Source organism: Capricornis sumatraensis, chromosome 17, assembly GCF_032405125.1.
Source record: "Capricornis sumatraensis isolate serow.1 chromosome 17, serow.2, whole genome shotgun sequence".
In the NCBI taxonomy this organism is placed as follows: Eukaryota; Metazoa; Chordata; class Mammalia; order Artiodactyla; family Bovidae; genus Capricornis; species Capricornis sumatraensis.
The window spans coordinates 6,496,072-6,635,482 of NC_091085.1; positions in this window are offsets into that span (position 1 = coordinate 6,496,072).

Consider the following 139,411-nt stretch of genomic DNA (forward strand, 5'->3'; position numbering starts at 1 on the left):
GTCAGGGCCGGAACCGAGGATTCCTCTCAGGGGCTGACATGGATCTTTGGGTACTTCTGGAGTCTCCCCAGGGGAGTCAGGCCTCGTCTCGTGTGGGGGCATGCACGTGCGCTTTCCTTCCAGGCTGTAGCAGCAATGTCACGCTTCCCGTGGCGTAGATCAAAGGATCTGTGGTTTTCCCTCGAGGCTGTCCCTCGAGGCTTTCCCACAGGGCTGTCCCACGTGCCACCGTGGTGTGAGTCGATCCTCGGCGTGAAAGATGAGCCAGTGCAGGGCAAAGAGGTTCCTCTGGGATGGACTGAGACATCTGGGGGACTCTTGGAATGGTGGTACGACCATGGAGTTCCTCTCGCCTTTCCTGTTGAGAGTGCCTCCTCTTGAGATGGGACGGGAACGCCGGGAAAAATTTCCCGTTGAAAGCAGGGAAAGGATCCCTCATCTCGAGCTACGAGGGGGAAACGGGGCTCCTCTGGATGTGGGCGGGACCATCGTGCTTCCTCTCGAGTGGACACGGGTATGGCGGTGAACTTCTTGAGTTGCAGCAAGGGTGTGAAAGACCCTTTCGAAGCTCCAGAGGTTAGGTGTCATTAGTCTCCAGACGCCTCATCGGAAATAGGCCTCCTCTCGCCTGGAAGGGAGAACTTCCTGGATTTTCTCGAGTTGCGGCAGGTGTTCTCGAGTTACGACGGGGACCTCAGGGACCCGCCCTGGTGGCCTCAGGAGAGGCCAGTCCCCATGCGAGTTGCTAGGGGGCCTCTCGGGATTCCTCTCCCGTCGATACCGGGGCCAAAAAGCTTGTGTGGAGTCTGGGCCGGAACCGAGGATTCCTCTCAGGGGCTGACATGGATCTTTGGGTACTTCTGGAGTCTCCCCAGGGGAGTCAGGCCTCGTCTCGAGTGGGGGCATGCACGTGCGCTTTCCTTCCACGCTGTAGCAGCAATGTCACGCTTCCCGTGGCGTGGATCAAAGGATCTGTGGTTTTCCCTCGAGGCTTTCCCTCGAGGCTTTCCCACAGGGCTGTCCCACGTGCCACCGTGGTGTGATTCGATCCTCGGCGTGAAAGATGAGCCAGTGCAGGGCAAAGAGGTTCCTCTGGAATGGACTGAGACATCTGGGGGACTCTTGGAATGGTGGTACGACCATGGAGTTCCTCTCGCCTTTCCTGTTGAGAGTGCCTCCTCTTGAGATGCGACAGGAACGCCGGGAATTCTTACCCGTTGAAAGCAGGGAAAGGATCCCTCATCTCGAGCTACGAGGGGGAAACGGGGCTCCTCTGGATGTGGGCGGGACCATCGTGCTTCCTCTCGAGTGGACACGGGTATGGCGGTGAACTTCTTGAGTTGCAGCAAGGGTGTGAAAGACCCTTTCGAAGCTCCAGAGGTTAGGTGTCATTATTCTCCAGACGCCTCATCGGAAATAGGCCTCCTCTCGCCTGGAAGGGAGAACTTCCTGGATTTTCTCGAGTTGCGGCAGGTGTTCTCGAGTTACGACGGGGACCTCAGGGACCCGCCCTGGTGGCCTCAGGAGAGGCCAGTCCCCATGCGAGTTGCTAGGGGGCCTCTCGGGATTCCTCTCCCGTCGATACCGGGGCCAAAAAGCTTGTGTGGAGTCTGGGCCGGAACCGAGGATTCCTCTCAGGGGTGACATGGATCTTTGGGTACTTCTGGAGTCTCCCCAGGGGAGTCAGGCCTTGTCTCGAGTGGGGGCATGCACGTGCGCTTTCCTTCCAGGCTGTAGCAGCAATGTCACGCTTCCCGTCGCGTGGATCAAAAGATCTGTGCTTTTCCCTCGAGGCTTTCCCTCGAGGCTTTCCCACAGGGCTGTCCCACGTGCCACCGTGGTGTGAGTCGATCCTCGGCGTGAAAGATGAGCCAGTGCAGGGCAAAGAGGTTCCTCTGGAATGGACTGAGACATATGGGGGACTCTTGGAATGGTGGTACGACCATGGAGTTCCTCTCGCCTTTCCTGTTGAGAGTGCCTCCTCTTGAGAAGCGACGGGAACGCCGGGAATTCTTTCCCGTTGAAAGCAGGGAAAGGATCCCTCATCTCGAGCTACGAGGGGGAAACGGGGCTCCTCTGGATGTGGGTGGGACCATCGTGCTTCCTCTCGAGTGGAGACGGGTATGGCGGTGAACTTCTTGAGTTGCAGCAAGGGTGTGAAAGACCCTTTCGAAATTCCAGACGTTAGGTGTCATTAGACTCCAGACGCCTCATCGGAAATAGGCCTCATCTCGCCTGGAAGGGAGAACTTCCTGGATTTTCTCGAGTTGCGGCAGGTGTTCTCGAGTTACGACGGGGACCTCAGGGACCCGCCCTGGTGGCCTCAGGAGAGGCCAGTCCCCATGCGAGTTGCTAGGGGGCCTCTCGGGATTCCTCTCCCATCGATACCGGGGCCAAAAACCTTGTGTGGAGTCAGGGCCGGAACCGAGGATTCCTCTCATGGGCTGACATGGATCTTTGGGTACTTCTGGAGTCTCCCCAGGGGAGTCAGGCCTCGTCTCGAGTGGGGGCATGCACGTGCGCTTTCCATCCAGGCTGTAGCAGCAATGTCACGCTTCCCGTCGCGTGGATCAAAGGATCTGTCGTTTTCCCTCGAGGCTTTCACTCGAGGCTTTCCCACAGGGCTGTCCCACGTGCCACCGTGGTGTGAGTCGATCCTCGGCGTGAAAGATGAGCCAGTGCAGGGCAAAGAGCTTCCTCTGAAATGGACTGAGACGTCTGGGGTACTCTTTGAATGGTGGTACGACCATGGAGTTCCTCTCGCCTTTCCTGTTGAGAGTGCCTCCTCTTGAGATGCGACGGGAATGCCAGGAATTCTTTCCCGTTGAAAGCAGGTAAAGGATCCCTTATCTCGAGCTACGAGGGGGAAACGGGGCTCCTCTGGATGTGGGCGGGACCATCGTGCGTCCTCTCGAGTGGAGACGGGTATGGCGGTGAACTTCTTGAGTTGCAGCAAGGGTGTGAAAGACCCTTTCGAAGTTCCAGAGGTTAGGTGTCATTAGTCTCCAGACGCCTCATCGGAAATAGGCCTCATCTCGCCTGGAAGGGAGAACTTCCTGGATTTTCTCGAGTTGCGGCAGGTGTTCTCGAGTTACGACGGGGACCTCAGGGACCCGCCCTGGTGGCCTCATGAGAGGCCAGTCCCCATGCGAGTTGCTAGGGGGCCTCTCGGGATTCCTCTCCCGTCGATACCGGGGCCAAAAACCTTGCGTGGAGTCAGGGCCGGAACCGAGGATTCCTCTCAGGGGCTGACATGGATCTTTGGGTACTTCTGGAGTCTCCCCAGGGGAGTCAGGCCTCGTCTCGAGTGGGGGCATGCACGTGCGCTTTCCTTCCACGCTGTAGCAGCAATGTCACGCTTCCCGTCGCGTGGATCAAAGGATCTGTGGTTTTCCCTCGAGGCTTTCACTCGAGGCTTTACCACAGGGCTGTCCCAAGTGCCACCGTGGTGTGAGTCGATCCTCGGCGTGAAAGATGAGCCAGTGCAGGGCAAAGAGGTTCCTCTGGGATGGACTGAGACATCTGGGGGACTCTTGGAATGGTGGTACGACCATGGAGTTCCTCTCGCCTTTCCTGTTGAGAGTGCCTCCTCTTGAGATGGGACGGGAACGCCGGGAAAAATTTCCCGTTGAAAGCAGGGAAAGGATCCCTCATCTCGAGCTACGAGGGGGAAACGGGGCTCCTCTGGATGTGGGCGGGACCATCGTGCTTCCTCTCGAGTGGACACGGGTATGGCGGTGAACTTCTTGAGTTGCAGCAAGGGTGTGAAAGACCCTTTCGAAGCTCCAGAGGTTAGGTGTCATTACTCCAGACGCCTCATCGGAAATAGGCCTCCTCTCGCCTGGAAGGGAGAACTTCCTGGATTTTCTCGAGTTGCGGCAGGTGTTCTCGAGTTACGACGGGGACCTCAGGGACCCGCCCTGGTGGCCTCAGGAGAGGCCAGTCCCCATGCGAGTTGCTAGGGGGCCTCTCGGGATTCCTCTCCCGTCGATACCGGGGCCAAAAAGCTTGTGTGGAGTCTGGGCCGGAACCGAGGATTCCTCTCAGGGGTGACATGGATCTTTGGGTACTTCTGGAGTCTCCCCAGGGGAGTCAGGCCTTGTCTCGAGTGGGGGCATGCACGTGCGCTTTCCTTCCAGGCTGTAGCAGCAATGTCACGCTTCCCGTCGCGTGGATCAAAGGATCTGTGCTTTTCCCTCGAGGCTTTCCCTCGAGGCTTTCCCACAGGGCTGTCCCACGTGCCACCGTGGTGAGAGTCGATCCTCGGCGTGAAAGATGAGCCAGTGCAGGGCAAAGAGGTTCCTCTGGAATGGACTGAGACATCTGGGAGACTCTTGGAATGTGGTACGACCATGGAGTTCCTCTCGCCTTTCCTGTTGAGAGTGCCTCCTCTTGAGATGCGACGGGAACGCCGGGAATTCTTTCCCGTTGAAAGCAGGGAAAGGATCCCTCATCTCGAGCTCCGAGGGGGAAACGGGGCTCCTCTGGATGTGGGCGGGACCATCGTGCTTCCTCTCGAGTGGACACGGGTATGGCTGTGAACTTCTTGAGTTGCAGCAAGGGTGTGAAAGACCCTTTCGAAGTTCCAGAGGTTAGGTGTCATTAGTCTCCAGACGCCTCTTCGGAAATAGGCCTTATCTCGCCTGGAAGGGAGAACTTCCTGGATTTTCTCGAGTTGCAGCAGGTGTTCTCGAGTTTCGACGGGGACCTCAGGGACCCGCCCTGGTGGCCTCAGGAGAGGCCAGTCCCCATGCGAGTTGCTAGGGGTCCTCTCGGGATTCCTCTCCCGTCAATACCAGGGCCAAAATCCTTGTGTGGAGTCAGGGCCGGAACCGAGGATTCCTCTCAGGGGCTGACATGGATATTTGGGTACTTCTGGAGTCTCCCCAGGGGTGTCAGGCCTCGTCTCGAGTGGGGGCATGCACGTGCGCTTTCCTTCCAGGCTGTAGCAGCAATTTCACGCTTCCCGTCGCGTGGATCAAAGGATCTGTGGTTTTCCCTCGAGGCTTTACCTCGAGGCTTTCCCACAGGGCTGTCCCACGTGCCACCGTGGTGTGAGTCGATCCTCGGCGTGAAAGATGAGCCAGTGCAGGGCAAAGAGGTTCCTCTGGAATGGACTGAGACATCTGGGGGACTCTTGCAATGGTGGTAGGACCATGGAGTTCCTCTCGCCTTTCCTGTTGAGAGTGCCTCCTCTTGAGATGCGATGGGAACGCCGGGAATTCTTTCCCGTTGAAAGCAGGGAAAGGATCCCTCATCTCGAGCTCCGAGGGGGATACGGGGCTCCTCTGGATGTGGGCGGGACCTTCGTTCTTCCTCTCGAGTGGAGACGGGTATGGCGGTGAACTTCTTGAGTTGCAGCAAGGGTGTGAAAGACCCTTTCGAAGTTCCAGAGGTTAGGTGTCATTAGTCTCCAGACGCCCCATCGGAAATAGGACTCATCTCGCCTGGAAAGGAGAACTTCGTGGATTTTCTCGAGTTGCGGCAGGTGTTCTCGAGTTACGACGGGGACCTCAGGGACCCGCCCTGGTGGCCTCAGGAGAGGCCAGTCCCCATGCGAGGTGCTAGGGTGGTTCTCGTGATTCCTCTCCCGACGATACCGGGGCAAAAAACCTTGTGTGGAGTCAGGGCCGGAACCGAGGATTCCTCTCAGGGGCTGACATGGCTTTTTGTTTACTTCTGGAGTCTCCCCAGGGGAGTCAGGCCTCGTCTCGAGTGGGGGCATGCACGTGCGCTTTCCTTCCAGGCTCTAGCAGCAATGTCACGCTTCCCGTCGCGTGGATCAAAGGATCTGTGCTTTTCCCTCGAGGCTTTCCCTCGAGGCTTTCCCACAGGGCTGTCCCACGTGCCACCGTGGTGTGAGTCAATCCTCGGCGTGATAGATGAGCCAGTGCAGGGCAAAGAGGTTCCTCTGGAATGGACTGAAACATCTGGGAGACTCTTGGAATGTGGTACGACCATGGAGTTCCTCTCGCCTTTCCTGTTGAGAGTGCCTCTTCTTGAGATGCGACGGGAACGCCGGGAATTCTTTCCCGTTGAAAGCAGGGAAAGGATCCCTCATCTCGAGCTCCGAGGGGGAAACGGGGCTCCTCTGGATGTGGGCGGGACCATCGTGCTTCCTCTCGAGTGGACACGGGTATGGCTGTGAACTTCTTGAGTTGCAGCAAGGGTGTGAAAGACCCTTTCGAAGTTCCAGAGGTTAGGTGTCATTAGTCTCCAGACGCCTCATCGGAAATAGGCCTCATCTCGCCTGGAAGAGAGAACTTCCTGGATTTTCTCGAGTTGCGGCAGGTGTTCTCGAGTTTCGACGGGGACCTCAGGGACCCGCCCTGGTGGCCTCAGGAGAGGCCAGTCCCCATGCGAGTTGCTAGGGGGCCTCTCGGGATTCCTCTCCCGTCGATACCGGGGCCAAAATCCTTGTGTGGAGTCAGGGCCGGAACCGAGGATTCCTCTCAGGGGTTGACATGGATCTTTGGGTACTTCTGGAGTCTCCCCAGGGGAGTCAGGCCTCGTCTCGAGTGGGGGCATGCACGTGCGCTTTCCTTCCACGCTGTAGCAGCAATGTCACGCTTCCCGTCGCGTGGATCAAAGGATCTGTGGTTTTCCCTCGTGGCTTTCCCTCGGGGCTTTCCCACAGGGCTGTCCCAAGTGCCACCGTGGTGTGAGTCGATCCTCGGCGTGAAAGATGAGCCAGTGCAGGGCAAAGAGGTTCCTCTGGAATGGACTGAGATATCTCGGGGACTCTTGGAATGGTGGTACGACCATGGAGTTCCTCTCGCCTTTCCTGTTGAGAGTGCCTCCTCTTGAGATGCGACGGGAACGCCGGGAATTCTTTCCCGTTGAAAGCAGGGAAAGGATCCCTCATCTCGAGCTACGAGGGGGAAACGGGGCTCCTCTGGACGTGGGTGGGACCATCGTGCTTCCTCTCGAGTGGAGACGGGTATGGCGGTGAACTTCTTGAGTTGCAGCAAGGGTGTGAAAGACCCTTTCGAAGTTCCAGAGGTTAGGTGTCATTAGTCTCCAGACGCCTCATCGGAAATAGGCCTCATCTCGCCTGGAAGGGAGAACTTCCTGGATTTCCTCGAGTTGCTGCAGGTGTTCTGGAGTTACGACGGGGATCTCAGGGACCCTCCCTGGTGGCCTCAGGAGAGGCCAGTCCCCATGCGAGTTGCTAGGGGGCCTCTCGGGATTCCTCTCCCGTCGATACCGGGGCCAAAAACCTTGTGTGGAGTCAGGGCCGGAACCGAGGATTCCTCTCATGGGCTGACATGGATCTTTGTTTACTTCTGGAGTCTCCCCAGGGGAGTCAGGCCTCGTCTCGAGTGGGGGCATGCACGTGCGCTTTCCTTCCAGGCTGTAGCAGCAATGTCACGCTTCCCGTGGCGTGGATCAAAGGATCTGTGGTTTTCCCTCGAGGCTTTCCCAGGATTCTTGCCCACAGGGCTGTCCCACGTGCCACCGTGGTGTGAGTCGATCCTCGGCGTGAAAGATGAGCCAGTGCAGGGCAAAGAGCTTCCTCTGAAATGGACTGAGACATCTGGGGGACTCTTGGAATGGTGGTACGACCATGGAGTTCCTCTCGCCTCTCCTGTTGAGAGTGCCTCCTCTTGAGATGCGACGGGAACGCCGGGAATTCTTTCCCGTTGAAAGCAGGGAAAGGATCCCTCATCTCGAGCTACGAGGGGGAAACGGGGCTCCTCTGGATGTGGGCGGGACCATCGTGCTTCCTCTCGAGTGGAGACGGGTATGGCGGTGAACTTCTTGAGTTGCAGCAAGGGTGTGAAAGACCCTTTCGAAGTTCCAGAGGTTAGGTGTCATTAGTCTCCAGACGCCTCATCGGAAATAGGCCTCATCTCCCCTGGAAGGGAGAACTTCCTGGATTTTCTCGAGTTGCGGCAGGTGATCTCGAGTTAAGACGGGGACCACAGGGACCCGCCCTGGTGGCCTCAGGAGAGGCAAGTACCCATGCGAGTTGCTAGGGGGCCTCTCGGGATTCCTCTCGCGTCGATACCAGGGCCAAAAACCTTGTGTGGAGTCAGGGCCGGAACCGAGGATTCCTCTCAGGGGTGACATGGATCTTTGGGTAATTCTGGAGTCTCCCCAGGGGAGTCAGGCCTCGTCTCGAGTGGGGGCATGCACGTGCGCTTTCCTTCCACGCTGTAGCAGCAATGTCACGCTTCCCGTCGCGTGGATCAAAGGATCTGTGGTTTTCCCTCGAGGCTTTCCCTCGAGGCTTTCCCACAGGGCTGTCCCACGTGCCACCGTGGTGTGAGTCGATCCTCGGCGTGAAAGATGAGCCAGTGCAGGGCAAAGAGGTTCCTCTGGCATGGACTGAAACATCTGGGGGACTCTTGGAATGGTGGTACGACCATGGAGTTCCTCTCGCCTTTCCTGTTGAGAGTGCCTCCTCTTGAGATGCGACGGGAACGCCGGGAATTCTTTCCCGTTGAAAGCAGGGAAAGGATCCGTCATCTCGAGCTACGAGGGTGAAACGGGGCTCCTCTGGATGTGGGCGGGACCATCGTGCTTCCTCTCGAGTGGAGACGGGTATGGCGGTGAACTTCTTGAGTTGCAGCAAGGGTGTGAAAGACCCTTTCGAAGTTCAAGAGGTTAGGTGTCATTAGTCTCCAGACGCCTCATGGGAAATAGGCCTCATCTCCCCTGGAAGGGAGAACTTCCTGGATTTTCTCGAGTTGCTGCAGGTGTTCTCGAGTTACGACGGGGACCACAGGGACCCGCCCTGGTGGCCTCAGGAGAGGCCAGTACCCATGCGAGTTGCTAGGGGGCCTCTCGGGATTCCTCTCGCGTCGATACCAGGGCCAAAAACCTTGTGTGGAGTCAGGGCCGGAACCGAGGATTCCTCTCAGGGGTGACATGGATCTTTGGGTAATTCTGGAGTCTCCCCAGGGGAGTCAGGCCTCGTCTCGAGTCGGGGCATGCACGTGTGCTTTCCTTTCAGGCTGTAGCAGCAATGTCTCGCTTCCCGTGGCGTGGATCAAAGGATATGTGGTTTTCCTTCGAGGCTTTCCCTCGAGGCTTTCCCACAGGGCTGTCCCACGTGCCACCGTGGTGTGAGTCGATCCTCGGCGTGAAAGATGAGCCAGTGCAGGGCAAAGAGCTTCCTCTGGAATGGACTGAGACATCTGGGGAACTCTTGGAATGGTGGTACGACCATGGAGTTCCTCTCGCCTTTCCTGGTGAGAGTGCCTCCTCTTGAGATGCGACGGGAACGCCGGGAATTCTTTCCCGTTGAAAGCAGGGAAAGGATCCCTCATCTCGAGCTACGAGGGGGAAACGGGGCTCCTCTGGATGTGGGCGGGACCATCGTGCTTCCTCTCGAGTGGAGACGGGTATGGCGGTGAACTTCTTGAGTTGCAGCAAGGGTGTGAAAGACCCTTTCGAAGTTCCAGAGGTTAGGTGTCATTAGTCTCCAGACGCCTCATCGGAAATAGGCCTCATCTCGCCTGGAAGGGAGAACTTCCTGGATTTTCTCGTGTTGCGGCAGGTGTTCTCGAGTTACGACGGGGACCTCAGGGACCCGCCCTGGTGGCCTCAGGAGAGGCCAGTCCCCATGCGAGTTGCTAGGGGGCCTCTCGGGATTCCTATCCCGTCGATACCGGGGCCAAAAACGTTTTGTGGAGTCAGGGCCGGAACCGAGGATTCCTCTCAGGGCTGACATGGATTTTTGGGTACTTCTGGAGTCTCCCCAGGGGAGTCAGGCCTCGTCTCGAGTGGGGGCATGCACGTGTGTTTTCCTTCCAGGCTGTAATAGCAATGTCACGCTTCCCGTGGCGGGGATCAAAGGATCTGTGGTTTTCCCTCGAGGCTTTCCCTGGATTCTTGCCCACAGGGCTGTCCCACGTGCCACCGTGGTGTGAGTCGATCCTCGGCGTGAAAGATGAGCCAGTGCAGGGCAAAGAGCTTCCTCTGAAATGGACTGAGACATCTGGGGGACTCTTGGAATGGTGGTACGACCATGGAGTTCCTCTCGCCTTTACTGTTGAAAGTGCCTCCTCTTGAGATGCGACGGGAACGCCGGGAATTCTTTCCCGTTGAAAGCAGGGAAAGGATCCCTCATCTCGAGCTACGAGGGGGAAACGGGGCTCCTCTGGATGTGGGCGGGACCATCGTGCTTCCTCTCGAGTGGAGACGGGTATGGCGGTGAACATCTTGAGTTGCAGCTAGGGTGTGAAAGACCCTTTCGAAGTTCCAGAGGTTAGGTGTCATTAGTCTCCAGACGCCTCATCGGAAATAGGCCTCATCTCGCCTGGAAGGGAGAACTTCCTGGATTTTCTCGAGTTGCGGCAGGTGTTCTCGAGTTACGACGGGGACCTCAGGGACCCGCCCTGGTGGCCTCAGGAGAGGCCAGTCCCCATGCGAGTTGCTAGGGGGCCTCTCGGGATTCCTCTCCCGTCGATACCGGGGCCAAAAACCTTGTGTGGAGTCAGGGCCGGAACCGAGGATTCCTCTCAGGGGCTGATATGGATCTTTGGGTACTTCTGGAGTCTCGCCAGGGGAGACAGGCCTCGTCTCGAGTGGGGCATGCACGTGCGCTTTCCTTCCAGGCTCTAGCAGCAATGTCACGCTTCCCGTGGCCTGGATCAAAGGATCTGTGCTTTTCCCTCGAGGCTTTCCCTCGAGGCTTTCCCACAGGGCTGTCCCACGTGCCACCGTGGTGTGAGTCGATCCTCGGCGTGAAAGATGAGCCAGTGCAGGGCAAAGAGGTTCCTCTGGAATGGACTGAGACATCTGGGGGACTCTTGAAATGGTGGTACGACCATGGAGTTCCTCTCGCCTTTCCTGTTGAGAGTGCCTCCTCTTGAAATGCGACGGGAACGCCGGGAATTCTTTCCCATTGAAAGCAGGGAAAGGATCCCTCATCTCGAGCTACGAGGGGGAAACGGGGCTCCTCTGGATGTGGGCGGGACCATCGTGCCTCCCATCGAGTGGAGACGGGTATGGCGGTGAACTTCTTGAGTTGCAGCAAGGGTGTGAAAGACCCTTTCGAAGTTTCAGAGTTTAGGTGTCATTAGTCTCCTGACGCCTCATCGGAAACAGGCCTCATCTCGCCTGGAAGGGAGAACTTCCTGGATTTTCTCGAGTTGCGGCAGGTGTTCTCGAGTTACGACGGGGACCTCAGGGACCCGCCCTGGTGGCCTCAGGAGAGGCCAGTCCCCATGCGAGGTGCTAGGGGGCTTCTCGGGATTCCTCTCCCGTCCATACTGGGGCCAAAAACCTTGTGTGGAGTCAGGGCCGGAACCGAGGATTCCTCTCAAGGGCTGACATGGATCTTTGAGTACTTGTGGAGTCTCCCCAGGGGAGTCAGGCCTCGTCTCGAGTGGGGGCATGCACGTGCGCTTTCCTTCCAGGCTGTAGCAGAAATGTCACGCTTCCCGTCGCGTGGATCTAGGATCTATGGTTTTCCCTCGAGGCTTTCCCTCGAGGCTTTCCCACAGGGCTGTCCCACGTGCCACCGTGGTGTGAGTCGATCCTCGGCGTGAAAGATGAGCCAGTGCAGGGCAAAGAGGTTCCTCTGGAATGGACTGAGACATCTGGGGAACTCTTGGAATGGTGGTACGACCATGGAGTTCCTCTCGCCTTTCCTGTTGAGAGTGCCTCCTGTTGAGATGCGACGGGAACGCCGGGAATTCTTTCCCGTTTAAAGCAGGGAAAGGATCCCTCATCTCGAGCTACGAGGGGGAAACGGGGCTCCTCTGGATGTGGGCGGGACCATCGTGCTTGTACTCGAGTGGACACGGGTATGGCGGTGAACTTCTTGAGTTGCAGCAAGGGTGTGAAAGACCCTTTCGAAGCTCCAGAGGTTAGGTGTCATTAGTCTCCAGACGCCTCATCAGAAATAGGCCTCATCTCGCCTGGAAGGGAGAACTTCCTGGATTTTCTCGAGTTGCGGCAGGTGTTCTCGAGTTACGACGGGGACCTCAGGGACCCGCCCTGGTGGCCTCAGGAGAGGACAGTCCCCATGCGAGTTGCTAGGGGGCCTCTCGGGAATCCTCTCCCGTCGATACCGGGGCCAAAAACCTTGTGTGGAGTCAGGGCCGGAACCAAGGATTCCTCTCAGTGGTGACATGGATCTTTGGGTACTTCTGGAGTCTCCCCAGGGGAGTCAGGCCTTGTCTCGAGTGGGGGCATGCACGTGCGCTTTCCTTCCAGGCTGTAGCAGCAATGTCACGCTTCCCGTCGCGTGGATCAAAGGATCTGTGGTTTTCCCTCGAGGCTTTCACTCGAGGCTTTCCCACACGGCTGTCCCACGTGCCACCGTGGTGTGAGTCGATCCTCGGCGTGAAAGATAAGCCAGTGCAGGGCAAAGAGGTTCCTCTGGAATGGATTGAGACATCTGGAGGACTCTTGGAATGGTGGTACGACCATGGAGTTCCTCTCGCCTTTCCTGTTGAGAGTGCCTCCTCTTGAGATGCGACGGCAACGCCGGGAATTCTTTCCCGTTGAAAGCAGGGAAAGGATCCCTCATCTCGAGCTCCGAGGGGGAAACGGGGCTCCTCTGGATGTGGACGGGACCATCGTGCTTCCTCTCGAGTGGAGACGGGTATGGCGGTGAACTTCTTGAGTTGCAGCAAGGGTGTTAAAGACCCTTTCGAAGTTCCAGAGGTTAGGTGTCATTAGTCTCCAGACGCCTCATCGGAAATAGGCCTCATCTCGCCTGGAAGGGAGAACTTCCTGGATTTTCTCGTGTTGCGGCAGGTGTTCTCGAGTTACGACGGGGACCTCAGGGACCCGCCCTGGTGGCCTCAGGAGAGGCCAGTCCCCATGCAAGTTGCTAGGGGGCCTCTTGGGATTCCTATCCCGTCGATACTGGGGCCAAAAACCTTGTGTGGAGTCTGGGCCGGAACCGAGGATTCCTCTCAGGGCTGACATGGATTTTTGGGTACTTCTGGAGTCTCCCCAGGGGAGTCAGGCCTCGTCTCGAGTGTGGGCATGCACATGTGTTTTCCTTCCAGGCTGTAATAGCAATGTCACGCTTCCCGTGGCGTGGATCAAAGGATCTGTGGATTTCCCTCGAGGCTTTCCCAGGATTCTTGCCCACAGGGCTGTCCCACGTGCCACCGTGGTGTGAGTCGATCCTCGGCGTGAAAGATGAGCCAGTGCAGGGCAAAGAGCTTCCTCTGAAATGGACTGAGACATCTGGGGGACTCTTGGAATGGTGGTACGACCATGGAGTTCCTCTCGCCTCTCCTGTTGAGAGTGCCTCCTCTTGAGATGCGACGGGAACGCCGGGAATTCTTTCCCGTTGAAAGCAGGGAAAGGATCCCTCATCTCGAGCTCCGAGGGGGAAACGGGGCTCCTCTGGATGTGGGCGGGACCATCGTGCTTCCTCTCGAGTGGAGACGGGTATGGCGGTGAACTTCTTGAGTTGCAGCAAGGGTGTGAAAGACCCTTTTCAAGTTCCAGAGGTTAGGTGTCATTAGTCTCCAGACGCCTCATCGGAAATAGGCCTCATCTCGCCTGGAAGGGAGAACTTCCTGGATATTCTCGAGTTGCGGCAGGTGTTCTCGAGTTACGACGGGAACCTCAGGGACCCGCCCTGGTGGCCTCAGGAGAGGCCAGTCCCCATGCGAGTTGCTAGGGGGCCTCTCGGGATTCCTCTCCCGTCGATACCGGGGCCAAAAACCTTGTGTGGAGTCAGGGCCGGAACCGAGGATTCCTCTCAGGGGCTGACATGGATCGTTGGGTACTTCTGGAGTCTCCCCAGGGGAGTCAGGCCTCGTCTCGAGTGGGGGCATGCACGTGCGCTTTCCTTCCAGGCTGTAGCAGCAATGTCACGCTTCCCGTCGCGTGGATCAAAGGATCTGTGGTTTTCCCTCGAGGCTTTCCCTCGAGGCTTTCCCACAGGGCTGTCCCACGTGCCACCGTGGTGTGAGTCGATCCTCGGCGTGAAAGATGAGCCAGTGCAGGGCAAAGAGGTTCCTCTGGAATGGACTGAGACATCTGGGGGACTCTTGGAATGGTGGTACGACCATGGAGTTCCTCTCACCTTTCCTGTTGAGAGTGCCTCCTCTTTAGATGCGACGGGAACGCCGGGAATTCTTTCCCGTTGAAAGCAGGGAAAGGATCCGTCATCTCGAGCTACGAGGGTGAAACGGGGCTCCTCTGGATGTGGGCGGGACCATCGTGCTTCCTCTCGAGTGGAGACGGGTATGGCGGTGAACTTCTTGAGTTGCAGCAAGGGTGTGAAAGACCCTTTCGAAGTTCCAGAGGTTAGGTGTCATTAGTCTCCAGACGCCTCATCGGGAATAGGCCTCATCTCCCCTGGAAGGGAGAACTTCCTGGATTTTCTCGAGTTGCGGCAGGTGATCTCGAGTTACGACGGGGACCACAGGGACCCGCCCTGGTGGCCTCAGGAGAGGCAAGTACCCATGCGAGTTGCTAGGGGGCCTCTCGGGATTCCTCTCGCGTCGATACCAGGGCCAAAAACCTTGTGTGGAGTCAGGGCCGGAACCGAGGATTCCTCTCAGGGGTGAAATGGATCTTTGGGTAATTCTGGAGGCTCCCCAGGGGAGTCAGGCCTCGTCTCGAGTGGGGGCATGCACGTGCGCTTTCCTTCCAGGCTGTAGCGGCAATGTCACGCTTCCCGTGGCGTGGATCAAAGGATCTGTGGTTTTCCCTCGAGGCTTTCCCTCGAGGCTTTCCCACAGGGCTGTCCCACGTGCCACCGTGGTGTGAGTCGATCCTCGGCGTGAAAGATGAGCCAGTGCAGGGCAAAGAGGTTCCTCTGGAATGGACTGAGACATCTGGGGGACTCTTGGAATGCTGGTACGACCATGGAGTTCCTCTCGCCTTTCCTGTTGAGAGTGCCTCCTCTTGAGATGCGACGGGAACGCCGGGCATTCTTTCCCGTTGAAAGCAGGGAAAGGATCCCTCATCTCGAGCTACGAGGGTGAAACGGGGCTCCTCTGGATGTGGGCGGGATCATCGTGCTTCCTCTCGAGTGGAGACGGGTATGGCGGTGAACTTCTTGAGTTGCAGCAAGGGTGTGAAAGACCCTTTCGAAGTTCAAGAGGTTAGGTGTCATTAGTCTCCAGACGCCTCATCGGAAATAGGCCTCATCTCCCCTGGAAGGGAGAACTTCCTGGATTTTCTCGAGTTGCGGCAGGTGTTCTCGAGTTACGACGGGGACCACAGGGACCCGCCCTGGTGGCCTCAGGAGAGGCCAGTACCCATGCGAGGTGCTAGGGGGCCTCTCGGGATTCCTCTCGCGTCGATACCAGGGCCAAAAACCTTGTGTGGAGTCAGGGCCGGAACCGAGGATTCCTCTCAGGGGTGACATGGATCTTTGGGTAATTCTGGAGTCTCCCCAGGGGAGTCAGGCCTCGTCTCGAGTGGGGGCATGCACGTGTGCTTTCCTTCCAGGCTGTAGCAGCAATGTCTCGCTTCCCGTGGCGTGGATCAAAGGATATGTGGTTTTCCTTCGAGGCTTTCCCTCGAGGCTTTCCCACAGGGCTGTCCCACGTGCCACCGTGGTGTGAGTCGATCCTCGGCGTGAAAGATGAGCCAGTGCAGGGCAAAGAGCTTCCTCTGGAATGGACTGAGACATCTGGGGAACTCTTGGAATGGTGGTACGACCATGGAGTTCCTCTCGCCTTTCCTGGTGAGAGTGCCTCCTCTTGAGATGCGACGGGAACGCCGGGAATTCTTTCCCGTTGAAAGCAGGGAAAGGATCCCTTATCTCGAGCTACGAGGGGGAAACGGGGCTCCTCTGGATGTGGGCGGGACCATCGTGCTTCCTCTCGAGTGGAGACGGGTATGGCGGTGAACTTCTTGAGTTGCAGCAAGGGTGTGAAAGACCCTTTCGAAGTTCCAGAGGTTAGGTGTCATTAGTCTCCAGACGCCTCTTCGGAAATAGGCCTCATCTCGCCTGGAAGGGAGAACTTCCTGGATTTTCTCGAGTTGCGGCAGGTGTTCTCGAGTTACGACGGGGACCTCAGGGACCCGCCCTGGTGGCCTCAGGAGAGGCGAGTCCCCATGCGAGTTACTAGGGGGCCTCTCGGGATTCCTCTCCCGTCGACACCGTGGCCAAAAACCTTGTGTGGATTCAGGGCCGGAACCGAGGATTCCTCTCAGGGGCTGACATGGATCTTTGGGTACTTCTGGAGTCTCCCCAGGGGAGTCAAGCCTCGTCTCGAGTGGGGGCATGCACGTGCACTTTCCTTCCAGGCTGTAGTAGCAATGTCACGATTCCCGTCGCGTGGATCAAAGGATCTGTGGTTTTCCCTCGAGGCTTTCCCTCGAGGCTTTCCCACAGGGCTGTTCCATGTGCCACCGTGGTGTGAGACGATCCTCGGCGTGAAAGATGAGCCAGTGCAGGGCAAAGAGGTTCCTCTGGAATGGACTGAGACATCTGGGGGACTCTTGGAATTGTGGTACGACCATGGAGTTCCTCTCGCCTTTTCTGTTGAGAGTGCCTCCTCTTGAGATGCGACGGGAACGCCGGGAATTGTTTCCCGTTGAAAGCAGGGAATGGATCCCTCATCTCGAGCTACGAGGGGGAAACGGGGCTCCTCTGGATGTGGGCGGGACCATCGTGCTTCCTCTCGACTGGAGACCGGTATGGCGGTGAACTTCTTGAGTTGCAGCAAGGGTGTGAAAGACCCTTTCGAAGTTCCAGAGGTTAGGTGTCATTAGTCTCCAGACGCCTCATCGGAAATAGGCCTCATCTCGCCTGGAAGGGAGAACTTCCTGGACTTTCTCGAGTTGCGGCAGGTGTTCTCGAGTTACGACGGGGACCTCAGGGACCCGCCCTGGTGGCCTCAGGAGAGGCGAGTCCCCATGCGAGTTACTAGGGGGCCTCTCGGGATTCCTCTCCCGTCGATACCGGGGCCGAAAACCTTGTGTGGATTCAGGGCCGGAACCGAGGATTCCTCTCAGGGGCTGACATGGATCTTTGGGTACTTCTGGAGTCTCCCCAGGGGAGTCAAGCCTCGTCTCGAGTGGGGGCATGCACGTGCACTTTCCTTCCAGGCTGTAGTAGCAATGTCACGCTTCCCGTCGCGTGGATCAAAGGATCTGTGGTTTTCCCTCGAGGCTTTCCCTCGAGGCTTTCCCACAGGGCTGTTCCACGTGCCACCGTGGTGTGAGACGATCCTCGGCGTGAAAGATGAGCCAGTTCAGGGCAAAGAGGTTCCTCTGGAATGGACTGAGACATCTGGGGGACTCTTGGAATTGTGGTACGACCATGGAGTTCCTCTCGCCTTTTCTGTTGAGAGTGCCTCCTCTTGAGATGCGACGGGAACGCCGGGAATTCTTTCCCGTTGAAAGCAGGGAAAGGATCCCTCATCTCGAGCTACGAGGGGGAAACGGGGCTCCTCTGGATGTGGGCGCGACCATCGTGCTTCTTCTCGAGTGGACACGGGTATGGCGGTGAACTTCTTGAGTTGCAGCAAGGGTGTGAAAGACCCTTTCGAAGTTCCAGAGGTTAGGTGTCATTAGTCTCCAGACGCCTCATCGGAAATAGGCCTCATCTCGCCTGGAAGGGAGAACTTCCTGGATTTTCTCGAGTTGCGGCCGGTGTTCTCGAGTTACGACGGGGACCTCAGGGACCCTCCCTGGTGGCCTCAGGAGAGGCCAGTCCCCATGCGAGTTGCTAGGGGACCTTTCGGGATTCCTCTCCGACCGATACCGGGGCCAAAAACTTTGTGTGGAGTCAGGGCCGGAACCGAGGATTCCTCTCATGGGCTGACATGGATCTTTGGGTACTTCTGGAGTCTCCCCAGGGGAGTCAGGCCTCGTCTCGAGTGGGGGCATGCACGTGCGCTTTCCTTCCAGGCTGTAGCAGCAATGTCACGCTTCCCGTGGCGTGGATCAAAGGATCTGTGGTTTTCCCTCGAGGCTTTCCCTCGAGGCTTTCCCACAGGGCTGTCCCACGTGCCACCGTGGTGTGAGTCGATCCTCGGCGTGAAAGATGAGCCAGTGCAGGGCAAAGAGGTTCCTCTGGAATGGACTGAGACATCTGGGGGACTCTTGGAATGGTGGTACGACCATGGAGTTCCTCTCGCCTTTTCTGTTGAGAGTGACTCCTCTTGAGATGCGACGGGAACGCCGGGAATTCTTTCCCGTTGAAAGCAGGGAAAGGATCCCTCATCTCGAGCTACGAGGGGTAAACGGGGCTCCTCTGGATGTGGGCGGGACCATCGTGCTTCCTCTCGAGTGGACACGGGTATGGCGGTGAACTTCTTGAGTTGCAGCAAGGGTGTGAAAGACCCTTTCGAAGCTCCAGAGGTTAGGTGTCATTAGTCTCCAGACGCCTCATCGGAAATAGGCCTCATCTCGCCTGGAAGGGAGAACTTCCTGGATTTTCTCGAGTTGCGGCAGGTGTTCTCGAGTTACGACGGGGACCTCAGGGACCCTCCCTGGTGGCCTCAGGAGAGGCCAGTCCCCATGCGAGATGCTAGGGGGCCTCTCGGGATTCCTCTCCCGTCCATACCGGGGTCAAAAACCTTGTGTGGAGTCAGGGCCGGAACCGAGGATTCCTCTCATGGGCTGACATGGATCTTTGGGTACTTCTGGAGTCTCCCCAGGGGAGTCAGGCCTCGTCTCGAGTGGGGGCATGCACGTGCGCTTTCCTTCCAGGCTGTAGCAGCAATGTCACGCTTCCCGTCGCGTGGATCAAAGGATCTGTGGTTTTCCCTTGAGTCTTTCACTCGAGGCTTTCCCACAGGGCTGTCCCACGTGCCACCGTGGTGTGAGTCGATCCTCGGCGTGAAAGATGAGCCAGTGCAGGGCAAAGAGGTTCCTCTGGAATGGACTGAGACATCTGGAGGACTCTTGGAATGGTGGTAAGACCATGGAGTTCCTCTCGCCTTTCCTGTTGAGAGTGCCTCCTCTTGAGATGCGACGGGAACGCCGGGAATTCTTTCCCGTTGAAAGCAGGGAAAGGATCCCTCATCTCGAGCTACGACAGGGAAACGGGGCTCCTCTGGATGTGGACGGGACCATCGTGCTTCCTCTCGAGTGGAGACGGGTATGGCGGTGAACTTCTTGAGTTGCAGCAAGGGTGTGAAAGACCCTTTCGAAGTTCCAGAGGTTAGGTGTCATTAGTCTCCAGACGCCTCATCGGAAATAGGCCTCATCTCGCCTGGAAGGGAGAACTTCCTGGATTTTCTCGAGTTGCGGCAGGTGTTCTCGAGTTACGACGGGGACCTCAGGGACCCGCCCTGGTGGCCTCAGGAGAGGCCAGTCCCCATGCGAGTTGCTAGGGGGCCTCTCGGGATTCCTCTCCCGTCGATACCGGGGCCAAAAACCTTGTGTGGAGTCAGGGCCGGAACCGAGGATTCCTCTCAGGGGCTGATATGGATCTTTGGTACTTCTAGAGTCTCGCCAGGGGAGACAGGCCTCGTCTCGAGTGGGGGCATGCACGTGCGCTTTCCTTCCAGGCTCTAGCAGCAATGTCACGCATCCCGTCGCGTGGATCATAGGATCTGTGGTTTTCCCTCGAGGCTTTCCCTCGAGGCTTTCCCACAGGGCTGTCCCACGTGCCACCGTGGTGTGAGTCGATCCTCGGCGTGAAAGATGAGCCAGTGCAGGGCAAAGAGGTTCCTCTGCAATGGACTGAGACATCTGGGGAACTCTTGGAATGGTGGTACGACCATGGAGTTCCTCTCGCCTTTCCTGTTGAGAGTGCCTCCTCTTGAGATGCGACGGGAACGCCGGGAATTCTTTCCCGTTGAAAGCAGGGAAAGGATCCCTCATCTCGAGCTTCGAGGGGGAAACGGGGCTCCTCTGGATGTGGGCGGGACCATCGTGCTTCCTCTCGAGTGGACACGGGTATGGCGGTGAACTTCTTGAGTTGCAGCAAGGGTGTGAAAGACCCTTTCGAAGCTCCAGAGGTTAGGTGTCATTAGTCTCCAGACGCCTCATCGGAAATAGGCCTCATCTCGCCTGGAAGGGAGAACTTCCGGGATTTTCTCGAGTTGCGGCAGGTGTTCTCGAGTTACGACGGGGACCTCAGGGACCCGCCCTGGTGGCCTCAGGAGAGGCCAGTCCCCATGCGAGTTGCTAGGGGGCCTCTCGGGATTCCTCTCCCGTCGATACCGGGGCCAAAAAGCTTGTGTGGAGTCAGGGCCGGAACCGAGGATTCCTCTCAGGGGTGACATGGATCTTTGGGTACTTCTGGAGTCTCCTCAGGGGAGTCAGGCCTTGTCTCGAGTGGGGGCATGCACGTGCGCTTTCCTTCCAGGCTGTAGCAGCAATGTCACGCTTCCCGTCTCGTTGATCAAAGGATCTGTGGTTTTCCCTCGAGGCTTTCCCTCGAGGCTTTCCCTCGAGGCTTTCCCACAGGGCTGTCCCACGTGCCACCGTGGTGTGAGTCGATCCTCGGCGTGAAAGATGAGCCTGTGCAGGGCAAAGAGGTTCCTCTGGAATGGACTGAGACATCTGGGGGACTCTTGGAATGGTGGTACGACCATGGAGTTCCTCTCGCCTTTCCTGTTGAGAGTGCCTCCTCTTGAGATGCGACGGAACGCCGGGAATTCTTTCCCGTTGAAAGCAGGGAAAGGATCCCTCATCTCGAGCTACGAGGGGGAAACGGGGCTCCTCTGGATGTGGGTGGGACCATCGTGCTTCCTCTCGAGTGGAGACGGGTATGGCGGTGAACTTCTTGAGTGGCAGCAAGGGTGTGAAAGACCCTTTCGAAGTTCCAGAGGTTAGGTGTCATTAGTCTCCAGACGCCTCATCGGAAATAGGCCTCATCTCGCCTGGAAGGGAGAACTTCCTGGATATTCTCGAGTTGCAGCAGGTGTTCTCGAGTTACGACGGGGACCTCAGGGACCCTCCCTGGTGGCCTCAGGAGAGGCCAGTCCCCATGCAAGTTGCTAGGGGGCCTCTCGGGATTCCTCTCCCGTCGATACCGGGGCCAAAAACCTTGTGTGGAGTCAGGGCCGGAACCGAGGATTCCTCTCATGGGCTGACATGGATCTTTGGGTACTTCTGGAGTCTCCCCAGGGGAGTCAGGCCTCGTCTCGAGTGGGGGCATGCACGTGCGCTTTCCTTTCAGGCTGTAGCAGCAATGTCACGCTTCCCGTCGCGTGGATCAAAGGATCTGTGGATTTCCCTCGAGGCTTTCTCTCGAGGCTTTCCCACAGGGCTGTCCCACGTGCCACCGTGGTGTGAGTCGATCCTCGGCGTGAAAGATGAGCCAGTGCAGGGCAAAGAGGTTCCTCTGGAATGGACTGAGATATCTGGGGGACTCTTGGAATGGTGGTACGACCATGGAGTTCCTCTTGCCTTTCCTGTTGAGAGTGCCTCCTCTTGAGATGCGACGGGAACGCCGGGAATTCTTTCCCGTTGAAAGCAGGGAAAGAATCCCTCATCTCGAGCTACGAGGGGGAAACGGGGCTACTCTGGATGTGGGCAGGACCATCGTGCTTCCTCTCGAGTGGAGACGGGTATGGCGGTGAACTTCTTGAGTTGCAGCCAGAGTGTGAAAGACCCTTTCGAAGTTCCAGAGGTTAGGTGTCATTAGTCTCCAGACGCCTCATCGGAAATAGGCCTCATCTCGCCTGGAAGGGAGAACTTCCTGGATTTTCTCGAGTTGCGGCAGGTGTTCTCGAGTTACGACGGGGACCACAGGGACCCGCCCTGGTGGCCTCAGGAGAGGCCAGTCCCCATGCGAGTTGCTAGGGGGCCTCTCGGGATTCCTCTCCCGTCGATACCGGGGCCAAAAACCTTGTGTGGATTCAGGGCCGGAACCGAGGATTCCTCTCAGGGGCTGACATGGATCTTTGGATACTTCTGGAGTCTCCCCAGGGGAGTCAGGCCTCGTCTCGAGTCGGGGCATGCACGTGCGCTTTCCTTCCAGGCTGTAGCAGCAATGTCACGCTTCCCGTGGCCTGGATCAAAGGATCTGTGGTTTTCCCTCGAGGCTTTCCCTCGAGGCTTTCCCACAGGGCTGTCCCACGTGCCACCGTGGTGTGAGTCGATCCTCGGCGTGAAAGATGAGCCAGTGCAGGGCAAAGAGGTTCCTCTGGAATGGACTGAGACATCTGGGGGACTCTTGGAATGGTGGTACGACCATGGAGTTCCTCTCGCCTTTCCTGTTGAGAGTGCCTCCTCTTGAGAAGCGACGGGAACGCCGGGAATTCTTTCCCGTTGAAAGCAGGGAAAGGATCCCTCATCTCGAGCTACAAGGGGGAAACGGGGCTCCTCTGGATGTGGGCGGGACCATCGTGCTTCCTCTCGAGTGGAGACGGGTATTGCGGTGAACTTCTTGAGTGGCAGCAAGGGTGTGAAAGACCCTTTCGAAGTTCCAGAGGTTAGGTGTCATTAGTCTCCAGACGCCTCATCGGAAATAGGCCTCATCTCGCCTGGAAGGGAGAACTTCCTGGATTTTCTCGAGTTGCGGCAGGTGTTCTCGAGTTACGACGGGGACCTCAGGGACCCTCCCTGGTGGCCTCAGGAGAGGCCAGTCCCCATGCAAGTTGCTAGGGGGCCTCTCGGGATTCCTCTCCCGTCGATACCGGGGCCAAAAACCTTGTGTGGAGTCAGGGCCGGAACCGAGGATTCCTCTCATGGGCTGACATGGATCTTTGGGTACTTCTGGAGTCTCCCCAGGGGAGTCAGGCCTCGTCTCGAGTGGGGGCATGCACGTGCGCTTTCCTTTCAGGCTGTAGCAGCAATGTCACGCTTCCCGTCGCGTGGATCAAAGGATCTGTGGATTTCCCTCGAGGCTTTCTCTCGAGGCTTTCCCACAGGGCTGTCCCACGTGCCACCGTGGTGTGAGTCGATCCTCGGCGTGAAAGATGAGCCTGTGCAGGGCAAAGAGGTTCCTCTGGAATGGACTGAGACATCTGGGGGACTCTTGGAATGGTGGTACGACCATGGAGTTCCTCTCGCCTTTCCTGTTGAGAGTGCCTCCTCTTGAGATGCGACGGAACGCCGGGAATTCTTTCCCGTTGAAAGCAGGGAAAGGATCCCTCATCTCGAGCTACGAGGGGGAAACGGGGCTCCTCTGGATGTGGGCGGGACCATCGTGCTTCCTCTCGAGTGGAGACGGGTATTGCGGTGAACTTCTTGAGTGGCAGCAAGGGTGTGAAAGACCCTTTCGAAGTTCCAGAGGTTAGGTGTCATTAGTCTCCAGACGCCTCATCGGAAATAGGCCTCATCTCGCCTGGAAGGGAGAACTTCCTGGATTTTCTCGAGTTGCGGCAGGTGTTCTCGAGTTACGACGGGGACCTCAGGGACCCTCCCTGGTGGCCTCAGGAGAGGCCAGTCCCCATGCAAGTTGCTAGGGGGCCTCTCGGGATTCCTCTCCCGTCGATACCGGGGCCAAAAAGCTTGTGTGGAGTCAGGGCCGGAACCGAGGATTCCTCTCAGGGGTGACATGGATCTTTGGGTACTTCTGGATTCTCCCCAGGGGAGTCAGGCCTTGTCTCGAGTGGGGGCATGCACGTGCGCTTTCCTTCCAGGCTGTAGCAGCAATGTCACGCTTCCCGTCTCGTTGATCAAAGGATCTGTGGTTTTCCCTCGAGGCTTTCCCTCGAGGCTTTCCCTCGAGGCTTTCCCACAGGGCTGTCCCACGTGCCACCGTGGTGTGAGTCGATCCTCGGCGTGAAAGATGAGCCTGTGCAGGGCAAAGAGGTTCCTCTGGAATGGACTGAGACATCTGGGGGACTCTTGGAATGGTGGTACGACCATGGAGTTCCTCTCGCCTTTCCTGTTGAGAGTGCCTCCTCTTGAGATGCGACGGAACGCCGGGAATTCTTTCCCGTTGAAAGCAGGGAAAGGATCCCTCATCTCGAGCTACGAGGGGGAAACGGGGCTCCTCTGGATGTGGGTGGGACCATCGTGCTTCCTCTCGAGTGGAGACGGGTATGGCGGTGAACTTCTTGAGTGGCAGCAAGGGTGTGAAAGACCCTTTCGAAGTTCCAGAGGTTAGGTGTCATTAGTCTCCAGACGCCTCATCGGAAATAGGCCTCATCTCGCCTGGAAGGGAGAACTTCCTGGATATTCTCGAGTTGCAGCAGGTGTTCTCGAGTTACGACGGGGACCTCAGGGACCCTCCCTGGTGGCCTCAGGAGAGGCCAGTCCCCATGCAAGTTGCTAGGGGGCCTCTCGGGATTCCTCTCCCGTCGATACCGGGGCCAAAAACCTTGTGTGGAGTCAGGGCCGGAACCGAGGATTCCTCTCATGGGCTGACATGGATCTTTGGGTACTTCTGGAGTCTCCCCAGGGGAGTCAGGCCTCGTCTCGAGTGGGGGCATGCACGTGCGCTTTCCTTTCAGGCTGTAGCAGCAATGTCACGCTTCCCGTCGCGTGGATCAAAGGATCTGTGGATTTCCCTCGAGGCTTTCTCTCGAGGCTTTCCCACAGGGCTGTCCCACGTGCCACCGTGGTGTGAGTCGATCCTCGGCGTGAAAGATGAGCCAGTGCAGGGCAAAGAGGTTCCTCTGGAATGGACTGAGATATCTGGGGGACTCTTGGAATGGTGGTACGACCATGGAGTTCCTCTTGCCTTTCCTGTTGAGAGTGCCTCCTCTTGAGATGCGACGGGAACGCCGGGAATTCTTTCCCGTTGAAAGCAGGGAAAGAATCCCTCATCTCGAGCTACGAGGGGGAAACGGGGCTACTCTGGATGTGGGCAGGACCATCGTGCTTCCTCTCGAGTGGAGACGGGTATGGCGGTGAACTTCTTGAGTTGCAGCCAGAGTGTGAAAGACCCTTTCGAAGTTCCAGAGGTTAGGTGTCATTAGTCTCCAGACGCCTCATCGGAAATAGGCCTCATCTCGCCTGGAAGGGAGAACTTCCTGGATTTTCTCGAGTTGCGGCAGGTGTTCTCGAGTTACGACGGGGACCACAGGGACCCGCCCTGGTGGCCTCAGGAGAGGCCAGTCCCCATGCGAGTTGCTAGGGGGCCTCTCGGGATTCCTCTCCCGTCGATACCGGGGCCAAAAACCTTGTGTGGATTCAGGGCCGGAACCGAGGATTCCTCTCAGGGGCTGACATGGATCTTTGGATACTTCTGGAGTCTCCCCAGGGGAGTCAGGCCTCGTCTCGAGTCGGGGCATGCACGTGCGCTTTCCTTCCAGGCTGTAGCAGCAATGTCACGCTTCCCGTGGCCTGGATCAAAGGATCTGTGGTTTTCCCTCGAGGCTTTCCCTCGAGGCTTTCCCACAGGGCTGTCCCACGTGCCACCGTGGTGTGAGTCGATCCTCGGCGTGAAAGATGAGCCAGTGCAGGGCAAAGAGGTTCCTCTGGAATGGACTGAGACATCTGGGGGACTCTTGGAATGGTGGTACGACCATGGAGTTCCTCTCGCCTTTCCTGTTGAGAGTGCCTCCTCTTGAGAAGCGACGGGAACGCCGGGAATTCTTTCCCGTTGAAAGCAGGGAAAGGATCCCTCATCTCGAGCTACGAGGGGGAAACGGGGCTCCTCTGGATGTGGGCGGGACCATCGTGCTTCCTCTCGAGTGGAGACGGGTATTGCGGTGAACTTCTTGAGTGGCAGCAAGGGTGTGAAAGACCCTTTCGAAGTTCCAGAGGTTAGGTGTCATTAGTCTCCAGACGCCTCATCGGAAATAGGCCTCATCTCGCCTGGAAGGGAGAACTTCCTGGATTTTCTCGAGTTGCGGCAGGTGTTCTCGAGTTACGACGGGGACCTCAGGGACCCTCCCTGGTGGCCTCAGGAGAGGCCAGTCCCCATGCAAGTTGCTAGGGGGCCTCTCGGGATTCCTCTCCCGTCGATACCGGGGCCAAAAACCTTGTGTGGAGTCAGGGCCGGAACCGAGGATTCCTCTCATGGGCTGACATGGATCTTTGGGTACTTCTGGAGTCTCCCCAGGGGAGTCAGGCCTCGTCTCGAGTGGGGGCATGCACGTGCGCTTTCCTTTCAGGCTGTAGCAGCAATGTCACGCTTCCCGTCGCGTGGATCAAAGGATCTGTGGATTTCCCTCGAGGCTTTCTCTCGAGGCTTTCCCACAGGGCTGTCCCACGTGCCACCGTGGTGTGAGTCGATCCTCGGCGTGAAAGATGAGCCTGTGCAGGGCAAAGAGGTTCCTCTGGAATGGACTGAGACATCTGGGGGACTCTTGGAATGGTGGTACGACCATGGAGTTCCTCTCGCCTTTCCTGTTGAGAGTGCCTCCTCTTGAGATGCGACGGAACGCCGGGAATTCTTTCCCGTTGAAAGCAGGGAAAGGATCCCTCATCTCGAGCTACGAGGGGGAAACGGGGCTCCTCTGGATGTGGGCGGGACCATCGTGCTTCCTCTCGAGTGGAGACGGGTATTGCGGTGAACTTCTTGAGTGGCAGCAAGGGTGTGAAAGACCCTTTCGAAGTTCCAGAGGTTAGGTGTCATTAGTCTCCAGACGCCTCATCGGAAATAGGCCTCATCTCGCCTGGAAGGGAGAACTTCCTGGATTTTCTCGAGTTGCGGCAGGTGTTCTCGAGTTACGACGGGGACCTCAGGGACCCTCCCTGGTGGCCTCAGGAGAGGCCAGTCCCCATGCAAGTTGCTAGGGGGCCTCTCGGGATTCCTCTCCCGTCGATACCGGGGCCAAAAACCTTGTGTGGAGTCAGGGCCGGAACCGAGGATTCCTCTCATGGGCTGACATGGATCTTTGGGTACTTCTGGAGTCTCCCCAGGGGAGTCAGGCCTCGTCTCGAGTGGGGGCATGCACGTGCGCTTTCCTTCCAGGCTGTAGCAGCAATGTCACGCTTCTCGTCGCGTGGATCAAAGGATCTGTGGTTTTCCCTCGAGGCTTTCCCACAGGGCTGTCCCACGTGCCACCGTGGTGTGAGTCGATCCTCGGCGTGAAAGATGAGCCAGTGCAGGGTAAAGAGGTTCCTCTGGAATGGACTGAGACATCTGGGGGACTCTTGGAATGGTGGTACGACCATGGAGTTCCTCTCGCCTTTCCTGTTGAGAGTGCCTCCTCTTGAGATGCGACGGAACGCCGGGAATTCTTTCCCGTTGAAAGCAGGGAAAGGATCCCTCATCTCGAGCTACGAGGGGGAAACGGGGCTCCTCTGGATGTGGGCGGGACCATCGTGCTTCCTCTCGAGTGGAGACGGGTATTGCGGTGAACTTCTTGAGTGGCAGCAAGGGTGTGAAAGACCCTTTCGAAGTTCCAGAGGTTAGGTGTCATTAGTCTCCAGACGCCTCATCGGAAATAGGCCTCATCTCGCCTGGAAGGGAGAACTTCCTGGATTTTCTCGAGTTGCGGCAGGTGTTCTCGAGTTACGACAGGGACCTCAGGGACCCTCCCTGGTGGCCTCAGGAGAGGCCAGTCCCCATGCAAGTTGCTAGGGGGCCTCTCGGGATTCCTCTCCCGTCGATACCGGGGCCAAAAACCTTGTGTGGAGTCAGGGCCGGAACCGAGGATTCCTCTCATGGGCTGACATGGATCTTTGGGTACTTCTGGAGTCTCCCCAGGGGAGTCAGGCCTCGTCTCGAGTGGGGGCATGCACGTGCGCTTTCCTTCCAGGCTGTAGCAGCAATGTCACGCTTCTCGTCGCGTGGATCAAAGGATCTGTGGTTTTCCCTCGAGGCTTTCCCTCGAGGCTTTCCCACAGGGCTGTCCCACGTGCCACCGTGGTGTGAGTCGATCCTCGGCGTGAAAGATGAGCCAGTGCAGGGTAAAGAGGTTCCTCTGGAATGGACTGAGACATCTGGGGGACTCTTGGAATGGTGGTACGACCATGGAGTTCCTCTCGCCTTTCCTGTTGAGAGTGCCTCCTCTTGAGATGCGACGGAACGCCGGGAATTCTTTCCCGTTGAAAGCAGGGAAAGGATCCCTCATCTCGAGCTATGAGGGGGAAACGGGGCTCCTCTGGATGTGGGTGGGACCATCGTGCTTCCTCTCGAGTGGAGACGGGTATGGCGGTGAACTTCTTGAGTGGCAGCAAGGGTGTGAAAGACCCTTTCGAAGTTCCAGAGGTTAGGTGTCATTAGTCTCCAGACGCCTCATCGGAAATAGGCCTCATCTCGCCTGGAAGGGAGAACTTCCGGGATTTTCTCGAGTTGCGGCAGGTGTTCTCGAGTTACGACGGGGACCTCAGGGACCCGCCCTGGTGGCCTCAGGAGAGGCCAGTCCCCATGCGAGTTGCTAGGGGGCCTCTCGGGATTCCTCTCCCGTCGATACCGGGGCCAAAAAGCTTGTGTGGAGTCAGGGCCGGAACCGAGGATTCCTCTCAGGGGTGACATGGATCTTTGGGTACTTCTGGAGTCTCCCCAGGGGAGTCAGGCCTTGTCTCGAGTGGGGGCATGCACGTGCGCTTTCCTTCCAGGCTGTAGCAGCAATGTCACGCTTCCCGTCGCGTTGATCAAAGGATCTGTGGTTTTCCCTCGAGGCTTTCCCTCGAGGCTTTCCCTCGAGGCTTTCCCACAGGGCTGTCCCACGTGCCACCGTGGTGTGAGTCGATCCTCGGCGTGAAAGATGAGCCTGTGCAGGGCAAAGAGGTTCCTCTGGAATGGACTGAGACATCTGGGGGACTCTTGGAATGGTGGTACGACCATGGAGTTCCTCTCGCCTTTCCTGTTGAGAGTGCCTCCTCTTGAGATGCGACGGAACGCCGGGAATTCTTTCCCGTTGAAAGCAGGGAAAGGATCCCTCATCTCGAGCTACGAGGGGGAAACGGGGCTCCTCTGGATGTGGGTGGGACCATCGTGCTTCCTCTCGAGTGGAGACGGGTATGGCGGTGAACTTCTTGAGTGGCAGCAAGGGTGTGAAAGACCCTTTCGAAGTTCCAGAGGTTAGGTGTCATTAGTCTCCAGACGCCTCATCGGAAATAGGCCTCATCTCGCCTGGAAGGGAGAACTTCCTGGATTTTCTCGAGTTGCGGCAGGTGTTCTCGAGTTACGACGGGGACCACAGGGACCCGCCCTGGTGGCCTCAGGAGAGGCCAGTCCCCATGCGAGTTGCTAGGGGGCCTCTCGGGATTCCTCTCCCGTCGATACCGGGGCCAAAAACCTTGTGTGGATTCAGGGCCGGAACCGAGGATTCCTCTCAGGGGCTGACATGGATCTTTGGATACTTCTGGAGTCTCCCCAGGGGAGTCAGGCCTCGTCTCGAGTCGGGGCATGCACGTGCGCTTTCCTTCCAGGCTGTAGCAGCAATGTCACGCTTCCCGTGGCGTGGATCAAAGGATCTGTGGTTTTCCCTCGAGGCTTTCCCTCGAGGCTTTCCCACAGGGGTGTCCCACGTGCCACCGTGGTGTGAGTCGATCCTCGGCGTGAAAGATGAGCCAGTGCAGGGCAAAGAGGTTCCTCTGGAATGGACTGAGACATATGGGGGACTCTTGGAATGGTGGTACGACCATGGAGTTCCTCTCGCCTTTCCTGTTGAGAGTGCCTCCTCTTGAGAAGCGACGGGAACGCCGGGAATTCTTTCCCGTTGAAAGCAGGGAAAGGATCCCTCATCTCGAGCTACGAGGGGGAAACGGGGCTCCTCTGGATGTGGGCGGGACCATCGTGCTTCCTCTCGAGTGGAGACGGGTATGGCGGTGAACTTCTTGAGTGGCAGCAAGGGTGTGAAAGACCCTTTCGAAGTTCCAGAGGTTAGGTGTCATTAGTCTCCAGACGCCTCATCGGAAATAGGCCTCATCTCGCCTGGAAGGGAGAACTTCCTGGATTTTCTCGAGTTGCGGCAGGTGTTCTCGAGTTACGACGGGGACCTCAGGGACCCTCCCTGGTGGCCTCAGGAGAGGCCAGTCCCCATGCAAGTTGCTAGGGGGCCTCTCGGGATTCCTCTCCCGTCGATACCGGGGCCAAAAACCTTGTGTGGAGTCAGGGCCGGAACCGAGGATTCCTCTCATGGGCTGACATGGATCTTTGGGTACTTCTGGAGTCTCCCCAGGGGAGTCAGGCCTCGTCTCGAGTGGGGGCATGCACGTGCGCTTTCCTTTCAGGCTGTAGCAGCAATGTCACGCTTCCCGTCGCGTGGATCAAAGGATCTGTGGATTTCCCTCGAGGCTTTCTCTCGAGGCTTTCCCACAGGGCTGTCCCACGTGCCACCGTGGTGTGAGTCGAACCTCGGCGTGAAAGATGAGCCTGTGCAGGGCAAAGAGGTTCCTCTGGAATGGACTGAGACATCTGGGGGACTCTTGGAATGGTGGTACGACCATGGAGTTCCTCTCGCCTTTCCTGTTGAGAGTGCCTCCTCTTGAGATGCGACGGAACGCCGGGAATTCTTTCCCGTTGAAAGCAGGGAAAGGATCCCTCATCTCGAGCTACGAGGGGGAAACGGGGCTCCTCTGGATGTGGGCGGGACCATCGTGCTTCCTCTCGAGTGGAGACGGGTATTGCGGTGAACTTCTTGAGTGGCAGCAAGGGTGTGAAAGACCCTTTCGAAGTTCCAGAGGTTAGGTGTCATTAGTCTCCAGACGCCTCATCGGAAATAGGCCTCATCTCGCCTGGAAGGGAGAACTTCCTGGATTTTCTCGAGTTGCGGCAGGTGTTCTCGAGTTACGACGGGGACCTCAGGGACCCTCCCTGGTGGCCTCAGGAGAGGCCAGTCCCCATGCAAGTTGCTAGGGGGCCTCTCGGGATTCCTCTCCCGTCGATACCGGGGCCAAAAACCTTGTGTGGAGTCAGGGCCGGAACCGAGGATTCCTCTCATGGGCTGACATGGATCTTTGGGTACTTCTGGAGTCTCCCCAGGGGAGTCAGGCCTCGTCTCGAGTGGGGGCATGCACGTGCGCTTTCCTTCCAGGCTGTAGCAGCAATGTCACGCTTCTCGTCGCGTGGATCAAAGGATCTGTGGTTTTCCCTCGAGGCTTTCCCTCGAGGCTTTCCCACAGGGCTGTCCCACGTGCCACCGTGGTGTGAGTCGATCCTCGGCGTGAAAGATGAGCCAGTGCAGGGTAAAGAGGTTCCTCTGGAATGGACTGAGACATCTGGGGGACTCTTGGAATGGTGGTACGACCATGGAGTTCCTCTCGCCTTTCCTGTTGAGAGTGCCTCCTCTTGAGATGCGACGGAACGCCGGGAATTCTTTCCCGTTGAAAGCAGGGAAAGGATCCCTCATCTCGAGCTACGAGGGGGAAACGGGGCTCCTCTGGATGTGGGCGGGACCATCGTGCTTCCTCTCGAGTGGAGACGGGTATTGCGGTGAACTTCTTGAGTGGCAGCAAGGGTGTGAAAGACCCTTTCGAAGTTCCAGAGGTTAGGTGTCATTAGTCTCCAGACGCCTCATCGGAAATAGGCCTCATCTCGCCTGGAAGGGAGAACTTCCTGGATTTTCTCGAGTTGCGGCAGGTGTTCTCGAGTTACGACAGGGACCTCAGGGACCCTCCCTGGTGGCCTCAGGAGAGGCCAGTCCCCATGCAAGTTGCTAGGGGGCCTCTCGGGATTCCTCTCCCGTCGATACCGGGGCCAAAAACCTTGTGTGGAGTCAGGGCCGGAACCGAGGATTCCTCTCATGGGCTGACATGGATCTTTGGGTACTTCTGGAGTCTCCCCAGGGGAGTCAGGCCTCGTCTCGAGTGGGGGCATGCACGTGCGCTTTCCTTCCAGGCTGTAGCAGCAATGTCACGCTTCTCGTCGCGTGGATCAAAGGATCTGTGGTTTTCCCTCGAGGCTTTCCCTCGAGGCTTTCCCACAGGGCTGTCCCACGTGCCACCGTGGTGTGAGTCGATCCTCGGCGTGAAAGATGAGCCAGTGCAGGGTAAAGAGGTTCCTCTGGAATGGACTGAGACATCTGGGGGACTCTTGGAATGGTGGTACGACCATGGAGTTCCTCTCGCCTTTCCTGTTGAGAGTGCCTCCTCTTGAGATGCGACGGAACGCCGGGAATTCTTTCCCGTTGAAAGCAGGGAAAGGATCCCTCATCTCGAGCTATGAGGGGGAAACGGGGCTCCTCTGGATGTGGGTGGGACCATCGTGCTTCCTCTCGAGTGGAGACGGGTATGGCGGTGAACTTCTTGAGTGGCAGCAAGGGTGTGAAAGACCCTTTCGAAGTTCCAGAGGTTAGGTGTCATTAGTCTCCAGACGCCTCATCGGAAATAGGCCTCATCTCGCCTGGAAGGGAGAACTTCCGGGATTTTCTCGAGTTGCGGCAGGTGTTCTCGAGTTACGACGGGGACCTCAGGGACCCGCCCTGGTGGCCTCAGGAGAGGCCAGTCCCCATGCGAGTTGCTAGGGGGCCTCTCGGGATTCCTCTCCCGTCGATACCGGGGCCAAAAAGCTTGTGTGGAGTCAGGGCCGGAACCGAGGATTCCTCTCAGGGGTGACATGGATCTTTGGGTACTTCTGGAGTCTCCCCAGGGGAGTCAGGCCTTGTCTCGAGTGGGGGCATGCACGTGCGCTTTCCTTCCAGGCTGTAGCAGCAATGTCACGCTTCCCGTCGCGTTGATCAAAGGATCTGTGGTTTTCCCTCGAGGCTTTCCCTCGAGGCTTTCCCTCGAGGCTTTCCCACAGGGCTGTCCCACGTGCCACCGTGGTGTGAGTCGATCCTCGGCGTGAAAGATGAGCCTGTGCAGGGCAAAGAGGTTCCTCTGGAATGGACTGAGACATCTGGGGGACTCTTGGAATGGTGGTACGACCATGGAGTTCCTCTCGCCTTTCCTGTTGAGAGTGCCTCCTCTTGAGATGCGACGGAACGCCGGGAATTCTTTCCCGTTGAAAGCAGGGAAAGGATCCCTCATCTCGAGCTACGAGGGGGAAACGGGGCTCCTCTGGATGTGGGTGGGACCATCGTGCTTCCTCTCGAGTGGAGACGGGTATGGCGGTGAACTTCTTGAGTGGCAGCAAGGGTGTGAAAGACCCTTTCGAAGTTCCAGAGGTTAGGTGTCATTAGTCTCCAGACGCCTCATCGGAAATAGGCCTCATCTCGCCTGGAAGGGAGAACTTCCTGGATTTTCTCGAGTTGCGGCAGGTGTTCTCGAGTTACGACGGGGACCACAGGGACCCGCCCTGGTGGCCTCAGGAGAGGCCAGTCCCCATGCGAGTTGCTAGGGGGCCTCTCGGGATTCCTCTCCCGTCGATACCGGGGCCAAAAACCTTGTGTGGATTCAGGGCCGGAACCGAGGATTCCTCTCAGGGGCTGACATGGATCTTTGGATACTTCTGGAGTCTCCCCAGGGGAGTCAGGCCTCGTCTCGAGTCGGGGCATGCACGTGCGCTTTCCTTCCAGGCTGTAGCAGCAATGTCACGCTTCCCGTGGCGTGGATCAAAGGATCTGTGGTTTTCCCTCGAGGCTTTCCCTCGAGGCTTTCCCACAGGGGTGTCCCACGTGCCACCGTGGTGTGAGTCGATCCTCGGCGTGAAAGATGAGCCAGTGCAGGGCAAAGAGGTTCCTCTGGAATGGACTGAGACATATGGGGGACTCTTGGAATGGTGGTACGACCATGGAGTTCCTCTCGCCTTTCCTGTTGAGAGTGCCTCCTCTTGAGAAGCGACGGGAACGCCGGGAATTCTTTCCCGTTGAAAGCAGGGAAAGGATCCCTCATCTCGAGCTACGAGGGGGAAACGGGGCTCCTCTGGATGTGGGCGGGACCATCGTGCTTCCTCTCGAGTGGAGACGGGTATGGCGGTGAACTTCTTGAGTGGCAGCAAGGGTGTGAAAGACCCTTTCGAAGTTCCAGAGGTTAGGTGTCATTAGTCTCCAGACGCCTCATCGGAAATAGGCCTCATCTCGCCTGGAAGGGAGAACTTCCTGGATTTTCTCGAGTTGCGGCAGGTGTTCTCGAGTTATGACGGGGACCTCAGGGACCCTCCCTGGTGGCCTCAGGAGAGGCCAGTCCCCATGCAAGTTGCTAGGGGGCCTCTCGGGATTCCTCTCCCGTCGATACCGGGGCCAAAAACCGTGTGTGGAGTCAGGGCCGGAACCGAGGATTCCTCTCATGGGCTGACATGGATCTTTGGGTACTTCTGGAGTCTCCCCAGGGGAGTCAGGCCTCGTCTCGAGTGGGGGCATGCACGTGCGCTTTCCTTCCAGGCTGTAGCAGCAATGTCACGCTTCCCGTCGCGTGGATCAAAGGATCTGTGGATTTCCCTTGAGGCTTTCTCTCGAGGCTTTCCCACAGGGCTGTCCCACGTGCCACCGTGGTGTGAGTCGATCCTCAGCGTGAAAGATGAGCCAGTGCAGGGCAAAGAGGTTCCTCTGGAATGGACTGAGATATCTGGGGGACTCTTGGAATGGTGGTACGACCATGGAGTTCCTCTCGCCTTTCCTGTTGAGAGTGCCTCCTCTTGAGATGCGACGGGAACGCCGGGAATTCTTTCCCGTTGAAAGCAGGGAAAGAATTCCTCATCTCGAGCTACGAGGGGGAAACGGGGCTCCTCTGGATGTGGGCAGGACCATCGTGCTTCCTCTCGAGTGGAGACGGGTATGGCGGTGAACTTCTTGAGTTGCAGCCAGGGTGTGAAAGACCCTTTCGAAGTTCCAGAGGTTAGGTGTCATTAGTCTCCAGACGCCTCATCGGAAATAGGCCTCATCTCGCCTGGAAGGGAGAACTTCCTGGATTTTCTCGAGTTGCGGCAGGTATTCTCGAGTTACGACGGGGACCTCAGGGACCCGCCCTGGTGGCCTCAGGAGAGGCCAGTCCCCATGCGAGTTGCTAGGGGGCCTCTCGGGATTCCTCTCCCGTCGATACGGGAGCCAAAAACCTTGTGTGGATTCAGGGCCGGAACCGAGGATTCCTCTCAGGGGCTGACATGGATCTTTGGGTACTTCTGGAGTCTCCCCAGGGGAGTCAGGCCTCGTCTCGAGTCGGGGCATGCACGTGCGCTTTCCTTCCAGGCTGTAGCAGCAATGTCACGCTTCCCGTGGCGTGGATCAAAGGATCTGTGGTTTTCCCTCGAGGCTTTCCCTCGAGGCTTTCCCACAGGGGTGTCCCACGTGCCACCGTGGTGTGAGTCGATCCTCGGCGTGAAAGATGAGCCAGTGCAGGGCAAAGAGTTTCCTCTGGAATGGACTGAGACATCTGGGGGACTCTTGGAATGGTGGTATTACCTTGGAGTTCCTCTCGCCTTTCCTGTTGAGAGTGCCTCCTCTTGAGATGCGACGGGAACGCTGGGAATTCTTTCCCGTTGAAAGCAGGGAAAGGATCCCTCATCTCGAGCTACGAGGGGGAAACGGGGCTCCTCTGGATGTGGGCGGGACCATCGTGCTTCCTCTCGAGTGGACACGGGTATGGCGGTGAACTTCTTGAGTTGCAGCAAGGGTGTGAAAGACTCTTTCGAAGCTTCAGAGGTTAGGTGTCATTAGTCTCCAGACGCCTCATCGGAAATAGGTCTCATCTCGCCTGGAAGGGAGAACTTCCTGGATTTTCTCGAGTTGCGGCAGGTGTTCTCGAGTTACGACGGGGACCTCAGGGACCCGCCCTGGTGGCCTCAGGAGAGGCCAGTCCCCATGCGAGTTGCTAGGGGGCCTCTCGGGATTCCTCTCCCGTCGATACCGGGGCCAAAAAGCTTGTGTGGAGTCAGGGCCGGAACCGAGGATTCCTCTCAGGGGTGACATGGATCTTTGGGTACTTCTGGAGTCTCCCCAGGGGAGTCAGGCCTTGTCTCGAGTGGGGGCATGCAGGTGCGCTTTCCTTCCAGGCTGTAGCAGCAATGTCACGCTTCCCGTCGCGTGGATCAAAGGATCTGTGCTTTTCCCTCGAGGCTTTCCCTCGAGGCTTTCCCACAGGGCTGTCCCACGTGCCACCGTGGTGTGAGTCGATCCTCGGCGTGAAAGATGAGCCAGTGCAGGGCAAAGAGGTTCCTCTGGAATGGACTGAGACATATGGGGGACTCTTGGAATGGTGGTACGACCATGGAGTTCCTCTCGCCTTTCCTGTTGAGAGTGCCTCCTCTTGAGAAGCGACGGGAACGCCAGGAATTCTTTCCCGTTGAAAGCAGGGAAAGGATCCCTCATCTCGAGCTACGAGGGGGAAACGGGGCTCCTCTGGATGTGGGTGGGACCATCGTGCTTCCTCTCGAATGGAGACGGGTATGGCGGTGAACTTCTTGAGTTGCAGCAAGGGTGTGAAAGACCCTTTCGAAATTCCAGAGGTTAGGTGTCATTAGTCTCCAGACGCCTCATCGGAAATAGGCCTCATCTCGCCTGGAAGGGAGAACTTCCTGGAATTTCTCGAGTTGCGCCAGGTGTTCTCGAGTTACGACGGGGACCTCAGGGACCCGCCCTGGTGGCCTCAGGAAAGGCCAGTCCCCATGCGAGTTGCTAGGGGGACTCTCGGGATTCCTCTCCCGTCGATAACGGGGCCAAAAACCTTGTGTGGAGTCAGGGCCGGAACCGAGGATTCCTCTCATGGGCTGACATGGATCTTTGGGTACTTCTGGAGTCTCCCCAGTGGAGTCAGGCCTCGTCTCGAGTGGGGGCATGCACGTGCGCTTTCCTTCCACGCTGTAGCAGCAATGTCACGCTTCCCGTCGCGTGGATCAAAGGATCTGTGGTTTTCCCTCGAGGCTTTCACTCGAGGCTTTCCCACAGGGCTGTCCCACGTGCCACCGTGGTGTGAGTCGATCCTCGGCGTGAAAGATGAGCCAGTGCAGGGCAAAGAGGTTCCTCTGAAATGGACTGAGACATCTGGGGGACTCTTGGAATGGTGGTATGATCATGGAGTTCCTCTCGCCTTTCCTGTTGAGAGTGCCTCCTCTTGAGATGCGACGGGAACGCCAGGAATTCTTTCCCGTTGAAAGCAGGGAAAGGATCCCTCATCTCGAGCTACGAGGGGGAAACGGGGCTCCTCTGGATGTGGGCGGGACCATCGTGCTTCCTCTCGAGTGGAGACGGGTATGGCGGTGAACTTCTTGAGTTGCAGCAAGGGTGTGAAAGACCCTTTCGAAGTTCCAGAGGTTAGGTGTCATTAGTCTCCAGACGCCTCATCGGAAATAGGCCTCATCTCGCCTGGAAGGGAGAACTTCCTGGATTTTCTCGAGTTGCGGCAGGTGTTCTCGAGTTACGACGGGGACCTCAGGGACCCGCCCTGGTGGCCTCAGGAAAGGCCAGTCCCCATGCGAGTTGCTAGGGGGACTCTCGGGATTCCTCTCCCGTCGATAACGGGGCCAAAAACCTTGTGTGGAGTCAGGGCCGGAACCGAGGATTCCTCTCATGGGCTGACATGGATCTTTGGGTACTTCTGGAGTCTCCCCAGTGGAGTCAGGACTCGTCTCGAGTGGGGGCATGCACGTGCGCTTTCCTTCCACGCTGTAGCAGCAATGTCACGCTTCCCGTCGCGTGGATCAAAGGATCTGTGGTTTTCCCTCGAGGCTTTCACTCGAGGCTTTCCCACAGGGCTGTCCCACGTGCCACCGTGGTGTGAGTCGATCCTCGGCGTGAAAGATGAGCCAGTGCAGGGCAAAGAGGTTCCTCTGAAATGGACTGAGACATCTGGGGGACTCTTGGAATGGTGGTACGATCATGGAGTTCCTCTCGCCTTTCCTGTTGAGAGTGCCTCCTCTTGAGATGCGACGGGAACGCCAGGAATTCTTTCCCGTTGAAAGCAGGGAAAGGATCCCTCACTCGAGCTACGAGGGGGAAACGGGGCTCCTCTGGATGTGGGCAGGACCATCGTGCTTCCTCTCGAGTGGAGACGGGTATGGCGGTGAACTTCTTGAGTTGCAGCTAGGGTGTGAAAGACCCTTTCGAAGTTCCAGAGGTTAGGTGTCATTAGTCTCCAGACGCCTCATCGGAAATAGGCCTCATCTCGCCTGGAAGGGAGAACTTCCTGGATTTTCTCGAGTAGCGGCAGGTGTTCTCGAGTTACGACGGGGTCCTCAGGGACCCGCCCTGGTGGCCTCAGGAGAGGCCAGTCCCCATGCGAGTTGCTAGGAGGCCTCTCGGGATTCCTCTCCCGTCGATACCGGGGCCAAAAACCTTGCGTGGAGTCAGGGCCGGAACCGAGGATTCCTCTCATGGGCTGACATGGATCTTTGGGTACTTCTGGAGTCTCCCCAGTGGAGTCAGGCCTCGTCTCGAGTGGGGGCATGCACGTGCGCTTTCCTTCCAGGCTGTAGCAGCAATGTCACGCTTCCCGTCGCGTGGATCAAAGGATCTGTGGTTTTCCCTCGAGGCTTTCCCTCGAGGCTTTCCCACAGGGCTGTCCCACGTGCCACCGTGGTGTGAGTCGATCCTCGGCGTGAAAGATGAGCCAGTGCAGGGCAAAGAGGTTCCTCTGAAATGGACTGAGACATCTGGGGGACTCTTGGAATGGTGGTACGATTATGGAGTTCCTCTCGCCTTTCCTGTTGAGAGTGCCTCCTCTTGAGATGCGACGGGAACGCCAGGAATTCTTTCCCTTTGAAAGCAGGGAAAGGATCCCTCATCTCGAGCTACGAGGGGGAAACGGGGCTCCTCTGGATGTGGGCGGGACCATCGTGCTTCCTCTCGAGTGGAGACGGGTATGGCGGTGAACTTCTTGAGTTGCAGCAAGGGTGTGAAAGACCCTTTCGAAGTTCCAGAGGTTAGGTGTCATTAGTCTCCAGACGCCTCATCAGAAATAGTTCTCATCTCGCCTGGAAGGGAGAACTTCCTGGATTTTCTCGAGTTGCGGCAGGTGTTCTCGAGTTACGACGGGGACCACAGGGACCCGCCCTGGTGGCCTCAGGAGAGGCCAGTCCCCATGCGAGTTGCTAGGGGGCCTCTCGGGATTCCTCTCCCGTCGATACCGGGGCCAAAAACCTTGTGTGGATTCAGGGCCGGAACCGAGGATTCCTCTCAGGGGCTGACATGGATCTTTGGATACTTTTGGAGTCTCCCCAGGGGAGTCAGGCCTCGTCTCGAGTCGGGGCATGCACGTGCGCTTTCCTTCCAGGCTGTAGCAGCAATGTCACGCTTCCCGTGGCGTGGATCAAAGGATCTGTGGTTTTCCCTCGAGGCTTTCCCTCGAGGCTTTCCCACAGGGGTGTCCCACGTGCCACCGTGGTGTGAGTCGATCCTCGGCGTGAAAGATGAGCCAGTGCAGGGCAAAGAGGTTCCTCTGGAATGGACTGAGACATCTGGGGGACTCTTGGAATGGTGGTACTACCATGGAGTTCCTCTCGCCTTTCCTGTTGACAGTGTCTCCTCTTGAGATGCGACGGGAACGCTGGGAATTCTTTCCCGTTGAAAGCAGGGAAAGGATCCCTCATCTCGAGCTACGAGGGGGAAACGGGGCTCCTCTGGATGTGGGCGGGACCATCGTGCTTCCTCTCGAGTGGACACGGATATGGCGGTGAACTTCTTGAGTTGCAGCAAGGGTGTGAAAGACCCTTTCTAAGCTCCAGAGGTTAGGTGTCATTAGTCTCCAGACGCCTCATCGGAAATAGGCCTCATCTCGCCTGGAAGGGAGAACTTCCTGGATTTTCTCGAGTTGCGGCAGGTGTTCTCGAGTTACGACGGGGACCACAGGGACCCGCCCTGGTGGCCTCAGGAGAGGCCAGTCCCCATGCGAGTTGCTAGGGGGCCTCTCGGGATTCCTCTCCCGTCGATACCGGGGCCAAAAACCTTGTGTGGATTCAGGGCCGGAACCGAGGATTCCTCTCAGGGGTGACATGGATCTTTGGGTACTTCTGGAGTCTCCCCAGGGGAGTCAGGCCTTGTCTCGAGTGGGGGCATGCACGTGCGCTTTCCTTCCAGGCTGTAGCAGCAATGTCACGCTTCCCTTCGCGTGGATCAAAGGATCTGTGGTTTTCCCTCGAGGCTTTCCCTCGAGGCTTTCCCACAGGGCTGTCCCACGTGCCACCGTGGTGTGAGTCGATCCTCGGCGTGAAAGATGAGCCAGTGCAGGGCAAAGAGGTTCCTCAGGAATGGACTGAGACATATGGGGGACTCTTGGAATGGTGGTACGACCATGGAGTTCCTCTCGCCTTTCCTGTTGAGAGTGCCTCCTCTTGAGAAGCGACGGGAACGCCGGGAATTCTTTCCCGTTGAAAGCAGGGAAAGGATCCCTCATCTCGAGCTACGAGGGGGAAACGGGGCTCCTCTGGATGTGGGCGGGACCATCGTGCTTCCTCTCGAGTGGAGACGGGTATGGCGGTGAACTTCTCGAGTGGCAGCAAGGGTGTGAAAGACCCTTTCGAAGTTCCAGAGGTTAGGTGTCATTAGTCTCCAGACGCCTCATCGGAAATAGGCCTCATCTCGCCTGGAAGGGAGAACTTCCTGGATTTTCTCGAGTTGCGGCAGGTGTTCTCGAGTTACGACGGGGACCTCAGGGACCCTCCCTGGTGGCCTCAGGAGAGGCCAGTCCCCATGCAAGTTGCTAGGGGGCCTCTCGGGATTCCTCTCCCGTCGATACCGGGGCCAAAAACCGTGTGTGGAGTCAGGGCCGGAACCGAGGATTCCTCTCATGGGCTGACATGGATCTTTGGGTACTTCTGGAGTCTCCCCAGGGGAGTCAGGCCTCGTCTCGAGTGGGGGCATGCACGTGCGCTTTCCTTCCAGGCTGTAGCAGCAATGTCACGCTTCCCGTCGCGTGGATCAAAGGATCTGTGGATTTCCCTTGAGGCTTTCTCTCGAGGCTTTCCCACAGGGCTGTCCCACGTGCCACCGTGGTGTGAGTCGATCCTCAGCGTGAAAGATGAGCCAGTGCAGGGCAAAGAGGTTCCTCTGGAATGGACTGAGATATCTGGGGGACTCTTGGAATGGTGGTACGACCATGGAGTTCCTCTCGCCTTTCCTGTTGAGAGTGCCTCCTCTTGAGATGCGACGGGAACGCCGGGAATTCTTTCCCGTTGAAAGCAGGGAAAGAATTCCTCATCTCGAGCTACGAGGGGGAAACGGGGCTCCTCTGGATGTGGGCAGGACCATCGTGCTTCCTCTCGAGTGGAGACGGGTATGGCGGTGAACTTCTTGAGTTGCAGCCAGGGTGTGAAAGACCCTTTCGAAGTTCCAGAGGTTAGGTGTCATTAGTCTCCAGACGCCTCATCGGAAATAGGCCTCATCTCGCCTGGAAGGGAGAACTTCCTGGATTTTCTCGAGTTGCGGCAGGTATTCTCGAGTTACGACGGGGACCTCAGGGACCCGCCCTGGTGGCCTCAGGAGAGGCCAGTCCCCATGCGAGTTGCTAGGGGGCCTCTCGGGATTCCTCTCCCGTCGATACCGGGGCCAAAAACCTTGTGTGGATTCAGGGCCGGAACCGAGGATTCCTCTCAGGGGCTGACATGGATCTTTGGGTACTTCTGGAGTCTCCCCAGGGGAGTCAGGCCTCGTCTCGAGTCGGGGCATGCACGTGCGCTTTCCTTCCAGGCTGTAGCAGCAATGTCACGCTTCCCGTGGCGTGGATCAAAGGATCTGTGGTTTTCCCTCGAGGCTTTCCCTCGAGGCTTTCCCACAGGGGTGTCCCACGTGCCACCGTGGTGTGAGTCGATCCTCGGCGTGAAAGATGAGCCAGTGCAGGGCAAAGAGTTTCCTCTGGAATGGACTGAGACATCTGGGGGACTCTTGGAATGGTGGTATTACCTTGGAGTTCCTCTCGCCTTTCCTGTTGAGAGTGCCTCCTCTTGAGATGCGACGGGAACGCTGGGAATTCTTTCCCGTTGAAAGCAGGGAAAGGATCCCTCATCTCGAGCTACGAGGGGGAAACGGGGCTCCTCTGGATGTGGGCGGGACCATCGTGCTTCCTCTCGAGTGGACACGGGTATGGCGGTGAACTTCTTGAGTTGCAGCAAGGGTGTGAAAGACTCTTTCGAAGCTTCAGAGGTTAGGTGTCATTAGTCTCCAGACGCCTCATCGGAAATAGGTCTCATCTCGCCTGGAAGGGAGAACTTCCTGGATTTTCTCGAGTTGCGGCAGGTGTTCTCGAGTTACGACGGGGACCTCAGGGACCCGCCCTGGTGGCCTCAGGAGAGGCCAGTCCCCATGCGAGTTGCTAGGGGGCCTCTCGGGATTCCTCTCCCGTCGATACCGGGGCCAAAAAGCTTGTGTGGAGTCAGGGCCGGAACCGAGGATTCCTCTCAGGGGTGACATGGATCTTTGGGTACTTCTGGAGTCTCCCCAGGGGAGTCAGGCCTTGTCTCGAGTGGGGGCATGCACGTGCGCTTTCCTTCCAGGCTGTAGCAGCAATGTCACGCTTCCCGTCGCGTGGATCAAAGGATCTGTGCTTTTCCCTCGAGGCTTTCCCTCGAGGCTTTCCCACAGGGCTGTCCCACGTGCCACCGTGGTGTGAGTCGATCCTCGGCGTGAAAGATGAGCCAGTGCAGGGCAAAGAGGTTCCTCTGGAATGGACTGAGACATATGGGGGACTCTTGGAATGGTGGTACGACCATGGAGTTCCTCTCGCCTTTCCTGTTGAGAGTGCCTCCTCTTGAGAAGCGACGGGAACGCCAGGAATTCTTTCCCGTTGAAAGCAGGGAAAGGATCCCTCATCTCGAGCTACGAGGGGGAAACGGGGCTCCTCTGGATGTGGGTGGGACCATCGTGCTTCCTCTCGAATGGAGACGGGTATGGCGGTGAACTTCTTTAGTTGCAGCAAGGGTGTGAAAGACCCTTTCGAAATTCCAGAGGTTAGGTGTCATTAGTCTCCAGACGCCTCATCGGAAATAGGCCTCATCTCGCCTGGAAGGGAGAACTTCCTGGAATTTCTCGAGTTGCGCCAGGTGTTCTCGAGTTACGACGGGGACCTCAGGGACCCGCCCTGGTGGCCTCAGGAAAGGCCAGTCCCCATGCGAGTTGCTAGGGGGACTCTCGGGATTCCTCTCCCGTCGATAACGGGGCCAAAAACCTTGTGTGGAGTCAGGGCCGGAACCGAGGATTCCTCTCATGGGCTGACATGGATCTTTGGGTACTTCTGGAGTCTCCCCAGTGGAGTCAGGCCTCGTCTCGAGTGGGGGCATGCACGTGCGCTTTCCTTCCACGCTGTAGCAGCAATGTCACGCTTCCCGTCGCGTGGATCAAAGGATCTGTGGTTTTCCCTCGAGGCTTTCACTCGAGGCTTTCCCACAGGGCTGTCCCACGTGCCACCGTGGTGTGAGTCGATCCTCGGCGTGAAAGATGAGCCAGTGCAGGGCAAAGAGGTTCCTCTGAAATGGACTGAGACATCTGGGGGACTCTTGGAATGGTGGTATGATCATGGAGTTCCTCTCGCCTTTCCTGTTGAGAGTGCCTCCTCTTGAGATGCGACGGGAACGCCAGGAATTCTTTCCCGTTGAAAGCAGGGAAAGGATCCCTCATCTCGAGCTACGAGGGGGAAACGGGGCTCCTCTGGATGTGGGCGGGACCATCGTGCTTCCTCTCGAGTGGAGACGGGTATGGCGGTGAACTTCTTGAGTTGCAGCAAGGGTGTGAAAGACCCTTTCGAAGTTCCAGAGGTTAGGTGTCATTAGTCTCCAGACGCCTCATCGGAAATAGGCCTCATCTCGCCTGGAAGGGAGAACTTCCTGGATTTTCTCGAGTTGCGGCAGGTGTTCTCGAGTTACGACGGGGACCTCAGGGACCCGCCCTGGTGGCCTCAGGAAAGGCCAGTCCCCATGCGAGTTGCTAGGGGGACTCTCGGGATTCCTCTCCCGTCGATAACGGGGCCAAAAACCTTGTGTGGAGTCAGGGCCGGAACCGAGGATTCCTCTCATGGGCTGACATGGATCTTTGGGTACTTCTGGAGTCTCCCCAGTGGAGTCAGGACTCGTCTCGAGTGGGGGCATGCACGTGCGCTTTCCTTCCACGCTGTAGCAGCAATGTCACGCTTCCCGTCGCGTGGATCAAAGGATCTGTGGTTTTCCCTCGAGGCTTTCACTCGAGGCTTTCCCACAGGGCTGTCCCACGTGCCACCGTGGTGTGAGTCGATCCTCGGCGTGAAAGATGAGCCAGTGCAGGGCAAAGAGGTTCCTCTGAAATGGACTGAGACATCTGGGGGACTCTTGGAATGGTGGTACGATCATGGAGTTCCTCTCGCCTTTCCTGTTGAGAGTGCCTCCTCTTGAGATGCGACGGGAACGCCAGGAATTCTTTCCCGTTGAAAGCAGGGAAAGGATCCCTCACTCGAGCTACGAGGGGGAAACGGGGCTCCTCTGGATGTGGGCAGGACCATCGTGCTTCCTCTCGAGTGGAGACGGGTATGGCGGTGAACTTCTTGAGTTGCAGCAAGGGTGTGAAAGACCCTTTCGAAGTTCCAGAGGTTAGGTGTCATTAGTCTCCAGACGCCTCATCGGAAATAGGCCTCATCTCGCCTGGAAGGGAGAACTTCCTGGATTTTCTCGAGTAGCGGCAGGTGTTCTCGAGTTACGACGGGGTCCTCAGGGACCCGCCCTGGTGGCCTCAGGAGAGGCCAGTCCCCATGCGAGTTGCTAGGGGGCCTCTCGGGATTCCTCTCCCGTCGATACCGGGGCCAAAAACCTTGCGTGGAGTCAGGGCCGGAACCGAGGATTCCTCTCATGGGCTGACATGGATCTTTGGGTACTTCTGGAGTCTCCCCAGTGGAGTCAGGCCTCGTCTCGAGTGGGGGCATGCACGTGCGCTTTCCTTCCAGGCTGTAGCAGCAATGTCACGCTTCCCGTCGCGTGGATCAAAGGATCTGTGGTTTTCCCTCGAGGCTTTCCCTCGAGGCTTTCCCACAGGGCTGTCCCACGTGCCACCGTGGTGTGAGTCGATCCTCGGCGTGAAAGATGAGCCAGTGCAGGGCAAAGAGGTTCCTCTGAAATGGACTGAGACATCTGGGGGACTCTTGGAATGGTGGTACGATCATGGAGTTCCTCTCGCCTTTCCTGTTGAGAGTGCCTCCTCTTGAGATGCGCCGGGAACGCCAGGAATTCTTTCCCTTTGAAAGCAGGGAAAGGATCCCTCATCTCGAGCTACGAGGGGGAAACGGGGCTCCTCTGGATGTGGGCGGGACCATCGTGCTTCCTCTCGAGTGGAGACGGGTATGGCGGTGAACTTCTTGAGTTGCAGCAAGGGTGTGAAAGACCCTTTCGAAGTTCCAGAGGTTAGGTGTCATTAGTCTCCAGACGCCTCATCAGAAATAGTTCTCATCTCGCCTGGAAGGGAGAACTTCCTGGATTTTCTCGAGTTGCGGCAGGTGTTCTCGAGTTACGACGGGGACCACAGGGACCCGCCCTGGTGGCCTCAGGAGAGGCCAGTCCCCATGCGAGTTGCTAGGGGGCCTCTCGGGATTCCTCTCCCGTCGATACCGGGGCCAAAAACCTTGTGTGGATTCAGGGCCGGAACCGAGGATTCCTCTCAGGGGCTGACATGGATCTTTGGATACTTTTGGAGTCTCCCCAGGGGAGTCAGGCCTCGTCTCGAGTCGGGGCATGCACGTGCGCTTTCCTTCCAGGCTGTAGCAGCAATGTCACGCTTCCCGTGGCGTGGATCAAAGGATCTGTGGTTTTCCCTCGAGGCTTTCCCTCGAGGCTTTCCCACAGGGGTGTCCCACGTGCCACCGTGGTGTGAGTCGATCCTCGGCGTGAAAGATGAGCCAGTGCAGGGCAAAGAGGTTCCTCTGGAATGGACTGAGACATCTGGGGGACTCTTGGAATGGTGGTACTACCATGGAGTTCCTCTCGCCTTTCCTGTTGACAGTGTCTCCTCTTGAGATGCGACGGGAACGCTGGGAATTCTTTCCCGTTGAAAGCAGGGAAAGGATCCCTCATCTCGAGCTACGAGGGGGAAACGGGGCTCCTCTGGATGTGGGCGGGACCATCGTGCTTCCTCTCGAGTGGACACGGATATGGCGGTGAACTTCTTGAGTTGCAGCAAGGGTGTGAAAGACCCTTTCTAAGCTCCAGAGGTTAGGTGTCATTAGTCTCCAGACGCCTCATCGGAAATAGGCCTCATCTCGCCTGGAAGGGAGAACTTCCTGGATTTTCTCGAGTTGCGGCAGGTGTTCTCGAGTTACGACGGGGACCACAGGGACCCGCCCTGGTGGCCTCAGGAGAGGCCAGTCCCCATGCGAGTTGCTAGGGGGCCTCTCGGGATTCCTCTCCCGTCGATACCGGGGCCAAAAACCTTGTGTGGATTCAGGGCCGGAACCGAGGATTCCTCTCAGGGGTGACATGGATCTTTGGGTACTTCTGGAGTCTCCCCAGGGGAGTCAGGCCTTGTCTCGAGTGGGGGCATGCACGTGCGCTTTCCTTCCAGGCTGTAGCAGCAATGTCACGCTTCCCGTCGCGTGGATCAAAGGATCTGTGGTTTTCCCTCGAGGCTTTCCCTCGAGGCTTTCCCACAGGGCTGTCCCACGTGCCACCGTGGTGTGAGTCGATCCTCGGCGTGAAAGATGAGCCAGTGCAGGGCAAAGAGGTTCCTCAGGAATGGACTGAGACATATGGGGGACTCTTGGAATGGTGGTACGACCTTGGAGTTCCTCTCGCCTTTCCTGTTGAGAGTGCCTCCTCTTGAGAAGCGACGGGAACGCCGGGAATTCTTTCCCGTTGAAAGCAGGGAAAGGATCCCTCATCTCGAGCTACGAGGGGGAAACGGGGCTCCTCTGGATGTGGGCGGGACCATCGTGCTTCCTCTCGAGTGGAGACGGGTATGGCGGTGAACTTCTCGAGTGGCAGCAAGGGTGTGAAAGACCCTTTCGAAGTTCCAGAGGTTAGGTGTCATTAGTCTCCAGACGCCTCATCGGAAATAGGCCTCATCTCGCCTGGAAGGGAGAACTTCCTGGATTTTCTCGAGTTGCGGCAGGTGTTCTCGAGTTACGACGGGGACCTCAGGGACCCTCCCTGGTGGCCTCAGGAGAGGCCAGTCCCCATGCAAGTTGCTAGGGGGCCTCTCGGGATTCCTCTCCCGTCGATACCGGGGCCAAAAACCTTGTGTGGAGTCAGGGCCGGAACCGAGGATTCCTCTCATGGGCTGACATGGATCTTTGGGTACTTCTGGAGTCTCCCCAGGGGAGTCAGGCCTCGTCTCGAGTGGGGGCATGCACGTGCGCTTTCCTTCCAGGCTGTAGCAGCAATTTCACGCTTCCCGTCGCGTGGATCAAAGGATCTGTGGATTTCCCTCGAGGCTTTCTCTCGAGGCTTTCCCACAGGGCTGTCCCACGTGCCACCGTGGTGTGAGTCGATCCTCAGCGTGAAAGATGAGCCAGTGCAGGGCAAAGAGGTTCCTCTGGAATGGACTGAGATATCTGGGGGACTCTTGGAATGGTGGTACGACCATGGAGTTCCTCTCGCCTTTCCTGTTGAGAGTGCCTCCTCTTGAGATGCGACGGGAACGTCGGGAATTCTTTCCCGTTGAAAGCAGGGAAAGAATTCCTCATCTCGAGCTACGAGGGGGAAACGGGGCTCCTCTGGATGTGGGCAGGACCATCGTGCTTCCTCTCGAGTGGAGACGGGTATGGCGGTGAACTTCTTGAGTTGCAGCCAGGGTGTGAAAGACCCTTTTTGAAGTTCCAGAGGTTAGGTGTCATTAGTCTCCAGACGCCTCATCGGAAATAGGCCTCATCTCGCCTGGAAGGGAGAACTTCCTGGATTTTCTCGAGTTGCGGCAGGTGTTCTCGAGTTACGACGGGGACCTCAGGGACCCGCCCTGGTGGCCTCAGTAGAGGCCAGTCCCCATGCGAGTTGCTAGGGGGCCTCTCGGGATTCCTCTCCCGTCGATACCGGGGACAAAAAGCTTGTGTGGAGTCAGGGCCGGAACCGAGGATTCCTCTCAGGGGTGACATGGATCTTTGGGTACTTCTGGAGTCTCCCCAGGGGAGTCAGGCCTTGTCTCGAGTGGGGGCATGCACGTGCGCTTTCCTTCCAGGCTGTAGCAGCAATGTCACGCTTCCCGTCGCGTGGATCAAAGGATCTGTGCTTTTCCCTCGAGGCTTTCCCTCGAGGCTTTCCCACAGGGCTGTCCCACGTGCCACCGTGGTGTGAGTCGATCCTCGGCGTGAAAGATGAGCCAGTGCAGGGCAAAGAGGTTCCTCTGGAATGGACTGAGACATATGGGGGACTCTTGGAATGGTGGTACGACCATGGAGTTCCTCTCGCCTTTCCTGTTGAGAGTGCCTCCTCTTGAGAAGCGACGGGAACGCCGGGAATTCTTTCCCGTTGAAAGCAGGGAAAGGATCCCTCATCTCGAGCTACGAGGGGGAAACGGGGCTCCTCTGGATGTGGGCGGGACCATCGTGCTTCCTCTCGAGTGGAGACGGGTATGGCGGTGAACTTCTTGAGTGGCAGCAAGGGTGTGAAAGACCCTTTCGAAGTTCCAGAGGTTAGGTGTCATTAGTCTCCAGACGCCTCATCGGAAATAGGCCTCATCTCGCCTGGAAGGGAGAACTTCCTGGATTTTCTCGAGTTGCGGCAGGTGTTCTCGAGTTACGACGGGGACCTCAGGGACCCTCCCTGGTGGCCTCAGGAGAGGCCAGTCCCCATGCAAGTTGCTAGGGGGCCTCTCGGGATTCCTCTCCCGTCGATACCGGGGCCAAAAACCTTGTGTGGAGTCAGGGCCGGAACCGAGGATTCCTCTCATGGGCTGACATGGATCTTTGGGTACTTCTGGAGTCTCCCCAGGGGAGTCAGGCCTCGTCTCGAGTGGGGGCATGCACGTGCGCTTTCCTTCCAGGCTGTAGCAGCAATGTCACGCTTCCCGTCGCGTGGATCAAAGGATCTGTGGATTTCCCTCGAGGCTTTCTCTCGAGGCTTTCCCACAGGGCTGTCCCACGTGCCACCGTGGTGTGAGTCGATCCTCAGCGTGAAAGATGAGCCAGTGCAGGGCAAAGAGGTTCCTCTGGAATGGACTGAGATATCTTGGGGACTCTTGGAATGGTGGTACGACCATGGAGTTCCTCTCGCCTTTCCTGTTGAGAGTGCCTCCTCTTGAGATGCGACGGGAACGCCGGGAATTCTTTCCCGTTGAAAGCAGGGAAAGAATTCCTCATCTCGAGCTACGAGGGGGAAACGGGGCTCCTCTGGATGTGGGCAGGACCATCGTGCTTCCTCTCGAGTGGAGACGGGTATGGCGGTGAACTTCTTGAGTTGCAGCCAGGGTGTGAAAGACCCTTTCGAAGTTCCAGAGGTTAGGTGTCATTAGTCTCCAGACGCCTCATCGGAAATAGGCCTCATCTCGCCTGGAAGGGAGAACTTCCTGGATTTTCTCGAGTTGCGGCAGGTATTCTCGAGTTACGACGGGGACCTCAGCGACCCGCCCTGGTGGCCTCAGGAGAGGCCAGTCCCCATGCGAGTTGCTAGGGGGCCTCTCGGGATTCCTCTCCCGTCGATACCGGGGCCAAAAACCTTGTGTGGATTCAGGGCCGGAACCGAGGATTCCTCTCAGGGGCTGACATGGATCTTTGGGTACTTCTGGAGTCTCCCCAGGGGAGTCAGGCCTCGTCTCGAGTCGGGGCATGCACGTGCGCTTTCCTTCCAGGCTGTAGCAGCAATGTCACGCTTCCCGTGGCGTGGATCAAAGGATCTGTGGTTTTCCCTCGAGGCTTTCCCTCGAGGCTTTCCCACAGGGGTGTCCCACGTGCCACCGTGGTGTGAGTCGATCCTCGGCGTGAAAGATGAGCCAGTGCAGGGCAAAGAGTTTCCTCTGGAATGGACTGAGACATCTGGGGGACTCTTGGAATGGTGGTATTACCTTGGAGTTCCTCTCGCCTTTCCTGTTGAGAGTGCCTCCTCTTGAGATGCGACGGGAACGCTGGAAATTCTTTCCCGTTGAAAGCAGGGAAAGGATCCCTCATCTCGAGCTACGAGGGGGAAACGGGGCTCCTCTGGATGTGGGCGGGACCATCGTGCTTCCTCTCGAGTGGACACGGGTATGGCGGTGAACTTCTTGAGTTGCAGCAAGGGTGTGAAAGACTCTTTCGAAGCTCCAGAGGTTAGGTGTCATTAGTCTCCAGACGCCTCATCGGAAATAGGTCTCATCTCGCCTGGAAGGGAGAACTTCCTGGATTTTCTCGAGTTGCGGCAGGTGTTCTCGAGTTACGACGGGGACCTCAGGGACCCGCCCTGGTGGCCTCAGGAGAGGCCAGTCCCCATGCGAGTTGCTAGGGGGCCTCTCGGGATTCCTCTCCCGTCGATACCGGGGCCAAAAAGCTTGTGTGGAGTCAGGGCCGGAACCGAGGATTCCTCTCAGGGGTGACATGGATCTTTGGGTACTTCTGGAGTCTCCCCAGGGGAGTCAGGCCTTGTCTCGAGTGGGGGCATGCACGTGCGCTTTCCTTCCAGGCTGTAGCAGCAATGTCACGCTTCCCGTCGCGTGGATCAAAGGATCTGTGGTTTTCCCTCGAGGCTTTCCCTCGAGGCTTTCCCACAGGGCTGTCCCACGTGCCACCGTGGTGTGAGTCGATCCTCGGCGTGAAAGATGAGCCAGTGCAGGGCAAAGAGTTTCCTCTGGAATGGACTGAGACATATGGGGGACTCTTGGAATGGTGGTACGACCATGGAGTTCCTCTCGCCTTTCCTGTTGAGAGTGCCTCCTCTTGAGAAGCGACGGGAACGCCGGGAATTCTTTCCCGTTGAAAGCAGGGAAAGGATCCCTCATCTCGAGCTACGAGGGGGAAACGGGGCTCCTCTGGATGTGGGTGGGACCATCGTGCTTCCTCTCGAATGGAGACGGGTATGGCGGTGAACTTCTTGAGTTGCAGCAAGGGTGTGAAAGACCCTTTCGAAGTTCCAGAGGTTAGGTGTCATTAGTCTCCAGACGCCTCATCGGAAATAGGCCTCATCTCGCCTGGAAGGGAGAACTTCCTGGATTTTCTCGAGTTGCGGCAGGTGTTCTCGAGTTACGACGGGGACCTCAGGGACCCGCCCTGGTGGCCTCAGGAAAGGCCAGTCCCCATGCGAGTTGCTAGGGGGACTCTCGGGATTCCTCTCCCGTCGATAACGGGGCCAAAAACCTTGTGTGGAGTCAGGGCCGGAACCGAGGATTCCTCTCATGGGCTGACATGGATCTTTGGGTACTTCTGGAGTCTCCCCAGTGGAGTCAGGCCTCGTCTCGAGTGGGGGCATGCACGTGCGCTTTCCTTCCACGCTGTAGCAGCAATGTCACGCTTCCCGTCGCGTGGATCAAAGGATCTGTGGTTTTCCCTCGAGGCTTTCACTCGAGGCTTTCCCACAGGGCTGTCCCACGTGCCACCGTGGTGTGAGTCGATCCTCGGCGTGAAAGATGAGCCAGTGCAGGGCAAAGAGGTTCCTCTGAAATGGACTGAGACATCTGGGGGACTCTTGGAATGGTGGTACGATCATGGAGTTCCTCTCGCCTTTCCTGTTGAGAGTGCCTCCTCTTGAGATGCGACGGGAACGCCAGGAATTCTTTCCCGTTGAAAGCAGGGAAAGGATCCCTCATCTCGAGCTACGAGGGGGAAACGGGGCTCCTCTGGATGTGGGCGGGACCATCGTGCTTCCTCTCGAGTGGAGACGGGTATGGCGGTGAACTTCTTGAGTTGCAGCAAGGGTGTGAAAGACCCTTTCGAAGTTCCAGAGGTTAGGTGTCATTAGTCTCCAGACGCCTCATCGGAAATAGGCCTCATCTCGCCTGGAAGGGAGAACTTCCTGGATTTTCTCGAGTTGCGGCAGGTGTTCTCGAGTTACGACGGGGTCCTCAGGGACCCGCCCTGGTGGCCTCAGGAGAGGCCAGTCCCCATGCGAGTTGCTAGGGGGCCTCTCGGGATTCCTCTCCCGTCGATACCGGGGCCAAAAACCTTGCGTGGAGTCAGGGCCGGAACCGAGGATTCCTCTCATGGGCTGACATGGATCTTTGGGTACTTCTGGAGTCTCCCCAGTGGAGTCAGGCCTCGTCTCGAGTGGGGGCATGCACGTGCGCTTTCCTTCCAGGCTGTAGCAGCAATGTCACGCTTCCCGTCGGGTGGATCAAAGGATCTGTGGTTTTCCCTCGAGGCTTTCCCTCGAGGCTTTCCCACAGGGCTGTCCCACGTGCCACCGTGGTGTGAGTCGATCCTCGGCGTGAAAGATGAGCCAGTGCAGGGCAAAGAGGTTCCTCTGAAATGTACTGAGACATCTGGGGGACTCTTGGAATGGTGGTATTACCTTGGAGTTCCTCTCGCCTTTCCTGTTGAGAGTGCCTCCTCTTGAGATGCGACGGGAACGCCAGGAATTCTTTCCCGTTGAAAGCAGGGAAAGGATCCCTCATCTCGAGCTACGAGGGGGAAACGGGGCTCCTCTGGATGTGGGCGGGACCATCGTGCTTCCTCTCGAGTGGACACGGGTATGGCGGTGAACTTCTTGAGTTGCAGCAAGGGTGTGAAAGACTCTTTCGAAGCTCCAGAGGTTAGGTGTCATTAGTCTCCAGACGCCTCATCGGAAATAGGTCTCATCTCGCCTGGAAGGGAGAACTTCCTGGATTTTCTCGAGTTGCGGCAGGTGTTCTCGAGTTACGACGGGGACCTCAGGGACCCGCCCTGGTGGCCTCAGGAGAGGCCAGTCCCCATGCGAGTTGCTAGGGGGCCTCTCGGGATTCCTCTCCCGTCGATACCGGGGCCAAAAAGCTTGTGTGGAGTCAGGGCCGGAACCGAGGATTCCTCTCAGGGGTGACATGGATCTTTGGGTACTTCTGGAGTCTCCCCAGGGGAGTCAGGCCTTGTCTCGAGTGGGGGCATGCACGTGCGCTTTCCTTCCAGGCTGTAGCAGCAATGTCACGCTTCCCGTCGCGTGGATCAAAGGATCTGTGCTTTTCCCTCGAGGCTTTCCCTCGAGGCTTTCCCACAGGGCTGTCCCACGTGCCACCGTGGTGTGAGTCGATCCTCGTGAAAGATGAGCCAGTGCAGGGCAAAGAGGTTCCTCTGGAATGGACTGAGACATATGGGGGACTCTTGGAATGGTGGTACGACCATGGAGATCCTCTCGCCTTTCCTGTTGAGAGTGCCTCCTCTTGAGATGGGACGGGAACGCCGGGAATTCTTTCCCGTTGAAAGCAGGGAAAGGATCCCTCATCTCGAGCTACGAGGGGGAAACGGGGCTCCTCTGGATGTGTGCGGGACCATAGTGCTTCCTCTAGAGTGGAGACCGGTATTGCGGTGAACTTCTTGAGTTGCAGCAAGGGTGTGAAAGACCCTTTCGAAGTTCCAGAGGTTAGGTGTCATTAGTCTCCAGACGCCTCTTCGGAAATAGGCCTCATCTCGCCTGGAAGGGAGAACTTCCTGGATTTTCTCGAGTTGCGGCAGGTGTTCTCGAGTTACGACGGGGACCTCAGGGACCCGCCCTGGTGGCCTCATGAGAGGCCAGTCCCCATGCGAGTTGCTAGGGGGCCTCTCGGGATTCCTCTCCCGTCAATAACGGGGCCAAAAACCTTGTGTGGAGTCAGGGCCGGAACCGAGGATTCCTCTCATGGGCTGACATGGATCTTTGGGTACTTCTGGAGTCTCCCCAGGGGTGTCAGGCCTCGTCTCGAGTGGGGGCATGCACGTGTGCTTTCCTTCCAGGCTGTAGCAGCAATGTCACGCTTCCCGTCGCGTGGATCAAAGGATCTGTGGTTTTCCCTCGAGGCTTTCCCTCGAGGCTTTCCCACAGGGCTGTCCCACGTGCCACCGTGGTGTGAGTCGATCCTTGGCGTGAAAGATGAGCCAGTGCAGGGCAAAGAGGTTCCTCTGAAATGGACTGAGACATCTGGGGGACTCTTGGAATGGTGGTACGACCATGGAGTTCCTCTCGCCTTTCCTGTTGAGAGTGCCTCCTCTTGAGATGCGACAGGAACGCCGGGAATTCTTTCCCGTTGAAAGCAGGGAAAGGATCCCTCATCTCCAGCTACGAGGGGGAAACGGGGCTCCTCTGGATGTGGGCGGGACCATCGGGCTTCCTCTCGAGTGGAAACGGGTATGGCGGTGAGCTTCTTGAGTTGCAGCAAGGGTGTGAAAGACCCTTTCTAAGCTCCAGAGGTTAGGTGTCATTAGTCTCCAGACGCCTCATCGGAAATAGGCCTCATCTCGCCTGGAAGGGAGAACTTCCTGGATTTTCTCGAGTTGCGGCAGGTGTTCTCGAGTTACGACGGGGACCACAGGGACCCGCCCTGGTGGCCTCAGGAGAGGCCAGTCCCCATGCGAGTTGCTAGGGGGCCTCTCGGGATTCCTCTCCCGTCGATACCGGGGCCAAAAACCTTGTGTGGATTCAGGGCCGGAACCGAGGATTCCTCTCAGGGGTGACATGGATCTTTGGGTACTTCTGGAGTCTCCCCAGGGGAGTCAGGCCTTGTCTCGAGTGGGGGCATGCACGTGCGCTTTCCTTCCAGGCTGTAGCAGCAATGTCACGCTTCCCGTCGCGTGGATCAAAGGATCTGTGGTTTTCCCTCGAGGCTTTCCCTCGAGGCTTTCCCACAGGGCTGTCCCACGTGCCACCGTGGTGTGAGTCGATCCTCGGCGTGAAAGATGAGCCAGTGCAGGGCAAAGAGGTTCCTCAGGAATGGACTGAGACATATGGGGGACTCTTGGAATGGTGGTACGACCATGGAGTTCCTCTCGCCTTTCCTGTTGAGAGTGCCTCCTCTTGAGAAGCGACGGGAACGCCGGGAATTCTTTCCCGTTGAAAGCAGGGAAAGGATCCCTCATCTCGAGCTACGAGGGGGAAACGGGGCTCCTCTGGATGTGGGCGGGACCATCGTGCTTCCTCTCGAGTGGAGACGGGTATGGCGGTGAACTTCTCGAGTGGCAGCAAGGGTGTGAAAGACCCTTTCGAAGTTCCAGAGGTTAGGTGTCATTAGTCTCCAGACGCCTCATCGGAAATAGGCCTCATCTCGCCTGGAAGGGAGAACTTCCTGGATTTTCTCGAGTTGCGGCAGGTGTTCTCGAGTTACGACGGGGACCTCAGGGACCCTCCCTGGTGGCCTCAGGAGAGGCCAGTCCCCATGCAAGTTGCTAGGGGGCCTCTCGGGATTCCTCTCCCGTCGATACCGGGGCCAAAAACCTTGTGTGGAGTCAGGGCCGGAACCGAGGATTCCTCTCATGGGCTGACATGGATCTTTGGGTACTTCTGGAGTCTCCCCAGGGGAGTCAGGCCTCGTCTCGAGTGGGGGCATGCACGTGCGCTTTCCTTCCAGGCTGTAGCAGCAATGTCACGCTTCCCGTCGCGTGGATCAAAGGATCTGTGGATTTCCCTCGAGGCTTTCTCTCGAGGCTTTCCCACAGGGCTGTCCCACGTGCCACCGTGGTGTGAGTCGATCCTCAGCGTGAAAGATGAGCCAGTGCAGGGCAAAGAGGTTCCTCTGGAATGGACTGAGATATCTGGGGGACTCTTGGAATGGTGGTACGACCATGGAGTTCCTCTCGCCTTTCCTGTTGAGAGTGCCTCCTCTTGAGATGCGACGGGAACGTCGGGAATTCTTTCCCGTTGAAAGCAGGGAAAGAATTCCTCATCTCGAGCTACGAGGGGGAAACGGGGCTCCTCTGGATGTGGGCAGGACCATCGTGCTTCCTCTCGAGTGGAGACGGGTATGGCGGTGAACTTCTTGAGTTGCAGCCAGGGTGTGAAAGACCCTTTTTGAAGTTCCAGAGGTTAGGTGTCATTAGTCTCCAGACGCCTCATCGGAAATAGGCCTCATCTCGCCTGGAAGGGAGAACTTCCTGGATTTTCTCGAGTTGCGGCAGGTGTTCTCGAGTTACGACGGGGACCTCAGGGACCCGCCCTGGTGGCCTCAGTAGAGGCCAGTCCCCATGCGAGTTGCTAGGGGGCCTCTCGGGATTCCTCTCCCGTCGATACCGGGGACAAAAAGCTTGTGTGGAGTCAGGGCCGGAACCGAGGATTCCTCTCAGGGGTGACATGGATCTTTGGGTACTTCTGGAGTCTCCCCAGGGGAGTCAGGCCTTGTCTCGAGTGGGGGCATGCACGTGCGCTTTCCTTCCAGGCTGTAGCAGCAATGTCACGCTTCCCGTCGCGTGGATCAAAGGATCTGTGCTTTTCCCTCGAGGCTTTCCCTCGAGGCTTTCCCACAGGGCTGTCCCACGTGCCACCGTGGTGTGAGTCGATCCTCGGCGTGAAAGATGAGCCAGTGCAGGGCAAAGAGGTTCCTCTGGAATGGACTGAGACATATGGGGGACTCTTGGAATGGTGGTACGACCATGGAGTTCCTCTCGCCTTTCCTGTTGAGAGTGCCTCCTCTTGAGAAGCGACGGGAACGCCGGAAATTCTTTCCCGTTGAAAACAGGGAAAGGATCCCTCATCTCGAGCTACGAGGGGGAAACGGGGCTCCTCTGGATGTGGGCGGGACCATCGTGCTTCCTCTCGAGTGGAGACGGGTATGGCGGTGAACTTCTTGAGTGGCAGCAAGGGTGTGAAAGACCCTTTCGAAGTTCCAGAGGTTAGGTGTCATTAGTCTCCAGACGCCTCATCGGAAATAGGCCTCATCTCGCCTGGAAGGGAGAACTTCCTGGATTTTCTCGAGTTGCGGCAGGTGTTCTCGAGTTACGACGGGGACCTCAGGGACCCTCCCTGGTGGCCTCAGGAGAGGCCAGTCCCCATGCGAGTTGCTAGGGGGCCTCTCGGGATTCCTCTCCCGTCGATACCGGGGCCAAAAACCTTGTGTGGAGTCAGGGCCGGAACCGAGGATTCCTCTCATGGGCTGACATGGATCTTTGGGTACTTCTGGAGTCTCCCCAGGGGAGTCAGGCCTCGTCTCGAGTGGGGGCATGCACGTGCGCTTTCCTTCCAGGCTGTAGCAGCAATGTCACGCTTCCCGTCGCGTGGATCAAAGGATCTGTGGATTTCCCTCGAGGCTTTCTCTCGAGGCTTTCCCACAGGGCTGTCCCACGTGCCACCGTGGTGTGAGTCGATCCTCAGCGTGAAAGATGAGCCAGTGCAGGGCAAAGAGGTTCCTCTGGAATGGACTGAGATATCTTGGGGACTCTTGGAATGGTGGTACGACCATGGAGTTCCTCTCGCCTTTCCTGTTGAGAGTGCCTCCTCTTGAGATGCGACGGGAACGCCGGGAATTCTTTCCCGTTGAAAGCAGGGAAAGAATTCCTCATCTCGAGCTACGAGGGGGAAACGGGGCTCCTCTGGATGTGGGCAGGACCATCGTGCTTCCTCTCGAGTGGAGACGGGTATGGCGGTGAACTTCTTGAGTTGCAGCCAGGGTGTGAAAGACCCTTTCGAAGTTCCAGAGGTTAGGTGTCATTAGTCTCCAGACGCCTCATCGGAAATAGGCCTCATCTCGCCTGGAAGGGAGAACTTCCTGGATTTTCTCGAGTTGCGGCAGGTATTCTCGAGTTACGACGGGGACCTCAGCGACCCGCCCTGGTGGCCTCAGGAGAGGCCAGTCCCCATGCGAGTTGCTAGGGGGCCTCTCGGGATTCCTCTCCCGTCGATACCGGGGCCAAAAACCTTGTGTGGATTCAGGGCCGGAACCGAGGATTCCTCTCAGGGGCTGACATGGATCTTTGGGTACTTCTGGAGTCTCCCCAGGGGAGTCAGGCCTCGTCTCGAGTCGGGGCATGCACGTGCGCTTTCCTTCCAGGCTGTAGCAGCAATGTCACGCTTCCCGTGGCGTGGATCAAAGGATCTGTGGTTTTCCCTCGAGGCTTTCCCTCGAGGCTTTCCCACAGGGGTGTCCCACGTGCCACCGTGGTGTGAGTCGATCCTCGGCGTGAAAGATGAGCCAGTGCAGGGCAAAGAGTTTCCTCTGGAATGGACTGAGACATCTGGGGGACTCTTGGAATGGTGGTATTACCTTGGAGTTCCTCTCGCCTTTCCTGTTGAGAGTGCCTCCTCTTGAGATGCGACGGGAACGCTGGGAATTCTTTCCCGTTGAAAGCAGGGAAAGGATCCCTCATCTCGAGCTACGAGGGGGAAACGGGGCTCCTCTGGATGTGGGCGGGACCATCGTGCTTCCTCTCGAGTGGACACGGGTATGGCGGTGAACTTCTTGAGTTGCAGCAAGGGTGTGAAAGACTCTTTCGAAGCTCCAGAGGTTAGGTGTCATTAGTCTCCAGACGCCTCATCGGAAATAGGTCTCATCTCGCCTGGAAGGGAGAACTTCCTGGATTTTCTCGAGTTGCGGCAGGTGTTCTCGAGTTACGACGGGGACCTCAGGGACCCGCCCTGGTGGCCTCAGGAGAGGCCAGTCCCCATGCGAGTTGCTAGGGGGCCTCTCGGGATTCCTCTCCCGTCGATACCGGGGCCAAAAAGCTTGTGTGGAGTCAGGGCCGGAACCGAGGATTCCTCTCAGGGGTGACATGGATCTTTGGGTACTTCTGGAGTCTCCCCAGGGGAGTCAGGCCTTGTCTCGAGTGGGGGCATGCACGTGCGCTTTCCTTCCAGGCTGTAGCAGCAATGTCACGCTTCCCGTCGCGTGGATCAAAGGATCTGTGGTTTTCCCTCGAGGCTTTCCCTCGAGGCTTTCCCACAGGGCTGTCCCACGTGCCACCGTGGTGTGAGTCGATCCTCGGCGTGAAAGATGAGCCAGTGCAGGGCAAAGAGTTTCCTCTGGAATGGACTGAGACATATGGGGGACTCTTGGAATGGTGGTACGACCATGGAGTTCCTCTCGCCTTTCCTGTTGAGAGTGCCTCCTCTTGAGAAGCGACGGGAACGCCGGGAATTCTTTCCCGTTGAAAGCAGGGAAAGGATCCCTCATCTCGAGCTACGAGGGGGAAACGGGGCTCCTCTGGATGTGGGTGGGACCATCGTGCTTCCTCTCGAATGGAGACGGGTATGGCGGTGAACTTCTTGAGTTGCAGCAAGGGTGTGAAAGACCCTTTCGAAGTTCCAGAGGTTAGGTGTCATTAGTCTCCAGACGCCTCATCGGAAATAGGCCTCATCTCGCCTGGAAGGGAGAACTTCCTGGATTTTCTCGAGTTGCGGCAGGTGTTCTCGAGTTACGACGGGGACCTCAGGGACCCGCCCTGGTGGCCTCAGGAAAGGCCAGTCCCCATGCGAGTTGCTAGGGGGACTCTCGGGATTCCTCTCCCGTCGATAACGGGGCCAAAAACCTTGTGTGGAGTCAGGGCCGGAACCGAGGATTCCTCTCATGGGCTGACATGGATCTTTGGGTACTTCTGGAGTCTCCCCAGTGGAGTCAGGCCTCGTCTCGAGTGGGGGCATGCACGTGCGCTTTCCTTCCACGCTGTAGCAGCAATGTCACGCTTCCCGTCGCGTGGATCAAAGGATCTGTGGTTTTCCCTCGAGGCTTTCACTCGAGGCTTTCCCACAGGGCTGTCCCACGTGCCACCGTGGTGTGAGTCGATCCTCGGCGTGAAAGATGAGCCAGTGCAGGGCAAAGAGGTTCCTCTGAAATGGACTGAGACATCTGGGGGACTCTTGGAATGGTGGTACGATCATGGAGTTCCTCTCGCCTTTCCTGTTGAGAGTGCCTCCTCTTGAGATGCGACGGGAACGCCAGGAATTCTTTCCCGTTGAAAGCAGGGAAAGGATCCCTCATCTCGAGCTACGAGGGGGAAACGGGGCTCCTCTGGATGTGGGCGGGACCATCGTGCTTCCTCTCGAGTGGAGACGGGTATGGCGGTGAACTTCTTGAGTTGCAGCAAGGGTGTGAAAGACCCTTTCGAAGTTCCAGAGGTTAGGTGTCATTAGTCTCCAGACGCCTCATCGGAAATAGGCCTCATCTCGCCTGGAAGGGAGAACTTCCTGGATTTTCTCGAGTTGCGGCAGGTGTTCTCGAGTTACGACGGGGTCCTCAGGGACCCGCCCTGGTGGCCTCAGGATAGGCCAGTCCCCATGCGAGTTGCTAGGGGGCCTCTCGGGATTCCTCTCCCGTCGATACCGGGGCCAAAAACCTTGCGTGGAGTCAGGGCCGGAACCGAGGATTCCTCTCATGGGCTGACATGGATCTTTGGGTACTTCTGGAGTCTCCCCAGTGGAGTCAGGCCTCGTCTCGAGTGGGGGCATGCACGTGCGCTTTCCTTCCAGGCTGTAGCAGCAATGTCACGCTTCCCGTCGGGTGGATCAAAGGATCTGTGGTTTTCCCTCGAGGCTTTCCCTCGAGGCTTTCCCACAGGGCTGTCCCACGTGCCACCGTGGTGTGAGTCGATCCTCGGCGTGAAAGATGAGCCAGTGCAGGGCAAAGAGGTTCCTCTGAAATGTACTGAGACATCTGGGGGACTCTTGGAATGGTGGTATTACCTTGGAGTTCCTCTCGCCTTTCCTGTTGAGAGTGCCTCCTCTTGAGATGCGACGGGAACGCCAGGAATTCTTTCCCGTTGAAAGCAGGGAAAGGATCCCTCATCTCGAGCTACGAGGGGGAAACGGGGCTCCTCTGGATGTGGGCGGGACCATCGTGCTTCCTCTCGAGTGGACACGGGTATGGCGGTGAACTTCTTGAGTTGCAGCAAGGGTGTGAAAGACTCTTTCGAAGCTCCAGAGGTTAGGTGTCATTAGTCTCCAGACGCCTCATCGGAAATAGGTCTCATCTCGCCTGGAAGGGAGAACTTCCTGGATTTTCTCGAGTTGCGGCAGGTGTTCTCGAGTTACGACGGGGACCTCAGGGACCCGCCCTGGTGGCCTCAGGAGAGGCCAGTCCCCATGCGAGTTGCTAGGGGGCCTCTCGGGATTCCTCTCCCGTCGATACCGGGGCCAAAAAGCTTGTGTGGAGTCAGGGCCGGAACCGAGGATTCCTCTCAGGGGTGACATGGATCTTTGGGTACTTCTGGAGTCTCCCCAGGGGAGTCAGGCCTTGTCTCGAGTGGGGGCATGCACGTGCGCTTTCCTTCCAGGCTGTAGCAGCAATGTCACGCTTCCCGTCGCGTGGATCAAAGGATCTGTGCTTTTCCCTCGAGGCTTTCCCTCGAGGCTTTCCCACAGGGCTGTCCCACGTGCCACCGTGGTGTGAGTCGATCCTCGTGAAAGATGAGCCAGTGCAGGGCAAAGAGGTTCCTCTGGAATGGACTGAGACATATGGGGGACTCTTGGAATGGTGGTACGACCATGGAGATCCTCTCGCCTTTCCTGTTGAGAGTGCCTCCTCTTGAGATGGGACGGGAACGCCGGGAATTCTTTCCCGTTGAAAGCAGGGAAAGGATCCCTCATCTCGAGCTACGAGGGGGAAACGGGGCTCCTCTGGATGTGTGCGGGACCATAGTGCTTCCTCTAGAGTGGAGACCGGTATTGCGGTGAACTTCTTGAGTTGCAGCAAGGGTGTGAAAGACCCTTTCGAAGTTCCAGAGGTTAGGTGTCATTAGTCTCCAGACGCCTCTTCGGAAATAGGCCTCATCTCGCCTGGAAGGGAGAACTTCCTGGATTTTCTCGAGTTGCGGCAGGTGTTCTCGAGTTACGACGGGGACCTCAGGGACCCGCCCTGGTGGCCTCATGAGAGGCCAGTCCCCATGCGAGTTGCTAGGGGGCCTCTCGGGATTCCTCTCCCGTCAATAACGGGGCCAAAAACCTTGTGTGGAGTCAGGGCCGGAACCGAGGATTCCTCTCATGGGCTGACATGGATCTTTGGGTACTTCTGGAGTCTCCCCAGGGGTGTCAGGCCTCGTCTCGAGTGGGGGCATGCACGTGTGCTTTCCTTCCAGGCTGTAGCAGCAATGTCACGCTTCCCGTCGCGTGGATCAAAGGATCTGTGGTTTTCCCTCGAGGCTTTCCCTCGAGGCTTTCCCACAGGGCTGTCCCACGTGCCACCGTGGTGTGAGTCGATCCTCGGCGTGAAAGATGAGCCAGTGCAGGGCAAAGAGGTTCCTCTGAAATGGACTGAGACATCTGGGGGACTCTTGGAATGGTGGTACGACCATGGAGTTCCTCTCGCCTTTCCTGTTGAGAGTGCCTCCTCTTGAGATGCGACAGGAACGCCGGGAATTCTTTCCCGTTGAAAGCAGGGAAAGGATCCCTCATCTCCAGCTACGAGGGGGAAACGGGGCTCCTCTGGATGTGGGCGGGACCATCGGGCTTCCTCTCGAGTGGAAACGGGTATGGCGGTGAGCTTCTTGAGTTGCAGCAAGGGTGTGAAAGACCCTTTCGAAGTTCCAGAGGTTAGGTGTCATTAGTCTCCAGACGCCTCATCGGAAATAGGCCTCATCTCGCCTGGAAGGGAGAACTTCCTGGATTTTCTCGAGTTGCGGCAGGTGTTCTCGAGTTACGACGCGGACCTCAGGGACCCGCCCTGGTGGCCTCAGGAGAGGCCAGTCCCCATGCGAGTTGCTAGGGGGCCTCTCGGGATTCCTCTCCCGTCGATACCGGGGCCAAAAACCTTGTGTGGAGTCAGGGCCGGAACCGAGGATTCCTCTCAGGGGCTGACATGGATCTTTGGGTACTTCTGGAGTCTCCCCAGGGGAGTCAGGCCTCGTCTCGTGTGGGGGCATGCACGTGCGCTTTCCTTCCAGGCTGTAGCAGCAATGTCACGCTTCCCGTGGCGTAGATCAAAGGATCTGTGGTTTTCCCTCGAGGCTGTCCCTCGAGGCTTTCCCACAGGGTTGTCCCACGTGCCACCGTGGTGTGAGTCGATCCTCGGCGCGAAAGATGAGCCAGTGCAGGGCAAAGAGGTTCCTCTGGGATGGACTGAGACATCTGGGGGACTCTTGGAATGGTGGTACGACCATGGAGTTCCTCTCGCCTTTCCTGTTGAGAGTGCCTCCTCTTGAGATGGGACAGGAACGCCGGGAAAAATTTCCCGTTGAAAGCAGGGAAAGGATCCCTCATCTCGAGCTACGAGGGGGAATCGGGGCTCCTCTGGATGTGGGCGGGACCATCGTGCTTCCTCTCGAGTGGACACGGGTATGGCGGTGAACTTCTTGAGTTGCAGCAAGGGTGTGAAAGACCCTTTCGAAGCTCCAGAGGTTAGGTGTCATTAGTCTCCAGACGCCTCATCGGAAATAGGCCTCATCTCGCCTGGAAGGGAGAACTTCCTGGATTTTCTCGAGTTGCGGCAGGTGTTCTCGAGTTACGACGGGGACCTCAGGGACCCGCCCTGGTGGCCTCAGGAGAGGCCAGTCCCCATGCGAGTTGTTAGGGGGCCTCTCGGGATTCCTCTCCCGTCGATACCGGGGCCAAAAAGCTTGTGTGGAGTCAGGGCCGGAACCGAGGATTCCTCTCAGGGGTGACATGGATCTTTGGGTACTTCTGGAGTCTCCCCAGGGGAGTCAGGCCTTGTCTCGAGTGGGGGCATGCACGTGCGCTTTCCTTCCACGCTGTAGCAGCAATGTCACGCTTCCCGTCGCGTGGATCAAAGGATCTGTGCTTTTCCCTCGAGGCTTTCCCTCGAGGCTTTCCCACAGGGCTGTCCCACGTGCCACCGTGGTGTGAGTCGATCCTCGGCGTGAAAGATGAGCCAGTGCAGGGCAAAGAGGTTCCTCTGGAATGGACTGAGACATATGGGGGACTCTTGGAATGGTGGTACGACCATGGAGTTCCTCTCGCCTTTCCTGTTGAGAGTGCCTCCTCTTGAGAAGCGACGGGAACGCCGGGAATTCTTTCCCGTTGAAAGCAGGGAAAGGATCCCTCATCTCGAGCTACGAGGGGGAAACGGGGCTCCTCTGGATGTGGGTGGGACCATTGTGCTTCCTCTCGAGTGGAGACGGGTATGGCGGTGAACTTCTTGAGTTGCAGCAAGGGTGTGAAAGACCCTTTCGAAATTCCAGAGTTTAGGTGTCATTAGTCTCCAGACGCCTCATCGGAAATAGGCCTCATCTCGCCTGGAAGGGAGAACTTCCTGGATTTTCTCGAGTTGCGGCAGGTGTTCTCGAGTTACGACGGGGACCTCAGGGACCCTCCCTGGTGGCCTCAGGAGAGGCCAGTCCCCATGCGAGTTGCTAGGGGGCCTCTCGGGATTCCTCTCCCGTCGATAACGGGGCCAAAAACCTTGTGTGGAGTCAGGGCCGTAACCGAGGATTCCTCTCATGGGCTGACATGGATCTTTGGGTACTTCTGGAGTCTCCCCAGGGGAGTCAGGCCTCGTCTCGAGTGGGGGCATGCACGTGCGCTTTCCTTCCAGGCTGTAGCAGCAATGTCACGCTTCCCGTCGCGTGGATCAAAGGATCTGTGCTTTTCCCTTGAGGCTTTCCCTCGAGGCTTTCCCACAGGGCTGTCCCACGTGCCACCGTGGTGTGATTCGATCCTCGGCGTGAAAGATGAGCCAGTGCAGGGCAAAGAGGTTCCTCTGGAATGGACTGAGACATATGGGGGACTCTTGGAATTGTGGTACGACCATGGAGTTCCTCTCGCCTTTCCTGTTGAGAGTGCCTCCTCTTGAGAAGCGACGGGAACGCGGGGAATTCTTTCCCGTTGAAAGCAGGGAAAGGATCCCTCATCTCGAGCTACGAGGGGGAAACGGGGCTCCTCTGGATGTGGGTGGGACCATCGTGCTTCCTCTCGAGTGGAGACGGGTATGGCGGTGAACTTCTTGAGTTGCAGCAAGGGTGTGAAAGACCCTTTCGAAATTCCAGAGGTTAGGTGTCATTAGTCTCCAGACGCCTCATCGGAAATAGGCCTCATCTCGCCTGGAAGGGAGAACTTCCTGGATTTTCTCGAGTTGCGGCAGGTGTTCTCGAGTTACGATGGGGACCTCAGGGACCCGCCCTGGTGACCTCAGGAGAGGCCAGTCCCCATGCGAGATGCTAGGGGGCCTCTCGGGATTCCTCTCCCGTCGATAACGGCGCCAAAAACCTTGTGTGGAGTCAGGGCCGGAACCGAGGATTCCTCTCATGGGCTGTCGTGGATCTTTGGGTACTTCTGGAGTCTCCCCAGGGGAGTCAGGCCTCGTCTCGAGTGGGGGCATGCACGTGCGCTTTCCTTCCAGGCTGTAGCAGCAATGTCACGCTTCCCGTCGCGTGGATCAAAGGATCTGTGGTTTTCCCTCGAGGCTTTCACTCGAGGCTTTCCCACAGGGCTGTCCCACGTGCCACCGTGGTGTGAGTCGATCCTCGGCGTGAAAGATGAGCCAGTGCAGGGCAAAGAGTTTCCTCTGAAATGGACTGAGACATCTGGGGGACTCTTGGAATGGTGGTACGACCATGGAGTTCCTCTCGCCTTTCCTGTTGAGAGTGCCTCCTCTTGAGATGCATCGGGAACGCCAGGAATTCTTTCCCGTTGAAAGCAGGGAAAGGATCCCTCATCTCGAGCTACGAGGGGGAAACGGGGCTCCTCTGGATGTGGGTGGGACCATCGTGCTTCCTCTCGAGTGGAGACGGGTATGGCGGTGAACTTAATGAGTTGCAGCAAGGGTGTGAAAGACCCTTTCGAAATTCCAGAGGTTAGGTGTCATTAGTCTCCAGACGCCTCATCGGAAATAGGCCTCATCTCGCCTGGAAGGGAGAACTTCCTGGATTTTCTCGAGTTGCGGCAGGTGTTCTCGAGTTACGACGGAGACCTCAGGGACCCGCCCTGGTGGCCTCAGGAGAGGCCAGTCCCCATGCGAGTTGCTAGGGGGCCTCTCGGGATTCCTCTCCCGTCGATAACGGGGCCAAAAACCTTGTGTGGAGTCAGGGCCGGAACCGAGGATTCCTCTCATGGGCTGACATGGATCTTTGGGTACTTCTGGAGTCTCCCCAGGGGAGTCAGGCCTCGTCTCGAGTGGGGGCATGCACGTGCGCTTTCCTTCCAGGCTGTAGCAGCAATGTCACGCTTCCCGTCGCGTGGATCAAAGGATCTGTCGTTTTCCCTCGAGGCTTTCTCTCGAGGCTTTCCCACAGGGCTGTCCCACGTGCCACCGTGGTGTGAGTCGATCCTCGGCGTGAAAGATGAGCCAGTGCAGGGCAAAGAGGTTCCTCTGAAATGGACTGAGACATCTGAGGGACTCTTGGAATGGTGGTACGACCATGGAGTTCCTCTCGCCTTTCCTGTTGAGAGTGCCTCCTCTTGAGATGCATCGGGAACGCCAGGAATTCTTTCCCGTTGAAAGCAGGGAAAGGATCCCTCATCTCGAGCTACGAGGGGGAAACGGGGCTCCTCTGGATGTGGGTGGGACCATCGTGCTTCCTCTCGAGTGGAGACGGGTATGGCGGTGAACTTCTTGAGTTGCAGCAAGGGTGTGAAAGACCCTTTCGAAGTTCCAGAGGTTAGGTGTCATTAGTCTCCAGACGCCTCATCGGAAATAGGCCTCATCTCGCCTGGAAGGGAGAACTTGCTGGATTTTCTCGAGTTGCGGCAGGTGTTCTCGAGTTACGACGCGGACCTCAGGGACCCGCCCTGGTGGCCTCAGGAGAGGCCAGTCCCCATGCGAGTTGCTAGGGGGCCTCTCGGGATTCCTCTCCCGTCGATACCGGGGACAAAAAGCTTGTGTGGAGTCAGGGCCGGAACCGAGGATTCCTCTCAGGGGTGACATGGATCTTTGGGTACTTCTGGAGTCTCCCCAGGGGAGTCAGGCCTTGTCTCGAGTGGGGGCATGCACGTGCGCTTTCCTTCCAGGCTGTAGCAGCAATGTCACGCTTCCCGTCGCGTGGATCAAAGGATCTGTGCTTTTCCCTCGAGGCTTTCCCTCGAGGCTTTCCCACAGGGCTGTCCCACGTGCCACCGTGGTGTGAGTCGATCCTCGGCGTGAAAGATGAGCCAGTGCAGGGCAAAGAGGTTCCTCTGGAATGGACTGAGACATATGGGGGACTCTTGGAATGGTGGTACGACCATGGAGTTCCTCTCGCCTTTCCTGTTGAGAGTGCCTCCTCTTGAGAAGCGACGGGAACGCCGGGAATTCTTTCCCGTTGAAAGCAGGGAAAGGATCCCTCATCTCGAGCTACGAGGGGGAAACGGGGCTCCTCTGGATGTGGGCGGGACCATCGTGCTTCCTCTCGAGTGGAGACGGGTATGGCGGTGAACTTCTTGAGTGGCAGCAAGGGTGTGAAAGACCCTTTCGAAGTTCCAGAGGTTAGGTGTCATTAGTCTCCAGACGCCTCATCGGAAATAGGCCTCATCTGGCCTGGAAGGGAGAACTTCCTGGATTTTCTCGAGTTGCGGCAGGTGTTCTCGAGTTACGACGGGGACCTCAGGGACCCTCCCTGGTGGCCTCAGGAGAGGCCAGTCCCCATGCAAGTTGCTAGGGGGCCTCTCGGGATTCCTCTCCCGTCGATACCGGGGCCAAAAACCTTGTGTGGAGTCAGGGCCGGAACCGAGGATTCCTCTCATGGGCTGACATGGATCTTTGCGTACTTCTGGAGTCTCCCCAGGGGAGTCAGGCCTCGTCTCGAGTGGGGGCATGCACGTGCGCTTTCCTTCCAGGCTGTAGCAGCAATGTCACGCTTCCCGTCGCGTGGATCAAAGGATCTGTGGATTTCCCTCGAGGCTTTCTCTCGAGGCTTTCCCACAGGGCTGTCCCACGTGCCACCGTGGTGTGAGTCGATCCTCAGCGTGAAAGATGAGCCAGTGCAGGGCAAAGAGGTTCCTCTGGAATGGACTGAGATATCTGGGGGACTCTTGGAATGGTGGTACGACCATGGAGTTCCTCTCGCCTTTCCTGTTGAGAGTGCCTCCTCTTGAGATGCGACGGGAACGCCGGGAATTCTTTCCCGTTGAAAGCAGGGAAAGAATTCCTCATCTCGAGCTACGAGGGGGAAACGGGGCTCCTCTGGATGTGGGCAAGACCATCGTGCTTCCTCTCGAGTGGAGACGGGTATGGCTGTGAACTTCTTGAGTTGCAGCCAGGGTGTGAAAGACCCTTTCGAAGTTCCAGAGGTTAGGTGTCATTAGTCTCCAGACGCCTCATCGGAAATAGGCCTCATCTCGCCTGGAAGGGAGAACTTCCTGGATTTTCTCGAGTTGCGGCAGGTATTCTCGAGTTACGACGGGGACCTCAGGGACCCGCCCTGGTGGCCTCAGGAGAGGCCAGTCCCCATGCGAGTTGCTAGGGGGCCTCTCGGGATTCCTCTCCCGTCGATACCGGGGCCAAAAACCTTGTGTGGATTCAGGGCCGGAACCGAGGATTCCTCTCAGGGGATGACATGGATCTTTGGGTACTTCTGGAGTCTCCCCAGGGGAGTCAGGCCTCGTCTCGAGTCGGGGCATGCACGTGCGCTTTCCTTCCAGGCTGTAGCAGCAATGTCACGCTTCCCGTGGCGTGGATGAAAGGATCTGTGGTTTTCCCTCGAGGCTTTCCCTCGAGGCTTTCCCACAGGGGTGTCCCACGTGCCACCGTGGTGTGAGTCGATCCTCGGCGTGAAAGATGAGCCAGTGCAGGGCAAAGAGTTTCCTCTGGAATGGACTGAGACATCTGGGGGACTCTTGGAATGGTGGTATTACCTTGGAGTTCCTCTCGCCTTTCCTGTTGAGAGTGCCTCCTCTTGAGATGCGACGGGAACGCTGGGAATTCTTTCCCGTTGAAAGCAGGGAAAGGATCCCTCATCTCGAGCTACGAGGGGGAAACGGGGCTCCTCTGGATGTGGGCGGGACCATCGTGCTTCCTCTCGAGTGGACACGGGTATGGCGGTGAACTTCTTGAGTTGCAGCAAGGGTGTGAAAGACTCTTTCGAAGCTCCAGAGTTTAGGTGTCATTAGTCTCCAGACGCCTCATCGGAAATAGGTCTCATCTCGCCTGGAAGGGAGAACTTCCTGGATTTTCTCGAGTTGCGGCAGGTGTTCTCGAGTTACGACGGGGACCTCAGGGACCCGCCCTGGTGGCCTCAGGAGAGGCCAGTCCCCATGCGAGTTGCTAGGGGGCCTCTCGGGATTCCTCTCCCGTCGATACCGGGGCCAAAAAGCTTGTGTGGAGTCAGGGCCGGAACCGAGGATTCCTCTCAGGGGTGACATGGATCTTTGGGTATTTCTGGAGTCTCCCCAGGGGAGTCAGGCCTTGTCTCGAGTGGGGGCATGCACGTGCGCTTTCCTTCCAGGCTGTAGCAGCAATGTCACGCTTCCCGTCGCGTGGATCAAAGGATCTGTGCTTTTCCCTCGAGGCTTTCCCTCGAGGCTTTCCCACAGGGCTGTCCCACGTGCCACCGTGGTGTGAGTCGATCCTCGGCGTGAAAGATGAGCCAGTGCAGGGCAAAGAGGTTCCTCTGGAATGGACTGAGACATATGGGGGACTCTTGGAATGGTGGTACGACCATGGAGTTCCTCTCGCCTTTCCTGTTGAGAGTGCCTCCTCTTGAGATGGGACGGGAACGCCGGGAATTCTTTCCCGTTGAAAGCAGGGAAAGGATCCCTCATCTCGAGCTACGAGGGGGAAACGGGGCTCCTCTGGATGTGTGCGGGACCATAGTGCTTCATCTAGAGTGGAGACCGGTATTGCGGTGAACTTCTTGAGTTGCAGCAAGGGTGTGAAAGACCCTTTCGAAGTTCCAGAGGTTAGGTGTCATTAGTCTCCAGACGCCTCTTCGGAAATAGGCCTCATCTCGCCTGGAAGGGAGAACTTCCTGGATTTTCTCGAGTTGCGGCAGGTGTTCTCGAGTTACGACGGGGACCTCAGGGACCCGCCCTGGTGGCCTCAGGAGAGGCCAGTCCCCATGCGAGATGCTAGGGGGCCTCTCGGGATTCCTCTCCCGATACCGGGGCCAAAAACCTTGTGTGGAGTCAGGGCCGGAACCGAGGATTTCTCTCATTGGCTAACACGGATCTTTGGGTACTTCTGGAGTCTTCCCAGGGGAGTCAGGCCTCGTCTCGAATGGGGGCATGCACGTGCGCTTTCCTTCCAGGCTGTAGCAGCAATGTCACGCTTCTCGTCGCCTGGATCAAAGGATCTGCGGTTTTCCCTCGAGGCTTTCACTCGAGGCTTTCCCACAGGGCTGTCCCACGTGCCACCGTGGTGTGAGTCGATCCTCGGCGTGAAAGATGAGCCAGTGCAGGGCAAAGAGTTTCCTCTGAAATGGACTGAGACATCTGGGGGACTCTTGGAATGGTGGTACGACCATGGAGTTCCTCTCGCCTTTCCTGTTGAGAGTGCCTCCTCTTGAGATGCATCGGGAACGCCAGGAATTCTTTCCCATTGAAAGCAGGGAAAGGATCCCTCATCTCGAGCTACGAGGGGGAAACGGGGCTCCTCTTGATGTGGGTGGGACCATCGTGCTTCCTCTCGAGTGGAGACGGGTATGGCGGTGAACTTCTTGAGTTGCAGCAAGGGTGTGAAAGACCCTTTCGAAATTCCAGAGGTTAGGTGTCATTAGTCTCCAGACGCCTCATCGGAAATAGGCCTCATCTCGCCTGGAAGGGAGAACTTCCTGGATTTTCTCGAGTTGCGGCAGGTGTTCTCGAGTTACGACGGAGACCTCAGGGACCCGCCCTGGTGGCCTCAGGAGAGGCCAGTCCCCATGCGAGTTGCTAGGGGGCCTCTCGGGATTCCTCTCCCGTCGATAACGGGGCCAAAAACCTTGTGTGGAGTCAGGGCCGGAACCGAGGATTCCTCTCATGGGCTGACATGGATCTTTGGGTACTTCTGGAGTCTCCCCAGGGGAGTCAGGCCTCGTCTCGAGTGGGGGCATGCACGTGCGCTTTCCTTCCAGGCTGTAGCAGCAATGTCACGCTTCCCGTCGCGTGGATCAAAGGATCTGTGGTTTTCCCTCGAGGCTTTCTCTCGAGGCTTTCCCACAGGGCTGTCCCACGTGCCACCGTGGTGTGAGTCGATCCTCGGCGTGAAAGATGAGCCAGTGCAGGGCAAAGAGGTTCCTCTGAAATGGACTGAGACATCTGGGGGACTCTTGGAATGGTGGTACGACCATGGAGTTCCTCTCGCCTTCCCTGTTGAGAGTGCCTCCTCTTGAGATGCGACGGGAACGCCAGGAATTCTTTCCCGTTGAAAGCAGGGAAAGGATCCCTCATCTCGAGCTACGAGGGGGAAACGGGGCTCCTCTGGATGTGGGCGGGACCATCGTGCGTCCTCTCGAGTGGAGACGGGTATGGCGGTGAACTTCTTGAGTTGCAGCAAGGGTGTGAAAGACCCTTTCGAAGTTCCAGAGGTTAGGTGTCATTAGTCTCCAGACGCCTCATCGGAAATAGGCCTCATCTCGCCTGGAAGGGAGAACTTCCTGGATTTTCTCGAGTTGCGGCAGGTGTTCTCGAGTTACGACGGGGACCTCAGGGACCCGCCCTGGTGGCCTCAGGAGAGGCCAGTCCCCATGCGAGTTGCTAGGGGGCCTCTCGGGATTCCTCTCCCGTCGATACCGGGGCCAAAAACCTTGCGTGGAGTCAGGGCCGGAACCGAGGATTCCTCTCAGGGGCTGACATGGATCTTTGGGTACTTCTGGAGTCTCCCCAGGGGAGTCAGGCCTCGTCTCGAGTGGGGGCATGCACGTGCGCTTTCCTTCCACGCTGTAGCAGCAATGTCACGCTTCCCGTCGCGTGGATCAAAGGATCTGTGGTTTTCCCTCGAGGCTTTCCCTCGAGGCTTTCCCACAGGGCTGTCCCACGTGCCACCGTGGTGTGAGTCGATCCTCGGCGTGAAAGATGAGCCAGTGCAGGGCAAAGAGGTTCCTCTGGAATGGACTGAGACATCTGGGGGACTCTTGGAATGGTGGTACGACCATGGAGTTCCTCTCGCCTTCCCTGTTGAGAGTGCCTCCTCTTGAGATGCGACAGGAACGCCGGGAATTCTTTCCCGTTGAAAGCAGGGAAAGGATCCCTCATCTCGAGCTACGAGGGGGAAACGGGGCTCTTCTAGATGTGGGCGGGACCATCGTGCTTCCTCTCGAGTGGACACGGGTATGGCGGTGAACTTCTTGAGTTGCAGCAAGGGTGTGAAAGACCCTTTCGAAGCTCCAGAGGTTAGGTGTCATTAGTCTCCAGACGCCTCATCGGAAATAGGCCTCCTCTCGCCTGGAAGGGAGAACTTCCTGGATTTTCTCGAGTTGCGGCAGGTGTTCTCGAGTTACGACGGGGACCTCAGGGACCCGCCCTGGTGGCCTCAGGAGAGGCCAGTCCCCATGCGAGTTGCTAGGGGGCCTCTCGGGATTCCTCTCCCGTCGATACGGGGCCAAAAAGCTTGTGTGGAGTCTGGGCCGGAACCGAGGATTCCTCTCAGGGGTGACATGGATCTTTGGGTATTTCTGGAGTCTCCCCAGGGGAGTCAGGCCTTGTCTCGAGTGGGGGCATGCACGTGCGCTTTCCTTCCAGGCTGTAGCAGCAATGTCACGCTTCCCGTCGCGTGGATCAAAAGATCTGTGCTTTTCCCTCGAGGCTTTCCCTCGAGGCTTTCCCACAGGGCTGTCCCACGTGCCACCGTGGTGTGAGTCGATCCTCGGCGTGAAAGATGAGCCAGTGCAGGGCAAAGAGGTTCCTCTGGAATGGACTGAGACATATGGGGGACTCTTGGAATGGTGGTACGACCATGGAGTTCCTCTCGCCTTTCCTGTTGAGAGTGCCTCCTCTTGAGAAGCGACGGGAACGCCGGGAATTCTTTCCCGTTGAAAGCAGGGAAAGGATCCCTCATCTCGAGCTACGAGGGGGAAACGGGGCTCCTCTGGATGTGGGCGGGACCATCGTGCGTCCTCTCGAGTGGAGACGGGTATGGCGGTGAACTTCTTGAGTTGCAGCAAGGGTGTGAAAGACCCTTTCGAAGTTCCAGAGGTTAGGTGTCATTAGTCTCCAGACGCCTCATCGGAAATAGGCCTCATCTCGCCTGGAAGGGAGAACTTCCTGGATTTTCTCGAGTTGCGGCAGGTGTTCTCGAGTTACGACGGGGACCTCAGGGACCCGCCCTGGTGGCCTCAGGAGAGGCCAGTCCCCATGCGAGTTGCTAGGGGGCCTCTCGGGATTCCTCTCCCGTCGATACCGGGGCCAAAAACCTTGCGTGGAGTCAGGGCCGGAACCGAGGATTCCTCTCAGGGGCTGACATGGATCTTTGGGTACTTCTGGAGTCTCCCCAGGGGAGTCAGGCCTCGTCTCGAGTGGGGGCATGCACGTGCGCTTTCCTTCCAGGCTGTAGCAGCAATGTCACGCTTCCCGTCGCGTGGATCAAAGGATCTGTGCTTTTCCCTCGAGGCTTTCCCTCGAGGCTTTCCCACAGGGCTGTCCCACGTGCCACCGTGGTGTGATTCGATCCTCGGCGTGAAAGATGAGCCAGTGCAGGGCAAAGAGGTTCCTCTGGAATGGACTGAGACATATGGGGAACTCTTGGAATTGTGGTACGACCATGGAGTTCCTCTCGCCTTTCCTGTTGAGAGTGCCTCCTCTTGAGATGCGACGGGAACGCCGGGAATTCTTTCCCGTTGAAAGCAGGGAAATGATCCCTCATCTCGAGCTACGAGGGGGAAACGGGGCTCCTCTGGATGTGGGTGGGACCATCGTGCTTCCTCTCGAGTGGAGACGGGTATGGCGGTGAACTTCTTGAGTTGCAGCAAGGGTGTGAAAGACCCTTTCGAAATTCCAGAGGTTAGGTGTCATTAGTCTCCAGACGCCTCATCGGAAATAGGCCTCATCTCGCCTGGAAGGGAGAACTTCCTGGATTTTCTCGAGTTGCGGCAGGTGTTCTCGAGTTACGACGGGGACCTCAGTGACCCGCCCTGGTGACCTCAGGAGAGGCCAGTCCCCATGCGAGATGCTAGGGGGCCTCTCGGGATTCCTCTCCCGTCGATAACGGCGCCAAAAACCTTGTGTGGAGTCAGGTCCGGAACCGAGGATTCCTCTCATGGGCTGACATGGATCTTTGGGTACTTCTGGAGTCTCCCCAGGGGAGTCAGGCCTCGTCTCGAGTGGGGGCATGCACGTGCGCTTTCCTTCCAGGCTGTAGCAGCAATGTCACGCTTCCCGTCGCGTGGATCAAAGGATCTGTGGTTTTCCCTCGAGGCTTTCACTCGAGGCTTTCCCACAGGGCTGTCCCACGTGCCACCGTGGTGTGAGTCGATCCTCGGCGTGAAAGATGAGCCAGTGCAGGGCAAAGAGTTTCCTCTGAAATGGACTGAGACATCTGGGGGACTCTTGGAATGGTGGTACGACCATGGAGTTCCTCTCGCCTTTCCTGTTTAGAGTGCCTCCTCTTGAGATGCATCGGGAACGCCAGGAATTCTTTCCCGTTGAAAGCAGGGAAAGGATCCCTCATCTCGAGCTACGAGGGGGAAACGGGGCTCCTCTGGATGTGGGTGGGACCATCGTGCTTCCTCTCGAGTGGAGACGGGTATGGCGATGAACTTCTTGAGTTGCAGCAAGGGTGTGAAAGACCCTTTCGAAATTCCAGAGGTTAGGTGTCATTAGTCTCCAGACGCCTCATCGGAAATAGGCCTCATCTCGCCTGGAAGGGAGAACTTCCTGGATTTTCTCGAGTTGCGGCAGGTGTTCTCGAGTTACGACGGAGACCTCAGGGACCCGCCCTGGTGGCCTCAGGAGAGGCCAGTCCCCATGCGAGTTGCTAGGGGGCCTCTCGGGATTCCTCTCCCGTCGATAACGGGGCCAAAAACCTTGTGTGGAGTCAGGGCCGGAACCGAGGATTCCTCTCATGGGCTGACATGGATCTTTGGGTACTTCTGGAGTCTCCCCAGGGGAGTCAGGCCTCGTCTCGAGTGGGGACATGCACGTGCGCTTTCCTTCCAGGCTGTAGCAGCAATTTCACGCTTCCCGTCGCGTGGATCAAAGGATCTGTGGTTTTCCCTCGAGGCTTTCTCTCGAGGCTTTCCCACAGGGCTGTCCCACGTGCCACCGTGGTGTGAGTCGATCCTCGGCGTGAAAGATGAGCCAGTGCAGGGCAAAGAGGTTCCTCTGGAATGGACTGAGACATCTGGGGGACTCTTGGAATGGTGGTACGACCATGGAGTTCCTCTCGCCTTCCCTGTTGAGAGTGCCTCCTCTTGAGATGCGACGGGAACGCCAGGAATTCTTTCCCGTTGAAAGCAGGGAAAGGATCCCTCATCTCGAGCTACGAGGGGGAAACGGGGCTCCTCTGGATGTGGGCGGGACCATCGTGCGTCCTCTCGAGTGGAGACGGGTATGGCGGTGAACTTCTTGAGTTGCAGCAAGGGTGTGAAAGACCCTTTCGAAGTTCCAGAGGTTAGGTGTCATTAGTCTCCAGACGCATCATCGGAAATAGGCCTCATCTCGCCTGGAAGGGAGAACTTCCTGGATTTTCTCGAGTTGCGGCAGGTGTTCTCGAGTTACGACGGGGACCTCAGGGACCCGACAAGGTGGCCTCAGGAGAGGCCAGTCCCCATGCGAGTTGCTAGGGGGCCTCTCGGGATTCCTCTCCCGTCGATACCGGGGCCAAAAACCTTGCGTGGAGTCAGGGCCGGAACCGAGGATTCCTCTCAGGGGCTGACATGGATCTTTGGGTACTTCTGGAGTCTCCCCAGGGGAGTCAGGCCTCGTCTCGAGTGGGGGCATGCACGTGCGCTTTCCTTCCAGGCTGTAGCAGCAATGTCACGCTTCCAGTCGCGTGGATCAAAGGATCTGTGCTTTTCCCTCGAGGCTTTCCCTCGAGGCTTCCCACAGGGCTGTCCCACGTGCCACCGTGGTGTGATTCGATCCTCGGCGTGAAAGATGAGCCAGTGCAGGGCAAAGAGGTTCCTCTGGAATGGACTGAGACATATGGGGGACTCTTGGAATTGTGGTACGACCATGGAGTTACTCTCGCCTTTCCTGTTGAGAGTGCCTCCTCTTGAGAAGCGACGGGAACGCCGGGAATTCTTTCCCGTTGAAAGCAGGGAAAGGATCCCTCATCTCGAGCTACGAGGGGGAAACGGGGCTCCTCTGGATGTGGGTGGGACCATCGTGCTTCCTCTCGAGTGGACACGGGTATGGCGGTGAACTTCTTGAGTTGCAGCAAGGGTGTGAAAGACCCTTTCGAAATTCCAGAGGTTAGGTGTCATTAGTCTCCAGACGCCTCTTCGGAAATAGGCCTCATCTCGCCTGGAAGGGAGAACTTCCTGGATTTTCTCGAGTTGCGGCAGGTGTTCTCGAGTTACGACGGGGACCTCAGGGACCCGCCCTGGGGACCTCAGGAGAGGCCAGTCCCCATGCGAGATGCTAGGGGGCCTCTCGGGATTCCTCTCCCGTCGATAACGGCGCCAAAAACCTTGTGTGGAGTCAGGTCCGGAACCGAGGATTCCTCTCATGGGCTGACATGGATCTTTGGGTACTTCTGGAGTCTCCCCAGGGGAGTCAGGCCTCGTCTCGAGTGGGGGCATGCACGTGCGCTTTCCTTCCAGGCTGTAGCAGCAATGTCACGCTTCCCGTCGCGTGGATCAAAGGATCTGTGGTTTTCCCTCGAGGCTTTCACTCGAGGCTTTCCCACAGGGCTGTCCCACGTGCCACCGTGGTGTGAGTCGATCCTCGGCGTGAAAGATGAGCCAGTGCAGGGCAAAGAGTTTCCTCTGAAATGGACTGAGACATCTGGGGGACTCTTGGAATGGTGGTACGACCATGGAGTTCCTCTCGCCTTTCCTGTTGAGAGTGCCTCCTCTTGAGATGCATCGGGAACGCCAGGAATTCTTTCCCGTTGAAAGCAGGGAAAGGATCCCTCATCTCGAGCTACGAGGGGGAAACGGGGCTCCTCTGGATGTGGGTGGGACCATCGTGCTTCCTCTCGAGTGGAGACGGGTATGGCGGTGAACTTCTTGAGTTGCAGCAAGGGTGTGAAAGACCCTTTCGAAATTCCAGAGGTTAGGTGTCATTAGTCTCCAGACGCCTCATCGGAAATAGGCCTCATCTCGCCTGGAAGGGAGAACTTCCTGGATTTTCTCGAGTTGCGGCAGGTGTTCTCGAGTTACGACGGAGACCTCAGGGACCCGCCCTGGTGGCCTCAGGAGAGGCCAGTCCCCATGCGAGTTGCTAGGGGGCCTCTCGGGATTCCTCTCCCGTCGATAACGGGGCCAAAAACCTTGTGTGGAGTCAGGGCCGGAACCGAGGATTCCTCTCATGGGCTGACATGGATCTTTGGGTACTTCTGGAGTCTCCCCAGGGGAGTCAGGCCTCGTCTCGAGTGAGGACATGCACGTGCGCTTTCCTTCCAGGCTGTAGCAGCAATGTCACGCTTCCCGTCGCGTGGATCAAAGGATCTGTGGTTTTCCCTCGAGGCTTTCTCTCGAGGCTTTCCCACAGGGCTGTCCCACGTGCCACCGTGGTGTGAGTCGATCCTCGGCGTGAAAGATGAGCCAGTGCAGGGCAAAGAGGTTCCTCTGAAATGGACTGAGACATCTGGGGGACTCTTGGAATGGTGGTACGACCATGGAGTTCCTCTCGCCTTCCCTGTTGAGAGTGCCTCCTCTTGAGATGCGACGGGAACGCCAGGAATTCTTTCCCGTTGAAAGCAGGGAAAGGATCCCTCAGCTCGAGCTACGAGGGGGAAACGGGGCTCCTCTGGATGTGGGCGGGACCATCGTGCGTCCTCTCGAGTGGAGACGGGTATGGCGGTGAACTTCTTGAGTTGCAGCAAGGGTGTGAAAGACCCTTTCGAAGTTCCAGAGGTTAGGTGTCATTAGTCTCCAGACGCCTCATCGGAAATAGGCCTCATCTCGCCTGGAAGGGAGAACTTCCTGGATTTTCTCGAGTTGCGGCAGGTGTTCTCGAGTTACGACGGGGACCTCAGGGACCCGACCTGGTGGCCTCAGGAGAGGCCAGTCCCCATGCGAGTTGCTAGGGGGCCTCTCGGGATTCCTCTCCCGTCGATACCGGGGCCAAAAACCTTGCGTGGAGTCAGGGCCGGAACCGAGGATTCCTCTCAGGGGCTGACATGGATCTTTGGGTACTTCTGGAGTCTCCCCAGGGGAGTCAGGCCTCGTCTCGAGTGGGGGCATGCACGTGCGCTTTCCTTCCAGGCTGTAGCAGCAATGTCACGCTTCCCGTCGCGTGGATCAAAGGATCTGTGCTTTTCCCTCGAGGCTTTCCCTCGAGGCTTTCCCACAGGGCTGTCCCACGTGCCACCGTGGTGTGATTCGATCCTCGGCGTGAAAGATGAGCCAGTGCAGGGCAAAGAGGTTCCTCTGGAATGGACTGAGACATATGGGGGACTCTTGGAATTGTGGTACGACCATGGAGTTCCTCTCGCCTTTCCTGTTGAGAGTGCCTCCTCTTGAGAAGCGACGGGAACGCCGGGAATTCTTTCCCGTTGAAAGCAGGGAAAGGATCCCTCATCTCGAGCTACGAGGGGGAAACGGGGCTCCTCTGGATGTGGGTGGGACCATCGTGCTTCCTCTCGAGTGGAGACGGGTATGGCGGTGAACTTCTTGAGTTGCAGCAAGGGTGTGAAAGACCCTTTCGAAATTCCAGAGGTTAGGTGTCATTAGTCTCCAGACGCCTCATCGGAAATAGGCCTCATCTCGCCTGGAAGGGAGAACTTCCTGGATTTTCTCGAGTTGCGGCAGGTGTTCTCGAGTTACGACGGAGACCTCAGGGACCCGCCCTGGTGGCCTCAGGAGAGGCCAGTCCCCATGCGAGTTGCTAGGGGGCCTCTCGGGATTCCTCTCCCGTCGATAACGGGGCCAAAAACCTTGTGTGGAGTCAGGGCCGGAACCGAGGATTCCTCTCATGGGCTGAAATGGATCTTTGGGTACTTCTGGAGTCTCCCCAGGGGAGTCAGGCCTCGTCTCGAGTGGGGGCATGCACGTGCGCTTTCCTTCCAGGCTGTAGCAGCAATGTCACGCTTCCCGTCGCGTGGATCACAGGATCTGTGGTTTTCCCTCGAGGCTTTCTCTCGAGGCTTTCCCACAGGGCTGTCCCACGTGCCACCGTGGTGTGAGTCGATCCTCGGCGTGAAAGATGAGCCAGTGCAGGGCAAAGAGGTTCCTCTGAAATGGACTGAGACATCTGGGGGACTCTTGGAATGGTGGTACGACCATGGAGTTCCTCTCGCCTTCCCTGTTGAGAGTGCCTCCTCTTGAGATGCGACGGGAACGCCAGGAATTCTTTCCCGTTGAAAGCAGGGAAAGGATCCCTCATCTCGAGCTACGAGGGGGAAACGGGGCTCCTCTGGATGTGGGCGGGACCATCGTGCGTCCTCTCGAGTGGAGACGGGTATGGCGGTGAACTTCTTGAGTTGCAGCAAGGGTGTGAAAGACCCTTTCGAAGTTCCAGAGGTTAGGTGTCATTAGTCTCCAGACGCCTCATCGGAAATAGGCCTCATCTCGCCTGGAAGGGAGAACTTCCTGGATTTTCTCGAGTTGCGGCAGGTGTTCTCGAGTTACGACGGGGACCTCAGGGACCCGACAAGGTGGCCTCAGGAGAGGCCAGTCCCCATGCGAGTTGCTAGGGGGCCTCTCGGGATTCCTCTCCCGTCGATACCGGGGCCAAAAACCTTGTGTGGAGTCAGGGCCGGAACCGAGGATTCCTCTCAGGGGCTGACATGGATCTTTGGGTACTTCTGGAGTCTCCCCAGGGGAGTCAGGCCTCGTCTCGAGTGGGGGCATGCACGTGCGCTTTCCTTCCAGGCTGTAGCAGCAATGTCACGCTTCCCGTCGCGTGGATCAAAGGATCTGTGGTTTTCCCTCGAGGCTTTCACTCGAGGCTTTCCCACAGGGCTGTCCCACGTGCCACCGTGGTGTGAGTCGATCCTCGGCGTGAAAGATGAGCCAGTGCAGGGCAAAGAGTTTCCTCTGAAATGGACTGAGACATCTGGGGGACTCTTGGAATGGTGGTACGACCATGGAGTTCCTCTCGCCTTTCCTGTTGAGAGTGCCTCCTCTTGAGATGCATCGGGAACGCCAGGAATTCTTTCCCGTTGAAAGCAGGGAAAGGATCCCTCATCTCGAGCTACGAGGGGGAAACGGGGCTCCTCTGGATGTGGGTGGGACCATCGTGCTTCCTCTCGAGTGGAGACGGGTATGGCGGTGAACTTCTTGAGTTGCAGCAAGGGTGTGAAAGACCCTTTCGAAATTCCAGAGGTTAGGTGTCATTAGTCTCCAGACGCCTCATCGGAAATAGGCCTCATCTCGCCTGGAAGGGAGAACTTCCTGGATTTTCTCGAGTTGCGGCAGGTGTTCTCGAGTTACGACGGAGACCTCAGGGACCCGCCCTGGTGGCCTCAGGAGAGGCCAGTCCCCATGCGAGTTGCTAGGGGGCCTCTCGGGATTCCTCTCCCGTCGATAACGGGGCCAAAAACCTTGTGTGGAGTCAGGGCCGGAACCGAGGATTCCTCTCATGGGCTGACATGGATCTTTGGGTACTTCTGGTGTCTCCCCAGGGGAGTCAGGCCTCGTCTCGAGTGGGGACATGCACGTGCGCTTTCCTTCCAGGCTGTAGCAGCAATGTCACGCTTCCCGTCGCGTGGATCAAAGGATCTGTGGTTTTCCCTCGAGGCTTTCTCTCGAGGCTTTCCCACAGGGCTGTCCCACGTGCCACCGTGGTGTGAGTCGATCCTCGGCGTGAAAGATGAGCCAGTGCAGGGCAAAGAGGTTCCTCTGAAATGGACTGAGACATCTGGGGGACTCTTGGAATGGTGGTACGACCATGGAGTTCCTCTCGCCTTCCCTGTTGAGAGTGCCTCCTCTTGAGATGCGACGGGAACGCCAGGAATTCTTTCCCGTTGAAAGCAGGGAAAGGATCCCTCAGCTCGAGCTACGAGGGGGAAACGGGGCTCCTCTGGATGTGGGCGGGACCATCGTGCGTCCTCTCGAGTGGAGACGGGTATGGCGGTGAACTTCTTGAGTTGCAGCAAGGGTGTGAAAGACCCTTTCGAAGTTCCAGAGGTTAGGTGTCATTAGTCTCCAGACGCCTCATCGGAAATAGGCCTCATCTCGCCTGGAAGGGAGAACTTCCTGGATTTTCTCGAGTTGCGGCAGGTGTTCTCGAGTTACGACGGGGACCTCAGGGACCCGACCTGGTGGCCTCAGGAGAGGCCAGTCCCCATGCGAGTTGCTAGGGGGCCTCTCGGGATTCCTCTCCCGTCGATACCGGGGCCAAAAACCTTGCGTGGAGTCAGGGCCGGAACCGAGGATTCCTCTCAGGGGCTGACATGGATCTTTGGGTACTTCTGGAGTCTCCCCAGGGGAGTCAGGCCTCGTCTCGAGTGGGGGCATGCACGTGCGCTTTCCTTCCAGGCTGTAGCAGCAATGTCACGCTTCCCGTCGCGTGGATCAAAGGATCTGTGCTTTTCCCTCGAGGCTTTCCCTCGAGGCTTTCCCACAGGGCTGTCCCACGTGCCACCGTGGTGTGATTCGATCCTCGGCGTGAAAGATGAGCCAGTGCAGGGCAAAGAGGTTCCTCTGGAATGGACTGAGACATATGGGGGACTCTTGGAATTGTGGTACGACCATGGAGTTCCTCTCGCCTTTCCTGTTGAGAGTGCCTCCTCTTGAGAAGCGACGGGAACGCCGGGAATTCTTTCCCGTTGAAAGCAGGGAAAGGATCCCTCATCTCGAGCTACGAGGGGGAAGCGGGGCTCCTCTGGATGTGGGTGGGACCATCGTGCTTCCTCTCGAGTGGAGACGGGTATGGCGGTGAACTTCTTGAGTTGCAGCAAGGGTGTGAAAGACCCTTTCGAAATTCCAGAGGTTAGGTGTCATTAGTCTCCAGACGCCTCATCGGAAATAGGCCTCATCTCGCCTGGAAGGGAGAACTTCCTGGATTTTCTCGAGTTGCGGCAGGTGTTCTCGAGTTACGACGGAGACCTCAGGGACCCGCCCTGGTGGCCTCAGGAGAGGCCAGTCCCCATGCGAGTTGCTAGGGGGCCTCTCGGGATTCCTCTCCCGTCGATAACGGGGCCAAAAACCTTGTGTGGAGTCAGGGCCGGAACCGAGGATTCCTCTCATGGGCTGAAATGGATCTTTGGGTACTTCTGGAGTCTCCCCAGGGGAGTCAGGCCTCGTCTCGAGTGGGGGCATGCACGTGCTCTTTCCTTCCAGGCTGTAGCAGCAATGTCACGCTTCCCGTCGCATGGATCACAGGATCTGTGGTTTTCCCTCGAGGCTTTCTCTCGAGGCTTTCCCACAGGGCTGTCCCACGTGCCACCGTGGTGTGAGTCGATCCTCGGCGTGAAAGATGAGCCAGTGCAGGGCAAAGAGGTTCCTCTGAAATGGACTGAGACATCTGGGGGACTCTTGGAATGGTGGTACGACCATGGAGTTCCTCTCGCCTTCCCTGTTGAGAGTGCCTCCTCTTGAGATGCGACGGGAACGCCAGGAATTCTTTCCCGTTGAAAGCAGGGAAAGGATCCCTCATCTCGAGCTACGAGGGGGAAACGGGGCTCCTCTGGATGTGGGCGGGACCATCGTGCGTCCTCTCGAGTGGAGACGGGTATGGCGGTGAACTTCTTGAGTTGCAGCAAGGGTGTGAAAGACCCTTTCGAAGTTCCAGAGGTTAGGTGTCATTAGTCTCCAGACGCCTCATCGGAAATAGGCCTCATCTCGCCTGGAAGGGAGAACTTCCTGGATTTTCTCGAGTTGCGGCAGGTGTTCTCGAGTTACGACGGGGACCTCAGGGACCCGCCCTGGTGGCCTCAGGAGAGGCCAGTCCCCATGCGAGTTGCTAGGGGGCCTCTCGGGATTCCTCTCCCGTCGATACCGGGGCCAAAAACCTTGCGTGGAGTCAGGGCCGGAACCGAGGATTCCTCTCAGGGGCTGACATGGATCTTTGGGTACTTCTGGAGTCTCCCCAGGGGAGTCAGGCCTCGTCTCGAGTGGGGGCATGTACGTGCGCTTTCCTTCCACGCTGTAGCAGCAATGTCACGCTTCCCGTGGCGTGGATCAAAGGATCTGTGGTTTTCCCTCGAGGCTTTCCCTCGAGGCTTTCCCACAGGGCTGTCCCACGTGCCACCGTGGTGTGAGTCGATCCTCGGCGTGAAAGATGAGCCAGTGCAGGGCAAAGAGGTTCCTCTGGAATGGACTGAGACATCTGGGGGACTCTTGGAATGGTGGTACGACCATGGAGTTCCTCTCGCCTTTCCTGTTGAGAGTGCCTCCTCTTGAGATGCGACAGGAACGCCGGGAATTCTTTCCCGTTGAAAGCAGGGAAAGGATCCCTCATCTCGAGCTACGAGGGGGAAACGGGGCTCCTCTGGATGTGGGCGGGACCATCGTGCTTCCTCTCGAGTGGACACGGGTATGGCGGTGAACTTCTTGAGTTGCAGCAAGGGTGTGAAAGACCCTTTCGAAGCTCCAGAGGTTAGGTGTCATTAGTCTCCAGACGCCTCATCGGAAATAGGCCTCCTCTCGCCTGGAATGGAGAACTTCCTGGATTTTCTCGAGTTGCGGCAGGTGTTCTCGAGTTACGACGGGGACCTCAGGGACCCGCCCTGGTGGCCTCAGGAGAGGCCAGTCCCCATGCGAGTTGCTAGGGGGCCTCTCGGGATTCCTCTCCCGTCGATACCGGGGCCAAAAAGCTTGTGTGGAGTCTGGGCCGGAACCGAGGATTCCTCTCAGGGGTGACATGGATCTTTGGGTACTTCTGGAGTCTCCCCAGGGGAGTCAGGCCTTGTCTCGAGTGGGGGCATGCACGTGCGCTTTCCTTCCAGGCTGTAGCAGCAATGTCACGCTTCCCGTCGCGTGGATCAAAGGATCTGTGCTTTTCCCTCGAGGCTTTCCCTCGAGGCTTTCCCACAGGGCTGTCCCACGTGCCACCGTGGTGTGAGTCGATCCTCGGCGTGAAAGATGAGCCAGTGCAGGGCAAAGAGGTTCCTCTGGAATGGACTGAGACATATGGGGGACTCTTGGAATGGTGGTACGACCATGGAGTTCCTCTCGCCTTTCCTGTTGAGAGTGCCTCCTCTTGAAAAGCGACGGGAACGCCGGGAATTCTTTCCCGTTGAAAGCAGGGAAAGGATCCCTCATCTCGAGCTACAAGGGGGAAACGGGGCTCCTCTGGATGTGGGTGGGACCATCGTGCTTCCTCTCGAGTGGAGACGGGTATGGCGGTGAACTTCTTGAGTTGCAGCAAGGGTGTGAAAGACCCTTTCGAAATTCCAGAGGTTAGGTGTCATTAGTCTCCAGACGCCTCATCGGAAATAGGCCTCATCTCGCCTGGAAGGGAGAACTTCCTGGATTTTCTCGAGTTGCGGCAGGTGTTCTCGAGTTACGACGGGGACCTCAGGGACCCGCCCTGGTGGCCTCAGGAGAGGCCAGTCCCCATGCGAGTTGCTAGGGGGCCTCTCGGGATTCCTCTCCCATCGATACCGGGGCCAAAAACCTTGTGTGGAGTCAGGGCCGGAACCGAGGATTCCTCTCATGGGCTGACATGGATCTTTGGGTACTTCTGGAGTCTCCCCAGGGGAGTCAGGCCTCGTCTCGAGTGGGGGCATGCACGTGCGCTTTCCATCCAGGCTGTAGCAGCAATGTCACGCTTCCCGTCGCGTGGATCAAAGGATCTGTCGTTTTCCCTCGAGGCTTTCACTCGAGGCTTTCCCACAGGGCTGTCCCACGTGCCACCGTGGTGTGAGTCGATCCTCGGCGTGAAAGATGAGCCAGTGCAGGGCAAAGAGCTTCCTCTGAAATGGACTGAGACGTCTGGGGGACTCTTGGAATGGTGGTACGACCATGGAGTTCCTCTCGCCTTTCCTGTTGAGAGTGCCTCCTCTTGAGATGCGACAGGAACGCCGGGAATTCTTTCCCGTTGAAAGCAGGGAAAGGATCCCTCATCTCGAGCTACGAGGGGGAAACGGGGCTCCTCTGGATGTGGGCGGGACCATCGTGCTTCCTCTCGAGTGGAAACGGGAATGGCGGTGAGCTTCTTGAGTTGCAGCAAGGGTGTGAAAGACCCTTTCGAAGTTCCAGAGGTTAGGTGTCATTAGTCTCCAGACGCCTCATCGGAAATAGGCCTCATCTCGCCTGGAAGGGAGAACTTCCTGGATTTTCTCGAGTTGCGGCAGGTGTTCTCGAGTTACGACGGGGACCTCAGGGACCCGCCCTGGTGGCCTCAGGAGAGGCCAGTCCCCATGCGAGTTGCTAGGGGGCCTCTCGGGATTCCTCTCCCGTCGATACCGGGGCCAAAAACTTTGTGTGGAGTCAGGGCCGGAACCGAGGATTCCTCTCAGGGGCTGACATGGATCTTTGGGTACTTCTGGAGTCTCCCCAGGGGAGTCAGGCCTCGTCTCGTGTGGGGGCATGCACGTGCGCTTTCCTTCCAGGCTGTAGCAGCAATGTCACGCTTCCCGTGGCGTAGATCAAAGGATCTGTGGTTTTCCCTCGAGGCTGTCCCTCGAGGCTTTCCCACAGGGCTGTCCCAAGTGCCACCGTGGTGTGAGTCGATCCTCGGCGTGAAAGATGAGCCAGTGCAGGGCAAAGAGGTTCCTCTGGGATGGACTGAGACATCTGGGGGACTCTTGGAATGGTGGTACGACCATGGAGTTCCTCTCGCCTTTCCTGTTGAGAGTGCCTCCTCTTGAGATGGGACGGGAACGCCGGGAAAAATTTCCCGTTGAAAGCAGGGAAAGGATCCCTCATCTCGAGCTACGTGGGGGAAACGGGGCTCCTCTGGATGTGGGCGGGACCATCGTGCTTCCTCTCGAGTGGACACGGGTATGGCGGTGAACTTCTTGAGTTGCAGCAAGGGTGTGAAAGACCCTTTCGAAGCTCCAGAGGTTAGGTGTCATTACTCCAGACGCCTCATCGGAAATAGGCCTCCTCTCGCCTGGAAGGGAGAACTTCCTGGATTTTCTCGAGTTGCGGCAGGTGTTCTCGAGTTACGACGGGGACCTCAGGGACCCGCCCTGGTGGCCTCAGGAGAGGCCAGTCCCCATGCGAGTTGCTAGGGGGCCTCTCGGGATTCCTCTCCCGTCGATACCGGGGCCAAAAAGCTTGTGTGGAGTCTGGGCCGGAACCGAGGATTCCTCTCAGGGGTGACATGGATCTTTGGGTACTTCTGGAGTCTCCCCAGGGGAGTCAGGCCTTGTCTCGAGTGGGGGCATGCACGTGCGCTTTCCTTCCCGGCTGTAGCAGCAATGTCACGCTTCCCGTCGCGTGGATCAAAAGATCTGTGCTTTTCCCTCGAGGCTTTCCCTCGAGGCTTTCCCACAGGGCTGTCCCACGTGCCACCGTGGTGTGAGTCGATCCTCGGCGTGAAAGATGAGCCAGTGCAGGGCAAAGAGGTTCCTCTGGAATGGACTGAGACATATGGGGGACTCTTGGAATGGTGGTACGACCATGGAGTTCCTCTCGCCTTTCCTGTTGAGAGTGCCTCCTCTTGAGAAGCGACGGGAACGCCGGGAATTCTTTTCCGTTGAAAGCAGGGAAAGGATCCCTCATCTCGAGCTACGAGGGGGAAACGGGGCTCCTCTGGATGTGGGTGGGACCATCGTGCTTCCTCTCGAGTGGAGACGGGTATGGCGGTGAACTTCTTGAGTTGCAGCAAGGGTGTGAAAGACCCTTTCGAAATTCCAGAGGTTAGGTGTCATTAGTCTCCAGACGCCTCATCGGAAATAGGCCTCATCTCGCCTGGAAGGGAGAACTTCCTGGATTTTCTCGAGTTGCGGCAGGTGTTCTCGAGTTACGACGGGGACCTCAGGGACCCGCCCTGGTGGCCTCATGAGAGGCCAGTCCCCATGCGAGTTGCTAGGGGGCCTCTCGGGATTCCTCTCCCGTCGATACCGGGGCCAAAAACCTTGCGTGGAGTCAGGGCCGGAACCGAGGATTCCTCTCAGGGGCTGACATGGATCTTTGGGTACTTCTGGAGTCTCCCCAGGGGAGTCAGGCCTCGTCTCGAGTGGGGGCATGCACGTGCGCTTTCCTTCCACGCTGTAGCAGCAATGTCACGCTTCCCATCGCGTGGATCAAAGGATCTGTGGTTTTCCCTCGAGGCTTTCACTCGAGGCTTTACCACAGGGCTGTCCCACGTGCCACCGTGGTGTGAGTCGATCCTCGGCGTGAAAGATGAGCCAGTGCAGGGCAAAGAGGTTCCTCTGGAATGTACTGAGACATCTGGGGGACTCTTGGAATGGTGGTACGACCATGGAGTTCCTCTCGCCTTTCCTGTTGAGAGTGCCTCCTCTTGAGATGCGACAGGAACGCCGGGAATTCTTTCCCGTTGAAAGCAGGGAAAGGATCCCTCATCTCGAGCTACGAGGGGGAAACGGGGCTCCTCTGGATGTGGGCGGGACCATCGTGCTTCCTCTCGAGTGGAAACGGGAATGGCGGTGAGCTTCTTGAGTTGCAGCAAGGGTTTGAAAGACCCTTTCGAAGTTCCAGAGGTTAGGTGTCATTAGTCTCCAGACGCCTCATCGGAAATAGGCCTCATCTCGCCTGGAAGGGAGAACTTCCTGGATTTTCTCGAGTTGCGGCAGGTGTTCTCGAGTTACGACGGGGACCTCAGGGACCCGCCCTGGTGGCCTCAGGAGAGGCCAGTCCCCATGCGAGTTGCTAGGGGGCCTCTCGGGATTCCTCTCCCGTCGATACCGGGGCCAAAAACTTTGTGTGGAGTCAGGGCCGGAACCGAGGATTCCTCTCAGGGGCTGACATGGATCTTTGGGTACTTCTGGAGTCTCCCCAGGGGAGTCAGGCCTCGTCTCGTGTGGGGGCATGCACGTGCGCTTTCCTTCCAGGCTGTAGCAGCAATGTCACGCTTCCCGTGGCGTAGATCAAAGGATCTGTGGTTTTCCCTCGAGGCTGTCCCTCGAGGCTTTCCCACAGGGCTGTCCCACGTGCCACCGTGGTGTGAGTCGATCCTCGGCGTGAAAGATGAGCCAGTGCAGGGCAAAGAGGTTCCTCTGGGATGGACTGAGACATCTGGGGGACTCTTGGAATGGTGGTACGACCATGGAGTTCCTCTCGCCTTTCCTGTTGAGAGTGCCTCCTCTTGAGATGGGACGGGAACGCCGGGAAAAATTTCCCGTTGAAAGCAGGGAAAGGATCCCTCATCTCGAGCTACAAGGGGGAAACGGGGCTCCTCTGGATGTGGGCGGGACCATCGTGCGTCCTCTCGAGTGGACACGGGTATGGCGGTGAACTTCTTGAGTTGCAGCAAGGGTGTGAAAGACCCTTTCGAAGCTCCAGAGGTTAGGTGTCATTAGTCTCCAGACGCCTCATCGGAAATAGGCCTCCTCTCGCCTGGAAGGGAGAACTTCCTGGATTTTCTCGAGTTGCGGCAGGTGTTCTCGAGTTACGACGGGGACCTCAGGGACCCGCCCTGGTGGCCTCAGGAGAGGCCAGTCCCCATGCGAGTTGCTAGGGGGCCTCTCGGGATTCCTCTCCCGTCGATACCGGGGCCAAAAAGCTTGTGTGGAGTCTGGGCCGGAACCGAGGATTCCTCTCAGGGGCTGACATGGATCTTTGGGTACTTCTGGAGTCTCCCCAGGGGAGTCAGGCCTTGTCTCGAGTGGGGGCATGCACGTGCGCTTTCCTTCCAGGCTGTAGCAGCAATGTCACGCTTCCCGTCGCGTGGATCAAAAGATCTGTGCTTTTCCCTCGAGGCTTTCCCTCGAGGCTTTCCCACAGGGCTGTCCCACGTGCCACCGTGGTGTGAGTCGATCCTCGGCGTGAAAGATGAGCCAGTGCAGGGCAAAGAGGTTCCTCTGGAATGGACTGACACATATGGGGGACTCTTGGAATGGTGGTACGACCATGGAGTTCCTCTCGCCTTTCCTGTTGAGAGTGCCTCCTCTTGAGAAGCGACGGGAACGCCGGGAATTCTTTCCCGTTGAAAGCAGGGAAAGGATCCCTCATCTCGAGCTACGAGGGGGAAACGGGGCTCCTCTGGATGTGGGTGGGACCATCGTGCTTCCTCTCGAGTGGAGACGGGTATGGCGGTGAACTTCTTGAGTTGCAGCAAGGGTGTGAAAGACCCTTTCGAAATTCCAGAGGTTAGGTGTCATTAGTCTCCAGACGCCTCATCGGAAATAGGCCTCATCTCGCCTGGAAGGGAGAACTTCCTGGATTTTCTCGAGTTGCGGTAGGTGTTCTCGAGTTACGACGGGGACCTCAGGGACCCGCCCTGGTGGCCTCAGGAGAGGCCAGTCCCCATGCGAGTTGCTAGGGGGTCTCTCGGGATTCCTCTCCCATCGATACCGGGGCCAAAAACCTTGTGTGGAGTCAGGGCCGGAACCGAGGATTCCTCTCATGGGCTGACATGGATCTTTGGGTACTTCTGGAGTCTCCCCAGGGGAGTCAGGCCTCGTCTCGAGTGGGGGCATGCACGTGCGCTTTCCATCCAGGCTGTAGCAGCAATGTCACGCTTCCCGTCGCGTGGATCAAAGGATCTGTCGTTTTCCCTCGAGGCTTTCACTCGAGGCTTTCCCACAGGGCTGTCCCACGTGCCACCGTGGTGTGAGTCGATCCTCGGCGTGAAAGATGAGCCAGTGCAGGGCAAAGAGCTTCCTCTGAAATGGACTGAGACGTCTGGGGGACTCTTGGAATGGTGGTACGACCATGGAGTTCCTCTCGCCTTTCCTGTTGAGAGTGCCTCCTCTTGAGATGCGACGGGAATGCCAGGAATTCTTTCCCGTTGAAAGCAGGTAAAGGATCCCTTATCTCGAGCTACGAGGGGGAAAAGGGGCTCCTCTGGATGTGGGCGGGACCATCGTGCGTCCTCTCGAGTGGAGACGGGTATGGCGGTGAACTTCTTGAGTTGCAGCAAGGGTGTGAAAGACCCTTTCGAAGTTCCAGAGGTTAGGTGTCATTAGTCTCCAGACGCCTCATCGGAAATAGGCCTCATCTCGCCTGGAAGGGAGAACTTCCTGGATTTTCTCGAGTTGCGGCAGGTGTTCTCGAGTTACGACGGGGACCTCAGGGACCCGCCCTGGTGGCCTCATGAGAGGCCAGTCCCCATGCGAGTTGCTAGGGGGCCTCTCGGGATTCCTCTCCCGTCGATACCGGGGCCAAAAACCTTGCGTGGAGTCAGGGCCGGAACCGAGGATTCCTCTCAGGGGCTGACATGGATCTTTGGGTACTTCTGGAGTCTCCCCAGGGGAGTCAGGCCTCGTCTCGAGTGGGGGCATGCACGTGCGCTTTCCTTCCACGCTGTAGCAGCAATGTCACGCTTCCCGTCGCGTGGATCAAAGGATCTGTGGTTTTCCCTCGAGGCTTTCACTCGAGGCTTTACCACAGGGCTGTCCCACGTGCCACCGTGGTGTGAGTCGATCCTCGGCGTGAAAGATGAGCCAGTGCAGGGCAAAGAGGTTCCTCTGGAATGTACTGAGACATCTGGGGGACTCTTGGAATGGTGGTACGACCATGGAGTTCCTCTCGCCTTTCCTGTTGAGAGTGCCTCCTCTTGAGATGCGACGGGAACGCCGGGAATTCTTTCCCGTTGAAAGCAGGGAAAGGATCCCTCATCTCGAGCTACGAGGGGGAAACGGGGCTCCTCTGGATGTGGGCGGGACCATCGTGCTTCCTCTCGAGTGGAAACGGGAATGGCGGTGAGCTTCTTGAGTTGCAGCAAGGGTGTGAAAGACCCTTTCGAAGTTCCAGAGGTTAGGTGTCATTAGTCTCCAGACGCCTCATCGGAAATAGGCCTCATCTCGCCTGGAAGGGAGAACTTCCTGGATTTTCTCGAGTTGCGGCAGGTGTTCTCGAGTTACAACGGGGACCTCAGGGACCCGCCCTGGTGGCCTCAGGAGAGGCCAGTCCCCATGCGAGTTGCTAGGGGGCCTCTCGGGATTCCTCTCCCGTCGATACCGGGGCCAAAAACTTTGTGTGGAGTCAGGGCCGGAACCGAAGATTCCTCTCAGGGGCTGACATGGATCTTTGGGTACTTCTGGAGTCTCCCCAGGGGAGTCAGGCCTCGTCTCGTGTGGGGGCATGCACGTGCGCTTTCCTTCCAGGCTGTAGCAGCAATGTCACGCTTCCCGTGGCGTAGATCAAAGGATCTGTGGTTTTCCCTCGAGGCTGTCCCTCGAGGCTTTCCCACAGGGCTGTCCCAAGTGCCACCGTGGTGTGAGTCGATCCTCGGCGTGAAAGATGAGCCAGTGCAGGGAAAAGAGGTTCCTCTGGGATGGACTGAGACATCTGGGGGACTCTTGGAATGGTGGTACGACCATGGAGTTCCTCTCGCCTTTCCTGTTGAGAGTGCCTCCTCTTGAGATGGGACGGGAACGCCGGGAAAAATTTCCCGTTGAAAGCAGGGAAAGGATCCCTCATCTCGAGCTACGAGGGGGAAACGGGGCTCCTCTGGATGTGGGCGGGACCATCGTGCTTCCTCTCGAGTGGACACGGGTATGGCGGTGAACTTCTTGATTTGCAGCAAGGGTGTGAAAGACCCTTTCGAAGCTCCAGAGGTTAGGTGTCATTACTCCAGACGCCTCATCGGAAATAGGCCTCCTCTCGCCTGGAAGGGAGAACTTCCTGGATTTTCTCGAGTTGCGGCAGGTGTTCAAGAGTTACGACGGGGACCTCAGGGACCCGCCCTGGTGGCCTCAGGAGAGGCCAGTCCCCATGCGAGTTGCTAGGGGGCCTCTCGGGATTCCTCTCCCGTCGATACCGGGGCCAAAAAGCTTGTGTGGAGTCTGGGCCGGAACCGAGGATTCCTCTCAGGGGCTGACATGGATCTTTGGGTACTTCTGGAGTCTCCCCAGGGGAGTCAGGCCTCGTCTCGAGTGGGGGCATGCACGTGCGCTTTCCTTCCACGCTGTAGCAGCAATGTCACGCTTCCCGTCGCGTGGATCAAAGGATCTGTGGTTTTCCCTCGAGGCTTTCACTCGAGGCTTTACCACAGGGCTGTCCCACGTGCCACCGTGGTGTGAGTCGATCCTCGGCGTGAAAGATGAGCCAGTGCAGGGCAAAGAGGTTCCTCTGGAATGTACTGAGACATCTGGGGGACTCTTGGAATGGTGGTACGACCATGGAGTTCCTCTCGCCTTTCCTGTTGAGAGTGCCTCCTCTTGAGATGCGACAGGAACGCCGGGAATTCTTTCCCGTTGAAAGCAGGGAAAGGATCCCTCATCTCGAGCTACGAGGGGGAAACGGGGCTCCTCTGGATGTGGGCGGGACCATCGTGCTTCCTCTCGAGTGGAAACGGGAATGGCGGTGAGCTTCTTGAGTTGCAGCAAGGGTGTGAAAGACCCTTTCGAAGTTCCAGAGGTTAGGTGTCATTAGTCTCCAGACGCCTCATCGGAAATAGGCCTCATCTCGCCTGGAAGGGAGAACTTCCTGGATTTTCTCGAGTTGCGGCAGGTGTTCTCGAGTTACGACGGGGACCTCAGGGACCCGCCCTGGTGGCCTCAGGAGAGGCCAGTCCCCATGCGAGTTGCTAGGGGGCCTCTCGGGATTCCTCTCCCGTCGATACCGGGGCCAAAAACTTTGTGTGGAGTCAGGGCCGGAACCGAGGATTCCTCTCAGGGGCTGACATGGATCTTTGGGTACTTCTGGAGTCTCCCCAGGGGAGTCAGGCCTCGTCTCGTGTGGGGGCATGCACGTGCGCTTTCCTTCCAGGCTGTAGCAGCAATGTCACGCTTCCCGTGGCGTGGATCAAAGGATCTGTGATTTTCCCTCGAGGCTTTCCCTCGAGGCTTTCCCACAGGGCTGTCCCACGTGCCACCGTGGTGTGATTCGATCCTCGGCGTGAAAGATGAGCCAGTGCAGGGCAAAGAGGTTCCTCTGGAATGGACTGAGACATCTGGGGGACTCTTGGAATGGTGGTACGACCATGGAGTTCCTCTCGCCTTTCCTGTTGAGAGTGCCTCCTCTTGAGATGCGACAGGAACGCCGGGAATTCTTACCCGTTGAAAGCAGGGAAAGGATCCCTCATCTCGAGCTACGAGGGGGAAACGGGGCTCCTCTGGATGTGGGCGGGACCATCGTGCTTCCTCTCGAGTGGACACGGGTATGGCGGTGAACTTCTTGAGTTGCAGCAAGGGTGTGAAAGACCCTTTCGAAGCTCCAGAGGTTAGGTGTCATTATTCTCCAGACGCCTCATCGGAAATAGGCCTCCTCTCGCCTGGAAGGGAGAACTTCCTGGATTTTCTCGAGTTGCGGCAGGTGTTCTCGAGTTACGACGGGGACCTCAGGGACCCGCCCTGGTGGCCTCAGGAGAGGCCAGTCCCCATGCGAGTTGCTAGGGGGCCTCTCGGGATTCCTCTCCCGTCGATACCGGGGCCAAAAAGCTTGTGTGGAGTCTGGGCCGGAACCGAGGATTCCTCTCAGGGGTGACATGGATCTTTGGGTACTTCTGGAGTCTCCCCAGGGGAGTCAGGCCTTGTCTCGAGTGGGGGCATGCTCGTGCGCTTTCCTTCCAGGCTGTAGCAGCAATGTCACGCTTCCCGTCGCGTGGATCAAAAGATCTGTGCTTTTCCCTCGAGGCTTTCCCTCGAGGCTTTCCCACAGGGCTGTCCCACGTGCCACCGTGGTGTGAGTCGATCCTCGGCGTGAAAGATGAGCCAGTGCAGGGCAAAGAGGTTCCTCTGGAATGGACTGAGACATATGGGGGACTCTTGGAATGGTGGTACGACCATGGAGTTCCTCTCGCCTTTCCTGTTGAGAGTGCCTCCTCTTGAGAAGCGACGGGAACGCCGGGAATTCTTTCCCGTTGAAAGCAGGGAAAGGATCCCTCATCTCGAGCTACGAGGGGGAAACGGGGCTCCTCTGGATGTGGGTGGGACCATCGTGCTTCCTCTCGAGTGGAGACGGGTATGGCGGTGAACTTCTTGAGTTGCAGCAAGGGTGTGAAAGACCCTTTCGAAATTCCAGACGTTAGGTGTCATTAGTCTCCAGACGCCTCATCGGAAATAGGCCTCATCTCGCCTGGAAGGGAGAACTTCCTGGATTTTCTCGAGTTGCGGCAGGTGTTCTCGAGTTACGACGGGGACCTCAGGGACCCGCCCTGGTGGCCTCAGGAGAGGCCAGTCCCCATGCGAGTTGCTAGGGGGCCTCTCGGGATTCCTCTCCCATCGATACCGGGGCCAAAAACCTTGTGTGGAGTCAGGGCCGGAACCGAGGATTCCTCTCATGGGCTGACATGGATCTTTGGGTACTTCTGGAGTCTCCCCAGGGGAGTCAGGCCTCGTCTCGAGTGGGGGCATGCACGTGCGCTTTCCATCCAGGCTGTAGCAGCAATGTCACGCTTCCCGTCGCGTGGATCAAAGGATCTGTCGTTTTCCCTCGAGGCTTTCACTCGAGGCTTTCCCACAGGGCTGTCCCACGTGCCACCGTGGTGTGAGTCGATCCTCGGCGTGAAAGATGAGCCAGTGCAGGGCAAAGAGCTTCCTCTGAAATGGACTGAGACGTCTGGGGTACTCTTGGAATGGTGGTACGACCATGGAGTTCCTCTCGCCTTTCCTGTTGAGAGTGCCTCCTCTTGAGATGCGACGGGAATGCCAGGAATTCTTTCCCGTTGAAAGCAGGTAAAGGATCCCTTATCTCGAGCTACGAGGGGGAAACGGGGCTCCTCTGGATGTGGGCGGGACCATCGTGCGTCCTCTCGAGTGGAGACGGGTATGGCGGTGAACTTCTTGAGTTGCAGCAAGGGTGTGAAAGACCCTTTCGAAGTTCCAGAGGTTAGGTGTCATTAGTCTCCAGACGCCTCATCGGAAATAGGCCTCATCTCGCCTGGAAGGGAGAACTTCCTGGATTTTCTCGAGTTGCGGCAGGTGTTCTCGAGTTACGACGGGGACCTCAGGGACCCGCCCTGGTGGCCTCATGAGAGGCCAGTCCCCATGCGAGTTGCTAGGGGGCCTCTCGGGATTCCTCTCCCGTCGATACCGGGGCCAAAAACCTTGCGTGGAGTCAGGGCCGGAACCGAGGATTCCTCTCAGGGGCTGACATGGATCTTTGGGTACTTCTGGAGTCTCCCCAGGGGAGTCAGGCCTCGTCTCGAGTGGGGGCATGCACGTGCGCTTTCCTTCCACGCTGTAGCAGCAATGTCACGCTTCCCATCGCGTGGATCAAAGGATCTGTGGTTTTCCCTCGAGGCTTTCACTCGAGGCTTTACCACAGGGCTGTCCCACGTGCCACCGTGGTGTGAGTCGATCCTCGGCGTGAAAGATGAGCCAGTGCAGGGCAAAGAGGTTCCTCTGGAATGTACTGAGACATCTGGGGGACTCTTGGAATGGTGGTACGACCATGGAGTTCCTCTCGCCTTTCCTGTTGAGAGTGCCTCCTCTTGAGATGCGACAGGAACGCCGGGAATTCTTTCCCGTTGAAAGCAGGGAAAGGATCCCTCATCTCGAGCTACGAGGGGGAAACGGGGCTCCTCTGGATGTGGGCGGGACCATCGTGCTTCCTCTCGAGTGGAAACGGGAATGGCGGTGAGCTTCTTGAGTTGCAGCAAGGGTGTGAAAGACCCTTTCGAAGTTCCAGAGGTTAGGTGTCATTAGTCTCCAGACGCCTCATCGGAAATAGGCCTCATCTCGCCTGGAAGGGAGAACTTCCTGGATTTTCTCGAGTTGCGGCAGGTGTTCTCGAGTTACGACGGGGACCTCAGGGACCCGCCCTGGTGGCCTCAGGAGAGGCCAGTCCCCATGCGAGTTGCTAGGGGGCCTCTCGGGATTCCTCTCCCGTCGATACCGGGGCCAAAAACTTTGTGTGGAGTCAGGGCCGGAACCGAGGATTCCTCTCAGGGGCTGACATGGATCTTTGGGTACTTCTGGAGTCTCCCCAGGGGAGTCAGGCCTCGTCTCGTGTGGGGGCATGCACGTGCGCTTTCCTTCCAGGCTGTAGCAGCAATGTCACGCTTCCCGTGGCGTAGATCAAAGGATCTGTGGTTTTCCCTCGAGGCTGTCCCTCGAGGCTTTCCCACAGGGCTGTCCCAAGTGCCACCGTGGTGTGAGTCGATCCTCGGCGTGAAAGATGAGCCAGTGCAGGGCAAAGAGGTTCCTCTGGGATGGACTGAGACATCTGGGGTACTCTTGGAATGGTGGTACGACCATGGAGTTCCTCTCGCCTTTCCTGTTGAGAGTGCCTCCTCTTGAGATGGGACGGGAACGCCGGGAAAAATTTCCCGTTGAAAGCAGGGAAAGGATCCCTCATCTCGAGCTACGAGGGGGAAACGGGGCTCCTCTGGATGTGGGCGGGACCATCGTGCTTCCTCTCGAGTGGACACGGGTATGGCGGTGAACTTCTTGAGTTGCAGCAAGGGTGTGAAAGACCCTTTCGAAGCTCCAGAGGTTAGGTGTCATTACTCCAGACGCCTCATCGGAAATAGGCCTCCTCTCGCCTGGAAGGGAGAACTTCCTGGATTTTCTCGAGTTGCGGCAGGTGTTCTCGAGTTACGACGGGGACCTCAGGGACCCGCCCTGGTGGCCTCAGGAGAGGCCAGTCCCCATGCGAGTTGCTAGGGGGCCTCTCGGGATTCCTCTCCCGTCGATACCGGGGCCAAAAAGCTTGTGTGGAGTCTGGGCCGGAACCGAGGATTCCTCTCAGGGGTGACATGGATCTTTGGGTACTTCTGGAGTCTCCCCAGGGGAGTCAGGCCTCGTCTCGTGTGGGGGCATGCACGTGCGCTTTCCTTCCAGGCTGCAGCAGCAATGTCACGCTTCCCGTGGCGTAGATCAAAGGATCTGTGGTTTTCCCTCGAGGCTTTCCCTCGAGGCTTTCCCACAGGGCTGTCCCACGTGCCACCGTGGTGTGAGTCGATCCTCGGCGTGAAAGATGAGCCAGTGCAGGGCAAAGAGATTCCTCTGGAATGGACTGAGACATATGGGGGACTCTTGGAATGGTGGTACGACCATGGAGTTCCTCTCGCCTTTCCTGTTGAGAGTGCCTCCTCTTGAGAAGCGACGGGAACGCCGGGAATTCTTTCCCTTTGAAAGCAGGGAAAGGATCCCTCATCTCGAGCTACGAGGGGGAAACGGGGCTCCTCTGGATGTGTGCGGGACCATAGTGCTTCCTCTAGAGTGGAGACCGGTATTGCGGTGAACTTCTTGAGTTGCAGCAAGGGTGTGAAAGACCCTTTCGAAGTTCCAGAGGTTAGGTGTCATTAGTCTCCAGACGCCTCATCGGAAATAGGCCTCATCTCGCCTGGAAGGGAGAACTTCCTGGATTTTCTCGAGTTGTGGCAGGTGTTCTCGAGTTACGACGGGGACCTCAGGGACCCGCCCTGGTGGCCTCAGGAGAGGCCAGTCCCCATGCGAGTTGCTAGGGGGCCTCTCGGGATTCCTCTCCCGATACCGGGGCCAAAAACCTTGTCTGGAGTCAGGGCCGGAACCGAGGATTTCTCTCATTGGCTAACACGGATCTTTGGGTACTTCTGGAGTCTCCCCAGGGGAGTCAGGCCTCGTCTCGAATGGGGGCATGCACGTGCGCTTTCCTTCCAGGCTGTAGCAGCAATGTCACGCTTCTCGTCGCCTGGATCAAAGGATCTGTGGTTTTCCCTCGAGGCTTTCCCTCGAGGCTTTCCCACAGGGCTGTCCCACGTGCCACCGTGGTGTTAGTCGATCCTCGGCGTGAAAGATGAGCCAGTGCAGGGCAAAGAGGTTCCTCTGGAATGGACTGAGACATCTGGGGGACTCTTGGAATGGTGGTACGACCATGGAGTTCCTCTCGCCTTTCCTGTTGAGAGTGCCTCCTCTTGAGATGCGACGGAACGCCGGGAATTCTTTGCGTTTAAAGCAGGGAAAGGATCCCTCATCTCGAGCTACGAGGGGGAAACGGGGCTCCTCTGGATGTGGGTGGGACCATCGTGCTTCCTCTCGAGTGGAGACGGGTATGGCGGTGAACTTCTTGAGTTGCAGCAAGGGTGTGAAAGACCCTTTCGAAATTCCAGAGGTTAGGTGTCTAGTCTCCAGACGCCTCATCGGAAATAGGCCTCATCTCGCCTGGAAGGGAGAACTTCCTGGATTTTCTCGAGTTGCGGCAGGTGTTCTCGAGTTACGACGGGGACCTCAGGGACCCGCCCTGCTGGCCTCAGGAGAGGCCAGTCCCCATGGGTGTTGCTATGGGGCCTCTCGGGATTCCTCTCCCGTCGATACCGGGGCCAAAAACCTTGTGTGGAGTCAGGGCCGGAACCGAGGATTCCTCTCAGGGGCTGACATGGATCTTTGGGTACTTCTGGAGTCTCCCCAGGGGAGTCAGGCCTCGTCTCGAGTGGGGGCATGCACGTGCACATTCCTTCCAGGCTGTAGCAGCAATGTCAAGCTTCCCGTGGCGTGGATCAAAGGATCTGTGGTTTTCCCTCGAGGCTTTCCCTCGAGGCTTTCCCACAGGGCTGTCCCACGTGCCACCGTGGTTTGAGTCGATCCTCGGCGTGATAGATGAGCCAGTGCAGGGCAAAGAGGTTCCTCTGGAATGGACTGAGACATCTGGGGGACTCTTGGAATGGTGGTACGACCATGGAGTTCCTCTCGCCTTTCCTGTTGAGAGTGCCTCCTATTGAGATGCGACGGGAACGCCGGGAATACTTTCCCGTTGAAAGCAGGGAAAGGATACCTCATCTCGAGCTACGAGGGGGAAACGGGGCTCCTCTGGATGTGGGCGGGACCATCGTGCTTCCTCTCGAGTGGAGACGGGTATGGCGGTGAACTTCTTGAGATGCAGCAAGGGTGTGAAAGACCCTTTCGAAGTGCCAGAGGTTAGGTGTCATTAGTCTCCAGACGCCTCATCGGATATAGGCCTCATCTCGCCTGGAAGGGAGAACTTCCTGGATTGTCTCGAGTTGAGGCAGGTGTTCTCGAGTTACGACGGGGACCTCAGGGACCCGCCCCGGTGGCCTCAGGAGAGGCCAGTCCCCTTGCGAGGTGCTAGGGTTCCTCCCGAGATTCCTCTCCCGTCGATACCGGGGACAAAAACCTTGTGTGGAGTCAGGGCCGGAACCGAGGATTCCTCTCAGGTGCTGACATGGATCTTTGGGTACTTCTGGAGTCTCCCCAGGGGAGTCAGGCCTCGTCACAAGTGGGGGCATGCACGTGCGCTTTCCTTTCAGGCTGTAGCAGCAATGTCACGCTTCCCGTGGCGTGGATCAAAGGATCTGTGGTTTTCCCTCGAGGCTTTACCTCCAGGCTTTCCCACAGGGCTGTCCCACGTGCCACTGTGGTGTGAGTCGATCCTCGGCGTGAAAGATGAGCCAGTGCAGGGCAAAGAGATTCCTCTGGAATGGACTGAGACATCTGGGGGACTCTTGGAATGGTGGTACGACCGCGGAATTCCTCTCGCCTTTCCTGTTGAGAGTGCCTCCTCTTGAGATGCGACGGGAACGCCGGGAATTCTTTCCCGTTGAAAGCAGTGAAAGGATCCCTCATCTCGAGCTTCGGGGGGGAAACGGGGCTCCTCTGGATGTGGGCGGGACCATCGTGCTTCCTCTCGAGTGGACACGGGTATGGTGGTGAACTTCTTGAGTTGCAGCAAGGGTATGAAAGACCCTTTCGAAGTTCCAGAGGTTAGGTGTCATTAGTCTCCAGACGCCTCATCGGAAATAGGCCTAATCTCGCATGGAAGGGAGAACTTCCTGGATTTTCTCGAGTTGCGGCAGGTGTTCTCGAGTTACGACGGGGACATCAGGGACCCGCCCTGGTGGCCTCAGGAGAGGCCAGTCCCCATGCGAGCTGCTAGGGGGCCTCTCGGGATTCCTCTCCCGTCGATACCGAGGCCAAAAACCTTGTGTGGAGTCAGGGCCGGAACCGAGGATTCCTCTCAGGGGATGATATGGATCTTTGGGTACTTCTGGAGTCTCGCCAGGGGAGACAGGCCTCGTCTCGAGTGGGGGCATGCACGTGCGCTTTCCTTCCAGGCTCTAGCAGCAATGTCACGCTTCCCGTCGCGTGGATCATAGGATCTGTGGTTTTCCCTCGAGGCTTTCCCTCGAGGCTTTCCCACAGGGCTGTCACACGTGCCACCGTGGTGTGAGTCGATCCTCGGCGTGAAAGATGAGCCAGTGCAGGGCAAAGAGGTTCCTCTGCAATGGACTGAGACATCTGGGGGACTCTTGGAATGGTGGTACGACCATGGAGTTCCTCTCGCCTTTCCTGTGGAGAGTGCCTCCTCTTGAGATGCGACGGGAACGCCGGGAATTCTTTCCCGTTGAAAGCAGGGAAAGGATCCCTCATCTCGAGCTACGAGGGGGAAACGGGGCTCCTCTGGATGTGGGTGGGACCATCGTGCTTCCTCTCGAGTGGAGATGGGTATGGCGGTGAACTTCTTGACTGGCAGCAAGGGTGTGAAAGACCCTTTCGAAGTTCCAGAGGTTAGGTGTCATTATTCTCCAGACGCCTCATCGGAAATAGGCCTCATCTCGCCTGGAAGGGAGAACTTCCTGGATTTTCTCGAGTTGCGGCAGGTGTTCTCGAGTTACGACGGGGACCTCAGGGACCCTCCCTGGTGGCCTCAGGAGAGGCCAGTCCCCATGCAAGTTGCTAGGGGGCCTCTCGGGATTCCTCTCCCGTCGATACCGGGGCCAAAAACCTTGTGTGGAGTCAGGGCCGGAACCTAGGATTCCTCTCATGGGCTGACATGGATCTTTGGGTACTTCTGGAGTCTCCCCAGGGGAGTCAGGCCTCGTCTCGAGTGGGCGCATGCACGTGCGCTTTCCTTGCAGGCTGTAGCAGCAATGTCACGCTTCCCGTCGCGTGGATCAAAGGATCTGTGGATTTCCCTCGAGGCTTTCTCTCGAGGCTTTCCCACAGGGCTGTCCCACGTGCCACCGTGGTGTGAGTCGATCCTCGGCGTGAAAGATGAGCCAGTGCAGAGCAAAGAGGTTCCTCTGGAATGGACTGAGATATCTGGGGGACTCTTGGAATGGTGGTACGACCATGGAGTTCCTCTCGCCTTTCCTGTTGAGAGTGCCTCCTCTTGAGATGCGACGGGAACGCCGGGAATTCTTTCCCGTTGAAAGCAGGGAAAGGATCCCTCATCTCGAGCTACGAGGGGGAAACGGGGCTCCTCTGGATGTGGGTGGGACCATCGTGCTTCCTCTCGAGTGGACACGGGTATGGCGGTGAACTTCTTGAGTTGCAGCAAGGGTGTGAAAGACCCTTTCGAAGCTCCAGAGGTTAGGTGTCATTAGTCTCCAGACGCCTCATCGGAAATAGGCCTCATCTCGCCTGGAAGGGAGAACTTCCTGGATTTTCTCGACTTGCGGCAGGTGTTCTCGAGTTACGACGGGGACCTCAGGGACCCGCCCTGGTGGCCTCAGGAGAGGCCAGTCCCCATGCGAGTTGCTAGGGGGCCTCTCGGGATTCCTCTCCCGTCGATACCGGGGCCAAAAACCTTGCGTGGAGTCAGGGCCGGAACCGAGGATTCCTCTCAGGGGCTGACATGGATCTTTGGGTACTTCTGGAGTCTCCCCAGGGGAGTCAGGCCTCGTCTCCAGTGGGGGCATGCACGTGCGCTTTCCTTCCACGCTGTAGCAGCAATGTCACGCTTCCCGTCGCGTGGATCAAAGGATCTGTGGTTTTCCCTCGAGGCTTTCCCTCGAGGCTTTCCCACAGGGCTGTCCCACGTGCCACCGTGGTGTGAGTCGATCCTCGGCGTGAAACATGAGCCAGTGCAGGGCAAAGAGGTTCCTCTGGAATGGACTGAGACATCTGGGGGACTCTTGGAATGGTGGTACGACCATGGAGTTCCTCTCGCCTTTCCTGTTGAGAGTGCCTCCTCTTGAGATGCGACAGGAACGCCGGGAATTCTTTCCCGTTGAAAGCAGGGAAAGGATCCCTCATCTCGAGCTACGAGGGGGAAACGGGGCTCCTCTGGATGTGGGCGGGACCATCGTGCTTCCTCTCGAGTGGAAACGGGTATGGCGGTGAGCTTCTTGAGTTGCAGCAAGGGTGTGAAAGACCCTTTCGAAGTTCCAGAGGTTAGGTGTCATTAGTCTCCAGACGCCTCATCGGAAATAGGCCTCATCTCGCCTGGAAGGGAGAACTTCCTGGATTTTCTCGAGTTGCGGCAGGTGTTCTCGAGTTACGACGGGGACCTCAGGGACCCGCCCTGGTGGCCTCAGGAGAGGCCAGTCCCCATGCGAGATGCTAGGGGGCCTCTCGGTATTCCTCTCCCGATACCGGGGCCAAAAACCTTGTCTGGAGTCAGGGCCGGAACCGAGGATTTCTCTCATTGGCTAACACGGATCTTTGGGTACTTCTGGAGTCTCCCCAGGGGAGTCAGGCCTCGTCTCGAATGGGGGCATGCACGTGCGCTTTCCTTCCAGGCTGTAGCAGCAATGTCACGCTTCCCGTCGCGTGGATCAAAGGATCTGTGGTTTTCCCTCGAGGCTTTCCCTCGAGGCTTTCCCACAGGGCTGTCCCACGTGCCACCGTGGTGTGAGTCGATCCTCGGCGCGAAAGATGAGCCAGTGCAGGGCAAAGAGGTTCCTCTGGAATGGACTGAGACATCTGGGGGACTCTTGGAATGGTGGTACGACCATGGAGTTCCTCTCGCCTTTCCTGTTGAGAGTGCGTCCTCTTGAGATGCGACAGGAACGCCGGGAATTCTTTCCCGTTGAAAGCAGGGAAAGGATCCCTCATCTCGAGCTCCGAGGGGGAAACGGGGCTCCTCTGGATGTGGGCGGGACCATCGTGCTTCCTCTCGAGTGGAGACGGGTATGGCGCTGAACTTCTTGAGTTGCAGCAAGGGTGTGAAAGACCCTTTCGAAGTTCCAGAGGTTACGTGTCAGTCTCCAGACGCCTCATCGGAAATAGACCTCATCTCGCCTGGAAGGGAGAACTTCCTGGATTTTCTCGAGGTGCGGCAGGTGTTCTCGAGTTACGACGGGTACCACAGGGACCCGCCCTGATGGCCTCAGGAGAGGCCAGTCCCCGTGCGAGTTGCTAGGGGGCCTCTCGGGATTCCTCTCCCGTCGATACTAGGGCCAAAAGCCTTGTGTGGAGTCAGGGCCGGAACCGAGGATTCCTCTCAGGGGCTTATATGGATCTTTGGGTACTTCTGGAGTCTCCCCACGGGAGTCAGGCCTCGTCTCGAGTGGGGGCATGCACGTGCGCTTTCCTTCCAGGCTGTAGCAGCAATGTCACGCTTCCCGTCGCGTGCATCAAAGGATCTGTGGTTTTCCCTCGAGGCTTTCCCTCGAGGCTCTCACACAGGGCTGTCCCACGTGCCACCGTGGTGTGAGTCGATCCTCGGCGTGAAAGATGAGCCAGTGCAGGGCAAAGAGGTTCCTCTGGAATGGACTGAAACATCTGGGGGACTCTTGGAATGGTGGTACGACCATGGAGTTCCTCTCGCCTTTCCTGTTGAGAGTGCCTCCTCTTGAGATGCGACGGGAACGCCGGGAATTCTTTCCCGTTGAAAGCAGGGAAAGGATCCCTCATCTCGAGCTCCGAGGGGGAAACGGGGCTCCTCTGGATGTGGGCGGGACCATCGTGCTTCCTCTCGAGTGGAGACGGGTATGGCGGTGAACTTCTTGAGTTGCAGCAAGGGTGTGAAAGACCCTTTCGACGTTCCAGAGGTTAGGTGTCATTAGTCTCCAGACGCCTCATCGGAAATAGGCCTCATCTCGCCTGGAAGGGAGAACTTCCTGGATTTTCTCGAGTTGCGGCAGGTGTTCTCGAGTTATGACGGGGACCTCAGGGACCCGCCCTGCTGGCCTCAGGAGAGGCCAGTCCCCATGCGAGTTGCTAGGGGGCCTCTCGGGATTCCTCTCCCGTCGATACCGGGGCCAAAAACCTTGTGTGGAGTCAGGGCCGGAACCGAGGATTCCTCTCAGGGGTGACATGGATCTTTGGGTACTTCTGGAGTCTCCCCAGGGGAGTCAGGCCTCGTCTCGAGTGGGGGCATGCACGTGCGCTTTCCTTCCAGGCTGTAGCAGCAATGTCATGCTTCCCGTCGCGTGCATCAAAGGATCTGTGGTTTTCCCTCGAGGCTTTCCCTCGAGGCTTTCCAGCAGGGCTGTCCCACGTGCCACCGTGGTGTGAGTCGATCCTCGGCGTGAAAGATGAGCCAGTGCAGGGCAAAGAGGTTCCTCTGGAATGGACTGAGATATCTGGGCGACTCTTGGAATGGTGGTACGACCATGGAGTTCCTCTCGCCTTTCCTGTTGAGAGTGCCTCCTCTTGAGATGCGACGGGAACGCCGGGAATTCTTTCCCCTTGAAAGCAGGGAAAGGATCCCTCATCTCGAGCTATGAGGGGGAAACGGGGCTCCTCTGGATGTGGGCGGGACCATCGTGCTTCCTCTCGAGTGGACACCGGTATGGCGCTGAACTTCTTGAGTTGCAGCAAGGGTGTGAAAGACCCTTTCGAAGTTCCAGAGGTTAGGTGTCATTAGTCTCCAGACGCCTCATCGGTAATAGGCCTCATCTCGCCTGGAAGGGAGAACTTCCTGGATTTTCTCGATTTGCGGCAGGTGTTCTCGAGTTACGACGGGGACCTCAGGGACCCGCCCTGGTGGCCTCAGGAGAGGCCAGTCCCCATGCGAGTTGCTAGGGGGCCTCTCGGGATTCATCTCCCGTCGATACCGGGGCCAAAAACCTTGTGTGGAGTCAAGGCCGGAACCGAGGATTCCTCTCAGGGGCTGACATGGATCTTTGGGTACTTCTGGAGTCTCCCCAGGGGAGTCAGGCCTCGTCTCCAGTGGGGGCATGCACGTGCGCTTTCCTTCCAGGCTGTAGCAGCAATGTCACACTTCCCGTCGCGTGGATCAAAGGATCTGTGGTTTTCCCTCGAGGCTTTCCCTCGAGGCTTTCCCACAGGGCTGTCCCACGTGCCACCGTGGTGTGAGTCGATCCTCGGCGTGAAATATGAGCCAGTGCAGGGCAAAGAGGTTCCTCTGGAATGGACTGAGACATCTGGGGGACTCTTGGAATGGTGGTACGACCATGGAGTTCCTCTCGCCTTTCCTGTTGAGAGTGCCTCCTCTTGAGATGCGACGGGAACGCCGGGAATTCTTTCCCGTTGAAAGCAGGGAAAGGATCCCTCATTTCGAGCTACGAGGGGGAAACGGGGCTCCTCTGGATGTGGGTGGGACCATCGTGCTTCCTCCCGAGTGGAGACGGGTATGGCGGTGAACTTCTTGAGTTGCAGCAAGGGTGTGAAAGACCCTTTCGAAGTTCCAGAGGTTACGTGTCAGTCTCCAGATGCCTCATCGGAAATAGACCTCATCTCGCCTGGAAGGGAGAACTTCCTGGATTTTCTCGAGGTGCGGCAGGTGTTCTCGAGTTATGACGGGTACCACAGGGACCCGCCCTGGTGGCCTCAGGAGAGGCCAGTCCACATGCGAGTTGCTAGGGGGCCTCTCGGGATTCCTCTCCCGTCGATACCGGGGCCAAAAACCTAGTGTGGAGTCAGGGCCGAAACCGAGGATTCCTCTCAGGGGTGACATGGATCTTTGGGTACTTCTGGAGTCTCCACAGGGGAGTCAGGCCTCGTCTCGAGTGGGGGCATGCACGTGCGCTTTCCTTCCAGGCTTTAGCAGCAATGTCACGCTTCCCGTCGCGTGGATCAAAGGATCTGTGGTTTTCCCTTGAGGCTTTCCCTCGAGGCTTTCCCACAGGGCTGTCCCACGTGCCACCGTGGTGTGAGTCGATCCTCGGCGCGAAAGATGAGCCAGTGCAGGGCAAAGAGGTTCCTCTGGAATGGACTGAGACATCTGGGGGACTCTTGGAATGGTGGTACGACCATGGAGTTCCTCTCGCCTTTCCTGTTGAGAGTGCGTCCTCTTGAGATGCGACAGGAACGCCGGGAATTCTTTCCCGTTGAAAGCAGGGAAAGGATCCCTCATCTCGAGCTCCGAGGGGGAAACGGGGCTCCTCTGGATGTGGGCGGGACCATCGTGCTTCCTCTCGAGTGGAGACGGGTATGGCGCTGAACTTCTTGAGTTGCAGCAAGGGTGTGAAAGACCCTTTCGAAGTTCCAGAGGTTACGTGTCAGTCTCCAGACGCCTCATCGGAAATAGACCTCATCTCGCCTGGAAGGGAGAACTTCCTGGATTTTCTCGAGGTGCGGCAGGTGTTCTCGAGTTACGACGGGTACCACAGGGACCCGCCCTGATGGCCTCAGGAGAGGCCAGTCCCCGTGCGAGTTGCTAGGGGGCCTCTCGGGATTCCTCTCCCGTCGATACTAGGGCCAAAAGCCTTGTGTGGAGTCAGGGCCGGAACCGAGGATTCCTCTCAGGGGCTTATATGGATCTTTGGGTACTTCTGGAGTCTCCCCACGGGAGTCAGGCCTCGTCTCGAGTGGGGGCATGCACGTGCGCTTTCCTTCCAGGCTGTAGCAGCAATGTCACGCTTCCCGTGGCGTGGATCAAAGGATCTGTGGTTTTCCTTCGAGGCTTTCCCACAGGGCTGTCCCACGTGCCACCGTGGTGTGAGTCGATCCTCGGCGTGAAAGATGAGCCAGTGCAGGGCAAAGAGGTTCCTCTGGAATGGACTGAGACATCTGGGGGACTCTTGGAATGGTGGTACGACCATGGAGTTCCTCTCGCCTTTCCTGTTGAGAGTGCCTCCTCTTGAGATGCGACGGGAACGCCGGGAATTCTTTCCCGTTGAAAGCAGGGAAAGGATCCCTCATCTTGAGCTCCGAGGGGGAAACAGGGCTCCTCTGGATGTGGTCGGGACCATCGTGCTTCCTCTCGAGTGGAGACGGGTATGGCGGTGAACTTCTTGAGTTGCAGCAAGGGTGTGAAAGACCCTTTCGAAGTTCGAGAGGTTAGGTGTCATTAGTCTCCAGACGCCTCATCGGAAATAGGCCTCATCTCGCCTGGAAGGGAGAACTTTCTGGATTTTCTCGAGTTGCGGCAGGTGTTCTCGAGTTACGACGGGGACCTCAGGGACCCGCCCTGGTGGCCTCAGGAGAGGCCAGTCCCCATGCGAGGTGCTAGGGGGCCTCTCGGGATTCCTCTCCCGTCGATACCGGGGCCAAAAAGCTTGTGTGGAGTCAGGGCCGGAACCGAGGATTCCTCTCAGGGGCTGACATGGATCTTTGGGTACTTCTGGAGTCTCCCCAGAGGAGTTAGGCCTCGAATCAAGTGGGGGCATGCACGTGCGCTTTCCTTCCAGGCTGTAGCAGCAATGTCACGCTTCCCGTGGCGTGTATCAAAGGATCTGTGGTTTTCCCTCGAGACTTTCCCACAGGGCTGTCCCACGTGCCTCCGTGGTGTGAGTCGATCCTCGGCGTGAAAGATGAGCCAGTGCAGGGCAAAGAGGTTCCTCTGGAATGGACTGAGACATCTGGGGGACTCTTGGAATGGTGGTACGACCATGGAGTTCCTCTCGCCTTTCCTGTTGAGAGTGCCTCCTCTTGAGATGCGACAGGAACGCCGGGAATTCTTTCCCGTTGAAAGCAGGGAAAGGACCCCTCATCTCGAGTTCCGAGGGGGAAACGGGGCTCATCTGGATGTGGGCGGGACCATCGTGCTTCCTCTCGAGTGGAGACGGGTATGGCGGTGAACTTCTTGAGTTGCAGCAAGGGTGTGAAAGACCCTTTCGAAGTTCCAGAGGTTAGGTGTCATTAGTCTCCAGACGCCTCATCGGAAATATGCCTCATATCGCCTGGAAGGGAGAACTTCCTGGATTTTCTCGAGTTGCGGCAGGTGTTCTCGCATTGCGACGGGGACCTCAGGGACCCGCCCTGGTGGCCTCAGGAGAGGCCAGTCCCCATTCGAGTTGCTAGGGGGCCTCTCGGGATTCCTCTCCCGTCGATACCGGGGCCAAAAACCTTGTGTGGAGTCAGGGCCGGAACCGAGGATTCCTCTCAGGGGCTGACATGGATCTTTGGGTACTTCTGGAGTCTCCCCAGGGGAGTCAGGCCTCGTCTCGAGTCGGGGCATGCACGTGCGCTTTCCTTCCAGGCTGTAGCAGCAATGTCACGCTTCCCGTGGCGTGGATCATAGGATCTGTGGTTTTCCCTCGAGGCTTTCCCTCGAGGCTTTCCCACAGGTCTGTCCCACGTGCCACCGTGGTGTGAGTCAATCCTCGGCGTGAAAGATGAGCCAGTGCAGGGCAAAGAGGTTCCTCTGGAATGGACTGAGACATCTGGGGGACTCTTGGAATGGTGGTACGACCATGGAGTTCCTCTCGCCTTTCCTGTTGAGAGTGCCTCCTCTTGAGATGCGACGGGAACGCCGGGAATTCTTTCCCCTTGAAAGCAGGGAAAGGATCCCTCATCTCGAGTTACGAGGGGGAAACGGGGCTCCTCTGGATGTGGGCGGGACCATCGTGCTTCCTCTCGAGTGGAGACGGGTATGGCGGTGAACTTCTTGAGTTGCAGCAAGGGTGTGAAAGACCCTTTCGAAGTTCCAGAGGTTAGGTGTCATTAGTCTCCAGACGCCTCATCGGAAATAGGCCTCATCTCGCCTGGAAGGGAGAACTTCCTGGATTTTCTCGAGTTGTGGCAGGTGTTCTCGAGTTACGACGGGGACCTCAGGGACCCGCCCTGGTGGCCCCAGGAGAGGCCATTCCTCATGCGAGTTGCTAGGGGGCCTCTCGGGATTCCTCTCCCGTCGATACCGGGGCCAAAAACCTTGTGTGGAGTCAGGGCCGGAACCGAGGATTCCTCTCAGGGGCTGACATGGATCTTTGGGTACTTCTGGAGTCTCCCCAGGGGAGTCAGGCCTCGTCTCAAGTCGGGGCATGCACGTGCACTTTCCTTCCAGGCTGTAGCAGCAATGTCACGCTTCCCGTGTCGTGGATCAAAGGATCTGTGGTTTTCCTTCGAGGCTTTCCCTTGAGGCTTTCCCACAGGGCTGTCCCACGTGCCGCCGTGCTGTGAGTCGATCCTCGGCGTGAAAGATGAGCCAGTGCAGGGCAAAGAGGTTCCTCTGGAATGGACTGAGACATCTGGGGGACTCTTGGAATGGTGGTAAGACCATGGAGTTCCTCTCGCCTTTCCTATTAAGAGTGCCTCCTCTTGAGATGCGACGGGAACGCCGGGAATTCTTTCCCGTTGAAAGCAGGGAAAGGATCCCTCATCTCAAGCTACGAGGGGGAAACGGGGCTCCTCTGGATGTGGGCGGGACCATCGTGCTTCCTCTCGAGTGGAGACGGGTATGGCGGTGAACTTCTTGAGTTGCAGCGAGGGTGTGAAAGACCCTTTCGAAGTTCCAGAGGTTAGGTGTCATTAGTCTCCAGACGCCTCATCGGAAATAGGCCTCATCTCGCCTGGAAGGGAGAACTTCCTGGATTTTCTCGAGTTGCGGCAGGTGTTCTCGAGTTACGACGGGGACCTCAGGGACCCGCCCTGGTGGCCTCAGGAGAGGCCAGTCCCCATTCGAGTTGCTAGGGGGCCTCTCGGGATTCCTCTCCCGTCGATACCGGGGCCAAAAACCTTGTGTGGAGTCAGGGCCGGAACCGAGGATTCCTCTCAGGGGCTGACATGGATCTTTGGGTACTTCTGGAGTCTCCCCAGGGGAGTCAGGCCTCGTCTCGAGTCGGGGCATGCACGTGCGCTTTCCTTCCAGGCTGTAGCAGCAATGTCACGCTTCCCGTGGCGTGGAGCAAAGGATCTGTGGTTTTCCCTCGAGGCTTTCCCACAGGGCTGTCCCACGTGCCACCGTGGTGTGAGTCGATCCTCGGCGTGAAAGATGAGCCAGTGCAGGGCAAAGAGGTTCCTCTGGAATGGACTGAGACATCTGGGGGACTCTTGGAAAGGTGGTACGACCATGGAGTTCCTCTCGCCTTTCCTGTTGAGAGTGCCTCCTCTTGAGATGCGACGGGAACGCCGGGAATTCTTTCCCGTTGAAAGCAGGGAAAGGATCCCTCATCTCGAGCTCCGAGGGGGAAACTGGGCTCCGCTGGATGTGGGCGGGACCATCGTGCTTCCTCTCGAGTGGAGACGGGTATGGCGCTGAACTTCTTGAGTTGCAGCAAGGGTGTGAAAGACCCTTTCGAAGTTCCAGAGGTTACGTGTCAGTCTCCAGACGCCTCATCGGAAATAGACCTCATCTCGCCTGGAAGGGAGAACTTCCTGGATTTTCTCGAGGTGCGGCAGGTGTTCTCGAGTTACGACGGGTACCAAAGGGACCCGCCCTGATGGCCTCAGTAGAGGCCAGTCCCCATGCGAGTTGCTAGGGGGCCTCTCGGGATTCCTCTCCCGTCGATACTAGGGCCAAAAACCTTGTGTGGAGTCAGGGACGGAACCGAGGATTCCTCACAGGGGTGACATGGATATTTGGGAACTTCTGGAGTCTCCCCAGGGGAGTCAGGCCTCGTCTCGAGTGGGGGCATGCACGTGCGCTTTCCTTCCAGGCTGTAGCAGCAATGTCACGCTTCCCGTCGCGTGGATCAAAGGATCTGTGGTTTTCCCTCGAGGCTTTCCCTCGAGGCTTTCCCGCAGGGCTGTCCCACGTGCCACCGTGGTGTGAGTCGATCCTCGGCGTGAAAGATGAGCCAGTGCAGGGCAAAGAGGTTCCTCTGGAATGGACTGAGACATCTGGGGGACTCTTGGAATGGTGGTACGACCATGGAGTTCCTCTCGCCTTTCCTGTTGAGAGTGCCTCCTCTTGAGATGCGACGGGAACGCCGGGAATTCTTTCCCGTTGAAAGCAGGGAAAGGATCCCTCATCTCGAGCTCCGAGGGGGAAACGGGGCTCCTCTGGATGTGGGCGGGACCATCGTGCTTCCTCTCGAGTGGAGACGGGTATGGCGGTGAACTTTTTGAGTTGCAGCAAGGGTGTGAAAGACCCTTTCGAAGTTCCAGAGGTAAGGTGTCATTAGTCTCCAGACGCCTCATCGGAAATAGGCCTCATCTCGCCTGGAAGGGAGAACTTCCTGGATTTTCTCGAGTTGCGGCAGGTGTTCTCGAGTTACGATGGGGACCTCAGGGACCCGCCCTGGTGGCCTCAAGAACGGCCAGTCCCCATGCGAGTTGCTAGGGGGCTTCTCGGGAATTCTCTCCCGTCGATACCGGGGCCAAAAACCTTGTGTGGAGTCAGGGCCGGAACCGAGGATTCCTCTCAGGGGCTGACATGGATCTTTGGGTACTTCTGGAGTCTCCCCAGGGGAGTCAGGCCTCGTCTCGAGTGGGGGCATGCACGTGTGCTTTCCTTCCAGGCTGTAGCAGCAATGTCATGCTTCCCGTCGCGTGGATCAAACGATCTGTGGTTTTCCCTCGAGGCTTTCCCTCGAGGCTTTCCCACAGGGCTGTCCCACGTGCCACCGTGGTGTGAGTCGATCCTCGGCATGAGAGATGAGCCAGTGCAGGGCAAAGAGATTCCTCTGGAATGGACTCAGACATCTGGGGGACTCTTGGAATGGTGGTACGACCATGGAGTTCCTCCCGCCTTTCCTGTTGAGAGTGCCTCCTCTTGAGATGCGACGGGAATGCCGGGAATTCTTTCCCGTTGAAAGCAGGGAAAGGATCCCTCATCTCTAGCTACGAGGGGGAAACGGGGCTCCTCTGGATGTGGGAGGGACCATCGTGCTTCCTATCGAGTGGAGACGGGCAAGGAGGTGAACTTCTTGAGTAGCAGCAAGGGTGTGAAAGACCCTTTCGAAGTTCCAGAGGTTGGGTGTCATTAGTCTCCAGACGCCTCATCGGAAATAGGCCTCATCTCGCCTGGAAGGGAAAACTTCCTGGATTTTCTCGAGTTGCGGCAGGTGTTCTCGAGTTACGACGGGGAACTCAGGGACCCGCCCTGGTTGCCTCAAGAGGCCAGTCCCCATGCGATTTGCTACGGGGCCTCTCGGGATTCCTCTCCCGTCGATTCCGGGGCCAAAAACCTTGTGTGGAGTCAGGGCCGTAACCGAGGATTCCTCTCAGGGGCTGACATGGATCTTTGGGTATTTCTGGAGTCTCCCCAGGGGAGTCAGGCCTCGTCTCCAGTGGGGGCATGCACGTGCGCTTTCCTTCCAGGCTGTAGCAGCAATGTCACGCTTCCCGTGGCGTGGATCAAAGTATCTGTGGTTTTCCCTCGAGGCTTTCCCACAGGGCTGTCCCACGTGCCACCGTGGTGTGAGTCGATCCTCGGCGTGAAAGATGAGCCAGTGCAGGGCAAAGAGGTTCCTCTGGAATGGACTGAGACATCTGGGGGACTCTTGGAATGGTGGTACGACCATGGAGTTCCTCTCGCCTTTCCTGTTGAGAGTGCCTCCTCTTGAGATGCGACGGGAACGCCGGGAATTCTTTCCCGTTGAAAGCAGGGAAAGGATCCCTCATCTCGAGCTAGGAGGGGGAAACGGGGCTCCTCTGGATGTGGGCTGGACCATCGTGCTTCCTCTCGAGTGGACACGGGTATGGCGGTGAACTTCTTGAGTTGCAGCAAGGGTGTGAAAGACCCTTTCGAAGTTCCAGAGTTTAGGTGTCATTAGTCTCCAGACGCCTCATCGGAAATAGGCCTCATCTCGCGTGGAAGGGAGAACTTCCTGGATTTTCTCGAGTTGCGGCAGGTGTTCTCGAGTTACGACGGGGACCTCAGGGACCCGCCCTGGTGGCCTCAGGAGAGGCCAGTCCCCATGGGAGTTGCTAGGGGGCCTATCGGGATTCCTCTCCCGTCGATACCGGGGCCAAAAACCTTGTGTGGAGTCAGGGCCGGAACCGAGGATTCCTCTCAGGGGCTGACATGGATCTTTGGGTACTTCTGGAGTCTCCCCAAGTGAGTCAGGGCTCGTCTCGCGTTGGGGCATGCACGTGCGCTTTCCTTCCAGGCTGTAGCAGCAATGTCACGCTTCCCGTCGCATGGATCAAAGGATCTGTGGTTTTCCCTCGAGGCTTTCCCTCGAGGCTTTCCCACAGGGCTGTCCCACGTGCCACCGTGGTGTGAGTCGATCCTCGGCGTGAAAGATGAGCCAGTGCAGGGCAAAGAGGTTCCTCTGGAATGGACTGAGACATCTGGGGGACTCGTGGAATGGTGGTACGACCATGGAGTTCCTCTCGCCTTTCCTGTTGAGAGTGCCACCTCTTGAGATGCGACGGGAACGCCGGGAATTCTTTCCCGTTGAAAGCAGGGAAAGGATCCCTCATTTCGAGCTACGAGGGGGAAACGGGGCTCCTCTGGATGTGGGCGGGACCATCGTGCTTCCTCTCGAGTGGAGACGGGTATGGCGGTGAACTTCTTGAGTTGCAGCAAGGGTGTGAAAGACCCTTTCGAAGTCCCAGAGGTTAGGTGTCATTAGTCTCCAGACGCCTCATCGGAAATAGGCCTCATCTCGCCTGGAAGGGAGAACTTCCTGGATTTTCTCGAGTTGCGGCAGGTGTTCTCGAGTTACGACGGGGACCTCAGGGACCCGCCCTGGTGGCCTCAGGAGAGGCCAGTCCCCATGCGAGTTGCTAGGGGGCCTCTCGGGATTCCTCTCCCGTCGATACCGGGGCCAAAAGCCTTGTGTGGAGTCAGGGCCGGAACCGAGCATTCCTCTCAGGGGTTACATGGATCTTTGGGTACTTCTGGAGTCTCCCCAGGGGAGTCAGGCCTCGTCTCGAGTGGGGGCATGCACGTGCGCTTTCCGTCCAGGCTGTAGCAGCAATGTCACGCTTCCCATCGCGAGGATTAAAGGATCTCTGGTTTTCCCTCGAGGCTTTCCCTCGAGGCTTTCCCACAGGGCTGTCCCACGTGCCACCGTGGTGTGAGTCGATCCTCGGCGTGAAAGATGAGCCAGTGCAGGGCAAAGAGGTTCCTATGGAATGGAATGAGACATCTGGGGGACTCTTGGAATGGTGGTACGACCATGGAGTTCCTCTCGCCTTTCCTGTTGAGAGTGCCTCCTCTTGAGCTGCGACGGGAATGCCGGGAATTCTTTCCCGTTGAAAGCAGGGAAAGGATCCCTCATCTCGAGCTCCGAGGGGAAAACGTGGCTCCTCTGTATGTGGGCGGGACCATCGTGCTTTCTCTCGTGTGGAGACGGGTATGGCGGTAAACTTCTTGAGTTGCAGCAAGGGTGTGAAAGACCCTTACGAAGTTCCAGAGGTTAGGTGTCATTAGTCTCCAGACGCCTCATCGGAAATAGGCCTCATCTCGCCTGGAAGGGAGAACTTCCCGGATTTTCTCGAGGTGCGCCCGGTGTTCTCGAGTTACGACGGGGACCTCAGGGACCCGCCCTGGTGGCCTCAGGAGAGGCCAGTCCCCATGCGAGTTGCTAGGGGGCCTCTCGGGATTCCTCTCCCGTCGATACCGGGGCCAGAAACCTTGTGTGGAGTCAGGGCTGGAACCGAGGATTCCTCTCAGGAGCTGACATGTATCTTTGGGTACTTCTGGAGTCCCACCAGGGGAGTCAGGCCTCTTCTCGATTGGGGGCATGCACGTGTGCTTTCCTTCCAGGCTGTAGCAGCAATGTCACGCTTCCCGTCGCGTGGATCAAAGGATCTGTGGTTTTCCCTCGAGGCTTTCCCACAGGGCTGTCCCACGTGCCACCGTGGTGTGAGTCGATCCTCGGCGGGAAAGATGAGCCCGTGCAGGGCAAAGAGGTTCCTCTGGAATGGACTGAGACATCTGGGGGACTCTTGGAATGGTGGTACGACCATGGAGTTCCTCTCGCCTTTCCTGTTGAGAGTGCCTCCTCTTGAGATGCGACGGGAACGCCGGGAATTCTTTCCCGTTGAAAGCAGGGAAAGGATCCCTCATCTCGAGCTACAAGGGGGAAACGGGGCTCCTCTGGATGTGGGCGGGACCATCGTGCTTCCTCTCGAGTGGAGACGGGTATGGCGGTGAACTTCTTGAGTTGCAGCAAGGGTGTGAAAGACCCTTTCGAAGTTCCAGAGATTAGGCGTCATTAGTCTCCAGACGCCTCATCGGAAATAGGCCTCATCTCGCCTGGAAGGGAGAACTTCCTGGATTTTCTCGAGTTGCGGCAGGTGTTCTCGAGTTACGACGGGGACCTCAGGGACCCGCCCTGGTGGCCTCAGGAGAGGCCAGTCCCCATGCGAGTTGCTAGGGGGCCTCTCGGAATTCCTCTCCCGTCGATACCGGGGCCAAAAACCTTGTGTGGAGTCAGGGCCGGAACCGAGGATTCCTCTCAGGGGCTGACATGGATCTTTGGGTACTTCTGGAGTCTCCCCAGGGGAGTCAGGCCTCGTCTCAAGTCGGGGCATGCACGTGCACTTTCCTTCCAGGCTGTAGCAGCAATGTCACTCTTCCCGTGGCGTGGATCAAAGGATCTGTGGTTTTCCTTCGAGGCTTTCCCTCGAGGCTTTCCCACAGGGCTGTCCCACGTGCCACCGTGGTGTGAGTCGATCCTCGGCGTGAAAGATGAGCCAGTGCAGGGCAAAGAGCTTCCTCTGGAATCGACTGAGACATCTGGGGGACTCTTGGAATGGTGGTAAGACCATGGAGTTCCTCTCGCCTTTCCTATTAAGAGTGCCTCCTCTTGAGATGCGACAGGAACGCCGGAAATTCTTTCCCGTTGAAAGCAGGGAAAGGATCCCTCATCTCGAGCTACGAGGGGGAAACGGGGCTCCTCTGGATGTGGGCGGGACTATCGTGCTTCCTCTCGTGTGGAGACGGGTATGGCGGTGAACTTCCTGAGTTGCAGCAAGGGTGTGAAAGACCCTTTCGAAGTTCCAGAGGTTAGGTGTCATTAGTCTCCAGACGCCTCATCGGAAATAGGCCTCATCTCGCCTGGAAGGGAGAACTTCCTGGATTTTCTCGAGTTGCGGCAGGTGTTCTCGAGTTACGACGGGGACCTCAGGGACCCGCCCTGGTGGCCTCAGGAGAGGCCAGTCCCCATGCGAGTTCTAGGGGGCCTTTCGGGATTCCTCTCCCGTCGATACCGGGGCCAAAAACCTTGTGTGGAGTCAGGGCCGGAACCGAGGATTCCTCTCAGGGGCTGACATGGATCTTGGGGTGCTTCTGAAGTCTCCCCAGGGGAATCAAGCCTCGTCTCGAGTGGTGGCATGCACGTGCGCTTTCCCTCCAGGCTGTAGCAGCAATGTCACGCTTCCCGTCGCATGAATCAAAGGATCTGTGGTTTTCCCTCGAGGCTTTCCCTCGAGGCTTTCCCACAGGGCTGTCCCACGTGCCACCGTGGTGTGAGTCGATCCTCGGCGTGAAAGATGAGCCAGTGCAGGGCAAAGAGGTTCCTCTGGAATGGACTGAGACATCTGGGGGACTCTTGGAATGGTGCTACGACCATGGAGTTCCTCTCGCCTTTCCTGTTGAGAGTGCCTCCTCTTGAGATGCGACGGGAACGCCGGGAATTCTTTCCCGTTGAAAGCAGGGAAAGGATCCCTCATCTCGAGCTACGAGGGGGAAACGGGGCTCCTCTGGATTCGGGCGGGACCATCGTGCTTCCTCTCGAGTGGAGACGGGTATGGCGGTGAACTTCTTGAGTTGCAGCAAGGGTGTGAAAGACCCTTTCGAAGTTCCAGAGGTTAGGTGTCATTAATCTCCAGACGCCTCATCGGAAATAGGCCTCATCTCGCCTGGAAGGGAGAACTTCCTGGATTTTCTCGTGTTGCGGCAGGTGTTCTCGAGTTACGACGGGGACCTCAGGGACCCGCCCTGGTGGCCTCAGGAAAAGCCAGTCCCCATGCGAGTTGCTTGGTGGCCTCTCGGGATTCCTCTCCCATCGGTTCCGGGGCCAAAATCCTTGTGTGGAGTCAGGGCCAGAACCGAGGATTCCTCTCAGGGGCTGGCATGGATCTTTGGGTACTTCTGGAGTCTCCCCATGGGAGTCAGGCCACGTCTCGAGTGGGGGCATGCACGTGCACTTTCCTTCCAGGCTGTAGCAGCAATGTCACGCTTCCCGTCGCGTGGATAAAAGGATCTGTGGTTTTCCCTCGAGGCTTTCCCTCGAGGCTTTCCCACAGGGCTGTCCCACGTGCCACCGTGGTGTGAGTCGATCCTCGGCGTGAAAGATGAGCCAGTGCAGGGCAAAGAAGTTCCTCTGGAATGGACTGAGACATCTGGGGGACTCTTGGAATGGTGGTACGACCATGGAGTTCCTCTCGCCTTTCCTGTTGAGAGTGCCTCCTCTTGAGATGCGACGGGAACGCCGGGAATTCTTTCCCGTTGAAAGCAGGGAAAGGATCCCTCATCTCGAGCTACGAGGGGGAAACGGGGCTCCTCTGGATGTGGGCGGGACCATCGTGCTTCCTCTCGAGTGGAGACGGGTATGGCGGTGAACTTCTTGAGTTGCAGCAAGGGTTTGAAACACCCTTTCGAAGTTCCAGAGGTTAGGTGTCATTAGTCTCCAGACTCCTCATCGGAAATAGGCCTCATCTCGCCTGGAAGGGAGAACTTCCTGGATTTTCTCGAGTTGCGGCAGGTGTTCTCGAGTTACGACGGGGACCTCAGGGACCCGCCCTGGTGGCCTCAGGAGAGGCCAGTCCCCATGGGAGTTGCTAGGGGGCCTATCGGGATTCCTCTCCCGTCGATACCGGGGCCAAAAACCTTGTGTGGAGTCAGGGCCGGAACCGAGGATTCCTCTCAGGGGCTGACATGGATCTTTGGGTACTTCTGGAGTCTCCCCAAGTGAGTCAGGGCTCGTCTCGCGTTGGGGCATGCACGTGCGCTTTCCTTCCAGGCTGTAGCAGCAATGTCACGCTTCCCGTCGCATGGATCAAAGGATCTGTGGTTTTCCCTCGAGGCTTTCCCTCGAGGCTTTCCCACAGGGCTGTCCCACGTGCCACCGTGGTGTGAGTCGATCCTCGGCGTGAAAGATGAGCCAGTGCAGGGCAAAGAGGTTCCTCTGGAATGGACTGAGACATCTGGGGGACTCGTGGAATGGTGGTACGACCATGGAGTTCCTCTCGCCTTTCCTGTTGAGAGTGCCACCTCTTGAGATGCGACGGGAACGCCGGGAATTCTTTCCCGTTGAAAGCAGGGAAAGGATCCCTCATTTCGAGCTACGAGGGGGAAACGGGGCTCCTCTGGATGTGGGCGGGACCATCGTGCTTCCTCTCGAGTGGAGACGGGTATGGCGGTGAACTTCTTGAGTTGCAGCAAGGGTGTGAAAGACCCTTTCGAAGTCCCAGAGGTTAGGTGTCATTAGTCTCCAGACGCCTCATCGGAAATAGGCCTCATCTCGCCTGGAAGGGAGAACTTCCTGGATTTTCTCGAGTTGCGGCAGGTGTTCTCGAGTTACGACGGGGACCTCAGGGACCCGCCCTGGTGGCCTCAGGAGAGGCCAGTCCCCATGCGAGTTGCTAGGGGGCCTCTCGGGATTCCTCTCCCGTCGATACCGGGGCCAAAAGCCTTGTGTGGAGTCAGGGCCGGAACCGAGCATTCCTCTCAGGGGTTACATGGATCTTTGGGTACTTCTGGAGTCTCCCCAGGGGAGTCAGGCCTCGTCTCGAGTGGGGGCATGCACGTGCGCTTTCCGTCCAGGCTGTAGCAGCAATGTCACGCTTCCCATCGCGAGGATTAAAGGATCTCTGGTTTTCCCTCGAGGCTTTCCCTCGAGGCTTTCCCACAGGGCTGTCCCACGTGCCACCGTGGTGTGAGTCGATCCTCGGCGTGAAAGATGAGCCAGTGCAGGGCAAAGAGGTTCCTATGGAATGGAATGAGACATCTGGGGGACTCTTGGAATGGTGGTACGACCATGGAGTTCCTCTCGCCTTTCCTGTTGAGAGTGCCTCCTCTTGAGCTGCGACGGGAATGCCGGGAATTCTTTCCCGTTGAAAGCAGGGAAAGGATCCCTCATCTCGAGCTCCGAGGGGAAAACGTGGCTCCTCTGTATGTGGGCGGGACCATCGTGCTTTCTCTCGTGTGGAGACGGGTATGGCGGTAAACTTCTTGAGTTGCAGCAAGGGTGTGAAAGACCCTTACGAAGTTCCAGAGGTTAGGTGTCATTAGTCTCCAGACGCCTCATCGGAAATAGGCCTCATCTCGCCTGGAAGGGAGAACTTCCCGGATTTTCTCGAGGTGCGCCCGGTGTTCTCGAGTTACGACGGGGACCTCAGGGACCCGCCCTGGTGGCCTCAGGAGAGGCCAGTCCCCATGCGAGTTGCTAGGGGGCCTCTCGGGATTCCTCTCCCGTCGATACCGGGGCCAGAAACCTTGTGTGGAGTCAGGGCTGGAACCGAGGATTCCTCTCAGGAGCTGACATGTATCTTTGGGTACTTCTGGAGTCCCACCAGGGGAGTCAGGCCTCTTCTCGATTGGGGGCATGCACGTGTGCTTTCCTTCCAGGCTGTAGCAGCAATGTCACGCTTCCCGTCGCGTGGATCAAAGGATCTGTGGTTTTCCCTCGAGGCTTTCCCACAGGGCTGTCCCACGTGCCACCGTGGTGTGAGTCGATCCTCGGCGGGAAAGATGAGCCCGTGCAGGGCAAAGAGGTTCCTCTGGAATGGACTGAGACATCTGGGGGACTCTTGGAATGGTGGTACGACCATGGAGTTCCTCTCGCCTTTCCTGTTGAGAGTGCCTCCTCTTGAGATGCGACGGGAACGCCGGGAATTCTTTCCCGTTGAAAGCAGGGAAAGGATCCCTCATCTCGAGCTACAAGGGGGAAACGGGGCTCCTCTGGATGTGGGCGGGACCATCGTGCTTCCTCTCGAGTGGAGACGGGTATGGCGGTGAACTTCTTGAGTTGCAGCAAGGGTGTGAAAGACCCTTTCGAAGTTCCAGAGATTAGGCGTCATTAGTCTCCAGACGCCTCATCGGAAATAGGCCTCATCTCGCCTGGAAGGGAGAACTTCCTGGATTTTCTCGAGTTGCGGCAGGTGTTCTCGAGTTACGACGGGGACCTCAGGGACCCGCCCTGGTGGCCTCAGGAGAGGCCAGTCCCCATGCGAGTTGCTAGGGGGCCTCTCGGAATTCCTCTCCCGTCGATACCGGGGCCAAAAACCTTGTGTGGAGTCAGGGCCGGAACCGAGGATTCCTCTCAGGGGCTGACATGGATCTTTGGGTACTTCTGGAGTCTCCCCAGGGGAGTCAGGCCTCGTCTCAAGTCGGGGCATGCACGTGCACTTTCCTTCCAGGCTGTAGCAGCAATGTCACTCTTCCCGTGGCGTGGATCAAAGGATCTGTGGTTTTCCTTCGAGGCTTTCCCTCGAGGCTTTCCCACAGGGCTGTCCCACGTGCCACCGTGGTGTGAGTCGATCCTCGGCGTGAAAGATGAGCCAGTGCAGGGCAAAGAGCTTCCTCTGGAATCGACTGAGACATCTGGGGGACTCTTGGAATGGTGGTAAGACCATGGAGTTCCTCTCGCCTTTCCTATTAAGAGTGCCTCCTCTTGAGATGCGACAGGAACGCCGGAAATTCTTTCCCGTTGAAAGCAGGGAAAGGATCCCTCATCTCGAGCTACGAGGGGGAAACGGGGCTCCTCTGGATGTGGGCGGGACTATCGTGCTTCCTCTCGTGTGGAGACGGGTATGGCGGTGAACTTCCTGAGTTGCAGCAAGGGTGTGAAAGACCCTTTCGAAGTTCCAGAGGTTAGGTGTCATTAGTCTCCAGACGCCTCATCGGAAATAGGCCTCATCTCGCCTGGAAGGGAGAACTTCCTGGATTTTCTCGAGTTGCGGCAGGTGTTCTCGAGTTACGACGGGGACCTCAGGGACCCGCCCTGGTGGCCTCAGGAGAGGCCAGTCCCCATGCGAGTTCTAGGGGGCCTTTCGGGATTCCTCTCCCGTCGATACCGGGGCCAAAAACCTTGTGTGGAGTCAGGGCCGGAACCGAGGATTCCTCTCAGGGGCTGACATGGATCTTGGGGTGCTTCTGAAGTCTCCCCAGGGGAATCAAGCCTCGTCTCGAGTGGTGGCATGCACGTGCGCTTTCCCTCCAGGCTGTAGCAGCAATGTCACGCTTCCCGTCGCATGAATCAAAGGATCTGTGGTTTTCCCTCGAGGCTTTCCCTCGAGGCTTTCCCACAGGGCTGTCCCACGTGCCACCGTGGTGTGAGTCGATCCTCGGCGTGAAAGATGAGCCAGTGCAGGGCAAAGAGGTTCCTCTGGAATGGACTGAGACATCTGGGGGACTCTTGGAATGGTGCTACGACCATGGAGTTCCTCTCGCCTTTCCTGTTGAGAGTGCCTCCTCTTGAGATGCGACGGGAACGCCGGGAATTCTTTCCCGTTGAAAGCAGGGAAAGGATCCCTCATCTCGAGCTACGAGGGGGAAACGGGGCTCCTCTGGATTCGGGCGGGACCATCGTGCTTCCTCTCGAGTGGAGACGGGTATGGCGGTGAACTTCTTGAGTTGCAGCAAGGGTGTGAAAGACCCTTTCGAAGTTCCAGAGGTTAGGTGTCATTAATCTCCAGACGCCTCATCGGAAATAGGCCTCATCTCGCCTGGAAGGGAGAACTTCCTGGATTTTCTCGTGTTGCGGCAGGTGTTCTCGAGTTACGACGGGGACCTCAGGGACCCGCCCTGGTGGCCTCAGGAAAAGCCAGTCCCCATGCGAGTTGCTTGGTGGCCTCTCGGGATTCCTCTCCCATCGGTTCCGGGGCCAAAATCCTTGTGTGGAGTCAGGGCCAGAACCGAGGATTCCTCTCAGGGGCTGGCATGGATCTTTGGGTACTTCTGGAGTCTCCCCATGGGAGTCAGGCCACGTCTCGAGTGGGGGCATGCACGTGCACTTTCCTTCCAGGCTGTAGCAGCAATGTCACGCTTCCCGTCGCGTGGATAAAAGGATCTGTGGTTTTCCCTCGAGGCTTTCCCTCGAGGCTTTCCCACAGGGCTGTCCCACGTGCCACCGTGGTGTGAGTCGATCCTCGGCGTGAAAGATGAGCCAGTGCAGGGCAAAGAAGTTCCTCTGGAATGGACTGAGACATCTGGGGGACTCTTGGAATGGTGGTACGACCATGGAGTTCCTCTCGCCTTTCCTGTTGAGAGTGCCTCCTCTTGAGATGCGACGGGAACGCCGGGAATTCTTTCCCGTTGAAAGCAGGGAAAGGATCCCTCATCTCGAGCTACGAGGGGGAAACGGGGCTCCTCTGGATGTGGGCGGGACCATCGTGCTTCCTCTCGAGTGGAGACGGGTATGGCGGTGAACTTCTTGAGTTGCAGCAAGGGTTTGAAACACCCTTTCGAAGTTCCAGAGGTTAGGTGTCATTAGTCTCCAGACTCCTCATCGGAAATAGGCCTCATCTCGCCTGGAAGGGAGAACTTCCTGGATTTTCTCGAGTTGCGGCAGGTGTTCTCGAGTTACGACGGGGACCTCAGGGACCCGCCCTGGTGGCCTCAGGAGAGGCCAGTCCCCATGCGAGTTGCTAGGGGGCCTCTCGGGATTCCTCTCCCGTCGATACCGGGGCCAAAAACCTTGTGTGGAGTCAGGGCCGGAACCGAGGATTCCTCTCAGGGGCTGACATGGATCTTTGGGTACTTCTGGAGTCTCCACAGGGGAGTCAGGCCTCGTCTCGAGTGGGGGCATGCACGTACGCTTTCCTTCAAGGCTGTAGCAGCAATGTCACGCTTCCCGTGTGGTGGATCAAAGGATATGTGGTTTTCTCTCGAGGCTTTCCCACAGGGCTGTCCCACGTGCCCCCGTGGTGTGAGTCGATCCTCGGCGTGAAAGATGAGCCAGTGCAGGGCAAAGAGGTTCCTCTGGAATGGACTGAGACATCTGGGGGACTCTTGGAATGGTGCTACGACCATGGAGTTCCTCTCGCCTTTCCTGTTGAGAGTGCCTCCTCTTGAGATGCGACGGGAACGCCGGGAATTCTTTCCCGTTGAAAGCAGGGAAAGGATCCCTCATCTCGAGCTACGAGGGGGATACGGGGCTCCTCTGGATGTGGGCGGGACCATCGTGCTTCCTCTCGAGTGGAGACGGGTATGGCGGTGAACTTCTTGAGTTGCATCAAGGGTGTGAAAGACCCTTTCGAAGTTCCAGAGGTTAGGTGTCATTAATCTCCAGACGCCTCATCGGAAATAGGCCTCATCTCGCCTGGAAGGGAGAACTTCCTGGATTTTCTCGAGTTGCGGCAAGTGTTCTCGAGTTACGACGGGGACCTCAGGGACCCGCCCTGGTGGCCTCAGGAGAGGCCAGTCCCCATGCGAGTTGCTAGGGGGCCTTTCGGGATTCCTCTCCCGTCGATACCGGGGCCAAAATCCTTGTGTGGAGTCAGGGCCGGAACCGAGGATTCCTCTCAGGGGCTGACATGAATCTTTGGGTACTTCTGGAGTCTCCCCAGGGGAGTCAGGCCTCGTCTCGAGTGGGGGCATGCACGTGCGCTTTCCTTCCAGGCTGTAGCAGCAATGTCACGCTTCCCGTGTCGTGGATCAAAGGATATGTGGTTTTCTCTCGAGGCTTTCCCACAGGGCTGTCCCACGTGCCCCCGTGGTGTGAGTCGATCCTCGGCGTGAAAGATGAGCCAGTGCAGGGCAAAGAGGTTCCTCTGGAATGGACTGAGACATCTGGGGGACTCTTGGAATGGTGCTACGACCATGGAGTTCCTCTCGCCTTTCCTGTTGAGAGTGCCTCCTCTTGAGATGCGACGGGAACGCCGGGAATTCTTTCCCGTTGAAAGCAGGGAAAGGATCCCTCATCTCGAGCTACGAGGGGGATACGGGGCTCCTCTGGATGTGGGCGGGACCATCGTGCTTCCTCTCGAGTGGAGACGGGTATGGCGGTGAACTTCTTGAGTTGCATCAAGGGTGTGAAAGACCCTTTCGAAGTTCCAGAGGTTAGGTGTCATTAATCTCCAGACGCCTCATCGGAAATAGGCCTCATCTCGCCTGGAAGGGAGAACTTCCTGGATTTTCTCGAGTTGCGGCAGGTGTTCTCGAGTTACGACGGGGACCTCAGGGACCCGCCCTGGTGGCCTCAGGAGAGGCCAGTCCCCATGCGAGTTGCTAGGGGGCCTTTCGGGATTCCTCTCCCGTCGATACCGGGGCCAAAATCCTTGTGTGGAGTCAGGGCCGGAACCGAGGATTCCTCTCAGGGGCTGACATGAATCTTTGGGTACTTCTGGAGTCTCCCCAGGGGAGTCAGGCCTCGTCTCGAGTGGGGGCATGCACGTGCGCTTTCCTTCCAGGCTGTAGCAGCAATGTCACGCTTCTCGTCGCGTGGATCAAAGGATCTGTGGTTTTCCCTCGAGGCTTTCCCTAGAGGCTTTCCCAAAGGGCTGTCCCACGTGCCACCGTGGTGTGAGTCGATCCTCGGCGTGGAAGATGAGCCAGTGCAGGGCAAAGAGGTTCCTATGGAATGGACTGAGACATCTGCGGGACTCTTGGAATGGTGGTACGACCATGGAGTTCCTCTCGCCTTTCCTGTTGAGAGTGCCTCCACTTGAGATGCGACGGGAACGCCGGGAATTCTTTCCCGTTGAAAGCAGGGAAAGGATCCCTCATCTCGAGCTACGAGGGGGAAACTGGGCTCCTCTGGATGTGGGCAATACCATCGTGCTTCCTCTCGAGTGGAGATGGGTATGGCGGAGAACTTCTTGAGTTGCAGCAAGGGTGTGAGAGAACCTTTCGAAGTTCAAGAGGTTAGGTGTCATTAGTCTCCAGACGCCTCATCGGAAATAGGCCTCATCTCGCCTGGAAGGGAGAACTTCCTGGATTTTCTCGAGTTGCGTCAGGTGTTCTCGAGTTACGACGGGGACCTCAGGGACCCGCCCTGGTGGCCTCAGGAGAGGCCAGTCCCCATGCGAGTTGCTAGGGGGCCTCTCGGGGTCCTCTCCCGTCGATACCGGGGCCAAAATCCTTGTGTGGAGTCAGGGCCGGACCGAGGATTCCTCTCAGGGGCTGACATGGATCGTTGGGTACTTCTGGAGTCTCCCCAGGGGAGTCAGGCCTCGTCTCGAGTGGGGGCATGCACGTGCGCTTTCCTTCCAGGCTGTAGCAGCAATTTCACGCTTCCCGTCCCTGGATCAAAGGATCTGTGGTTTTCACTCGAGGCTTTCCCTCAAGGCTTTCCCACAGGGCTGTCCCACGTGCCACCGTGGTGTGAGTCGATCCTTGGTGTGAAAGATGAGCCAGTGCAGGGCAAAGAGGTTCCTGTGGAATTGACTGAGACATCTGGGGGACTCCTGGAATGGTGGTACGACCATGGAGTTCCTCTCGCCTTTCCTGTTGAGAGTGCCTCCTGTTGAGAAGCGATGGGAACGCCGGGAATTCTTTCCCGTTGAAAGCAGGGAAAGGATCCCTCATCTCGAGCTACGAGGGGGAAACGGGGCTCTTCTGGATGTGGGCGGGACCATCGTGCTTCCTCTCGAGTGGAGACGGGTATGGCGGTGAACTTCTTGAATTGCCCCAAGGGTGTGAAAGACGCTTTCGAATTTCCAGAGGTTAGGTGTCATTAGTCTCCAGACGCCTCATCGGAAATAGGCCTCATCTCGCCTGGAAGGGAGAACTTCCTGGATTTTCTCGAGTTGCGGCAGGTGTTCTCGAGTTACGACGGGGACCTCAGGGACCCGCCCTGGTGGCCTCAGGAGAGGCCAGTCACCATGCGAGTTTCTAGGGGGCCTCTCGGGATTCCTCTCCCATCGATACCGGGGCCAAAAACCTTGTGTGGAGTCAGGGCCGGAACCGAGGATTCCTCTCAGGGGCTGACATGGATCTTTGGGTACTTCTGGAGTCTCCCCAGGGGAGTCAGGCCTCGTCTCGATTGGGGGCATGCACGTGCGCTTTCCTTCCAGGCTGTAGCAGCAATGTCACTCTTCCCGTGGCCTGGATCAAAGGATCTGTGGTTTTCCCTCGAGGCTTTCCCTCGAGGCTTTCCCACAGGGCTGTCCGACGTGCCACCGTGGTGTGAGTCGATCCTCGGCGTGAAAGATGAGCCAGTGCAGGGCAAAGAGGTTCCTCTGGAATGGACTGAGACATCTGGGGGACTCTTGGAATGGTGGTACGACCATGGATTTCCTCTCGCCTTTCCTGTTGAGAGTGCCTCCTCTTGAGATGCGACGGGAACGCCGGGAATTCTTTCCCGTTGAAAGCAGGGAAAGGATCCCACATCTCGAGCTACGAGGGGGAAACGGGGCTCCTCTGGATGTGGGCGGGAACATCGTGCTTCCTCTCGAGTGGAGACGGGTATGGCGGTGAACTTCTTGAGTTACAGCAAGGGTGTGAAAGACCCTTTCGAAGTTCCAGAGGTTAGGTATCATTAGTCTCCAGACGCCTCATCGGAAATAGGCCTCATCTCGCCTGGAAGGGATAACTTCCTGTATTTTCTCGAGTTGCGGCAGGTGTTCTCGAGTTTCGACGGGGAGCTCAGGGACCCGCCCTGGTGGCCTCAGGAGAGGCCAGTCCCCATGCGAGTTGCTAGGGGGCCTCTCGGGATTCCTCTCCCGTCGATACCGGATCCAAAAACCCTGTGTGGAGTCAGGGCCGGAAACGAGGATTCCTCTCAGGGGCTGACATGGATCTTTGGGTACTTCTGGAGTCTCCCCAGGGGAGTCAGGCCTCGACTCGAGTGGGGGCATGCACGTGTGCTTTCCTTCCAGGCTGTTGCAGCAATGTCACGCTTCCCGTCGCGTGGATCAAAGGATCTGTGGTTTTCCCTCGAGGCTTTCCCTCGAGGCTTTCCCACAGGGCTGTCCCACGTGTCACCGTGGTGTGAGTCGATCCTCGGCGTGAAAGATGAGCCAGTGCAGGGCAAAGAGGTTCCTCTGGAATGGACTGAGACATCTGGGGGACCCTTGGAATGGTGGTACGACCATGGAGTTGCTCTCGACTTTCCTGTTGAGAGTGCCTCCTCTTGAGATGCGACGGGAACGCCGGGAATTCTTTCCCGTTGAAAGCAGGGAAAGGATCCCTCATCTCGAGCTACGAGGGGGATACGGGGCTCCTCTGGATGTGGGCGGGACCTTCGTGCTTCCTCTCGAGTGGAGACGGGTATGGCGGTGAACTTCTTGAGTTGCAGCAAGGGTGTGAAAGACCCTTTCGAAGTTCCAGAGGTTAGGTGTCATTAATCTCCAGACGCCTCATCGGAAATAGGCCTCATCTCGCCTGGAAGGGAGAACTTCCTGGATTTTCTCGAGTTGCGGCAAGTGTTCTCGAGTTACGACGGGGACCTCAGGGACCCACCCTGGTGGCGTCAGGAGAGGCCAGTCCCCATGCGAGTTGCTAGGGGGCCTCTCGGGATTCCTCTCCCGTCGATACCGGGGTCAAAAACCTTGTGTGGAGTCAGGGCCGGAACCGAGGATTCCTCTCAGGGGCTGACATGAATATTTGGGTACTTCTGGAGTCTCCCCAGGGGAGTCAGGCCTCGTCTCGAGTGGGGGCATGCACGTGCGCTTTCCTTCCAGGCTGTAGCAGCAATGTCACGCTTCCCGTCGCGTGGATCAAAGGATCTGTGGTTTTCATTCGAAGCTTTACCTCGAGGCTTTCCCACAGGGCTGTCCCACGTGCCACCGTGGTGTGAGTCGATCCTCGGCGTGAAAGATGAGCCAGTGCAGGGCAAAGAGGTTCCTCTGGAATGCACTGAGACATCTGGGGGACTCTTGGAATGGTGGTACGACCATGGAGTTCCTCTCGCCTTTCCTGTTGAGAGTGCCTCCTCTTGAGATGCGACGGGAACGCCGGGAATTCTTTCCCGTTGAAAGCAGGGAAAGGATCCCTCATCTCGAGCTACGAGGGGGAAACGGGGCTCCTCTGGATGTGGGCGGGACCATCGTGCTTCCTCTCGAGTGGAGACGGGTATGGCGGTGAACTTCTTGAGTTGCAGCAAGGGTGTGAAAGACCCTTTCGAAGTTCCAGAGGTTAGGTGTCATTAGTCTCCAGACGCCTCATCGGAAATAGGTCTCATCTCGCTGGAAGGGAGAACTTCCTGGATTTTCTCGAGTTGCGGCAGGTGTTCTCGAGTAACGACGGGGACCTCAGGGACCCGCCCTGGTGGCCTCAGGAGAGGCCAGTCCCCATGGGAGTTGCTAGGGGGCCTCTCGGGATTCCTCTCCCGTCGATACCGGGGCCAAAATCCTTGTGTGGAGTCAGGGCCGGAACCGAGGATTCCTCTCAGGGGCTGACATGGATCTTTGGGTACTTCTGGAGTCTCCACAGGGGAGTCAGGCCTCGTCTCGAGTGGGGGCATGCACGTGCGCTTTCCTTCCAGGCTGTAGCAGCAATATCACGCTTCCAGTCGCGTGGATCAAAGGATCTGTGGTTTTCCCTCGAGGCTTTCCCACAGGGCTGTCCCACGTGCCACCGTGGTGTGTGTAGATCCTCGGCGTGAAAGATGAGCCAGTGCAGGGCAAAGAGGTTCCTCTTGAATGGACTGAGACATCTGGGGGACTCTTGGAATGGTGGTACGACCATGGAGTTCCTCTCGACTTTCCTGTTGAGAGTGCCTCCTCTTGAGATGCGACGGGAACGCCGGGAATTCTTTCCCGTTGAAAGCAGGGAAAGGATCCCTCATCTCGAGCTACGAGGGGGATACGGGGCTCCTCTGGATGTGGGCGGGACCATCGTGCTTCCTCTCGAGTGGAGACGGGTATGGCGGTGAACTTCTTGAGTTGCAGCAAGGGTGTGAAAGACCCTTTCGAAGTTCCAGAGGTTAGGTGTCATTAATCTCCAGACGCCTCATCGGAAATAGGCCTCATCTCGCCTGGAAGGGAGAACTTCCTGGATTTTCTCGAGTTGCGGCAAGTGTTCTCGAGTTACGACGGGGACCTCAGGGACCCACCCTGGTGGCGTCAGGAGAGGCCAATCCCCATGCGAGTTGCTAGGGGGCCTCTCGGGATTCCTCTCCCGTCGATACCGGGGCCAAAAACCTTGTTTGGAGTCAGGGCCGGAACCGAGGATTCCTCTCAGGGGCTGACATGGATCTTTGGGTACTTCTGGAGTCTCCCCAGGGGAGTCAGGCCTCGTCTCGAGTGGGGGCATGCACGTGCGCTTTCCTTCCAGGCTGTAGCAGCAATGTCACGCTTCCCGTGTCGTGGATCAAAGGATCTGTGGTTTTCTCTCGAGGCTTTCCCACAGGGCTGTCCCACGTGCCACCGTGGTGTGAGTCGATCCTCGGCGTGAAAGATGAGCCAGTGCAGGGCAAAGAGGTTCCTCTGGAATGGACTGAGACATCTGGGGGACTCTTGGAATGGTGGTACGACCATGGAGTTCCTCTCGCCTTTGCTGTTGAGAGTGCCTCCTCTTGAGATGCGACGGGAACGCCGGGAATTCTTTCCCGTTGAAAGCAGGGAAAGGATCCCTCATCTCGAGCTACGAGGGGGAAACGGGGCTCCTCTGGATGTGGGCGGGACCATCGTGCTTCCTCTCGAGTGGAGACGGGTATGGCGGTGAACTTCTTGAGTTGCAGCAAGCGTGTGAAAGACCGTTTCGAAGTTCCAAAGTTTAGGTGCATTAGTCTCCAGACGCCTCATCGGAAATAGGCCACATCTCGCCTGGAAGGGAGAACTTCCTGGATTTTCTCGAGTTACGGCAGGTGTTCTCGAGTTACGACGGGGACCTCAGGGACCCGCCCTGGTGGCCTCAGGAGAGGCCAGTCCCCATGCGAGTTGCTAGGGGGCCTCTCGGGATTCCTCTCCCGTCGATACCGGGGCCAAAAACCTTGTGTGGAGTCAGGGCCGGAACCGAGGATTCCTCTCAGGGGCTGACATGGATCTTTGGGTACTTCTGGAGTCTCCCCAGGGGAGTCAGGCCTCGTCTCGAGTGGGGGCATGCACGTGCGCTTTCCTTCCAGGCTGTAGCAGCAATTTCACTCTTCCCGTCCCTGGATCAAAGGATCTGCGGTTTTCCCTCGAGGCTTTCCCTCAAGGCTTTCCCACAGGGCTGTCCCACGTGCCACCGTGGTGTGAGTCGATCCTTGGTGTGAAAGATGAGCCAGTGCAGAGCAAAGAGGTTCCTGTGGAATGGACTGAGACATCTGGGGGACTCGTGGAATGGTGGTACGACCATGGAGTTCCTCTCGCCTTTCCTGTTGAGAGTGCCTCCTCTTGAGATGCGACGGGAACGCCGGGAATTCTTTCCCGTTGAAAGCAGGGAAAGGATCCCTCATCTCGAGCTACGAGGAGGAAACGGGGCTCTTCTGGATGTGGGCGGGACCATCGTGCTTCCTCTCGAGTGGAGACGGGTATGGCGGTGAACTTCTTGAGTTGCAGCAAGGGTGTGAAAGACCCTTTCGAATTTCCAGAGGTTAGGTGTCATTAGTCTCCAGACGCCTCATCGGAAATAGGCCTCATCTCGCCTGGAAGGGAGAACTTCCTGGATTTTCTCGAGTTGCGGCAGGTGTTCTCGAGTTACGACGGGGACCTCAGGGACCCGCCCTGGTGGCCTCAGGAGAGGCCAGTCCCCATGCGAGTTGCTAGGGGGCCTCTCGGGATTCCTCTCCCGTCGATACCGGGGTCAAAAACCTTGTGTGGAGTCAGGGCCGGAACCGAGGATTCCTCTCAGGGGCTGACATGAATCTTTGGGTACTTCTGGAGTCTCCCCAGGGGAGTCAGGCCTCGTCTCGAGTGGGGGCATGCACGTGCGCTTTCCTTCCAGGCTGTAGCAGCAATGTCACGCTTCCCGTCGCGTGGATCAAAGGATCTGTGGTTTTCCCTCGAAACTTTACCTCGAGGCTTTCCCACAGGGCTGTCCCACGTGCCACCGTGGTGTGAGTCGATCCTCGGCGTGAAAGATGAGCCAGTGCAGGGCAAAGAGGTTCCTCTGGAATGGACTGAGACATCTGGGGGACTCTTGGAATGGTGGTACGACCATGGAGTTCCTCTCGCCTTTCCTGTTGAGAGTGCCTCCTCTTGAGATGCGACGGGAACGCCGGGAATTCTTTCCCGTTGAAAGCAGGGAAAGGATCCCTCATCTCGAGCTACGAGGGGGAAACGGGGCTCCTCTGGATGTGGGCGGGACCATCGTGCTTCCTCTCGAGTGGAGACGGGTATGGCGGTGAACTTCTTGAGTTGCAGCAAGGGTGTGAAAGACCCTTTCGAAGTTCCAGAGGTTAGGTGTCATTAGTCTCCAGACGCCTCATCGGAAATAGGCCTCATCTCGCTTGAAGGGAGAACTTCCTGGATTTTCTCGAGTTGCGGCAGGTGTTCTCGAGTAACGACGGGGACCTCAGGGACCCGCCCTGGTGGCCTCACGAGAGGCCAGTCCCCATGCGAGTTGCTAGGGGGCCTCTCGGGATTCCTCTCCCGTCGATACCGGGGCCAAAAACCTTGTGTGGAGTCAGGGCCGGAACCGAGGATTCCTCTCAGGGGCTGACATGGATCTTTGGGTACTTCTGGAGTCTCCACAGGGGAGTCAGGCCTCGTCTCGAGTGGGGGCATGCACGTGCGCTTTCCTTCCAGGCTGTAGCAGCAATGTCACGCTTCCCGTCGCGTGGATCAAAGGATCTGTGGTTTTCCCTCGAGGCTTTCCCTCGAGGCTTTCCCACAGGGCTGTCCCACGTGCCACCGTGGTGTGAGTCGATCCTCGGCGTGAAAGATGAGCCAGTGCAGGGCAAAGAGGTTCCTCTGGAATGGACTGAGACATCTGGGGGACTCTTGGAATGGTGGTACGACCATGTAGTTGCTCTCGACTTTCCTGTTGAGAGTGCCTCCTCTTGAGATGCGACGGGAATGCCGGGAATTCTTTCCCATTGAAAGCAGGGAAAGGATCCCTCATTTCGAGCTACGAGGTGGAAACGGTGCTCCTCTGGATGTGGGCGGGACCATCGTGCTTCCTCTCGAGTGGAGACGGGTATGGCGGTGAACTTCTTGAGTTGCAGCAAGGGTGTGAAAGACCCTTTCGAAATTCCAGAGGTTAGGTGTCATTAGTCTCCAGACGCCTCATCGGAAATAGGCCTCATCTCGCCTGGAAGGGAGAACTTCCTGGATTTTCTCGAGTTGTGGCAGGTGTTTTCGGGTTACGACGGGGACCTCAGGGACCCGCTCTGGTGGTCTCAGGAGAGGCCAGTCCCCATGCGAGTTGCTAGGGGGCCTCTCGGGATTCTTCTCCCGTCGATACCGGGGCCAAAAACCTTGTGTGGAGTCAGGGCCGGAACCGAGGATTCCTCTCAGGGGCTGACATGGATCTTTGGGTACTTCTGGAGTCTCCCCAGGGACGTCAGGCTTAGTCACGTGTCGGGGCATGCACGTGCGCTTTCCTTCCAGGCTGTAGCAGCAATGTCACGCTTCCCGTCGCGTGGATCAAAGGATCTGTGGTTTTCCCTCGAGGCTTTCCCACAGGGCTGTCCCACGTGCCACCGTGGTGTGAGTAGATCCTCGGCGTGAAAGATGAGCCAGTGCAGGGCAAAGAGCTTCCTCTGGAATGGACTGAGACATCTGGGGGACACTTGGAATGGTGGTACGACCATGGGGTTCCTCTCGCCTTTCCTGTTGAGAGTGCCTCCTCTTGAGTTGCGACGGGAACGCCGGGAATTCTTTCCCGTTGAAAGCAGGCAAAGGATCCCTCATCTCGTGCTACGAGGGGGAAACGGGGCTCCTCTGGATGTGGGCGGGACCATCGTGCTTCCTTTCGAGTGGAGACGGGTATGGCGGTGAACTTCTTGAGTTGCAGCAAGGGTGTGAAAGGCCCTTTCGAAGTTCCCGACGTTAGATGTCATTAGTCTCCAGAGGCCTCATCGGAAATAGGCCTCATCTCGACTGGAAGGTAGAACTTCATAGATTTTCTCGAGTTGCGGCAGGTGTTCTCGAGTTACGACGCGGACCTCAGGGACCCGCCCTGGTTGCCTCAGGAAAGGCCAGTCCCCATGCGAGTTGCTAGGGGGCCTCTCGGGATTCCTCTCCCATCGAAACCGGGGCCAAAAACCTTGTGTGGAGTCAGGGCCGGAACCAAGGATTCCTCTCAGGTGCTGACATGGGTCTTTGGGTACTTCTGGAGTCTCCCCAGGGGAGTCAGGCCTCGTCTCGAGTGGGGGCATGCACGTGCGCTTTCCTTCCAGGCTGTAGCAGCAATGTCACGCTTCCCGTCGCGTGGATCAAAGGATCTGTGGTTTTCCCTCGAGGCTTTCCCTCGAGGCTTTCCCACAGGGCTGTCCCACGTGCCACCGTGGTGTGAGTCGATCCTCGGCGTGAAAGATGAGCCAGTGCAGGGCAAAGAGGTTCCTCTGGAATGGACTGAGACATCTGGGGGACTCTTGGAATGGTGGTACGACCATGGAGTTCCTCTCGACTTTCCTGTTGAGAGTGCCTCCTCTTGAGATGCGACGGGAATGCCGGGAATTCTTTCCCATTGAAAGCAGGGAAAGGATCCCTCATTTCGAGCTACGAGGTGGAAACGGGGCTCCTCTGGATGTGGGCGGGACCATCGTGCTTCCTCTCGAGTGGAGACGGGTATGGCGGTGAACTTCTTGCGTTGCAGCAAGGGTGTGAAAGACCCTTTCGAAATTCCAGAGGTTAGGTGTCATTAGTCTCCAGACGCCTCATCGGAAATAGGCCTCATCTCGCCTGGAAGGGAGAACTTCCTGGATTTTCTCGAGTTGCGGCAGGTGTTTTCGAGTTACGACGGGGACCTCAGGGACCCGCTCTGGTGATCTCAGGAGAGGCCAGTCCCCATGTGAGTTGCTAGGGGGCCTCTCGGGATTGTTCTCCCGTCGATACCGGGGCCAAAAACCTTGTGTGGAGTCAGGGCCGGAACCGAGGATTCCTCTCAGGGGCTGGCATGGATCTTTGGGTACTTCTGGAGTCTCCCCAGGGACGTCAGGCTTAGTCACGAGTTGGGGCATGCACGTGCGCTTTCCTTCCAGGCTGTAGCAGCAATGTCACGCTGCCCGTCGCGTGGATCAAAGGATCTGTGGTTTTCCCTCGAGGCTTTTCCACAGGGCTGTCCCACGTGCCACCGTGGTGTGAGTCGATCCTCGGCGTGAAAGATGAGCCAGTGCAGGGCAAAGAGGTTCCTCTGGAATGGACTGAGACATCTGGGGGACTCTTGGAATGGTGGTACGACCATGGAGTTCCTCTCGCCTTTCCTGTTGAGAGTGCCTCCTCTTGAGATGCGAAGGGAAAGCCGGGAATTCTTTCCCGTTGAAAGCAGGGAAAGGATCCCTCATCTCGAGCTACGAGGGGGAAACGGGGCTCCTCTGGATGTGGGCGGGATCATCGTGCTTCCTCTCGAGTGGAGACGGGTATGGCGGTGAACTTCTTGAGTTGCAGCAAGGGTGTGAAAGACCCTTTCGAAGTTCCAGAGGTTAGGTGTCATTTGTCTCCAGACGCCTCATCGGTAATAGGCCTCATCTCGCCTGAAAGGGAGAACTTCCTGGATTTTCTCGAGTTGCGGCAGGTGTTCTCGAGTTACGACGGGGACCTCAGGGACCCGCCCTGGTGCCCTCAGGAGAGGCCAGTCCCCATGCGAGTTGCTAGGGGGCCTCTCGGGATTCCTCTCCCGTCGATACCGGGGCCAAAAACCTTGTGTGGAGTCAGGGCCGGAACCGAGGATTACTCTCAGGGGCTGACATGGATCTTTGGGTACTTCTGGAGTCTCCCCAGGGGAGTCAGGCCTCGTCTCGAGTGGGGGCATGCACGTGCGCATTCCTTCCAGGCTGTAGCAGCAATGTCACGCTTCCCGTCGCGTGGATCAAAGGATCTGATGTTTTCCCTCGAAGCTTTCCCTCGAGGCTTTCCCACAGGGCTGTCCCTCGTGCCACCGTGGTGTGAGTCGATCCTCGGCGTGAAAGATGAGCCAGTGCAGGGCAAAGAGGTTCCTCTGGAATGGACTGAGACATCTGGGGGAGTCTTGGAATGGTGGTACGACCATGGAGTTCCTCTCGCCTTTCCTGTTGAGAGTGCCTCCTCTTGAGATGCGACGGGAACGCCGGGAATTCTTTCCCGTTGAAAGCAGGGAAAGGATCCCTCATCTCGAGCTACGAGGGGGAAACGGTGCTCCTCTGGATGTGGGCGGGACCATCGTGCTTCCTCTCGAGTGGAGACGGGTATGGCGGTGAACTTCTTGAGTTGCAGCAAGGGTGTGAAAGACCCTTTCGACCTTCCAGAGGTTAGGTGTCATTAGTCTCCAGACGCCTCATCGGAAATAGGCCTCATCTCGCCTGGAAGGGAGAACTTCCTGGAATTTCTCGAGTTGCGGCAGGAGTTCTCGAGTTACGACAGGGACCTCAGAGACCCGCCCTGGTGGCCTCAGGAAAGGCCAGTCCCCATGCGAGTTGCTAGGGGGCCTCTCGGGATTCCTCTCCCATCGAAACCTGGGCCAAAAACCTTGTGTGGAGTCAGGGCCGGAAGCGAGGATTCCTCTCAGGGGCTGACATGGATCTTTGGGTACTTCTGGAGTCTCCCCAGGGGAGTCAGGCCTCGTCTCGAGTGGGGGCATGCACGTGTGCTTTCCTTCCAGGCTGTAGCAGCAATGTCCCCCTTCCCGTCGCGTAGAATAAAGGATCTGTGGTATTCCCTCGAGGCTTTCCCTCGAGGCTTTCCCACAGGGCTGTCCCACGTGCCACCGTGGTGTGAGTCGATCCTCGGCATGAAAGATGAGCCAGTCAGGGCAAAGAGGTTCCTCTGCAATGGACTGAGACATCTGGGGGACTCTTGGAATGGTGGTACGACCATGGAGTTCCTCTCGCCTTTCCTGTTGAGAGTGCCTCCTCGTGAGATGCGACAGGAACGCCGGGAATTCTTCCCCGTTGAAAGCAGGGAAAGGATCCCTCATCTCGAGCTACGAGGGGGAAACGGGGCTCCTCTGGATGTGGGCGGGACCATCGTGCTTCCTCTCGAGTGGAGACGGGTATGGCGGTGAACTTCTTGAGTTGCAGCAAGGGTGTGAAAGACCCTTTCGAAGTTCCAGAGGTTAGGTGTCATTAGTCTCCAGACGTCTCATCGGAAATAGGCCTCATCTCGCCTGGAAGGGAGAACTTCCTGGATTTTCTCGAGTTGCGGCAGGTGTTCTCGAGTTACGACGGGGACCTCAGGGACCCGCCCTGGTGGCCTCAGGAAAAGCCAGTCCCCATGCGAGTTGCTAGGGGGCCTCTCGGGATTCCTCTCCCGTCGATACCGGGGCCAAAATCCTTGTGTGGAGTCAGGGCCGGAACCGAGAATTCCTCTCAGGGGCTAACATGGATCTTGGGGTACTTCTGAAGTCTCCCCAGGGGAGTCAAGCCTCGTCTCGAGTGGGGGCATGCACGTGCGCTTTCCCTCCAGGCTGTAGCAGCAATGTCACGCTTCCCGTCGCGTGAATCAAAGGATCTGTGTTTTTCCCTCGAGGCTTTCACTCGAGGCTTTCCCACAGGGCTGTCCCACGTGCCACCGTGGTGTGAGTCGATCCTCGGCGTGAAAGATGAGCCAGTGCAGGGCAAAGAGGTTCCTCTGGAATGGACTGAGACATCTGGGGGACTCTTGGAATGGTGGTACGACCATGGAGTTCCTCTCGCCTTTCCTGTTGAGAGTGCCTCCTCTTGAGATGCGACAGGAACGCCGGGAATTCTTTCCCGTTGAAATCAGGGAAAGGATCCCTCATCTCGAGCTACGAGGGGGAAACGGGGCTCCTCTGGATGTGGGCGGGACCATCGTGCTTCCTCTCGAGTGGAGACGGGTATGGCGGTGAACTTCTTGAGTTGCAGCAAGGGTGTGAAAGACCCTTTCGAAGTTCCAGAGGTTAGGTGTCATTAGTCTCCAGACGCCTCATCGGAAATAGGCCTCATCTCGCCTGGAAGGGAGAATTTCCTGGAATTTCTCGAGTTGCGGCAGGTGTTCTCGAGTTACGAAGGGGACATCAGGGAACCGCCCTGGTGTCCTCAGGAAAAGCCAGTCCCCATGCGAGTTGCTAGGGGGCCTCTAGGGATTCCTTTCCCGTCGATACCGGGGCCAAAATCCTTTTGTGGAGTCAGGGCCGGAACCGAGGATTCCACTCAGGGGCTGACATGAATCTTGGGGTATTTCTGAAGTCTCCCCAGGGGAGTCAGGCCTCGTCTCGAGTGGGGGCATGCACGTGCCCTTTCCCTCCAGGCTGTAGCAGTAATGTCACGCTTCCCGTCGCGTGAATCTAAGGATCTGTGGTTTTCCCTCAAGGCTTTCCCTCGAGGCTTTCCCACAGGGCTGTCCCACGTGCCACCGTGGTGTGAGTCGATCCTCGGCGTGAAAGATGAGCCAGTGCAGGGCAAAGAGGTTCCTCTGGAATGGACTGAGACATCTGGGGGACTCTTGGAATGGTGGTACGATCATGGAGTTCCTCTCGCCTTTCCTGTTGAGAGTGCCTCCTTTTGAGATGCGACGGGAACGCCGGGAATTCTTTCCCGTTGAAAGCAGGCAAAGGATCCCTTATCTCGAGCAACGAGGGGGAAACGGGGCTCCTCTGGATGTGGGCGGGACCATCGTGCTTCCTTTCGAGTGTAGACGGGTATGGCGGTGAACTTCTTGAGTTGCAGCAAGGGTGTGAAAGGCCCTTTCGAAGTTCCCGACTTTAGGTGTCATTAGTCTCCAGAGGCCTCATCGGAAATTGGCCTCATCTCGCCTGGAAGGGAGAACTTCCTGGATTTCTCGAGTTGCGGCAGGTGTTCTCGAGTTACGAGAGGGACTTCAGGGACCCGTCCTGGTGGCCTCAGGAGAGGCCAGTCCCAATGCGAATTGCTAGGGGGCCTCTCGGGATTCCTCTCCCGTCGATACCAGGGCCAAAAACCTTGTGTGGAGTCAGGGCCGGAACAAAGGATTCCTCTCAGGGGCTGACATGGATCTTTGGGTACTTCTGGAGTCTCCCCAGTGGAGTCAGGCCTCGTCTCGATTGGGGGCATGCACGTGCGCTTTCCTTCCAGGCTGTAACAGCAATGTCACGCTTCCCGTCGCGTGGATCAAAGGATCTGTGGTTTTCCCTCGAGGCTTTCCCACAGGGCTGTCCCGCGTGCCATCGTGGTGTGAGTCGATCCTCGGCGTGAAAGATGAGCCAGTGCAGGGCAAAGAGGTTCCTCTGGAATGGACTGAGACATCTGGGGGACTCTTGGAATGGTGGTACGACCATAGAGTTCCTCTCGCCTTTCCTGTTGAGAGTGCCTCCTCTTGAGATGCGACGGGAACGCCGGGAATTCTTTCCCGTTGAAAGCAGGGAAAGGATCCCTCATCTCGAGCTACGAGGGGGAAACGGGGCTCCTCTGGATGTGGGCGGGACCATCGTGCTTCCTCTCGAGTGGAGACGGGTATGGCGGTGAACTTCTTGAGTTGCAGCAAGGGTGTGAAAGACCCTTTCGAAGTTCCAGAGGTTAGGTGTCATTAGTCTCCAGACGCCTCATCGGAAATAGGCCTCATCTCGCCTGGAAGGGAGAACTTCCTGGATTGTCTCGAGTTGCGGCAGGTGTTCTCGAGTTACGACGGGGACCTCAGGGACCCGCCCTGGTGGCCTCAGTAGAGGCCAGTCCCCATGAGACTTGCTAGGGGGCCTCTCGGGATTCCTCTCCCGTCGATACCGGGGCCAAAAACCTTGTGTGGAGTCAGGGCCGGAACCGAGGATTCCTCTCAGGGGCTGACATGGATTTTTGGGTACTTCTGGAGTCTCCCAATCGGTGTCAGGCCTCGTCTCGTGTGGGGGCATGCACGTGCGCTTTCCTTCCAGGCTGTAGCAGCAATGTCACGCTTCCCGTCGCGTGGATCAAAGGATCTGTGGTTTTCCCTCGAGGCTTTCCCTCGAGGCTTTCCCACAGGGCTGTCCCACGTGCCACCGTGGTGTGAGTCGATCCTCGGCGTGAAAGATGAGCCAGTGCAAGGCAAAGAGGTTCCTCTGGAATGGACTGAGACATCTGGGGGACTCTTGGAATGGTGGTACGACCATGGAGTTCCTCTCGCCTTTCCTGTTGAGAGTTCCTCCTGTTGAGATGCGACGGGAACGCCGGGAATTCTTTCCCGTTGAAAGCAGGGAAAGGATCCCTCATCTCGAGCTACGAGGGGGAAACGGGGCTCCTCTGGATGTGGGCGGGACCATCGTGCTTCCTCTCAAGTGGAGACGGGTATGGCGGTGAACTTCTTGAGTTGCAGCAAGGGTGTGAAAGACCCTTTCGAAGTTCCAGAGGTTAGGTGTCATTAGTCTCCAGACGACTCATCGGAAATAGGCCTCATCTCGCCTGGAAGGGAGAACTTCCTGGATTTTCTCGAGTTGCGGCAGGTGTTCTCGAGTTACGACGGGGACCTCAGGGACCCGCCCTGGTGGCCTCAGGAGAGGCCAGTCCCCATGCTAGTTGCTAGGGGGCCTCTCAGGATTCCTCTCCCGTCGATACCGGGGCCAAAAACCTTGTGTGGATTCAGGGCCGGAAACGAGGATTCCTCTCAGGTGCTGACATGGATCTTTGGGTACTTGTGGAGTCTCCCCAGGGGAGTCAGGCCTCGTCTCGAGTGGGGGCATGCACGTGCACTTTCCTTCTAGGCTGTAGCAGCAATGTCACGCTTCCCGTGGCGTGGATCAAAGGATCTGTGGTTTTCCCTCGAGGCTTTCCCTCGAGGCTTTCCCACAGGGCTGTCCCACGTGCCACCGTGGTGTGAGTCGATCTTCAGCGTGAAAGATGAGCCAGTGCAGGGCAAAGAGGTTCCTCTGGAATGGACTGAGACATCTGGGGGACTCTTGGAATGGTGGTACGACCATGGAGTTCCTCTGGCCTTTCCTGTTGAGAATGCCTCCTGTTGAGATGCGACAGGAACGCCGGGAATTCTTTCCCGTTGAAAGCAGGGAAAGGATCCCTCATCTCGAGCTGCGAGGGGGAAACGGGGCTCCTCTGGATGTGGGCGGGACCATCGTGCTTCCTCTCGAGTGGAAACGGGTATGGCGGTGAACTTCTTGAGTTGCAGCAAGGGTGTGAAAGACCCTTTCGAAGTTCCAGAGGTTAGGTGTCATTAGTCTCCAGACGCCTCATCGGAAATAGGCCTCATCTCGCCTGGAAGAGAGAAATTCCTGGATTTTCTCGAGTTGCGGCAGGAGTTCTCGAGTTACGGCGGTGACATCAGGGACCCGCCCTGGTGGCCTCAGGAGAGGCCAGTCCCCATGCGAGTTGCTAGGGGGCCTCTCGGGATTCCTCTCCCGTCGATACCGGGGCCAAAAACCTTGTGTGGAGTCAGGGCCGGAACCGAGGATTCCTCTCAGGGGCTGACATGGATCTTTGGGTACTTCTGGAGTCTCCCCAGGGGAGTCAGGCCTCGTCTCGAGTGGGGGCATGTACGTGCGCTTTCCTTCCAGGCTGTAACAGCATTGTCACGCTTCCCGTCGCGTGGATCAACGGATCTGTGGTTTTCCCTCGAGGCTTTCCCTCGAGGCTTTCCCACAGGGCTGTCCCGCGTGCCATCGTGGTGTGAGTCGATCCTCGGCGTGAAAGATGAGCCAGTGCAGGGCAAAGAGGTTCCTCTGGAATGGACTGAGACATCTGGGGGACTCTTGGAATGGTGGTACGACCATGGAGTTCCTCTCGCCTTACCTGTTGAGAGTGCCTCCTCTTGAGATGCGACGGGAACGCCGGGAATTCTTTACCGTTGAAAGCAGGGAAAGGATCCCTCATATCGAGCTACGAGGGGGAAACGGGGCTCCTCTGGATGTGGGCGGGACCATCGTGCTTCCGCTCGAGTGGAGACGGGTTTGGCGGTGAACTTCTTGAGTTGAAGCAAGGGTGTGAAAG